Source organism: Peromyscus californicus, unplaced genomic scaffold (assembly GCF_007827085.1).
Source record: "Peromyscus californicus insignis strain IS unplaced genomic scaffold, ASM782708v3 Scaffold_6__1_contigs__length_162567912, whole genome shotgun sequence".
Lineage (NCBI taxonomy): Eukaryota > Metazoa > Chordata > Mammalia > Rodentia > Cricetidae > Peromyscus > Peromyscus californicus.
The window spans coordinates 32766679-32910857 of record NW_026294584.1 but is presented as its reverse complement, the minus strand read 5'-3'; positions in this window follow the sequence as shown (position 1 = coordinate 32910857).

The window sequence follows — 144179 nt, the reverse complement described above, 5'->3', positions numbered from 1 at the left end:
CCAAGAGTGGTATAGCTGGATCTTGGGGGAGATGGATTCCCAATTTTCTAAGAAAGCGCCATATTGATTTCCAAAGTGGTTGTACAAGCTTGCATTCCCACCAGGAGTGAAGGAGAGTTCCCCTAGCTCCACATCCTCTCCAGCATAAGGTGTCTTCAGTGTTTTTGATCTTAGCCATTATGACAGGCGTAAGGTGGTATCTCAGAGTCGTTTTGATTTGCATTTCCCTGATGATTAGGGATGTTGAGCAATTCCTTAAATGTCTTTCAGCCATTTGAGTTTCCTCTGTTGAGGATTCTCTGTTTAGTTCTATAGTCCATTTCTTTTTTTTTTTTTTTTTGGTTTTTTCGAGACAGGGTTTCTCTGTGTAGCTTTGCGCCTTTCCTGGATCTCGCGCTGTAGACCAGGCTGGCCTCGAACTCACAGAGATCCGCCTGCCTCTGCCTCCTGAGTGCTGGGATTAAAGGCGTGCGCCACCACCGCCCGGCTATAGTCCATTTCTTAATTGGACTGTTGGGCAATTTGATGTCTGGAAAACAGGACCCCAAGAAAGACACGGGGATCACCCAATGACAGAGAAATGGATGAGATCTACATGAACAGCCTGGACATGAGTGGGGGTAATGAAGGGCGAGGGTTGAGGGAAAGAGAGCTTGGGGGAGCGGGAGATCCCAGTTGGATCAACAACAGGAAGGGAGAACAAGGAATAGGAGACCATGGTAAATGAAGACCACATGAGAATAGGAAGAAGCAAAGTGCTAGAGAGGCCCACAGAAATCCACAAAGATACCCCCACAACAGACTGCTGGCAATGGTCAAGATACAGCCCAAACTGACCTACTCTGGTGATGGGATGGCCAAACACCCTAATTGTCGTGCTAGAAACCCCATCCAACTACTGAGGGATCTGGATGCAGAGATCCATGGCTAGGCCCCGGATGGATCTCTGGGAGTCCAATTAGCGAGAATGAGGAGGGTTTATATGAGCGAGAATTGTTGAGACCAAGGTTGGATAAAGCACAGGGACAAATAGCCAACCGAATGGAAACACATGAACTATGAACCAATGGCTGAGGGGTCACCAACTGGATCAGGCCCTCTGAATGGGTGAGACAGTTGATTGGCTTGATCTGTTTGGGAGGCATCCAGGCAGTGGGACCGGATCCTGTGCTCATTGCATGAGTCAGCTGTTTGAAACCTGAGGCCTATGCAGGATCTCTTGGCTTGGCCTGGGAGGAGGGGACTGGACCTACCTGGACTGAGTCTACCAGGTTGATCTCAGTCCTCGGGGGAGGCTTTGCCCTGGAGGAGGTGGGACTGGGGGTGGGCTGGGGGGAAAGTGAGGGGGGCGGAGCGGGGAGAACAAGGGAATCTGTGGCTGATATGTAGAACTGAATTGTATTGCAAAATAAAAAAAATTTTTAAAAGAGATATAAAACACTGATGGCAGCTTATGCTGGAGAGGATGTGGAGAAATGGGAACACACCTCCACTTTTGGTGGGAGTACAAAATTCTATAACCACTTTGGAAATCAGTATGGAGGTTTCTCAGAAAATTAAGAATCAATCTACCTCAACTCCCAGCAATATCACTCTTGGGCATATACCCAAATGATGCACAGTCATACTTCAAGGACATTTGTTCAACTATGTTCAGCATTATTCATTACAACCAGAACCTGTAAACAACCTAGATGCCCTTCACCTGAAGAACGGATAAAGAAAATGTGGTACATTTACACAATGGAGTATTACTCAGCAGAAAAACAACGACAACAAAAAACAATAACATCATGAAATTTGCAAGCAAATGGATGAAACTAGAAAAAACTGTCCTAAGTGGGGTAACCCAGACCCAGAAAGACAAACATGGTATGTACTCATTCATAAGTGATTATTAAATGTAAAGCAAAAGATAACCAGTCTACAATCCAGAACTTCAGAGAAGCTAGGTGCTGTGGGATGTTCTGTATGTCAAATGTGTTGCTATGATTGGTTAATAAATAAAACACTGATTGACCAGTAGCCAGGCAGGAAGTATAGGCAGGACAAGGAAATAGCATTCTGGGAAGTGGAAGGCTGAGTCAGAGAGACACTGCCAGGCGCTGCCATGACAAGCAAGCTGTAAGGTACCGGTAAACCACAAGCCACGTGGCAACTTATAGATAAATAAAAATGGGTTAATTTAAGATATAAGAACTAGATAACAAGAAGCCTGCTGTGGCCATACATTTTATAAACAATATAAGTCACTGTGTGTTTATTCATTTGGGTCTGAGCGGCTGTGGGACTGGTGGGTATGAGAGATTTGTCCTGACCATGGGCCAGGCAGGGCTAGAAAACTCTAGCTACAGCTAGGTAACAAGGAGAACTCTAAGAGGGACACAATGGATCCCCCTAGGAAGGAAAAAACAGATAAAATATCTTGAGTAAACTGTGAGCATGGTGGGTGGGGCTGATGGGAGGGGGGATGAGAATATGAGGCAATGGGGTGGTAGAGTTGCGGGAGGGATAGAGAGAACAGGACGCAGAGCAAGGGAAGAGATATCTTGATAGAGGGAACCATTATGGGGCTAGGGAGAAACATGGTACTAGGGAAATTCCCAGGAACCCATAAGGATGACCCCAGCTAATACTCCAATCAGTAGTGGAGAGGGTGCCTGAACTGGCGTTCCCCTGTAATCAGATTCATGACTACCCTAATTTCATCATAGAACATTCATCCAGTAACTGGTGGAAGCAGATGCAGAGATCTACCACTAAGCACTGAATGGAGCTCCTGGAGTCTAGTCGAAGAGAGGGAGGGGCGATTATAGGAGCAAGGGGGTCAAGATCATGATGAGGAAACCCATAGAGACAGCTGACCCAAGCTAGTGGGAGCTCACTGACTCTCGACTGACAGCTGGGGAACCTGCATGGGACCAAAGTAGACCCTCTGAATGTGGGTGACAGTTGTGTGGCTTAGGCAGTTGTGGGGCCTCTGGCTGTGGGACCAGGATTTATCCCTAGTGCATGGACTTTTTGGAGCCTATTCCCTATGGAGGGATACCTTGATCAGCCTTTACACAGGGGGTAGGCCAGACTTTGTTGACTCCCCATGAGAGGCCTTATACTCTCTGAGGAGTAGATTGGGGGTGGGAGAGAGTTGCAAGTGAGCTGGGGTTGGTATGTAAAATAAAAAAAAAAAACTTTAAAAGAAAAAAAAGTAATTTGTAAAGGTTTTCAACAACTATTTTTTTGTTGTTTTTGTGTTTTGTTTCTGTTTTTATTTTGTTTGCTTTTTATTGTTTCGTTTGTTTGGTTTTTGGTTTGGTTTGACTTGGTTTTTCAAGACAGGGTTTCTCTGTGCAACTCTGGCTGTCCTAGAACTCACTTTGTAGACCAGGCTTGCCTCAAACTCACAGATATCCGCCTGCCTCTGCCTCCAGAATGCTGGGATTAAAAGCATGTGCCACCATTACCCAGCTCAACAACTGCTCTTTATCTTGCAATTTCCTGGCATTTGACACTTAAGCAGGAAATAATTGTTCAAGTTCTCTTCCACATAATCTACCTCTAGTGAGGTCCGAGATGAGATTCATCCCCAGATCCTAGTCAGAGTACCCCTGTTTTACACTATTGTTCTACATGAAAGGCTGTAGTAGAACAATCTGTTCTTCCATTCTTCCTTCTGAGACAAGTAGAATCCCTGATAAGGGCAAGATTAGTTCACAGAAAAGTTGCACTTTCTCAGAGTCTGGTTTGGCTTCCTTTGTACCTCATGTTATGTGAACCTAGTGGGACCACTATTGCTTTAACACTAGGTACCTAAAAGTATGTTTTATTTGATTGAAATTATGTTAATTCCTCCACAATATTGTTTATGATAGTTTCATTGTTGTAAATTCAGACATGTTCTAATATTGCATTGACTAAATTGACGTGGTTAGACTTAAAATTATACAAGATACTACAATCTGAATGTGTTTGTGAAATAAGTATATTATCAATGAGAAAATTTCTTAGTTTTATTTTCACAATCACAAAATGTTCATGCTTGTTTATAATGATATCTACTTCTCTCCCAATGGGCTCTTTCCTTAAGGACAAAATAATGCAACATGTAATGGGAGGATTTTATAAGTAGACAAAGTCAAAATTAATATTTTACAAAAGATTCTTATCTGCTGGCTATTTTCATAATGTATTTCAAGAAGATAATAAAATGTATGCTACAGAATACATAAAGTAATTTATATTCTAATTCAAGAATAATATTCTAGAAAAGACTGTTATTTAAATATGTAATATAGAAACCAAAAACCATGACAATTATATGTATAATAAAGGCTCCTAAATTACTAACATCCTACTGATGGAATATTAGGATAAAGCCTCTCATGGGGAGTCACAATGTCCAGATACAGAAAAATGCAGTTTTGAAACAAAAAAACGTTTCAATCAGAAATGTTGGTTAAAGGATCTTCTAAATATGACACAAAAAATAGAAAAAAAATCCCATTTTTCACTGTAGTATTTTAAGAGTAAGTTTTATGAAAATAATAAGTGCTGCATATCATACAATATTAGGAGCAATAAATATTCCTAAATACAAATATTGACTTGTCTGTCTATGAACAAAGAGCCCAGGGCTGGAATGCTACTGCTTGGAGTTGAGTTTCAGAGGTAGCCTGCTTTATCTTTCCACCAGTACTAAGTTAAAAGGGCACAGCACAAATCTTGGCAGCTTCAAATGCTCTGTCTAGTGTTCCTGAGGTGCCATCTGGCACAGAAATCTTGACTGCAGACTGCGCTTAATGACCATTCTGCTGACAGCTATTACGGATGCATCCTCTCTACTGTTACACAAGCTTTGAGCAATTCTAGCCAGAAGGATGACAGTCACAAATCTCAGCAGAGCTTCAGGTTGTTTTCAATCCCAAAAGCCCTTTAAGAAGGTGATATTTAGCAAGAGCAAGCAGACTGGTTAACAAAGGTGGAACATGTCCTCATCCATAATGAAACAGTCAATAAAAAGAAAAGACAATGCAGGCAGCACAGGCTTGTTGTGTTGAACCCCGTTCCAGGAATTCTTTGCTAGAAGCAAAACCCAATTCATTTGTTCACAATCCAAACCCAGGAGCTAGAATTGCTTTGAACTTCAAACAAAATGAAGACAAATACCACTGACTAGAATATTTCTCATATATATATATATATATATATATATATATATATATATATGGGAGGATATATATATCCCTGTACACAAAGTAAGCTTCAATTGGCAAAAGACAGAAATAAAAACAAAAGAAAACTGAAATGAGTGAGAACTTTATATCATAATTGCAAAATCTGAGGTTGACAGCCACAATAACTGTGCTACTTGCTTTTATTAAAATAACCAAAGTGCCTACTATGATAACACATTCTCATTTCAGGTTCCTCAGAGAACTTGAATATTGCCCATTTCACTGTACACTTGGGAATTCCATCATGAGGAAATGGTCTGACTTCACACACACGGAATACTTCACGCTGTGAATACATCACTTCTTTCTTTTTCTCCCTTGTACTGAAAATAGATATTTTCACACAAAATACACCCTGATTATGGTTTCCCCTCCCTTTACTCTTCACAGTTCCTCCCACCGCCCATCCCATCCAGAACCTGCCCTCCCCCACTGTCTCTTGTTAGATAACTAACAGGCTTCTAAGGAAAAATAACAAAGTAACATAAAACAAAAACTGACACATCATAATTGGATAAAACAAACAGAAGGAAGAAAGCCCAAGAGAGACACGAGAAACAGAGAACCATTCATTTGCACACTCAGAAATCCCATAAAAACACTAAACTGGAAGCCATGATATGTACACAAAGGATCTGGTACAGACCCATGTAGGCCCCATGCATGCTGCCTCAGTCTCTTTGAGTTCATATGAGCTTTGATAAAGTTGATTTGAAAGCCATGTTTTCTCATTGTTCTTCATCCCCTGTGGCTCTTAAACTCTTTCTGCTTTGTCTTTGACAGTGTTCCCTGAGCCCTGAAGGAGTCATCCTGTTTAGGGCCAAGTGTTCCAAGGTCTCCTAGTCTCGGAGTAATGTCTGGCTATGGGTCCCATTTGCTGCAGGACTCTTCTCTGATGATTCCTAAGCAAGACAATGGTGGTATTTGTCTTTCTGGTTCTGGGATACCTCATTCAGGATATTTTTTTTTCTAGTTCCATCCATTTACCTGTAAATTTTAGTGTTTTAATGATTGAGTAATTCTCCACTATGTAAATGCACCATATTTCTTTATCCATTCTTCTATTGAGAAACATCTAAGTTGTTTCCAATTTCTGTCTGTTATGAATAGAGCAGCAATGAACATGGTTGAGCAAAGTGTCTCTCTGGTAGGATAAAGCAGTCTTTGGGTATATGCCCGAGTCGTAGAGCTGGCTGGATCTTGGGGTAGATTGATTTCCATCTTGTAGATGAATCACTACACTGATTTCCATAATGAGTGTACAAATTTGCACTACCACCAGCAATAGATAGATGAGTGTTCCCCTTATTCTACATCTGCCCCACTATGAGCTGTTACTTGTTTTATTAGTCTTAATCATTCTTAATGGTATAAGATGAAATCTCAAAGTAGTTTTGATTTGCATTTCCATGATGGCTAAGGATATTGAACATTTCTTTAAGTGTTTCTTCGCCATTTTAATTTCCTCCTTGGAGAACTATTTAGATTTGTTCTCTGTTTTTTAATTGGGCTGTTTGTTTGCTTTATATCTAGTTTCTTGAGTTCTTTATATATTTTTAATATTATCCCTATATTGCATGTGTAGTTAGTAAAAATATTTTCCCCTTCTTTAGGCTTCTGCTTTGTCCAAATGATGATGTTCTTTGCTATGCATAAGATTTTCAGTTTTATGAGGTCCCATATATTAGTTGTTGATCTTAGTGCCTCTGCTAACAGTGTTCTGTTCAGAAAGTTGTCTCCTGTGCCAAGGAGTTCAAGGCTATTCCCCACTTTCTCTTCTACTGGGTTCAGTTAATCTGGTTTTATGTTGAGGTCTTTGGTCCAGAGTACTTCACTTTCTTGGAAAAAAATCTACTTTTAAGAAACTCACTGACCTGCATGAGTAAATCATCTTTATTCATTAGTCCCATGATTTCTTCTTACACATTGTACCACAATGCTATATTTACATATTTATAGGTACAGTATAGTGAGAGTGCACCACCACTATGAATCAACTCATGTTATGAGTTCAGTGAAGTAGCATATTCCATAATACTAGAATTCATATTAGGGATGATAAGTCAGGACAATAAAGGTTTTTTTTCACCAGTCAAAAGTACACAATGAGACCAGCCACAAACAAAAACCCAAAGATATCTGATAAAGATAGTATAAAATAAATGTCATGTTTTTTCATGTAACCAATATAATGACTCATCATTCATTCTTTAATGGAGAGTTCTCTCAATTCCATGCATGTGCTAGACTAGGGACAAGACTAGAGAAAAATATGTGTGTGTGACAGAGGGGGGGATAGTCAAGTACACATTACTTTGAGATACATACTGCTCAAGACATATATATTCTAAATATTTTACAATAACATAGTTTTTATGTCTGTATTGAGTCACTCCTCTCCTCTGGTCTCATTAGGAAACCACATAGTGATATGTTTCATAAATAGGTAAATGGAAAATCTATGACAATGGTCAGAAAATGGTATGAGGTCACAAATATGAGGTATCTTTCAAAATACCTTCACTCATGATACTGTCTAAATGCACAAAACCACAAGGAAGGAAGGAGAGATTATGGGGCATGATTGTGGGGAGAACCTTGACTATATTCATTGATATGGAAAGACCCATCTTAACTGTGGAAAGAACCATTCCTGGGCAGGAGATTCTGGACTATTAAGTGTAGGATGGGTATTGGCAGAAACATGTGGTAGTAGCATGCACTCATCTCTCCCTACTTTTTAATTGTGAGTGCAACCTGACCAGCTGCTTTGAGCTTCTGCCCCATTCATTACTCTGCAATTGTCGACTACTGTAACCAGGAACTGTCAGGCAGAATAAACTCTTTTTCTCCCTTACGGTGCTTTTGTCAGTATTTTATTATAGCAATTAGAAAACAAACTAAGACATCACATAACTCCCACATCAAACCTTTTTACAGAACCCTTAAAATTATTGTTTTTCAAAACCAAACCTATTTTCTATTTAAGTTATTTAAAACAAAACTCTTATAATAAAGAATTATGTCTGGATTACATAACAAGATACACATGGTGTTTTAATAATCCTATCTGTCTTAACTCCAACCCCTTGATTTTTATTTTCCATGACTCTTGTATTACACTTCTTATTCTATCTACATTAAACATCTCAGGATAATGAATGCATTTCATTGTAAGAAATAGTGTGCATTTCCTTAAGAAGAAAAGAAAGTGAAACTTCATTGTGTATGCATGCATCTCATCTGTGTTAACTGCTCTTTTCCAGTAGTTACTGGCTGAAAACTCCCACTTGATTCTCATGCCATCATGGTATACCCACAAAAGCCGTGCTCTGCAACTTCCTCTGAAGTCCCACAGCCATTTCCTCTGCTTATTTGAACATAATTATTCGCTTAAATTCCTGTGTTCATGTGAGAGGAAATAAAACTTCTCCAGAAAGACATGATTAATCTTTTTGTATTTGATTTGGAAAAGCATATCCTTGTGCTTTGTGCTCTGTGTCCTACCTGAAAGTAGAAGAACTGTTTTACATGGAGCTTGGAATATGAACACAGACTAACAGAAAAAAAAAAAACCCTAAACTTCTGCAATGGATGGATGAATGGATGGATGGATGGATGGATGGATGGATGGATGGATGGATGATAAGTAGGTAGGTAGATAGATAGATAGATAGATAGATAGATAGATAGATAGATCCCTACCCATGATAATCACTTTGAAAAACAGATATACCCAGCAGATCATGTGGCACAAACTATCATGCAAAGAGTGGAAAGGAAGAAGAATGTTCCTGGAACATATGGTGATTAAAAGAACACTGCCTAAAATGTTCATTGAATTTATATGCATCATCAACTCTAACTGAAGAATGGATAAATAAAATGTGGTACATATACACAATGGATTACTACTCAGCAGAGAAAAACAATGACATCATGAGGTTTGCAGGCAAATGGATGGATCTAGAAAAAATCATCCTAAGTGAGGTAACCCAGACTCAGAAAGACAAACATGGTATGCACTCACTCATAGGAGGATACTAGATGTAAAACAAAGGATGACTAGACTGCTACTCAAAACTCCAGGGAGGCTACCTAGAAAACAGGACCCTAAGAAATACACAGGGATCGCCCAGTGACAGAGAAATGGATGAGATCTACTTGAACAACCTGGACATGAGGTGGGTAATGAAGGGCAAGGTTTGAGGGAAAGAGAGCTTAGGGGAGCGGGAGATCCTAGCTTGATCAACAACAGAGAGAGAGAACAAGAAATAAGAGACCATGATAAATGAAGACCACATGAGAATAGGAAGAAGCAAAGTGCTAGAGAGGTCCCCAGAAATCCACAAAGATACCTCCACATCTACTGGCAATGGGTGAGAGAAAGCCTGAACTGACCTACTCTGGTGACAGGATGGCCAAACACCCTAACTGTCGTGCTAGAAATCTCATCCAATGACTGATGGAAGCAGATGCAGAGATCCATGGCCAGGCCCCAGGTGGAGCTCCAGGAGTCCATTTGGCGAGAAAGAGGAGGGTTTGTATGAGTGAGAATTGTTGAGACCAAGGTTGGATAAAGCACAGGGACAAATAGCCAAAAGAATGGAAACACACGAACTATGAACCAATAGATGAGGAGCCTCCAACTGGATCAGGCCCTCTGGATAAGTGAGACAGTTGATTAGCTTGAACTGTTTGGGAGGCATCCAGGCAGTGGGACCTGGACCTGTCCTCACTGCATGAGCTGGCTGTTTGGAACCTGAGGCTTATGCAGGGACACTTTGCTCAGCCTGGGAGGAGGGGACTGGACCTGCCTGGACTGAATCTACCAGGTTGAACTCAATCCTCAGGGGAGTCTTTGTCCTGGAGGAGATGGGAATGGGGGGTGGGGGGGGGTTGGCGGGAGGTGGGAGAACAAGGGAATCCATGGCTGATATGTAAAATTAAATTAAATTATAAAATAAATAAATAAATGTGAAAAAAGGAAATTTTCTACTCACTCTACATAATAAATATGTTCTATTCATGTATAAAAAAGAAAGAAAGAAAGACAATACGAAAAAGAAATCAGGACGAGGTTTTTTAAAAAACATCCTTAAGGGGAATGAATTCCAGCCTATCAAATGTCAGCCATTGTCATTATATATTTTGATGGTGTTTATAAGATTTGTGTCATCATCAATATAACCAAATTTGAGAGCACTAAAATCACTTGAAAAATATTTTGTTTTGTGCTGTGTTCTTTTACAGTATTTGTTCTGATGCCCAGTACCAGACCATCACAAATACCTGTGAATGGGTTTATTTTCCCTTAATGCTTACCATAAGTAGAACCAAAGCATATAAAGCCTATTATGCTGGACTTAATCCATTTAGCATTAAGGTCTTAGAGTTTCGTTTACATTGTAGCACCCATTACAAGTTCATTATTTTTGTAAATTCTAGAGTATAACATTCTACTATACAATAACCATATTTTGTATATCAGTTTAGAAGTTTAGACAGTTTCCAAGCTTGTGAATACATGAACAATGCTGCTGTAAAAATGTACCGGCCTTTGTCCAGATATATGACTATGATTGAACATGTGTATGTGGGCTGGGGGGATAAAGGGGTGGTTGTAAGTGTATGTGTGTTGCATGTGGAAAACATAAGTCAACTTCAGATACTATCTTCAGTCACCAACCACCTTGGATTTTTTAAGGTCTCTTAGATGGCCTGCTACTTACTGATTAGGCCAGGCTAGCTGGCCAGCAAACCCCAGGACCCACATATCTTCATCTCCCAAGCACCAGGATTAGAAGTGAACATTATTACACAAAGCTCAGGTCTGCTCATGCAATAAGTATTTCATCAACCATGCCATCTACTTGATCCCCAAGATTACACTTGCATATGCCCTAAGGTGAAATATAACTATTATTTTGGGAATGCATAGCCAGTTCCTGAAACACAGTTTGTTGTAAAGATAATTTATTCTGGTTGAAGCATCTTTTCACTCTTGATGAAAGCAATTCATGACAGAAGCAGTAGGCAATTCATGGACATTCCATTTCAGTCAATTAATTCATATGTACATTCTTGACCATATCAGAATGTCTTGGTTAGTGTGGACTTATAGTAAGCTTTTAAATAAATAAGAGATCCTCCAAATTTATTCTTTTCAATAAACTACTCTGGATCTTTGCATTTACATTAACTTAAAATGAATATGTCAATTTCTGTTTAAAAATCTAACAGAAATCCTGATATGTGTTGTATGCATGCAGTCCTTACATTAATTTGGTGAGTACTTGCATGTTATTAATAATATACCAATTAATACAGAGTACTACTCTGAAGAAAATGAATTTGTGGAATAGCCTTGGGCCAAATCTTAATAGATTTCTATTACTATTTTATTACTGTTATTGTTTAGTTGGCTTTACCTCAGACTCAGTATCCCTTTACAAATAAATACTTTTTAATTTTTGTGGACCTATGATCAATTTCAAAAATCATTACATTGCAAATTTGAACAATTTTATTCAGTTAACCATTTTGGCTTAAAATATTTAGGAAGGATATGCTAAGCTTCTGGCTCCACCAATCTATTTTTCTTCAGAATACATTTCTAGGCAAGATAATTGTGTGTATTTATCACATAGGTAATCTTTCTGAAAACCCTAATCTAGAGCTAGTACTATGTCACAGAGGTAGACCACATGCCTGACATGATTCTAGCAGTTCATCTCAGTTACATACAAGGAAGTAAATGAAGGGGCCTTCTGCATCAACCTGTTCCAGGGATATGCGTGAGAACATTTTTTTCTATGTGTGTATGTCACAGGTTAGCATCAGTTTGTACGATAGTAAGAGAAACATGAAATCAAAAGAAGAAATATTCAAGAGACTGTATTGTAGTCAATGCCAATGAGTCATTTCTTACATTGAGAATATACTTCCTAAACAGCCAACTAAGTGTTTTGAGTTCTGTTTTGTACAGTGTCTTTGTCATGTTTCTTTACAGGAACAGAACTGAAATAAGGAGATTTACTAGACTGACTCGTAGGCTATGGTCCAAGTAGGCTAATAACGGCTAATTACGGTTAATTCCAGATGTCGTCATGTTGACAACCAAGATTAACCATCATATATGGGTAGTAAGGATTAATTATTTCTTACTCAACTGCTGGATTCCTTAGAAGATGTATAAGGCCTACTGAAGGGTAATCACAGTATTGCTTTGTTCCTTAGTACAGTGGTTGACATATAGCAGCTCAAAAGAAAATTCGTTTTAATTGTGTAAGTAACTATGTCAATAATAAACCTCTATTTTGAACATTTTAATATTTTCTTCACTATATCAAAAATCTAGATGCTTAGTGAGGTACTTAATAATACTGTCTTAGTAAGGGTTTTTATTGCTGTGAAAAGATACCATGACCATGCCAGCTGTTACAAAGGAAACATTTAACTGAGGTGGCAGCTTATAGTTGCAGAGGTTCAGTCCATTATCATCATGGCAAGGAGCATGGCAATAAGCAGACAGATGGGTGCTGGAGTAGTGGTTGAGAGTCCTACATCTTGCAGGCAACAAGAAGTTGATAGAGACACTGGGAGTTATCTTGAGAACAGGAAACATCCCCAGAGTAGCACACTTTATCCCTCAAGGCCATACCCACTCTAAGAAAGCCACACCTCCTATTAGTACCATTCCCTATGAGATTATTGGAGTCAATTACATTCAAACTACACAGATACCAATGGTGTAACCCAGGAACCTATTTATTCTATTTTAGACAAGGAATTACAATGTAGCTCTGACTTGCCTGGAACTCATTATGTAGGCCCGGATAGCCTCAAACTAAGAGAGATCCAAATGTGCCTGTCTCTCAAGTGCTGAGATTAAAGGTAGGTACAATATTACCTGGATCAAGACCCTATTATTTTTCAGTTAGTTTAGTTACTGATTTTTTTTATATCTATATTCTTAGTTGTCAGAGTCTATAAGTTGCTTGTTTTCAAAACCTGCTTTTAGAAAGCTTTCAGAACTACCTTTTAATTTGTCCTAAATTTGCAAATTTAACCACCCATACTGGTAAGAAGTGAATTTAAATGGTCTATGTGAAGTCAACTGAGTGATATAAGTTTGGCCATTTAGAATTTTTCTCTGATCTCAAATTTTATTTGGGACAGTTACAATTTCTGAATGAATATCATTTGGTCATTCAGAATTGTTTATTTTCTAAGATTTAGTTATTTCTGCTTCATATATATGTGGTTTTATGACTGTGTGTATGTCTACGCACCACATGTGTGCAGCGTCTGTGGAGGCCAAAAGACATCAGATCTCTTGGAACTGGAATGTCCAGACAGACAGTTTTTAGATACTGTGGCTTCTGTGAATAGAACCAAGGTTTTCTGGAAGAGCAGTCAGAGCTCTTAACCACTGAGTTCCATGTTCCTGGGAACTACTGAAACACAGTGATTGAGATGAGATTCAGCATCTGCTTCAGTGAGGAAGTTCTGAGGTATCAAAAACTCTAAATATCAGCAGCAATTGTTGGCATCATCTGGCATCTACAAACCTACACAAGTCCAGTGACAGATAAAGCTGCCCTAAGTGACTGATGCAATTAAATGGCCTCCTGACTCCAAATGACAGAGAAAAGGGTACTTAAAAATAAATCAACAGGAAAACATGATTCTTTTCCCTGAGTCAGTTATGAAGATGCATTACATGATGCTCACTTGCAAACCTTTTTTACTTCTTTCAAGTAATAATTGATACCTGTATATACCAGGCACTTGGCTCACAAGTTAGGCTGGGTTTTTGAATTTGTATGTGTCATTGCTGATCTCTCTGAAATACATATCACCTGCTGTCAGTTTACTTATCGACTTTGGAAAGGAATCCATCAAGAAAAATATCTAAAGCAGTTTCTGCTTTAATGCATCTCTTCAGTGGAATATTCACATTTCTATAGTTGTATTTATTTCTTTAATTTCTTCCCCTTGGTGACTTAAAATTCTGACATTTTGGCTGATTCAACTTGAAATGTCATTTTCTAGTATCTGTAACGTGATTGTTACAGGCTCTGAGCCAGATATGAATTTGCTGGGCATACCAGTTACATGCTGCCTGTCCCTTTATATACAGTTCATTTTATTTTCTTGCAGAAATTCTAACTGAACAGATGTGCCCAGTTCTAGTCTAAAAATAAACATTATTTTGTGCTCCATTTCTGTGTGCCTCTGCAATGTGGAGAGGGACATCTGAATTTCAGAATGACCCACTCAGGGAGGTTCAACTAAGTGTCAGTGTATTGAGGAAGAGGTCAAATAAATTTAAATAGCCAGCTCTTCGTAGCACCATTCAGTACAGATGCTCATCAGCTTCAGTGCTAGCAGAAGGACGTATTTCTGCTCTTAAGTTTCCTGTTTCTGCTTTTCAAAGGCTTTCACTAAAGGTTGTGTATTTCACACTATGGCTCATTTTCACACCTTTGACAAACAGAAAAGCATATTCAAAATATTCAAATCAGATGCTAGTCTATGTGAACCTACACTGATTCATGGGTGAGGATCCTGTGTTTTTGCCCAGTTGTCTTTTTCCACAAAAATGTAGTGTTTTTCCACTCTGTAATACTTGTATCCATAACTGTTAATAGACAGTGATACTCACACTGGACAGCACCTGACAGATGCTTTTGTGAGGACAATAAAATGGATGCTTATTCAAGCACATGACCATGGGAGTGGCATTCCTTAAGCAAATGATTCTCTAGTGCAGAAGCTCTGAAGCACATCCACTTGCTGCTTTTCAATGTAGACATCAAAAAGTTGTTAATATGCAGTCCTGGTTGCCTAGTGGATAGGATTGGTGCTCAGAATTGCTAAAATATTTTGGTAAATTGCCCTTATTAAAGGTTTTCTTTTTTTTTTTTTTTTTTGGTTTTTCGAGACAGGGTTTCTCTGTGTAGCTTTGCGCCTTTCCTGGAACTCACTTGGTAGTCCAGGCTGGCCTCAAACTCACAGAGATCCGCCTGGCTCTGCCTCCCGAGTGCTGGGATTAAAGGCGTGCGCCACCACCGCCCGGTTTATTAAAGGTTTTCTAATGGTCAGGCTTGAAAACATACACATACAAGTGACTTTGAACAGGCTGATCAGGTTGTACTTGTATATATCTGTACGTACGTACTACGTATGTCTGCATGTATGTATTCATGTATGTATGTATATAACAACAATGAGAAAAGAGGACATTGTTTTGAGAGAGAGCAAAGAGGGATTCATATGAGATTATAGAGCAAGGAAAGGAAATAGGGAAATGCTGCAATTATAGTTCAGTCCAAAAAAATAAAAGACAAAAATTAAAAGGATTTCTGAATCTTGCAACTGACTTTAAACTTGGAATTCTCCACTTTACTTAGTTTTTTTGTCTTTAAAGTGAATGATTCTACTTTATATCTTTGTGGAAGTATTGTACAAATGCAACAACAAGTTTGTTAGAGATTTATAGACATATATAACATCATTCTGTGAAGGTATCATTATAATGTACTGTTCTCCTTACAGTACATGCCAGGCAGAGGAGAAACTATGAAATCCAGCACTAATAATATTATACTAAACCTAAAGTACTTCAGACCAGTAAAATGATACCAATATATTTTCCAGAATTGAATTTGTGTTTAATGACACAGGAATGAGGGTTTCTTGGTTATCTGATTTGAAATGCGTCACCATGAGTAGTGTTAAAATTAAAGTTTTAAATAGCACTGTTATCAATGACAGCTTACAGCAACGTCACTGATATAGATATATAGTCAATTAAAATATTTATTTTGCCAGTGGGTAGGATCTTAATTCCTGGTGTTTTGATTTTAGTAAGAGAAGTAATCTTATAGTCATTCCTATGGGTCTTGTAAAATTCCTCCAAGTGAAAGGGAATCAATCACATGATCAGGGAACAATTTAACTTCCACAGATAGAAGCTGTATTTGAAGTGAAATTCCTTATCTCTCCTCCACACTTCAGCTATTTTGCCTTTTGTTTGAAACACTCTACTTATGTTGCTAATATACAATACAGCTCTTCTGCTGTTGTTTTAGGAACAGGTCTACCTTCCGTATATTTTGCATAAAATAGTAGGTTAAAAATATCTTTTCTCTAAATGTATAAGAAAGCAATTATACATGATGTCCACATCTGTTTGCTTTAAAGTGGAGCAGAGATTTTTTTCCAATGAAGAAGTGATTTAACCAAATCAGAGATTACCAGTAATTTTTGGAGTATCAAGGCATGCACAAAAATAGTCTTATGTATTCATGGACTGCTCTATTACCTGAACCTTTTATGTCATAGGACATTCATTCAGTTAATCACTTATAGTGGAGGCAGATGTTATTAACCAAAAATAGGTGACTTTTGATAAACAAGACTTTTAATTATTGATGCATATTAAGATGCCATATGTAAGCTAAATGTGTCTAGGATCCAAATATCTTGGAATTTAATCCATTATATAAGCATTAGTATGCAAGGTAATATGTAGGTATCATTTAGTTTAACAGGGCTCCTTTGTTATAGACAAAATAAGACAGAGTAAGAGGTCATAGTTAATAAAACTGTACAGAATTTGTGCTGCCTCAGCTGGAACTCAAGCATTTATTGCCTATGACTTGGGATATGACAATCCTTGGGATCTTCTACTATTTATCCACAGATGTATTAATGGCAAGTATTATGCTTTTTACCTTCCTGGGATTATATGGACATCAGAAGACAGCATTTGTTTAAATCTCTTAGTATAGTTCCCATCCAAACTAAACCCTTGATAAATGTTAGTTATTCATTATTATAATGACATACTTATGAAAATCAATTGACTTGCCAAGCTCAAGTTTTCTTTCATTTCATACAGAAATATTTAGCTTTTATATTCTAAAGAATCAGACATGACCATCATGATAGCAATGTCAAACAGATATGCCTAATGAAATGGTTGGGGCAATTAAATTAAAACAGAACACATAATTTTAGAAGACTCAGTGATTTAGTTAAAATTTCAACACATTCAACTAGCATTGAGCATTTACTTATTCAATTGTTCATATACAATAGTTACATTTTTATAATAAATTACTTCTAAAAGGGTAAAGATAAACCATCATAGCAGTTATTCTATCTTGAAATGTTGTTTTTTGTTTTTTTTTTATTTTTGTAATCATTTTTTATTTTATAATTTAATTTAATTTTACATATCAACCAAATATTCCCCTGTCCTCCCTCCTCCTCCCCCCCCCCCCCGCCCTCCCCCCAGCCCACTCCCCCATTCCCATCTCCTCCAGGGCAAGGACTCCCCTGGGGATTCAGCTCAGCCTGGTAGATTCAGTCCAGGCAGGTCCAGTGCCCTCCTCCCTTCACCCAGACTGAGAAAAGTGTCCCTGCATAGGCCCCAGGTTCCAAGCAGCCAGCTCATGCATTAAGGACAGGTCCCAGTCCCACTGCCTGGGGGCCACTCAAACAGTTCAAGCTAATCAACTGTCTCACTTATCCAGAGGGCCTGATCCAGTTGGAGGCTCCTCAGCTATTGGTTCATAGTTCGTGTGTTTCCACTAGTTTGGCTATTTGTCCCTGTGCTTTTTCCAATCATGGACTCAACAATTCTCGTTCATACAATCCCTCCACTTTTTCGCCAAATGGACTCCTGGAGCTCCACCTGGGGCCTGGCCATGGATCTCTGCATCGCTTCCATCAGTCACTGGATGAGATTTCTAGCATGACAGGGTGTTTGGCCATCCTTTCACCAGAGTAGGTCAGTTCGGGCTGTCTCTCACCCATTACCAGTAGTCTATTATGGAGGTGTCTTTGTGGATTTCTGTGGGCCTCTCTAGCACTTTGCTTCTTCCTATTCCCATGAGGTCTTCATTTATCATGGTCTCCTTTTCCTTGTTCTCCCTCTCTGTTCTTGATCCAGCTGGGATCTCCTGCTCCCTAAGCTCTCTTTCCCTCAAACCTTGCCCTTCATTACCCCCACTCATGTCCAATTTGCTCATGTAGATCTCATCCATTTTTCTGTCGTTGGGAGATCCCTGTGTCTTTCTCAGGGTTCTCTTTTCTAGGTAGCCTCCCTGGAGTTGTGAGTAGCAGTCTAGTCATCCTTTGTTTTACATCTAGTATCCACCTATGAGTGAGTACATACCATGTTTGTCTTTCCGAGTCTAGGTTACCTCACTCAGGATGATTTTTTTCTAGATCCATCCATTTGCCTGCAAACCTCATGATGTCATTGTTTTTCTCTGCTGAGTAGTAATCCATTGTGTATATGTACCACATTTTATTTATCTATTCTTCAGTTGAAGGGCATCTAGGTTGTTTCCAGGTTCTGGCTACTACAAATAATGCTGCTATGAACATAGCTGAGCATGTGCCCTTGTGGTATGACTGAACATTCCTTGGGAATATGTACCTACATAATGTCTAGGGACCACAAATAGGAGAGGACATATGATACTTGTTTTTGTGAGACTGAATTGATTTTAATGTGATTACCTCCAGCTTATTCCATTTCCTGCAAACAATATAATTTCATTTTCTTTACAGTTTGAAAATACCTATATCTTTTTATTATATAGTTACCTTCCTGGCCCTAGATACTAATTAAGTTTTAATGGACTCTATAATTTCAGCATTTAATTTTTTTATATGTAATGTAAGAAAGTACATGTCTCTGTCTATCTCTGTCTCTGTCTCTGTCTCTCTGTCTCTCTCTCTTTCTCTCTTTGTGTTGTTGTCAACTTGTTTCAGGAAGAATTCAGATCCCCTAAAACCCACGTAAATGATTGGTGAGTATTACTACCCTCCTAATGGTTGTCTTGGATGGTGGAGACAGGTTACACCGAGGGACAGTATATAAACAGAGAGGATGCTGGAATGAAATTTATCTTTGTTTTATCCAATGCATGGGAAAATGAATGCAAGGTCTGCCAATATTTGAAAATAATTTCTGTGCATATGCAATATTTACAAAGAAAGTCAATGTAGAAATTGCTGCCTCCTTTTTAAGGAACAAGTGTTGAAGTATAACTACTCAGTGAACTCAGAGATGGAGGTGGATGACCATTGTTTATTGTCATGGCTATTTGGGAAGCTGATGCAAGAGACCTCTTCAGTCCAGATGTTCTGAGCTGTAGTGTATGTTCTGAGAATCCAGTGTCAGTTTTTATGTTTGCCATCCATATTGTGATTGTGACCTCTCATGAGAGGGATACCATGAATCATCAAAAAGGGGCAAACTGACCCAGGTCAGAAACCCTGAGAGCAAGAGAAAGGTTAAGTGATGAGATTCTTGAGTATCTGTGTAAAGAGTGTAAATTCTGCTGTGCTGACACTGGCTGTGAATCCTGGAAACTGTTAGCTTCTAAGATATGGTTCTATGAAACAAACGCTATATAGTCTATATAGTTAAATAGGAGTCATTGACAAACTCAGATCACCATAACAAAAACGGGAACTCTTGAGGGACCTCTAAAGATCAGGTTTTATCCTCTCAAGAAAAGAGTGTAGCTATAACCATTTTACAGACACACCTAGAGATGCCATTTCAGTGTCTGTAAAACAAGGGAGAGAAATCACACCCATGTCATGTTTGCCTCATGTCCTAAAATGAGTCTGTATGAGTGAAAGCCATCATTGTCCGTGTTTTCTATTTTTCTTCCTTTGAGAAGTTAAGTGCCAACCATACATTGTTTGCAAATTACAAGCAAAGAAATAGAGACACTATTTTCTTTTAATAACGGACAACTTTTAAATAAATAGGTGATGAGAAATTTGATATTCACAAATTGGACTGTGGATATAATTAAGCATTTGCCATGCATGTATGTGGATCAGAGATTAGATTCCTAAACATGCAAATAGCATTTAACGTACAATTACAGTCTTGAAAGATAAACAGGTGATCCTCAGAACAAACCAGCTAAGATAAGACATATCAGCAAGTTCTGGGTTTGATTGAGAGATCCTGGCTCAATGAATAAAGTAAAAGAATTAACAAAGATGACTCCCAACATCAACCTTGGGCCTTCACATGCATATGTCCATGCATATGCAGACATATGCATGCTCACCACACATAAAAACTGGGGAAAAAGAGATGCAGAATTGTAATAACAATTATGATATGTCAGCTAACATCTTTTATTAAAAAACATAACTTAATGTGCAGGCAAATGGATGGAACTAGAAAATAACATCCTGAGTGACATAACCCAGACTCAGAAGGACAAACATGGTATTACTCACTATAAGTGGATACTAGATGTAAAGCAAAGGATAACCAGACTACAATCCACAACTCCAGAGAAGCTATCTAACAAAGAAGACCCAAAGAGGGATGCATGGATAGCCCTGGGAAGAGGAAATAGATGAGATCTCCATAAAAACTGGGGATAAAGGGTGGACAACAATGGTAGGTGGGGAATGGGGGATGAGAACATAAGGGAAATGGATGGTTGAGCTGGAACAGGGATGGAGGAGGAAAGCAATGAAAGAGATGCCATGATAGAGGGAGATATCATGGGGATAGACAGAAACCCAGTGCTACGAAAGTTGCCAGGAATCCCCAAGGATGACCCCAGCTTGGCCTACTAAAAATAGTGGAGAGGGAGCCTGAACTGAACTGGCTTACCCTGATGACTAGATCAGTGAATACCCTAGCTGTCATCACAGAGCTTTTCTCCAATGGCTGATGGAAGCAGATGCAGAGATCCACAGTCAAACACCAGGCAGAGCTCCAAGAGTCCAGTCAAAGAGAGAGAAGAGGGATTCTATGAGCAAGTGCACCAAGATCATGATGGGGAAACCTGCAGAGACGACCAAACCAAACCAGTGGGAACTCATGAAAGTTGGATCAATGGCTGTGGAGCCTGCATGTGACTGGGCTAGGCCCTCTGCTTGGTGAGACAATTATGTATCCTGATCTGCTTGGCGGAGCCTCCTGGCAGTAGGATCAGAATCCATCCCTGGTGCATGAGCAGGCTTTTTGGAGCCCATTACCTATGATGGGACACCTCATGCAGCCTTGAAGTAAGGGGAGGGTCTTGGACTTGCCTCTACTGGATGTGCCTCCGCATAGGATACCTTGCCTTCTTGTGGAGAGGAGTGGGGGTTGGGATGGGAGGGAGAGACTGGAGGGGGTGAGAGGAGACAAGATGGAGATCTTTGATTGGTGTGTACAATGAATGGGAAGTTTTTCTTTCTTTTTTTTCTTTTTTTTTTGATACAGGATTTCTCTGTGTAGCTTTGCGCCTTTCCTGGAACTCACTCTGTAGCCCAGGCTGGCCTCAAACTCATAGAGATCCACCTGGCTCTGCCTCCCAAGTGCTGGGATTAAAGATGTGCGCCACCACCGCCTGGAGGAAATTTTTTCTTGATTAAAAAAAAAGCATAACTTGAAGTCATTGGAGATCTATGCATTTCGATATTTTTGAAGAATATTCTTATGTCATACCTTAAAACACTATAAGCTAAGCTGTTTACTGTTCTTATTGAGCTTACTTGTTATACTATTATACCAAAAGAATAAATCGTTGCAACAGTGCTATTGAACTGTGGATCCAGATGTGGCTAGGTTCATGATAGAAAAATATATTCCAGCCACTTGGGAGAGCAATAGCAGAAGAATAATAAATGTATACATCAGGATTTCCAGAGATAAAATTTTCTCCATAGCAGGTCTAGTAGGCATGCAAATAAAGGTTTAACGGGACTTAGTGGAGAGTTAAAATTAATGCAGAGTGCCTGCTCTTACTGCTAATATAAGCCATGAAATCTGAACCATATGCCAAGCCACTGGTTGTTTCTGAATGTGTCTACCTTTAGCTTCAATAAAAATGAATGGGAAACATATGCGCCCGTCTGTCTCCCCACCTCTAGAGATTATAACTTAATTAATTTGGGTTAGATTATGATTCTACTGGCCTAGGAGGGAAAGGAATAGAGCTGAAGCTGTAAACTTTTTAAAGATCCCGAAGTGATACTAATGTATGAAAAAGTTTGTGAACTGCTGCACTAGCAATCATGCCTGTTTTAAAATGTCCACACTCACCTGCAGCAAGAACCATTTCCCAGGCATTAATGAGACTGCTAATTCTGTAAAGAAACCAAACCAAACCCTCCATTTCTTTCTGTAAACATATTACCACGGCAGCTCTAGGAAGCTTTACAGTAAGGTTAATGATGCGTGAACGCTTCAGTTAAAGGCTTCTCAAACAGAGCTGGGTACTTGCTGTGATAGACTTTATTTAATATTATACATGATTTTTCAATTATTAGCAAGTTTTGAAGAAATGCTCTTTACAAACTCTCGTTATTTTTTATCTTGGTGTTGTAGAACAGAAACAAATTGTTTAAGGAACAGTCCTGAGAGAAACAATATTTATAAATTCCATTTATTCTTTCATTTGCTTATTTGTGTTTTAGATTATCGAATTTTTAAGTTCTCAACAATGGCATGCAATATGTTGCAGCGGGAGGAGTTAAGGGAACTATTTGCTTTCTATTGGTTTTTTGAAATTCTATTACAACTTGCCTTAGCAATAATAAATTATCTAAGGTAAGTAATCATAAATGAACACAAAGTATGTATACACACACACACACATACACACTTTAGCTTCAATAAAAATGAATGGGAAACATATGTATATATACTAAGCAAGATACAGAGTTACAAATTACAGTAGAAATTCAAAAAAATGGAAATAGTTAAAATTACACTGAATTCAAATTTGGGGATGTTAGGGGTGCTTAATGCTTTCATTTTTAGTAATCCTTATTTAAGTATGTGGAACAGGCCGTGTTCAAGTATCTGGAAGAATTTTTATTATCTGATAATAATTCATTCTGGACCATAAATTACACACTATTCTGTGATAAATCTTTTACTTTTACCTCATGTTCATTTCAAAACTGAGAGAATTAAAGAGATGGATATTTAAATAAAGTGTCTGATGCTTGAAACCTGTTTGTGGCTCGGGCACTTTTAATCATTTCAAAGGCACTTTTATTCATTGCTCCCAGTCAGTCTTTCTGATAAAGAGCAGCTGAAGCTATGATTGCAGAGTACAGTCAAATTGCGTTTTATAGAACAAATATTTTCTTCAATGTGATAGTAATTTCTGCTGTCATTGGCAAAATTCTGGTCAGGAAAACAGCATATACCACTGGTTCTCAACCTGTGGATCACTACCCTTTTGTGGGTCGACTGGCCCTTTGGCAGGGGTCACCTAAGACCATCTGGAAAACACAATATTTACATTACTATTCATAACAGTTTCAAAATTATAGCTATGACGTTGCAATGATTGTGCATGCCATGTCAATACATGCAAAGCAGCTCAGCATGGCGAGTTCTCCATCAGTCTGAGATGCTGGAACTCTGCGCTCCTTTCAGGTTTTGTTCAAACGGGGAGCCTGCGCAGGGGAGAGAGAGCTTTCTATCCTTTCCCTTCAGTGCCATGGATATTTTCCACAGCAGATGTGTCCCTGACCAATCCAAAACCAGAGAAGATGGAGGCACAGAGCATCAGGACATGTCCTCTGTACCTGGATAGATTCATGTTTTGGGGGTCCTGCAGCTTAAGAGTATTCTTTGACATGAGCCTGGGAGGTGTAAAAGAACAGCTCTCCATTCCTAAGATCCTTCTGACTCCTCAGATTTCTCGGTGAGTCTTGTTTCCAACACTTTGTGATGTGAGCAGAAATCATTTCAAATTGGTGTATCTTCTAGAATACTTCTGCAGCCGCTGGGCACCAAGAGTTACTCTTTTACAGTTTCTCCGTGGTCTTTTCTCTCTCCTCTAGCCATCCCACATGCTGAGGCATTAGGAAAGGACCACACTTAGTTCACTTGCTTGGACACATTCAGTAAGAAGGGACTGTTCAGGTCTCTTATCCCCACAGTTCAGCAGAAGTCCCATTGTATGGGTGACTACAAATCTTACATGAAAATAAAAATTCTCCCTGGAGTCAAAATAAGACACTTCCTTTTTGTTGTAGAGTACTTTCTTTTAAAAACGTGTACTTAAAAATTTGTTTCCTTGTAACTTATGCAAACATTTTTTCCTTTTAGTGAAAATAGATTTTTTTTCCGTACAATATGTTCTGATTAGTTTCCCCTCCCCCAACTCTTCTGAGATCCTCCCCACCTCCCCTCCCATCTGAATTCACATCTTTTCTGTCTCTCATTAGAAAGAAAACAGGTATTTAAAGAATAATAATAAAATAAAATAAAATAAAAACAAATAAACCAGAATAAGGTAAAACAAACAAGGAAAGAAATAGAGGCCAGAGAAAAAGCAGGAGAAACACATCTAGATACACACAGGGATCCCAACAAACATAAAACCTATAGCTATAATATATACACAAAGGATCTATAAGGTAAAATACATACATACATACATACATACATATATGAAGAAAAATAAAATCCCTGATAAATTATTATGGGACAAAGAACTTCCATACCACCAAAGAAGCCATTAAGTTCTTTTTGTGTTGGGCATGTCTCCCAGCCTTAAGAGTGGTTTGTATCCCCAATGAGACTTCGTTAGAGAGAACTAATTTTTCATTTATGAGTGGTTACCAATTGGAAATATCATCTGGGTTTAGCAGCAGGTAATTCTCTTTGTCAGCCTGACAATCCTTTCTCAAAGGACCTCGGAACCATCTCCTTAAAAAATATTATCATTCAGGAGGAAAATGTTCTGTGTCATGGAGATAGGCGCATAATTTCAGTAATGCACCCAGCCCCAGCTTATAAAAACTCACCCTGTCAGAATGACATGAGAACTTTGTCCATTCTTCTCCAAATTAGGTCTATTTGCTAGCACTGATGATTAGAGCATTGACCAGATAAGCTAAGATGCTATCAAATCCTCTTACTTAAAGACAGGCTATTGTTTTTCTTTAGAATGTGGATATAATGGAGTGAATCTCTTGGCTGTGTCAATATAAGAGACTTTCGACTATCTTTAAGTCTCTAGAGATTGGCTTTCTATGTGTCTTTTGTGATTTAATGCCATTTCAGAAATAAAGCCCTTTCATAGTCATCGGATTTTTTCTATGTGAGAGATATTTGCACTATTTGTTTGCTTGTTTGTGACAAGGTCATATAAAGCAGACTGGCATGGAAGTCAATATTTAGCTGAGGCTGGCTTTGGAGCCCTGATCTTCCTGCCTATGAATCCAAACTGCTAGGATTACATGTGTACACATCATGCCCAGCTTGGAGGACAGTTTTTTGTTTGTTTATTTTTAAGATTATTTAATGTTTAATATCTCTCTTTCTCCCTCCCTCTCTTCCTCTCCTACTTCTCCTTCTCTCTCTCTCTCTCTCTCTCTCTCTCTCTCTCTCTCTCTGCAAATGTGTGCATCTTACACACACACACACACACACACACACACACACACACACACATACACACACAAAATCAAAGTGAATTCTGGGAACTGAACTTGGGAGCTTTGGAAGAGCACTGATACATCTCTCTAGCCTCAGTATATTTTATTTCTGATTATTTTTAGCCAGTTCAAGGGAAACACCTTAATCCTCCAATGCCAATACTGAGGCAATTAATTCTTCCGTTTTCTCTAGATGACTCCAGTCTACTGCCTACTTTCCACAGTTTTGAGTTAGATTCTATATATGACAGTTTCCATGGATCACCAACCACTTTTCCTTCATCACAATGACAAATTTCTCTAATAAAATGCCTTCAACATTTCATTCCGAATAAGGCCTATGACCTCTTTTTAAAACCTTCCTCTGACATGGATGGATCTACTAAATACAGGGAGGAATATTTCTATAAACATTCCAATTCTACACATGGAAGTGAGAGAATTAGTCAGTTTGTCATTTTTGCATATAGCATGGGAGGAAGCACTAAAAAGTAAAGAATCATCTGCTTTGAATTCCTGGATCCAATTTTACTATTTTAGGTGCAGTAGTGATTCATATATATAATGTTTAAGGAACCAAGAAAAAGAAGGGACACATTTAATGCCCTTGGACCTGAAAGACGTCATTCAATAGTTAGAAACTTTGTTCAGAGAAACATCTACATCTCTGTGCATGAATGTGTGTCCCTCTTTTGTTTGGTGAAAAACAAGTCTCTTGTTTTTTTCATACTCGTAATATATTATAAGATCTTTTACAGAAAATATGCTCATGAGAGACTGCTAAACTAGTATATGTAAAGTGAATTAACATTAAAAAAATCAAAGTTCTTTTCTAATAGCCAGTACATTTGAATTATTATTGCTATACTTGTATGTACTTTAAATTAATTCTAGCATGACAGTGCAATATCAGATAGAGCATAGTTTAAAATGTGGCTGCATTTATTGTCTTATTCTAAAATTCATGGTACAGAGTAGGCAGGTCCATTTTAAACTGAAATATAATCTCAGCTATCCCTGACTTTATCATCTCACAGGCTTTGCTATGTTGCAGACCAGTAGTTTATTTTATTCTATGATTATTTTAATTTATAATATATCAGATAATGATCATTAGAGAGGTGTGCTCCTTTGTGAAATCAATAATACTGGATATACTATGTAGAACAGCTGTATTCAGAGACTTCCTTCTAGTATATATTAGCAGATTTTAGTCATCTTAGGACACATTCTGGACCCATGGGCGACGCTCTCTAGGACTGATTCCAAACAAACAGTTCAGTAGCGCTTGTGTTTATGCAACTTGAGTATTACTGTGTTTGACTTGGGTAACAGTCCAAGAAACACTATCCCATAAATAGAAACACAGATTCTGGGAGTTCATGAGGATTGTAAGACTAGTTGATAAATTATAAGGAAATTTACTTGGATAAATCTCATCATAGTTTAACTAGATTGTAATTACTGGGAAATAACCATCTATTGCCTTTGTTAAAGAGTTTGGAATAAACAACAAAACCTTGTGTTTCTACAACACCAAAAATTCTGGACAGCTCATAATGGCTGTCTGAAGACAGCCATACGGACTGTGAGAATGTGCCTTAAAATGCCCAAACAATAGTACCAGTAGTCTATTTTATTCTATGATTATTTTAATTTATAATATATCAGATAATGATCATTAGATCATAACATATGGATTGTTAATGAAAATAAGAAGAAATTTCCAAAATGGACAGAAAAGGAATGATGAATATATACTTAATGCCCCCAAATAGAAGAAAGAGTATGAATTATTCATTCATTAATATGTGGCTGAAACAGGCTTTTAGGGAACAGCTACAATCAAAGCACAGAAGTGTGATGCAAATTTTTAAAAGACAATTTATAGTAAAATATTTTGCATTATATAAGCATAATTAGACAAAGTTAAGATTTTGTAAATTATTGTATCTAACTGGATAATGTATATTCAGATATACTGTATTGTTTCTGGTCTGTCTTTCCCCATTTCAATGTTATTCTCAAAACTTTCACACCTTATTATTCACTAGAAGCTTGGCCTCACATTTTCAAAACTATCTGGCAAATTCACCTTAAAAGTCTTCTTTCACTGTTTCTTTTCTGTCTTCCTTCCTATCAGTAAGATGCATTCTTCCTTACCCAAGATTGCTTCCTCAGTTTGATGGTTCTCACTGACCCTTTGTCCTTCTAATATCACTGTTTGTTTCCACTTGCTTCCTAGGATCACTATGTTTCAGTGATTTACCTGAATAGAATATTCTTTTGAAAAAAATTGAGTCATTATATTACCCACATTTTACTATTAGAGGGTACATTTCTATATTGACTTGCTTAATGTAGAAAACAAAATGATCTTTAATTCTTCTAAAATACATATAAAGTTACCCTGATATTTTGTAAAGCCAGAACAAACTTAAAGGTTTTCCTCTATAAATAAAAGATAAATATCTCCCCATGGGAGGCCTTACCTTATTGTGAGAGGGAATGGGAGTGGGTTGGGGGGAGCTAGAGGGATGGTAGGAGGGAAGAGGGGGAGCTGTGATTGGTATGTAAAATGAACAAATATTTCTTAATAACAACAAAGTAAATGAGAAGGTAGATATATTTACCTTGGTTTAAACATTACACAAGGTATATATGTATTGCCATATCACATGATAGATATTACAACAATAAGTATGATTTTCATATTTTATGCATCAATAAAAAAACCAACAAAATACCAAGGAGAAGTAGTACTAAACCTTATATGTATTATAAAGCTGAGTATTTTGCAGTGAGACAAAAAGGAACAGGAAAATAAGACAGAAAACAGAGACAGAAATTTCATACAAATTTCAATTTGTATTTATTAAAGTGGCTGATAAAATAATCTAGTAGAAAGAGGATATGTGTTATGAACACTTAAGTAATGACAGCATAATATTCATAGTAATAAATATTAGCTAACTTATTTAAAAAAACAAGACAAGCACTGTGAGTGATAAGCAGAGGGGAGTGAAGAGTGAGATTCAAAAGCAAAGTGGATTTTGTGTAGTTTTGCTGTCTCAGTTTGAGAAATGTTACTGCTTGAGATTAATTATAATATTACTCAATATAGAGCCTCTTGTTCAAGCACTCCACCATTATTTCTGTTCCCATAGGTGTAACTTCAGGCAGAATAATCTTTCAAAAAGAGTGTCAATATTCAGTAGGGACAATGGAAACAATCCAATTTATTTCTGTTCCCTGTTAGTACATAAACGGCTTGTTAAATCTTACTTTGTGTTGTGTAACCCTGAATCCTGATATTTTAAAAAGAGGCTTTCTTTATTCAAATGTATTGATAAGAGCAAAGTGTTTAAAGAACAGGTATTACTCGGGTTCTAGCTCAGTCATTTATGACCAATATCAATATGTTTGAGGGTTTTTTTGTAAAAATATAATAGCGGCCGGGTGGTGGTGGCGGCGGCGGCGGCGGCGCACGCCTTTAATCCCAGCACTCGGGAGGCAGAGCCAGGCGGATCTCTGTGAGTTCGAGGCCAGCCTGGGCTACCAAGTGAGTTCCAGGAAAAGGCACAAAGCTACACAGAGAAACCCTGTCTCGAAAAACCAAAAAAAAAAAAAAAAAAAAAAAAAATATAATAGCATCTTTTACTGAACTATTGCTGTATTTGTGAGAGATTCCTGAAAAATAACATAGAAAGAACCAGTCAACATTAAGTGTCCATTAAGTGCCAAAAATTATCATATAAAATATTTTTTCAGCCTGGTGGTGGTGGCGCATGCCTTTAATCCCAGCACTCAGGAGGCAGAGGCAGGCAGATCTCTGTGAGTTCGAGGCCAGCTTGGTCTCCAAAGTGAGTTCTAAGAAAGGTGCAAAGCTACACAGAGAAACCTTGTCTCAAAAAAAAAAAAAAATTCCGTGAAAAATTTACTGCCTGTTTCATTGCCACTTTAAAATGTGAAACAAAATGAAATTTTTATTTTTATTTCTTGAAAGGATCATTAATATTTTCTTAGGCAATATGACCAAAGGGAGACAAGTATGCAACCAGGGAAGGCATGCTCATCCCAGATAAATTCTGACACTTGCTTATATATCAGATTTCCTTTTAAGATATTCTTGGAATTTCAGCTCCCAATACTCAAAATTTCACAGAAGTCTAGTAAATATTAATGTTATTGCCTATAAACATATTTGGAAATACTCCATAAACACAGATACATTGAAAGAATAGCAATAATTAACACCATATGTTTTCATCTAGAATAAACCATCATTAACAGGTTTCCAAGAAAGTTTCATGTTTCTTCTAATCTGTCACAACAATCCTTAAATATTTCACACATAATGTCTAAACCTAAACAATATGATTTCCATACACAAAAATGCAATGGTAGCAAATTATAGTGGTTGCTTGGTTTTCTCTTTGTTTTGTTTTGTTTTGTTTTCTTCTGGAAGGAAGGGTTTATTTGGACTCTCAGTTTGACAAGACATAGTCTGTTCATATTAGAATACCTGAGGGCAGGAGGAGAAGGCAGTTGGTCACATGTTATCCACATCCAGGGAGCTGAGAATAAACAGGAAGTTTGGCTAGGCTATACAATCTCAAGGCTGTGTCCAGTGGCCGTCATCCTCCAATGAGGCTCCACCTCCTGAAGATTCCAGATCCTTCCCAAACACCACCACTAGCTGGGAGTCCAAGTATTCAAACACATGAGCCTGCCCATTGGGACGTTTCACAGCCAAAGTCCAACACTGGATGCCTGCATGTCAGAGGGAAATTTTAGTGTTGAAGATGGATCCCAGGGTCTCTGTAGGTTGGACAAGTGAACTTCCATTGAACTATATACTAGCTTCTGTCTTATAAGTCTTTCATTCCAATTCTCTCAATAATATTCATTGAAATTTTATTGAAAATTTCAGAATCTAATTGAGTACAGTGGCAAATACTTATAATCCCAGTTCCAGGGAGGAGAAGACAAGCAAATCCCTGGTACTCACTGGCTAGCCCACCTAGCCTAATCTAGGAGGTCCACATGCCCAAAATACAAGATGGACAACTCCCAAAAAACAGCACTTGAAGTTTTGCTGTGGCATCCCCATGCATGTGCACCCACATGCAAATGCACCTTTACATAATATGTACTCACATACACATGAACACAAAAATATACACCCATAAACACATAAGTACACACACACACACACACACACACACACACACACACACACACACACACACACCAAACCAAACAACTTATCCAGAAAAATCCCACAACTCGCAGAATCCTGTACTATATTGACATTTAATGTCTCATTTGTTTTAAACTTAAACAACATTCTGGCCTTCGCTTTATTTTATTACATTGATTTTTTTTAAAAGAATATATGCCAATTGTTTTATAAAATGAGTCTAAAAATTAGATGTTTAATTGCTACTTTTGTTTTAATAGATGTTGAGAAAAATGCTACATGATGTCACTTACCATATTATTAGTGATATTGAGGTTAATTCCTTAAAGTATAAGTAACCTGATTTCTCTTCGAATAGCCACCTTTCCCTTGGAAAGGAAAATATAATCATTCAGATGGCATTCTGACTTTGAGTGAGCATTCTGTATTCCTAAGGGACCTTAATATATTGTCTTAGGGATTTTATTGCTGCAAGGAAACATCATTACCAAAAAGCAAGTTGGGGAGGAAAGGAATTATCACCTTATGCTTGATAATACTATTCATCATCAAAGGAAGAAGCCAGGACAGGAACTCAATAAGGCAGGAACCTGGAGCAGGAGCTGCTGTGGGATGTTCTGTATGGCAAATGTGTTGCTGATTAGTCAATAAATAAAACACTGATTGGCCATTGGCTAAGCAGGAAGTATAGGCGGGACAAGGAGGAGAATAAAGCTGGGAAGTGGAAGGCTGAGTCAGAGAGACACTGCCAGCCGCCACGATGAGAAACAACATGTGAAGATGCCGGTAAGCCACGAGCCATGTGGCAAGGTATAGATTAATGGAAATGGATTAATTTAAGCTGTAAGAACAGTTAGCAAGAAGTCTGCCATGGCCATACAGTTTGTAACCAATATAAGTCTCTCTGTTTACTTGGTTAGGTCTGATGGCTGTGGGACTGGCAGGTGAGAGAGATTTATCCTGACTGTGGGCCAGGCAGGAAAACTCTAGCTACAAATGGCGTCCAACGTGGTGGCAAGAGTTTCCACCTAAAACCTGAGAAAAAAGATTCTAAAATGGAGCTAAAAACAGTTCCTAATTGTCTCTCTCAAATGAGCGGCAGCTGCCAGTTTGAGCTACTTGTGGGTTCCTAGCATATGCCCTGTGGCGGGAATGAGGCCTCTGCAAGTGGCACATTAAGCTGCATGGTGGATTTAGACTTTGCTAGTACAAAACAAAAAAAAAAAAGAGGTTTCTGGACTACACGCTGCTTGGCTAAAAGCATAGACCCAAGATAGCTCTCACAGCTGGTGGAAAAGGTAACACTGCGATGTTGGGAAGCTGAGGTGGGTGGAGCCAGCAGCCACAGCTGCTGCAGTTTAAAGCAATAGATTCACAATAAGACAGATTCAGATGTAATCGTTTACAATGTGTGTAAAATATACATAGGCTTGAAAGAGACAAAAAAAGTGATACATACAGTTATATAAACAATTTTAACTGGAGAAAACCATTTGATTGTAAAAGCTGTTGAGTTATGCCAATATGTATACTTTAAAGATACCTTGACTTCAAAATTTGGATATAAGGATATGTTGCTTTGGAAAAGAGTCTCTGCTTTTGTTCCCACAGAAAGCCAAAGGCTATGGATTTGTTCTAGATTAAGATACATCAGGTTTGACCAGCCAAGACCCCCTGAAAGGTCTCCGATGACACCATGGCCCAGATGATCCAACATCCAGAACGATTTGAAGGCAACTGGCTCAGACGATACACCCTCATAGACTATTCCATAATTCTAAAATTTTCTTTGTATCCCCATAAGATACAGCGCCCCCCTCCAGCAGGAAGTAGTAAGAGAAGCTACGCCCAAATTCCCAAATTATATGTAATTTTACTTTGTTAAGGTTAAAACCTTCCTTTTTGGAAAAAAAAAAAAAGAAAAGAAAAAAAGAAAGGGGGAAGTGCTGTGGGATGTTCTTTATGGCAAATGTGTTGCTGATTAGTCAATAAATAAAACACTGATTGGCCATTGGCTAGGCAGGAAGTATAGGCGGGACAAGGAGGAGAATAAAGCTGGGAAGTGGAAGGCTGAGTCAGAGAGACACTGCCAGCTGCCACAATGAGAAACAGCATGTGAAGATGCCGGTAAGCCACGAGCCATGTGGTAAGGTATAGATTAATGGAAATGGATTAATTTAAGCTGTAAGAACAGTTAGCAAGAAGCCTGCCATGGCCATACAGTTTGTAACCAATATAAGTCTCTGTGTTTACTTGGTTGGGTCTGATGGCTGTGGGACTGGCAGGTGAAAGAGATTTATCCTGACTGTGGGCCAGGCAGGAAAACTCTAGCTACAAGGAGCTGATACAGAGGCCATGGAGGGGTGATGCTTACTGGCTTGCTTCTTGTGGCTTGATCAGCCTGCTTTATCATAGAACCCAGGCCTGTGAGCCCAAGGATGACACAAGCCAAAATGTTGATGCCCACTCCCACCAATCACTAATTCAGAAAATGCCTTACAGGCTTACCTCAATCTGTTCTCATGGAGATATTTTCTCAATTGAGGTTCCTTCCTCTCACATGACTTTAGCTTATATCAAGTTGACATAAAACCATTCAGCACAAATATGATTCATCTCAGTGTATTCCTTCCTCCTTTATCTTTCTATCTGCCTTCATCATCTTATACTGTATAATTTTGCCCCAAAATTCATTTATTTAAACAAATCATCCATGTGAATTAATGAGATCAATTTAATTCCTCATGTTATAATATGATTATAGTTATTCATTTATGTTTTAAAATTTTTATTGTTTTCTCATACAATACATCTCAACTGGAGATTCCCCTACCTCTACCCATGCCAGTTCCTCCAACCACCCCTCTCCTCCAGATTCACTCACCCTACAGAAAAGAAAGGTTCCCGGGGACATCAACCAAAGATGGCACAAGATACAATAAGACCGGGCACAAACAAGGCTGGACAAGGCAACCAAGTAGTAGGAAAAGGGTCCCAAGAACAGGCAAAAGAGTCATAGACACTCCCACTCCCACTGTCAGGAGTTTCTCCAAAACACCAAGTCAGTACAATAACATATGTGAAGAGAACCTAGGGTAGATGTTTTCAGCTCCACAATTGCCTCTTCAGCTCTCTGGGGCTCAATGAGTCCTGCTTAGTTGATTCCTCTAGCCATACTCTCCCACTGTCTTTGTCCCCTCTTGCTCCCACAATTCCTCCTGTGATTCTTCTTCATGGTTCCCTGAGCTCTGAGGGGAGGGATCTGATGGAGACATCCAACCTGGGTTCCCTTTCCACCTAATATTTGATTGTGGGTCTATGCATCAATTTCAAATCTAATGTTTTCAACAGGGAACTGATGGAAGATTCTTCAAGTTGCCATTTCTGAATTTTTAAGCATTATCTCTTATGTGACATTGATTACATAGCTAACTCTGGGCATGAAAGTGAAATGCAGACTTACCCTTCTCTTTTCTGGCCTATCAGTAAAATGTTATGATTATTTTCACAAGAGCATGGAATTTAAAATCTAACACCTTTCTTTGTTGACACTCAGCATTATGGTCTCTAGGACTTCCTTCTCAGTAAATTTTAGCTTTTATGTGCTGACATAACATCTGACCATTTTAGTAACTTAACATTGGAATGAATATGGTTTACACTGTTTATTCTCATATCCAAACATAGGCCAACTGCTTCAAATTCTTAATATTTTAAGATTAGGGCATAGTGTTGAGACATGGTCTCTCTATATAACCCTGGCTGTCCTGGAACTTAGTATGCAGACCAAGCTGTGTTGTAGGATATTATTTTAAGGTGTCTTACTTTTATTTATGTCTCATTTGTTTAACTCTGTGAAGCTGTGTTCTTTGCCTGTCTAAAACACCTGATCGTCTAATAAAGAGCTGAATCCAATAGCAAGGCAGGAGAAAGAATGGGTGGGGCTAGCAGGGAGAGAGAATAGATAGAAGGAGAAATCTGGGAGAAAAAGGAAGAAGAAATGAGAGAGGAAGGAAAAGGACTCTAGGGGCTATACACCCAGCCAGCCTTGGAGTAAGAATGAAAGTAAGATATACAGAAGTAAGAAAAGGAAATGCCCAGAGGCAAAAATCTGGCAAGAAATGAGCCAAATTAAAGGAACTTAAGGCCAGACATTTATCATTAACAATAAGCCTCCATGTGTAATTTATCTGGGAGCTGGGTGGTGGGTCCCCCCAAAGAGCAAAAGCAACCCACAACATTTTGGTGTTCCAATGTGGGCCTAGAGTAAAAGAAAATCCAACAACATTTTGGCACCTAACGTGGGAGTATATTTCCATGTACGCCCTTGAAAAAGCTTTAAAAAAAAGGGATATAACTCCTTTAAGAGTTTCTGCCTGCTATTACTTGAATTAGGAACAAAAAAAACTAAGCAAAAAACAACCTGCCTGCCACAGTGCAAACACTGGCATTCTAGATCTCTAGGAAAGGTTTAATGCAGTTCTTAGTCAACTACCTCCAACCAGACAGTGGGTTTTAGGCTTGGCTTTCATGACCCAAGAAGTGGGTAGGGCCAGCCACCAAAGCTATGGCTGGAGGAGGTTCTAGCCTGTGCCACTTAGCAGTTTCTTTTGCTCATGCAGACAAAAACAGCTAAAAGATACACGACAAAAGAAGTCCAGATGGAAAAACTTCTAAACAGGTTCCAATGTGTTTTACAATGTATGTAGGTTTAAGAAAGAAAAAAAAAAGAGTATAGTCATAGAAAAGAAATGAATAGTTTAGAAAATAATAAAGTCTTTAAAGGGAGAATAAAAGTAATATAAAAGAAAAAATCCGCATTTGGGAAATACACAGGGAGTCTGGATTCCATGTGTTATTGTGTTGATTTTGAATTTTTAGGTTATTAATAAGCAAACAGGAGCTGCTAAGAGACATGGATTGAAAGATGGACTGATGCAATAGACCAGCCTATATACTTTAGGAATGCCTTAACTTTAAAAAAGTTAAAAAAAATATGTATTTGTCAAATGGAAGTAAAAAATGCTTTGGGGAAGTAGTTTTGCTTATGTTTCCACGGTAAACAAGAGGCTTTGGATTCATTCTGGGTTAATATGGATCAGGTTTGCTCAAGGGAGACTTTCTCAACCTTGACAGGTGATATCTATCAACAAAGGTTACTGCTGGTCTTCCCAGGACTTGGTCATTATCTCAAATTTTCTCAGGAACCCTAGAGATACTTTGTCCACAGACAGGAGGAAGCAGTTTGGAGAATACTATGCCCATATTCCCAAGAGATGGAATGGGTGGTTTTTGGCTATTTGGTAGGTTATGGATATCTGTTTCCATTTAGGGAAAAATAATATATTGATATAAATTCAAGGTCATTTTTGTTATACTGTAAATATGTTTTGCTCTTGTTTAAAGGATTTTTGTATATTGATACAAATTTAAGGTTATTTTTGCTACAACATATTGTATATATGTTGCTACTCTTATTTAAGGTATTATACCTGTACAGTTCATTTAAAAATGTAAAGTAAATTTCTAGTTTTGAAACCTATTATTATGAACTATTTAAGATAATGAAGAAATATAGGGTAGTAGTTAGTGATCTATATTAATCAAATTTGTAGATATGTTAGGTATGTTTTTGAGATCATATAGAGCATTATTGTAGATAGATAAATGGTTTTCAAACACTTCAAAGACATCCAGAATATGACATTTAAAATGTTTTGTTAACCTAAGGTTTTTCATGACAATGAGGCACATCTGCTCATAGTAGGATCAATTTACTTCAGAGATGATGGGCATTGAAGGAACTCCTTACAGAGTTTGCTTTCACTGTAGCAAGGTGAAGAAATTGCTCTTGCCTTTGACTGCTGACAATGTGCTGTACAGACTAGACATGCAGGACACACAGGAAAAAGACTGTTGAACTTTGCCAAAACAAGTCAAAACAGTTCTTCAAATTTCCTGCTTCACTGAAAGGTTTGCCAGATATTCTGAACCTATAGGCTGAAGATTGATGCCCCAACATTGTAGAGAAACTTTGGGTGACTATCCAGAGAGCCAAATGTTTCTGTTGTTAGATAATATTACATTCTTCTGGGTATTTGATGGGGTTGAATACTAGATAGTCATAGTTTTCTTGAGTTGTAATGTAAATTATGAGTAAAATTGAGATTCACTAAAATGGGATACATAATGGAGTGTTTTCTCTGAATATGCCAAATACAAATGAAATGAATATTGTAAATGTAATTCTGTTCTTGTGTATAGTTTTACTGTGTTAAAGTTAAAACCTTTCACTTTTATTTAGACAAAAAAGTAGAAATGTTGTACATTTTAAGTTGTATTACTTTTATTATTTTAAGGTGTATTACTTTTATTTATGTTGCATTTGTTTAACTCTTTGAATCTGTGTTACATTGTCTCTCTAAAACACCTGATGGTCTAATAAAGAGCTGAAAGGTCGATAGTAAGGCAGGAGAAAGGATAGGTGGGGCTGGTAGGCAGAGAGAATTGATAGAAAGAGAAATCTGGGAGGGAAAGGAAGAATAAATGAGAGAGGAAGGAAGAGGACTCTAGGGAATAAACACCCAGCCAGCCATTGTGTAAGAGTGAAAGTAAAATATACAGAAGTAAGAAAAGGAAAAGACCCAGAGGCAAAAGATAGATGGGATAATTTATGTTAAGAAAAGCTAGCAAGAAACAATCCAAGCTAAAGGCCAGACATTTATCATTAAGAATAAACCTCCATGTGTGATTTATTTGGGAGCTGGGTGGTGGGTTCCCGAAAAAAGCAAAACAACCAACAACATTTTGGCATTTCAATGTGGAGATAGACTATCCAACAATTAAGGTGGCCTTGAACTCATAGACATGCACCTGTATCTGCTACCCAAGTGCTGGTTTTGAAGCATGCACCACCACACCTGGCAATTTTTCAATATTTTAAATAAAGTTAAAATGATAATTTATATACTAGATTATATGATATACTAATTTACTTGAGAAAACTAACACTAGTTCAAATCTGTGTCATATGGTAAATTCATATTTATGTTTTTAAGAAATTATGGAGCCCTTAGCCCATGTGGCTACACACTTAAATTCTTTCCTGCAATTCAGAGTAGTGAAGTGCATCTTTAATGTTGTCTATAGATTTAGATTTACGCTACAATACATTACCAAATTATTTTTATTGTGTGTATGAGCTTTTCTTATGGTATCTTAAGTTGTTTACATTGTCAAATGCAAACACAGCAAATTTAAATCCTTTCATAATCATAGTAACTATTCTTGAATAACAAATATCCAAAAATATGTCTGTGACAGTAGGAACTGTGTATGGTTCCATCCTTAAACACAATGGGAATGCCCCTGTCATTTCTCCATACAAAGATTATGTATATGCACATATGCTTGTTAAAGTATGCAACAGTTCCTGTTTCACTAATCAATTTTATAAAAGTTCTCTGGGGATTTTGTTGATTTTTTTTCTGTTTAGGCAAGATATTTAATGGAAATGGTGAGTTCTATTTATTCTTTCTTTATGACTTTATGAATTTTCATCATGGATAGTAATGGTGAGGTTAATATAAAGTAAGAAGGGGTTCTGGTGTTTTATCTTGCTTAGCTATAAACTATATGTTATATTCATAGAATTTTCTTTATTTTGTATGATTTTGACCATGATTTGGGAGTATGTGATATCTGAAGTCTGGGTATATTTTCCTGCTGATACTATTTGGATATGTTTGGGTTTTGATATTTCTTTTTTATTTTTCTATTCATTTTATTAAACTTAATTTTATAAGTATTCCAACTTTGGACTTTATAATGCCTATGACTTTCTAAGAAACTTATAGAATCCACTGTGTTACCACTGAAAGACGTTTGGATGTCTATAACCTGTATTGCAGCTTGGGCCATGGTGATTTCCAGGCTCATGTTACCACTGAGGGCCATGTCTAGGCCCATGGTCCTACTGCATCAGGGTCTGTGTTGATGTTTATGGCCCCAGGTATCACCAAAAACCATGGGGATGTTGATGATCTGTGCTGCCACCTTAATCCTTGTTGGTGTGCTTGGACCATGCTGATACCCCAAACCTAATTGATGTGGGTGGTCTGCAATGCCACCTGAGGCCATGCTGATGTCCATGATACCTCTGAGAGCCTTGTTTGTGTCCATGGTCTTACTGCAGCAGGAAGAGGTGTTCGTGATGTGTTCTGTCACCAGAAACTATGTGGAATCCCACAATCTGTGCTCCCTTTGACTGTAAAGAGCAAGAAAGCTACTTTTGCAGTGGTGCCGATGACTGCAGACATACAGTTGAGAAAGAGGAACATGGAAGGTATCTGTGACAACCCCTACCCCTACCCCAATCCCCAACCCCCTAAAAAATTGTATCCTAAACAGAAAGCCATGAAAGATAACTCTTGAAAAGTGTGATAAGGATTCATAAGTTAGCTCTCCACAATTGATGGCTTCTGGTAGGGGTGTGGGAAGGGTAGTCCCTGTCTTATTAAAGGACCTGGCCACTGGGGTTTTAATCATGCTCCAGTGAATATATATATAAGACCGACTGGACTTGTATTTTTTTATTTATTTTTACATTTTTTGAGGGAGGAGGTCACAAGGTAGGCAGACACGGAAGGACTGGGAAGTGAATGTGATCAGAGTACATGATATAAAATTCCCAAATAATCAATAAAAATATGTTAATTTTAAAAAAGTCTTTAGTTTTTTGCCCCATAGATTCCAGATTTCCTCATCTATGTTGAGGGGGTCTCAAGTCTCCTGTGTGTTGTGTCAATATGCCATGGACTTCAAGAGCAAATAAATTATAATATTTACTCTTTATTATTTGTTTAAAAGTTTGTTTTAATGAACTCAAAGTTCTCACTGCTATACATACTTATTATTGTCAATACTAAGATGGGTAGTTTCCTGTGATAAGTGCTGATCTCTATTCACCAGAGGAAATGGCTGCACAGTTGCACCAGGTAGTCACGTTGCTAATCTTAGCTGTATTACTACTGTCTTTAGTAGAAAACTGTCAGCTAAAAGTGCTCATGCTTGATTGGTCAAGGCACACACTCAGTGTTCACAATTCTCCCATGCATAGGATGTTACAGTATGAATTTCAGCAAATGGCATGCTAGAATGCTTAGAGGGCAGATACATTCTTTTGAAAAAATAATTAAATGTGGATTTATTCACATTTAATTTCAGAAATATGTAATTTTCCAACTCAAGTATTTTCACTCTTTGGTATAACCAAGGGCTCTGTATGACAATGTCAGTCAGTGAAGCCTTTCAAACTAGAAACTTAGGCAATCACAGACCTTCCCCCTAGGGAATAATACTACTTTATGCACTTCTCCCGTGTTATAAATTTTACTCAAATGTCTAAAACTCTGACAGTGTTCTATGATTGTACTAGTATTTTTTAATGTATTATCAGAATGAAGAATTGATTTAATGGCAAGTTTTTATTTTCCTTGTTAGGTCATAGTGTCTTATTCCAAATCACACATAGGTACTAGAATTATATAAGCCACGATCTACTGAGATTGCCATCTTTACAGAAAGTGACTACAGTAATGAAACAAGTACTCTAACCCCTCTTCCCTTCCTTTCCCTTTCTGTCTCTCTTTCAGCAATATATTATTAGCCAGCATTAAGATCAATAATGTGTGTAAGTGGGGAAAGATGTTTTTCTTTGTCCTCTTCACATCGAGTTCCGGACAACAAATATAAATGGAGATAAAAATGAGCATACATAAGCTGCTTTTATGTAACCACTGATAAATGGGAAAAGTGGATGTATTCAAAAAACTAATGTCACTTAAATTATAGCTAAAACTCCACGGCTTCTTATAGTATTAATAGTATGTACTTATATCTATGGTGAAATGTGGCAAATAGTGAATGAAGAGCCAGAACATTAGGGTTTAAAGCAGTGATTCTCAATCTTCCTAATGCTATGACCCTTTAATTAAGTTCCTCAAGTTGTTGTGACCCCAACCATAAAAACATTTTCACTGCTACTTCATAGTTATAACTTTTCTACTGCTATGAATCATAACATAAATATTTTTGTACATACAGGTTTGCCAAAGGAATCATGACTGACGGGTTGAGAACTACTGATTTAAGGGTTTCTAGCATCTACTGTGTTGTCTTGAAGTCATTGTGCTTTTTGGAAATACTCTCTCCCTATATACAATCTGCTCATTCTACATGGAGAGTGGCAAATTTACCTTAGGCAAAAACAGCCTTCTGTCTGTTTTTATTAATAAAGTCTTATTAGAACACAGCAATGCAATTTTTAGGTGCTATGTGATTGTGAATGAGAAGAGCTTTCTGTGTTTTAACTCGAATGAAAATGAACACAAGATCTAGTTCCCTTCCATGTCCTCAGCTTGAAGATGCTATTAGTAGTAGCTTCAAGTATGAAAGAAAGGTTGATCAGCATATATTATGTCTATAAACCAAAAGATAAATATATAAAGAAAATAAATTTTTAGAGAGAAATAGATGATAGATAGATAGATAGATAGATAGATAGATAGATAGATAAATAGATAGACAGATAGGTAGGTAGATAGATAGATAGATAGATAGATAGATAGATAGATAGATAATTGATCTGTTTGTGAATGTATAGTAGATAGATGCATATATATTATTTGTTTGAATGAATGCCAGTCTAAGTTATGGTTTTTATTGCTGTGAAGAGATACCATGACCACAGCAACTCTTATAAATGAAAACATTTAATTGAGGCTGTCAGAGGTTTAGATCATTATTGTCATGGCAGGAAGCACAGTGGCATGAAGGCAGGCATGGTGCTGGAGATGTAGCTGAGAGTTCTACATGTAGATCAGCAGCAACAGGAAGAGAGAGTGACACTGGGCCAGGCTCAATCATTTGAAATTCAAAGCCCACCCCCACTAACATACCTCCTACTAGCACCACACCCTATGAGGCTATGGAGGTCATTTTCAATCAAAGCACCACATTCCACATCCAGGCCCCCTTAGGCTTGTAGCCATATAATACAGAAATGCATTCAGTCCATCTTCAAATGTACCCATAGTCTGTCATTCTCAACCCTGTTTAGAATGACAGAGTCTCTTCAGAGACTCATGGCAATCTATTAACTGTATTGCCCTGTAAAGTCAAAATTAAAAAGCAGATCGCATACTTTCAACATACAATGGAATAGAGTGCAACATTCTAATAGGGAGGAAAGGGTGCATAATGAGGAAATACTGGACCAAAGAAAGACAGAAAACCAGCTGAACAAATTCCAAATTGCATCTCTATGCCTAGTGTCAAAATGCTATTCAGATCCCTGATTCCTTTCAACTTGGTTGACTGCAATACATTTCATTCTACTCTCTGTTAGCAGCTTTCTTCAGCAAGTATCTCATAGCTCTGGAATCTCCAAGATTTTGGGTTTCTCCAAGGCAATCTAGCCTTTTCCTTCACAGCTCCACACTATTACCTCTCTAGGCCTTCGTGTAGAAACAACCCTGACACAAATCTGACTTCAGCAGCTTTCCTTAGCCAGCGAGGGAGATTCCATAACCCTGTTTTTTCAATCCTTGACTCTAAAGTCTGTGGAAGCCCTTATCTAGTTTACTTACCATAAGCAGTTATCAACTAGACACATAAGTACCAGAAGAGTCTGCTCTCTAGCAGTAAATCATTATACAACTTTAACATGACATGTACATATTCATTCTACATGACTTTAGCAGAGTTTAAAGAAGAAAACATCTTCTTAAAAGATCTTCAAATGGGCCGGGCGGTGGTGGCACACGCCTTTAATCCCAGCACTCGGGAGGCAGAGCCAGGCGGATCTCTGTGAGTTCGAGGCCAGCCTGGACTACCAAGTGAGTTCCAGGAAAGGCGCAAAGCTACACAGAGAAACCCTGTCTCGAAAAACCAAAAAAAAAAAAAAAAAAAAAGATCTTCAAATGAAAATGGAAAAGATTTTGATGGCTTGAAATAAAACAAAAATCAGAAAAGACTGCAAAATATATGAGTAATTTGTGAGAAAGAATTAACCGAGCACAAGGGACCCCCATCCTTACATAGACAAATGAAAGCTGCAATATTGCTGTGTGTTTTATAGAAGAAATTGTTGAAGAAATTCTGCAAACAATGGAAATCCTCCCTCACTTCACTGTGGATTGTTCAAAAATCATCTGTTAAAGATAACCTTAATAAACATTTCAGCTAACATTGTGTGAAACACAACAGAGAGTCTCTCTACATGGCTTGTCATCACCTGCTAATATACTGAGCATCCTCCATTTTTACTCATTTCTTTCGTCCCTAGAACAATATTTCCAATTTGAAAGTCATATATATGATATATGACAGTGGCTGAAAATTAACTTTGGAGCCCTAATTATCTTTTAGGGGAAATTCTTTCTAAAAGACAGAACAAGATAAATTTTGAAAACTAGAAAGTGGTCCAAGTTGGAGAGGTAAAATGGTAATTAAATAGACATTCAGATAGATTGCTGAGAGCATTCAATGGCTCATTTATTCATTCATCAGCTACACTGACTGTGTTGTTACTGTGATAATACCTTGTCTTCTTCTTGCCCTCCCAAGGACTTAGCTCTCTGGTTTGTTACTGAGCTCACTGTCCCTATCACAGTATACTTTTCCTTTAATTTCATCTCCCAATCCAAACTCTATGCATTTTTTTTTTGCTTTAGGATACGTATTATATAACTCAGTCTAGCCTGAAATTCCCTATCATAAACCATGTGATTCTCCTGCCTCAATCTTCTGAGCTCTAGATCTTATCATTATTTTTTATTGGTCATCACAACTAGAAATCATTAGCTTATTATCATATCATCCCACTAATTACCCAATCCACTATGTGTAATGCAGGGGATACAAAAATTGACAAATCAATGTGTAGACAGTGAAGATACTTAAATATGTGGAATTAGAACACTAGAACATTCAAGTCTAATTAAAATTGGGTCTAAATAAACTCAAATTAAAAGACAAGTGCCTAAATCCTCCCTATATAAGTTACATGAGGAGTCTTCCTTCTAATTTCTTCCCCTTCTCTTAAAACATTCACTTTAAAATATTTTTCACTTCTTCCTTTGTTTTTGAAATGAAAGTGAATCATTTAATGACTCAGTACAACTTTTTCTAGCATTAAGTTCAATCATTGCCTTTCCAAGCACCTAAGGGCCATCTTTTTAAAAAGTAATCATGAAGTAAGATAGTATCTCATCTCTCAGTTTCTGTGGAGGATTCTTAGTTCTTCACAAGCACCTTCATGCCAAACTATTCTTGTTCATTAAACCTAATGAGAGGCAGATTTTACTGTCAATATATCAAGTTACCTAATTCAGAGAGTCACTTGAATTGCCTAGTAAAGTTGGATGCATTACAAACAGCACTGTCAAACTACCTCATACGGCCACAGTTATCCTCAGCTTGAATGAAGGAGTATAGAGGCAGTATTTGCTTAATTGTATAGAAGGTAGAGGTCACCATCCATCTGCACATCACACTGTGCTACAAAATGTTGATTCGTTTATATTTTTTTCTTGCTTTGCTGTGTGTTAAGGTCTTTAGAGTTCAGAGGAGACTACACATATACATTTTTTATTTTTAATTATGTGTATCTGTGAGTCTACATGTGGGTTATGTGTTCATGAGTACAGGTGACCATGGAGGCCAGAGACATTTGGTCTCTTAGACCTAGTGTTACAGACAGCTCTCAGCCACCTGACATGGGTACTAGGAACCAAACTTTGGTCCTCATGGTTGTTGAGCCATTTGTCCAGCCCCAGGAAATTATAATGTTAATTCATTTCCCCAACAATAGTAAAAGAACCATTGGTTAGCTTCTTATATTAAAGAACTAAAAAGAAAATATATAATAACCTAGTTATTGGGCAATATTTCTATATCATACGAAAACATATAACCATCTCCCATGTTGTTTTAAATGTGAAATATCAAATGTTGAAATTCCTTCATTGTGTGTTGTTCCTTCATCACTTGTTATCTCAGTTTTCTCCATTCCTCTTTTTCTCATTCATTTTTGGTTTCATTTAAAGTCTTTTCTAAGTTATTTCTTTAATAGACTTTCAGATAGTAATATTCCCTCTGACTCACACATTTGAAAATAATTTTATTTTCCAATTATATGGAGTTATTTCGATGCAGTGTGGGAATCAAGTTTTAAACTGACTTTTTCTTAAATCTTTCTCAACACTGTTATATTATTTAAAGGCAGTGAGCCCCACATGTCAAAATACCCAGTTGTAGTCATGATTTAGTGAGAGTGTTTTTCTTTTGACTTGTTTTCTTTTGAAAGTTGTGTTAATTCTTTCATTCTGATGTCAAAAATTCCACTATGATCTGCCTAGATGTAAGTAGTTTTGTACCTCGCTTAGTGTTTGGGAGGGACTTCCCTTTAGAAATATCATTTTGTCCATGCTATTTTTATATTCATTTATTTACTTCCTATTTATTAATTTTAGGTTCAAAATTTATTACTTTATTTAAGTAATAAGCAAAATTTGATTATATATATAATATATAGAGATGTATACATACATCTCAAGTCTTAAGTTTTCTCTATTGAATTTTAAGTTTATATGCTTTTTCAGGGTGATTGAGCTGACCCATTTTCTAGGACATTAAAGATAGCACTTTAATTATTCAGTCCTTGGGGAGATTATTTATAGTGATGAGAAAAGTGTTAACTTCAAGACATCTCTAGCTATTTATTTTTCTCATACATAATATTTAATCCTTTGAGAGTACCCTCTCCATAGACTAATAATTTTATTTGAATATTGGTTTTATTAATTAGGTCAAGGACTTTGCCCTTAGCTGTTTTCTCAAATGTTTATTGATTCTTGTTTGTTGGAGCCCCATTAGTAATTAATTTCTTCTATAATTTTTCTATATCAGAAGCTGTGTCCATAAAGATGCATCTGAGATAAAATGTTCTGTGAAGATTTCCAAGTCCTTTTTCATATGTGGGCTTCCTATCACTTATTAGAATATGTTTCTACTGGAAATTGCCCGCCTTTTAGCCCCCCATAGTTCTCATATTATTTTAGCATATTAAGCAAATAAATAATCATGGAAAGTTTTATCTGAGGGCCTGGGAACATAGCTCTGTCAGTAAAGTGCTTATTGCACAAGCATGGGGACCTGAGTCCCATCATCAGAAGTCATGTAAAAACAGCTGGATGTGGTGAAATAATTTTGTAATCCTAGCAGCAGAAAAGCAGAGACAGTTAGATCCCTGAGGCTCCCTGGACAGCCAGAATAGTCCACTCAGTAAGCACACATGCTAATAACAGACTGTCTCTAAAACCGACATGGACAGCCCCTGTGGAATGCACACAGGTTGCCTGTGGCTTCCACATTCACGCACACACATAAACATGGAAGTTCATTTTTATGTACACTCACATTAACACACATCCGTAAACACAAACACATTCACTCACATACACACACACACTTCTTCATCTGCTTACTCCATCTCTTGATAATACTTTTTTTCATAAGAATTAATATTTTATATGTTTCCAGTGGTGTTATATAACATATTGTATTACTATATTTCATAGACAATTTAAAATAAATATTTTCAAAAAACTACATGGAAATTACCAAAATATTTAAGAAAATATTACTAAGTCATTATAATATCATAAATTTTAAAGACACTATTATAACCTAAATATATGTGTATATATATATATCCAAATTTATAAATTTACTAAAAAGAAAATGTTATATTTTGCATGTTACTTTATAATATAAAATTATATTATAATTTTATTATGACTACCCTTAAAATGTATTAACACTAATTTCTAACTTTTAATTATGCATTCATTTTCATGATAACAGAAGCAAAGAGAACATGTTTTCAACACAACTTTAATGTGAGTTGTATTCCAAATCTAAAGGGAAATCACGTACATGAAGCTCTATCAACTGAAGTAAAAAATACACCACAAACTGAATTATCATAACAATTATCTGGGTGGGTGCATTAACAGAAGACAATTGTAAGAGAAACCCTAGGAAAGAGTAGAAATAGAGGATGGAAAATGGCAAGGCTTTGATCTCTTTGCTGAGCCTTACAGTGATGGTAAGTACCTAGCAAAATACAAAAGAAACATTTCTACCCAGAATCCTGGGAGACATGACGCATAAGAGGTACTACGTTTTTCCCACTCATCGAGTGTTCACAAAAGCAATGTAGAGAAGCATATTGAAAGCTTTTGGAAAATCAAGGATGGCCTCACAGCTTCAGCACAGTGAGAACCCCAGAGACTATACTATGGATCTGTGTGTCTGTAAGTTTAAGAGCATCCATAGTACAGAAAGCAAAGACATTGTTCAGTTTAGTAGACAGTCACAGTAATGACACAATAGAGATGTCTTTTTGTTGTGCTATGTTATGTGTTGCCATAAGAGAATGCTCAAGGCTGGGTACTTTATGAAGAGGTTTATGTAACTCAGGATTTGGGAACTAAAAAGTAAAAACAGCATGGTATCAACATTCAGGTGGTGGCCCTCAGGCTGCAGCACAACAGTGCAGAAAAAGTGGAAAGGCAACTGCCTGCATGCAGAGGGACATATCTAAGAGCAAAGGAGCAAAGATCAAGGTAGGACACAGATCACTCATTTGTCACAACCTATGTGTGCAGAAGCAACTCTCATCCCTGGGAGACAAGGCCTAATTGCTGGAGACAGCATCAATCCCCTCAAGAAGGGGTAGCTAGATGACACAGTCACTCTCCACTTATTGTATTGTATCTTTCACATCAAATAGAAGTTTCCCACATGAAGATTGAGAGATTGCATCAGTCCTCCACTAAACCCCCAACACTAAGTAGAGAAAGAAACTCATACACACAAAGGTTTAATGTTATTTTGAACCAATGTACATGGAGAGATAGTCTGAGGTAATTTATATGATTATACTCAGAAACATCTTCTCTAGAGATTTCCCTCCTGGTTTTTGTAGTACAAAGTGAGCTTTTTTAATGTTAATAATATTTCTTAATCATATTTTCTTCCCTCTATTTCTCAGAATACATATTCTATTTATTCTGATAATAATAACAATTTTAAAATGAGCAGTTTTCCTTATGCATTTACAGCAGTTTAGGTGTCATTGCAGAAGTTTGACTCTTTCTGATTTTTGTCTGAGGTTTGTAATGATGGGAAATAATTGAAGGAGAGAAATGCACATGGTATTTGTGGTTTTTCACCCTTCTAATGATAGCATTAGGTTTACTTGCTAACACATTCATTATAAAGAAGGCATTAACTAAGATGCACAGGGACCTTGCTAAGAACCCTGAGCAGCCACTTACATGCAGAATTTAAAGGACTTTCAGGCTTACTGCAGAATGACACATGAACACATCAGAGAGCTGTTTCAGTCAGAATGAAAAACAAAGAAAATGAGGATAAAGAACTCTGTTAAAGAGCTATGTTGTAAGGATTGTATAGAAATGGTTTTAGAGATGAAGGATGACATAGAATTAGAGTCTTTCAAAATTCTGAGAGATAATTAAATATGTTTACGAGTAGGAATTATCCAAATAACAAGAGATTGTGCTGGTATTGGGACTCTAAGAAATTGGCCAGTAAAGTAAGCCTGTACAGATGCAATCTATATGCTGAAGGTTCCATGACAATGACCCGTGATGACTCCCTTTACATAACCATGTTTTTCTTTCTTCTTATAAATGACTCAGTGCTGTAGCTAAGGATGTAAAGAAAACCTATATGCTTGAATCTTATTTTTTAAAGTTGTTTCAAGTTGCTATGATAAATTTAAGGGTAAGGTTATATAGTCAAAAATCATGAGCATTAGGGCTCACATCATATGCAATTAAAAATACGTTTACATAACCATGGTCTCCTGAGATAAAAAGCTCTGCTAGGCCCATCACCATGGTACTCTTAGAAGACAAAGCTTCACCACATTCCTCACCACCTTGTTCTTCCTCCCAATCAATCCAAAGACACAGAGACACACAGCTATGAAATTGAACCTTCTAAACTGTTTGTTTGTTTGTTTGTTTGTTTGTTTGTTTGTTTGAAGTAGTTCATGCCAGGTATCTTATCACAACAACTAGCCAAGAAATGCATTCCAAGATCTAATAAGTGTAATGATAAAGCAGTCTGTTTCAAAAGGATTGTCTACCTGGACTTTTTCCTCATACAATATCATACACTGATTCTTCAAACAAGATGTGTAAATAACAGCTTTTTAAAGAAAATTGTACTGTATAAGGTTTCTGTTTCAGTCACACATTGTTTTTCAAACTTATTTCCAATTAGTGAGGTAAGGAAGAATTTCTCATTTAAAAATGTAAATATTGAAAAATAGGTATATAATAAATATACATATATATTAAAAATTATATATAAATATGTATATATTTGAAGAACAAGAAACTTTCTTAAACAGCTTTCCAAAAGACATTAAGGACTATTTTCATAGGATTTAATAATCTATACTTAAAACTTCATATATAATAAAATTGGTTTAAGGCAGTAGTGAGTAAAATTAGAAAAGACATTTTATACCATGAATAAATGTAAAACTATATTATTTATTCTCATTAATAAGAAAGAAAATGCTTCACTATACAAAATATAGTGAAGAGCAGTGAGTTCCCCAAAGTATTATACATATAGTAGAGAGACACAAACCAAATGTAACTACAGTAGAGAGAAATATTCCACATATCAGATAGAGATTTTCACATATTCAAATGAAATATATCATCAGAGTTTTATAACACTGGAAATCAGTGGAATCATAGAGATCTATCATTTTAGTATTTGGTGAGATAATAATTTCAGAAAAACTTGAGCTGTACTTAAAACAACATTCAGCAATTTCAGAAAATTCATTTTTAGACAAACCATGGGAATAAGGGAGATCCATCAGTAATAAAGTAAAGGCAAGGAATTTGTAAATAAATTGCTTTTATAGAGGTGAGGCTAAATAACAGGCTTTATACTAATACAATGAAACACTATGTACCAGTTAAAAAAAACTTTGGGTATACCAGTGTGCAATGTCAAGTAGTGTTATTACCAGAGAATACAATCACTGATACATAAAGTATAACATGTGTGTTTAGGTATGCATGTCTGGGTTTTTTGTAGAAATACATATTTGGTATATAAATATACACTCAACAGCACATACATATACCTATATTTCTACGACAGAACAATGCATACATTTTCTATAACCACACAAATAGATGTGAATGAATTGACATCGTATGGGAAAGAAAATATTGCAAAGCACTCAATGGGCTTACAGAAGTTTTATACAAAATAATTTTATCAGATAATCAGGTTGACAGCTTTATACAAATATTAATGTTTTCTGAAATGCTCTATAGAATTTTTAACTATCTCTCTTTTTTAAAATAAGTAGAAATTTGAAAGGAAAATATTCAGTATAACAATCAAATATTCTTATATAAAAAACTCACTACCAACATGTGCGATCACATTTACTGGCAAATTATCTCATGAAATATGTTCACTGAAAAAATATCTCATCTTTAATTAGTGACTTAGGGGATAAAATGTCAAATATTAACTATTATTGTCTCAGATGTAAGAGTCTGTTTCTTTACAGGCATCTTGTAGAAATTCCTTGGGGTGGTCAGCAGCAGAAGTTTCTGTTCAGCAATCTGAAACTTATCTCAGAATGTGTAGGTAGTGGCCACCCCTTTCTCCCCAGGTACCTCTAAGCCCAGTTGTTAGATGTCACATGTGCATTTGAACTTTCCCATTTTACAAGCAATTAAGAAACAGGCACCACCACACAAAGTTTTTTCTGAAGCAAGTTATAAAATTTTTTCATTTTAATTCTGAGCTGTGTTTTTGTGTGACTAGTGGAAATTGGTTCTGTAATTTGATAACTCATTTCAAATAACTTTCAAAAAAAACCCCTAAAAGCAGAGTGTAATGGCTCAGAATAGTTTCTGAGACTGCTTATGAAGGGAAGAAACTATTTATTTCTTCACCATGGATTACACAACCTTACTAATATTATTCTTATTATTCCTCATCCTTTTGTGTTTTAGTGTGCATGTGTTTTGTGGGGGTCAAGTAAAACCTCACAAGAATGTCAACGTGAGCACACAGTGGCATTCTCCTCCATTAATTCTAAGCATTCAGTTGGCCCCTCCATTTTCAGTCATCATTTAACTCTTGAACTTTAGGAAAGAGCATTAGCTCTCTGTCTCTCTCTTTTTGTGTCTCCCCATGTCTCTGTCTCTCTGTGTCTCTGTCTGTCTCACTCTGTATCTGTCTTTGTGTCTGCCTCTCTCTGTGTGTCTCCGTGACTCTCTTTGTGTGTCTCTGTCTCTGTCTGTCTGTGTGCTGTGTGCGTGCATGCGTGTATGTGTGAGTGCATGTGTGCATGCGTGTGTGTGTGTGTGTGTGTGTGTGTGTGTGTGTGTGCGTGCGTGCGTGCGTGCTTGCCAGCACTCGCTCTCTCACCGGTGCATGTTGAGTTGTTTGGAGGATTTAAGGACAGCTTAATAAAGACAAATCATACTTCCCAATGTCAGTTTCTCTGAATTCTGAGTACTTACAACAACTGTCTAACAAGAATTAGCCAGGAACTACAGGGACCCAATAATTGAACCAGAAAAATAGAACAGCAGTGGATGAGGCAAGAAGTAGCAGTGCATTCATAAGGAAACTCCTTTCTCCCAAATGTAACAGAGAAATTATAGGTAATAGACATGACTAACACAACTTCAGTATATTCTTAACACCTAAAACAAGTAACTTGATTTCCCATCAGGTTAGCAAAAGACATCATGTAATCCTAACTTTTAGCTTTCAACAAAACAGAACATTAACTGACATGAATAGAAAGAAATACATAACTTCATTGTGGAAAGAGGAAGAATATGACTCTTTTATTTGGACCCATTGAAAGCAAGAAGATTTGAATAATATAAACTATATAGATACAAATTAGAAAAGGGAAATTAAGTAGATATTGGCATATGCCACATTACACAATGCTGTGAACATTAGTATTTCTGAAAATGGAGTGAGCTTGTGGAAACCTCTAAGATGTTTTAGCAGTTCTCATAGGTCACAAGAGATCGAATCAGCTCAGTGTCTAAACTGTACATGTTTTCAATTTTTCTTAGAATTATAAAATTTTGCCAAACTCACAGTGAAATGTCCCTGAGTGACTGTGCTATTTCTGGTCTCTTTCTACCTGCTCAAAGTAATCTTAAAATTATTTTGGGTTGGCACCTGTGGACTATGAATCTGGCATAATTTTTCTTTAGATGGCAGCCATAGCACCCGGACAGATGGGCCTGACAGGAGCCGTGTTAATGCGCAAGAGCACCCATCAATTTTAATTAAAGTGTGCTGGCTTTCTGAATGGTACTCATGCTGAAGGTTTTGCTTCCTAATTGGAATTTTCTTATCACAAAATTAGTTCTATTTTTTCCCTTCCAATTCTTCAATTTACACAACTTTTCCATATGTAGATGGCGTTTTTCGCGGTGCTTCTTGTCCTTATAGCCATCCCATCTTTCTCTTTCGTCGTTCTCCCTCACTTCTTGCTATTTAACAGCTTACTGTGGACCGACAACTACAACACTTTCAGTCCTCTGTCAGCCACATAGATGTGCCTGAGCCATTGGTTCATCTTGTTAACCTTCCTGGTCCAGCAAGACACTGCCATTTCTTACCTGGATTGTTGTAATAGCATCCTAAATGTGCCCCTACAGTCTCTTCAGAACATGGCAGCTGGTACTGTTCATTTAAAAGAAATAGCTGAGATCATGTCGCCCATCTGCTGAAGTGCCTCCAAAGGTCCCAGCATCTTTCACGGTGAGAGCCAAATAGCCTTGAAAAGCCATTAGCACCCAATATTGCCTGAGCTTTCTTCCTTGTATCTCTTGGTATTTTAATATTCTATCATTACTTTTTTATACTACATTTCATTCACCTCAACTTTTTTTTTTTTACAAATTCTATCCATGATTTTGTTTTTCAGACAACAAAGAGGAAAATTAGACAAGAAATACAAACAAAAGACAGTTGTATGCACATTATGCAGTGATGTGAAATATTGTATTTCTTGGAATCATTTGGTTCAATGGAAATTGCTAAGCCCATAAAGGTCCTGAATGATGAAGGATTGAAAAAGACAGTAGGGTGGGGATGATACACCTGAAGACTCTTCCCCAGACATCAGAATGAGCTATTCTCTCAGCTAATGTATATAGACATTCTTAATATACGAGCTAAATGAATATGGTGTGTGTATATACATGCTTTGGCACACATACATTTATTTCCTAGGTGAGCTACCAAGTCTTAAAACCAGCTACAGTTCAGTAGTAAAAAAAAAAAATCAAGTACCATAATCTTTCTAAGTATAGTATCCTAATAACTAGGACAAGGCACTCCTGAACAGTTTAGATCCGCTACAGATTTGGTCAATTTCTCTAGTCTTAATGGAAGCTATGTTAAAGACATGGGGGAACTTTATGTACTAAGATTAAAACTTTTCCATTAAGTTAAAATTATTTCAAGACTTACAAATTCTAATATTTTTTGGGGGGGATTCTTCATTTTAAATACATTCTCTTAATTTACAATTTTATGTGTAATTATATTTTATGAAATGAAGAATATGTTTAGAAGCTATATTCTGAGTAGTAAGTTGGCTTTTTGCTTGTTCAAAAGATGAGATTATGTGCTCATGCCTTGAGAGTTTCCTCTTCATTCCTACTTTTTTATATTAATCTGTGTTGAACTTGTAAATTTCTGGGAATAGGTTTTCATTCATGGTCATCTGAGTGAGAATAAGAGCCAGGAGATTTCTCCTATTTAATGGTATAATTTTTAGCTTAATGTCTGCTTTGGTAAAGTAAAGGAGCTTAATTGATTTAAAGATTTCATATTATTTTTGTCTCTGAAATTTATTTTATTCAGAGTATGTCATTCTCTTTTCTCTGATCACCTTAGGATTTTATAAGGTTCAAAAGTATTGGAATAACTATTATTTTTGAAAACACACCATGCTACTCATTAAGGTTGTAGGTTCATGGTACCCACAGTCCTGACATCATATTGTTAAAAGCCGGTACTCTTTAATCATGCTTTATAGAACTTAATTCCCTCTCGCTCTGAAGCAATTAGCAGTTACTTTTCTCAGAACTGTGAATAATGACCCAGTCCAAAATATGTTTCCAGCCCAATTTCATCAACTGCCCTGGAACACTTTGTCTCGACCACATGTGCTTTGGCCAATTTTTTCCTGTCTTCGTGAAATGCTTTCTTTTTCTGCCTGTGAATCTTAGTTCTTTATGACTGTCCCTCTTTGCTCATGCCTAATTGAGTCCTGCAGCACAGACACCATCTGAAAGCTTTGAACAACATTTCTTTATGTACTTCACTATTCTGTCACTGTATATTTTTGGTATTTCCTTACAAAGTATATTTTATTATGAATTCATAATTCTCGGGAATATAGAATATAATTAAAAGTTGCTTTAATTCTCTGAAGTTAAAAACAAAATTTTGTGTCTCACTATCCTCCTGAACCTATCAGAGCCTAGCATATTGTCTTCTACTGCATAGAACAATGGTGCCCACATATTATTTAAAAGCAAATATTTAAAGAGAACTTTATTTTCAATCAATATATGGGTTATATTCTAAGATATTTGCATCAATTATTTTAACATTCAAAACTTTTACAAGACGTTTTGGGAGATGTTATTTTGAAAATATTAAAACTTATTTCTTTTAAAACACTAAGTGTTGTGGTCTTTTCATTAACCTACAGAGTTATAGAAATGAAGACACAAGCCAGGGGGTGGTGGCACAGGCCTTTAATCCCATCACTCGGGAGGCAGAGCCAGGTGGATCTCTGTGAGTTCAAGACCAGCCTGCTCTACAGAGTGAGATCCAGGACAGGCACTAAAACTACACAAAGAAACCCTGTCTCGAAACAAACAAATAAACAAACAAAAAAAGGAAGAAAAGAAATGAAAACACAGTAAAAATAACAGTTGACTGATACTTTTACTGAGTATAAATTGCTTAAAAAAACTCTCTTCTCTTCATATTACTGAGGAGAAACCTGGCATCTAGTAGAGAGGACAATCACTAGAAAAGCAGGAAACAAGAATAAGTTCTCTGCTGGAGACAAAGATTTTGACCATGGTGTTATACTTATCCTTGATCAATGTTCCTCAACACCATGGTTATACTTGCCCACCTCTTCCCAACACCATACTTCATTGGATGCAACTTGAAGACCTACAATAGAAAAAAATAGACTCCCATTTACCATTTGCATTTCATATGTTTATCAATGCTATACACAGGACATTGTCGTGTACATGTTGAGTCAAAATTACTTAAGATATTTTCACCCATTTAAATATTTATGCAATACATATTTAGTAAAATGAAGAGGTGTTAATGTCCATGAAAGAAGACTTCACTAAGGAAAACAATAACCTAATCATACCAAAGGTTCAACACATATTAAAATGATCCGTGAGGGAGGGAGAACCGTATTGCATTATTTGGAGCTACCAAAATAGGTGCTGAATTCAGTTAAAAAGTGTTTAAAACCAGGTAACAAGTTTCAAAAGAAATACTTTATCACAAAGATCAGATGGGAAAAAAATGCTTTCTCATGAAATATTACATGTGCAGAACATGCAGATATTTCCCACTTACTGCTTTCTTAAAAATACCATGTCTGAACGGTAAATTGCTATGGACACACATTTTCAACTAAAAGGGAATAAATAGCTCAATTCTTCCTAATTATTCCCTTTTGTGATATAAAAATGTACAACAATGCACAAAGAAGAACAGAAACATTCTGAATGGTGTAAATAAGCCAGTCCAGCTACACAGAGACCTCAGGACTTATAGAAAGACAAAACGGTAAATTGCTTCCCATATGACCAAGACAGAGTGCTGTCAAGCCTCAAAGTCAGAGCAGCAATGAATAAAGAAAAGGACAACTTAAAGCCCCCAAGAAAGCATAGGCCTTGTAACTGAGGAAGAATGGCATAGCAGAGGAAAACCATGGCATTGTGCCCATTCCTAGCCAACATGAACAGAGACATACTTCCATTAGCCACGTGTCTGCATTTCTACACTCCTGTCCCTTGCAATGTTGAGAGATGAGCAAGCAGAGGAGCATGAACTTGCCTCTTCATGCAGAAGCAAGAAGAGAGATTGATTGTCAGGCCTACTGTTAGAAAGAATGAGAAGAGAACGGTCTCATATTTCTTAGTTCTTTCTATATTACTGCTTTAAGACAGCATGACCAAGGCAACCTATAAAAAAATAGTTTACTGGAATTACAATTTCAGAGGGTGAATCCATGAGCATCATGATAAAAAGAATGACAGCAGGCAGGGATGGCATTTGAGAGGTAGCTGAAAGTTTACATTTTGAGACAACCGCCACAGGGCAGAGACAGAGATAACTGGGAATAGCATGGGTTTTTGGAATACACAAAGCTGGCCCCAGTAACACACCTCCTCCAACAAGGCCATGCTCCTAACCTTCCCAAACAGTTCCACCAACTGGGGACCAAGCATTGAAATACATGATCCTAGGGACCCTTCTCATTCAAACCAGCACACCTAGACAAACTATGCTGTAGTATTATTTCCTCACCAGGATGGTGTCTGCCAGACTAGGGCTTCTACTGCCACCTACCAGTAAGAACACTGAGAAAAACAATGACTATCAGTAAGGGCATTACACTGTTATCAGGGCCTTGAAAGGGGAGGAAGGTGAGTCTACACAAAAATTCAGATGCAAACTGGCAGAATGAGGGGGCTACAGAGCAAGACAGACTAGCTCTTCAGTTCAAACACTCCCATCCCCGATAGTGGGGACTTTGGGGGAAGAAAAGCAACCATGCTAAGCTGGGTTAAAATAGATACAATGAGTTGGAATGAAGAGCTGGCTAATACTCCACTAACCACTCCACAGGTATCACTGCCAAAGGTAAGTGAAACTCCTCTCAGCATAAAGGAAACAAAATAAAGCTGCTTAAGGCCCGACTTTCAAAAGCCAATAATAAATGCAACAAATAATTATGATCTGCATGCTGAAATGAGGATAGAAAATTGCAGAAACACATGGTGGCTCCTCGAGTGTAAATAATAGACTAGTTGGTCATATACAAAGTCTGGATTCTTAAGTTGAAGAGCTGAAGTTAAAGCTACATGAATCTATTTTTGGTTATCACAGTTGCATTTCCAGTCTCATAGGAGGCTGAAGAATTGTGACCCTGGAGACCGTCAGAACTACAGAATTTGATCTTGCCTCAAGAAAAGCAAAAATACAAAGATGTACCCTTAGCACTAGAAGTGTTTGAAGGATGTATGTGTGTGTGTGTGTGTGTGTGTGTGTGTGAGAGAGAGAGAGAGAGAGAGAGAGAGAGAGAGAGAGAGAGAGAGAGAGAAGAAAGGAAGAGGAAGGGAGAGAGGTGTGGAGGGAGGGAGAAAGAGAGAGAGGAAGGGAGACAGAGAGAAAGGAGAAAGAGAGTATCATGTCAGAATCAGAATGAGAAACAATCAAACTGGAAATGGTCTTAGGACTCTGATGCCATCAAGCTACAAATTATACATTAATAAATAAATTGAAAGCAAATAGAAACAGAGGCTTACCAAGAACAAAGGCTGCTTCTCTGAACTGAACACTTTCACCTTTCTAAGTCTAGGTGGGTGAGAACAACGCATTAGAAAAGGTGGGAATAATGCTTTAGAAAGGAGAGAACAATGCATTAGGTTAAGGGGTATTTTCTGAAGAGAGCCTTTCCTTTCTTTGGTCGGTTAAACCAAATCTACCAGATGAGAATGGTGGGAAGATAATGGTACTGAGATGCAAACTGATTATCTCAACATCCTGAAGAGAAGAGAAATATCTCAATCATTTAATAAAATATTTAAATTGATTTAGTAATGATTTGTGGTTTGGGAGAAATCTTGGAGGGGAAAAAACTAAGCTATAAAAATAGTATCTATGTGCTTGGCATTTTTCTTTCAAAGAAACTATTAATTTAAGAGGACCATGCAGCCAGGTCAACTTATGAACTGAGTTAGAAACATTGAAAAATGTGATCAGGAATATAAAGACAATGTCTTTCTGCTACAAAAAATGAAGCTTTATAGGGTTTTAAGTGTGACAAGAACTCTGTTTCTCAAAAAGGAAGAAAATAGAGAAAAATCTAGTATAGGTCAACATTTGATAGAATCTAGGTAGATTGTGAAAGGTTTGAGTACTTCACCATAAATTACTTACACTGACCTGAAATGAGCAAAAGAAAAAGACTTTTGGGACCAAAAACATTGGTAGAAGTGAATGCAGAGACTGTCAAATGGAAATTATTACTATCCAGAATTGTCATATATTCCCTGAACTTTCTAAAGAAAAAGTGTAAGCCAGAGGAAAGACATCATTTCCTCATGATTTGGGAAATGGAATAGAGACAATTCCTTAAGTTTATAAGGAAAAGTATTTCTGGCTGATTAATTATTATTTGAATTCTCTTTGAACAAGGTATTTTCATGTAATAGTATCTTAAGAAATCATTCAAAAAACTATTATATTATACAGTTAAATTTCCAGAATGATTGAAATTTTACATCTACAAATTTTATTAAAGTATCTCACAGATAAAAAAAAAAAGAAAAGTAAAATAAATCTTTGACAATTATTCATTTTGAAAAACAATAAAGAATAGTTTGTTCTAGAAATAAGGTTATATTACTGTGTGTGGAATATCTATAATGCATCCTCTACTCCTAAGGCTCAAGGAACATCAAGGAACAGGGGCCAATAAGATTGTAAAGGCCAGAGGACCTGGGTGACTGTTTGAGATAGAGTACTCTGCGCATGACTGGATGGGAAATTGCATCTATGAAATCTCAAAAAATTGATCACCAGAATAAGACCTCCATAACAGTGACACGAACACAGATTAGGGAAATAGCACAAGGGTCCCAACCACAGATGAAAAGCTACCGGCAACTGATGACTGCTGGGGGTGGAGAATCAGTCTTCTCCAGAGACATGAACTTCGATAACTTATCAGATCCCAAGTGGTCATGCAAGTAACACTAAACTGACTCAGTGTCCACATAGAATGACAATAATTGAAGAATAAGAGGTTATGTATTTGAGACAGAGTTATAGAGGCAATACAGAAATTTGGAGGGAAGTGGTAGGGGTAGAAATGTTGTAAATATAGCGCTAACAAATGAGATACTACAAAAAGTTAGATTTAAAAAGGATAAAAACTAGTAATTACAAGCATAAGATCCATGTTTCATTGACTTATATTACTCTCATCATGCTTAAACATAGGCATGGATCTCATTTGTCTAGATTGTGACACACAGAGATTAAGAGTTCAGCAGAGACAGTCTGAAAACTAAATATGACATGAAAATAAAGACCTACCATTGGTTTGCTCTCCTCTTTGATGCTAATGTTTTCAGTCATAATGCAACAGGTTTGAGGTCTGGTACCCTAGCATTCAGATGAGAAGACATTTAGACTACACTAGCTGCACACCCTTTATGGAGAAAGGTGTTCTCACAGAGATTAATATGGGTTTATTCATTAAATCAACCTGTGCTTTTATATCGAGCTACCAATAATAAATTCAGTTTAGTTAATTTTGCTTTACTTTCCCTCCCATATTCCTTTTTAATCACTGTCCTCTTCATATTTTTTAATCGCCTCCCTTCATTCCTTTGTGATCACTTCTTCTCTTCTCTAGACTGAGAAGAAATAGTCTTATGCATCCCTCATGACAATCCTTAGTTGTCATTTTAGGCTTTTCCTTTTCCTTTCCTTTTCTTTTTCTTTTTTCTTTTGGTTTTTGTTTGTTTGTTTTTCCTAAAAGAAAGGATATATAAGTCCAAGTACTTTAAACTGGAACATACCTACCTGGTCCTGACTAATTTCTCAAAAACACTTAACAACTTTTACATATAAGTTTTCTCAAATGTACTTGTCACTTCCAAAATCTGATCAGACTGTTTCCACTGACTACAGCAAACTCTGCTATTGAAGTAAGGGAGACAAGTTGAAGACTATAACGAATGCCATGCACAGATAACTGCAGTGTCAGCAATGCTTGCCCAATAGTTACAGTTGCAAGAGGAATATAAATAATAAATATCCAGGGTAACAATATAATAGGATGTGAGGACAATGGCAAGATTTTATATTATTCAATTGAAAACTTACTCAGGTAAAGCTTATCTTTATTTCTTGGTTTATGTGACTTATATTTTAATTGGTTGTCATTTATGTCATATTTTATATAAAAATGCAGTATTCTGTATTTTCCTTTTTCAATTTATATCTCTCATACTAAGTTTGTCAAAGAAAGGACAGAAAGATTCATTGTTTTTAAAATAAGTTAAAAGTATTTTTAAAATGAAAAAATGTACTTTGTAACACATTTTCAAACATATTTACATTAAATATTAAAGTATGATCATAAAATTTATACAGGAAGGTACTGATTATATTTGTTTTCTACATCATTCACATAAACATTTGTGACTGACAAATTGAAACATCTGAGTATACATGTCTGTAGGTTATATTCTTGTAAAAATAAATAGATAACATTTCAACACACACATAATGACTAGAAAAATGTTTACATGATAGACATTTTACTATAAAGCTAGACAGATTGTCCATCCACATATGTCATTTGTAGGTAGCATCTACATATGTATCATTTCTTTTTATCTAGTATAAGGTAGCAATAGTGTCTTTTTATTGATTGCCTGGTAGATTTTCTGGTTAATGTCACTTACCTCTTCTTCAGTTAAGACAGAGACACCATGGTGAATGCACTATGAATTAATTTTATTCTAATTAATTCATTTTTCTTACACAAGACCTTACTTTATCCTTTTGTTTGTGTAAAAGTAATGTGAAACCCAGAATTGTTAAAAAATAAGTACAATATAGTATAGGAATATGGAAGCTTTAATTTGAGGAAAACAATAAATTAAGTTGTATTCAACTTAGTTAAATGAGCCATAACATTCTCCCTTTAATGTTTCAGTATTTTAATTAATAACAAAGACCATTTTCAAGCACCTTAAGTTAACAGTAATTTGACAATAACCATTAAGGATGAGCAATTCATTTAAAGAAGACAAGTCATTTTCACCTCCTGCAACTGATCACATGTCCATGCTAATAGGAGACAAGAGATTGACCCTCCACATTCCTATATGCCTCCAATGATGGCACATCTGCTTCTGCCTCACCTTAGAAAGATAGATAATACCTCCTATCTCTGTTCTGTTTGGTTTTCACCCTCTTTGCAACTACTGAAGTGCTAGATTTTCATTTTGCTAAGTTATAACCAATTCTAGACCCAAATAAAATAGTGAATTGACTCTAATTACAGACTTCTTATTCATGTCCATATAGCTACAAAAATAACTATGAAAACATATTTTGTTTCATACAATTTACCTAATTTCACATCATTATTCATTCTTTGTTATTTGTGGACCCAAACTCATTCTCACTTCTATATTCATTTAATGTTAAGTACTTAAAATCCTTTAAAGTATATTCATGCTTAAAATAGCACAGTGTCACCTATGGCGCCTTGGGTCTCAAAAGGCTAAGTACCTGCTCTTGAATGACTCCTTGTCTTGAGTTTATGGCTATCTCCTGAACAAGAAACCTTCACACTTGAATTCCAAACACCAGATGGGAAGAACAGCAGTACAGCAACTATACTTTACTATGCAATAGGCTCAAGGCTATAGGGTGTCTTTGTAGCACACTGAGGAAAGCATTCAGCAAGCTTCTAAGATGTGACCAACCTTCAAGCCAAGGTTACCTACAACTGGGCACTGCAGTATATCACTACATTTTTACCAAATCAGACTCACAAAACAATTTGAAAGTCATTTTATCCAAGCTATGATCTTTCAATGAATATGTAAAATATACTACTCTTAATTAACTAACAGGGTAGACAATGCCACTTCTGAGGATGTGAGTAATTAAATGAAATTTTCAGTGAAAGAGAAGGAATGCCCTGTGAGATACTAGTGAGGGAGACCTCACAATATCGAAAAGAATACAGACTATTGCCATTGCTCTTGGTAACTCAACATAACTACACAGTAAGAAAGACAACACAGACTTGTGTCATGACCATCATGGGCTGATTGCTTCCTGACTGAATTTGCAGCCAGTTCCATAGGAATGAATTTTATACCTGGTACTGTAAATAAAAGTCAGTGGCTTTGGATTTGCTAGGGTAGAACTTGATACTGTTATTTTGCTAAATTGTCATGCTGTCAAATTGCCCTCTAAGCATTATATTTATACACACAGAACGGAGTTGCTCTCAACCTTGGTCAAAGAAGTTTCTTTTACTGGGCAGCAGTCAAGGAGAGTGTGAATGCTCAGCCTCAAATTGGACATCTTTATCAGTTTTTCTGCATCACAGATATTTGCAGATAATTGCACAGATAACTTTTTATCAACTTATATGCATTTCTCTAAGATTCAATATTTAATCAGTCATCAATAAAAAGAAAGTAATCTTGAAGATGATCTTAGATGATTTCAAATTCAGTGAGTTCCTGACCGGAGTTTATTTCATCCTATTGTCCCGTCTAATGCTTTATCATCTGCTCATCATTAGTTCATTAGTACTTCAGGATAGAAAAGCTAATCTGAACCAGATCTCAAACAACCATTTCTAAGCAATCAGTTCAATTTCTGGATAAGCAAGGTCCATATTTGGAAGTGAGTAGATAAATTCAAATAAGTGAATGAAATGAGGTTAAAAAAATAAGTGAAGCTATATTTTTGTGAACAAAGCAATAATGAAAAAGAAATAATCCCCCATATGTGGTATTTATTTCCATGCTAGGCTAGAGTGCAAGATATTTGCTGATTTCTTTCTTCTAGGATTCAAAAAAAATAAGAGTGGTTAGAAATACATATGTCAGGCTGATCATATATCAGTTTGCCCCAGTGCAAGCAAATGCCTTTGAATTACTTTAGCACTACCATTCATTGTCACAAGTATGTCACACTTTTGACAAGCAATTGTCTAATATTATAAACTTGCTGCTACTGCTTGGGAAACTAAGACTTTTTATAAGAATTAGACAAAAAAAAATATTATTAGGAGTTTAAAACAGCTACCCATCTGACATCTGGTAGAATTTATTATAGCGCCAGCAATTTCTTAATCAATAAGGAATATAAGGCAATAAATCTTATCTTCTACTCTCATAGTTAGGATATGTCCACTGAAATGGATATGCTCCAGAGGAAATGGACAAGGGAGTAAAGGAAAGGAGGAAAAGGTTCTTGATGGACACATTAGCGTAAGCCCTACAGATGGTTGGCCCAGGCTGGATCCAGCATTCCAGCTTGGCTGTCTCTGAGCAGCAGCATTACCAACTGACCAACAACAAGCACTGGCCAAAAATTTAAAGACAGAGCACAAGTTAAAAATCACAATAAAGTACCAAAACATAATAAACTTAAAAACAGAACCTTTAAGGGGGATTATGTTTTCATTTTTCTAAACTTGTTCTGTACTCCAGAAGGCAAAAATGAAAGAAATTTGACAGCCTAAATTCAATGCCCCAAAAAAATTCTTTGAAAAACGTCAATAAAAATAAGCAAGTTCAAAGGAAAATTTGCAACAAAAAAAAAAGCTATAATTTTACAAAATCATGTGGAATCAGCAACATGGGCAAGAGGCTGCTTCATTGAGAAGAGAGTTACAAAAAAAGTAATTTTCTGAGAACTCACAGCACAACTAAACCAAATGAGCAGCAGGGATGAATGTGATGCTTCCCTTCCTTAGTCATCAAAGCAGAAAGTGTATGTCTCTTTGTAGCGTTTACTCGTAATTTTGGTTGGAAGTTATGGCAAACAGGCATTTTCATGATTTGGCTTATAGTACACAGTCATAAGTATGGATAGAGGGGAATATGGAAATAGTACCCAACATATAAAACTATGTTCTTTGCTCAGTGATTCTCCTGATAGAAACTCAGTAGGGGATCCCTATGAACTTCGTCACTAGGTCTGTTATCAACACACTTAATATATCAATAATAACAGCAACAAATGAAAACAACAGAAAAAGACAGCAGCATCTAGACTACGTTTAAAAAAATTGTAGCCTTGTACTAAAATCAAATAAAAGCAATCAAAATAAATGAAGCAAATTGTTATAATGTGTGTGTGTGTGTGTGTGTGTGTGTGTGTGTGTGTGTGTGTGTGTGTGTAAAAACAAGTGAGAATAGTAAAGACGGGGTAAAACCCAGTTTCCTATATTGCTTTAGCTTTGTGTGGAATAAATAAAATGCAATTCACATTTGCTGGATGCAAGGTCAGTCTGGATGCAGCAATAGAAAAGAACTCCTATAATCATACATTCTTTTTTTTAATTTTTAACCTGATAAGATTATTTCAACACAGTACTTTTATTTTAAAGCAGCTAATATAAAACGCCATTTTAGGAACCAGAAAAGTAGTTTCTAAATAAAATTTCTGTTGGCCTTTCAATGAATAATATCACTTGTTATTTTATAGTATTGAATTATGCTGAAATTAATCCAATAGAAAAATACTGAATATAGAAAGAAATTTCAGAAATATCTAAAACTGCTTGATGTAATTTAAAGGTAATAATATATCTGTTTATTTCTTCTAGTATATCACTAGGTATTGTTAAAACTGTGAAAATATATTGTATATCAACTATAAATTAATACTTTCAATCCACAAAAGAGAGAATACAAAGCAAACAACTCCATTCTACTGTGCCCAGTGAATGAATCTGTTGATAATGTTATGACATTCTATGTAGTGACAGAGTTTTGTGGCTAAGATAGTATTGTTGCAGATGGCTAGCTCTGGAAATCATTATATTCAGTAAAATAAGCCAGACACAGAAAGACAAGTGTTGCACGACCCTACTCATATTTGGAAATAAAATTTGATGTTATAGAAATTGATAATAGAATGGCAGTTACCAGAGACTTTAGAGACTAACAGGTGGGGAGAAATAGGGAAGGTTGATAAGTGGGTATTAACATAAATTGGATAGGGGTAAAAACTGTAGGCAATAATACAAGAGAGTGACAATGAGTAGTAAATGTATACAGTGTACTTTAAAAACTTAGGGCAAAAGATTTTGAATTTTTATGAGCTTAGATGATTGAAGGGATTGTCATGTTCAGTGTGATTATAAAATGTATTATTTAAGGAAACATCACATTTTGTACTCCATCAACACGTACAATTTTTGTGTCTTTAATGTTTCAGTTAAAAGAAAATTTTAAAAATAAAAACAAATTGACAAGGCCTACTGAAGAAACTGATGTTCTCAGAATCTTTCTGAATATTCTTGCTACCACGAACATGAAATAAGTGATAATTAGAGAGATTGTATTTCATAATAATGTGACTATCATGTGAGGGGTGGTAAAATATTTAATGATCGTATGTTTCACAGGACAGGAAGAATGTGTATTTCAGAACAGAAAGGGTTGTATACACTTAATACTCAATGTCACATGCTCCCTTTACACAAGGTTCCTGAAGAGATGGAGATGTATGGACTGTGCTGCTTTATAAATAATATTTGATAAAAGCCTTTGATGCCAACTAGGTTCTAGGCTTTGACTGTACGAATACAAACAAACAAAAAATAACTGAACTTAAAACAATTTAATGTCTTTGAATCCAAACTAAAGTGCTAATAATAATCTTGATGGGTTTGCAATAAGCCCATATGACCTTTGTAGTGCTAAAATAAGCCTGCCTGACCGCTATCACAGGCAGAGTGGAGCCACAGAGACGAGGTCACACTAAGTGCCTACTGCCTCTGTGCCATGATGCTAAGGGCACAAGATATCTTGCCTCTCATTAGCAATGAGTGTCCTCTGGTACTCTATGGGAATTTCAGGTCATGATGTAGGCATAGATTTTCCCCATTGAGCTTCTGATTTTATTCATTTGCTTTTGCTTTTAATAACCTACCTAAGTGCTTTGTTATTTGTTTCCCAAGAGGAAAAGTAAAACTTGGTGACCCTCATGTGAACCTGAGTGATGCTGATGCTTCACTTAATCTTTCCCCCTGATTATTCCTGTGTTCCACTCCATACTACCTGTATTCCTCTATCCTTGCTCCCTTGACATATCCATTCTTTAGCTCTTTCTAGTTTTCTGACATCCAAAAGTACCCCAATTTAAATGGATTTAAGTAAAGATTAAAAGCTAGAACGAAAGAGAATATGTAGCATTTGTCTTTCTGAGTCTGAATTATCTCACTTAGAATGACTATTTTCAGCTCCATCCCATTTACTTGTAAATTTCACTATTTCTCTTTTACTTACAGCTGAATACAATTCCATTGTTCATATATGCCACCTTTTCATTATTCATCCATGAAATGATGGACATGCAGGCTATTTCCATCCCCTGGCTGTCATGAATGGATCAGCAATGAGCATGGAAGAGCAAATATCTATGTAGTAGTAGAATAGAGAACATTTGAGTACTTGACCAGGAGTAATATATATAGCCAAGTCACAGGTAGATCTATTTCTAACTTTGTGAGGAAATAGCACAGTGATTTGCATGCTGGCAGCATGGCCTCACACATTGGCACTCTCACCAGTGTGGACAGTTTGGACACATTAATAATAAACTCCAAGTTACCAATAACATGCAGGTGCCACATCAGGTAAGAAATAACAATACTTTCCCTTGGTGTCATTTAACTGACAGCAAGCCTGCTTTGAATTCTCTAAGTCATCTGTTGCATGAATCTGAAGCTGTGCCTTCCGGAAGGCAGTCTTGTGAATCTGTCCCTGTGTCTGTTTCTATGTGTGGCTGTGTGTCACAGAAGCATCCCATAGAGAAAAAAATAGGAATACTTTACAGAAATCTTCAACAACATTTTACAAGGAATTGAACACTGACACCAATAGACTCCACATGACCCAGATTATAAAAGGTACTATAAATATCATTATTTATCAATCAATATTCCAATGTTGTACTCAACATCCATAAATGTTGTATTCGATTGCTCTCAATCTCTGCATTTGCTGCTTTCAGCAAATGACACACATGCATTACTGTGGGTCAGTGGCATGAAAGCGTATATATTTTAGATTTTAGCTGTTCATTAACTTAGATGGTAAAAGTTGATTACACGAGAAATCCAAGGTAAGTAAGGTTGTTACATTAGTCTCCTAAAGCAACTCCAAAGTGATATTTTTGTATTTTTCCTACTATATTTCATTTTGTTAAGCTTTTTAATAAAATGAATGCATTAAAACCTAGCCAGTAGGGTAAAGGTTAACAACTGAACTGCTACTTATACCTTCTGGGAGAGGGAAAATTCAGATTTCTCCAATAGAGTGACATTGGGTTTATCAACACTCTAGAAAAGCCCCATATTCAGGAGTTGACCAACAAAGAATATACCACACAATTTTTTGGCTGTGTGTGTGTGTTTTAGTTGGTTACAATTTGAAGATTTTTGTTTTGTTTTGTTTTGTTCTTTTTGGATGTGGTTTTATTTTGTTTCCTGGTTGGAGTGGGGTTTGTTGTATTGAGTTTTTGTTTGTTTTTTGAGAAAAAACTTAAAGTTAGGTGAGTTGAAATGGGGAGAGGGTCTAGAAGGACTTGGGTGAGACTAAGAACATGATCAAAACATATTGAAATTAAAGTTGTTTTTAATAATGAAAAATATAATGCATAAATAGTTCTGAATCTGAATAGGTCTTAGTATTTCCCATTTCTCCCACAAAAGAAAAGAATTGTGTTTTTTATGAAAGTATGAATGCTATTAATTTGTCTTCTCTAGTTCGCCATGGAAACAATTGAAAATGATTTAAATACTTCATTTAAAAGCATGTAAGTCTATTTCAACTCTTCTGGCAAAAACACAAATATAAAATAAGAGATATGAACTAAATAAGTTTCTATTCCTTTCTAAAATACTTCTTCAATTCATTTAAATAGAAAAAATCTATTTGTATGCTGAAAAAATAAAACATTCTATTAAAAATGTGATAAAAGAAATCAATCAACCAAGCAACCAACGAAACAGAGCGAAAGAGCAGTTTAAACAACAGGCCGAGTGCATGGTGGGACAGCAATCTCAAGTGACCTTATCAGCTTTGGCACTGAAGTCCAGTTAGTTCTCCTTTCTTAGGATGCAACAGGTATGTTCATAGAGTTACATCCCAACACACCAGCAGTTAAGAAATGTCTTTTCCTTGCATCCACACATGAATTTGTTGTTACTTGTTTTCTTGATATTTGCTGTTCTCTCTCAGCATAAGACCCGATAACCTGAATCTCTTGGAGGAAGAAGCAAGAAATATGCTTCAACTTTGAGCATCAATTCAGGACTTTTTGAATAGGACTCTAGGAGCACAGGAACTAAGACAAATAACTGAAAATGAGATCTCACAGAATTAAAAATATCTATACAGCAAAAGATACCAGCACTTGACAGAAAAGAGCTGCTAGTGGCAAATCTGACAGAGGATTAATGTCTAGGATATACAAAGAACTCAAACGAAATCAAACAAACAAAAAAAAATCCAAAACCTAAACTTCAAGAAACAACAGTTTAACAATGGAGAGTGGAACTCCATAGAGGGCTTCTGAAAGAAGAAATGCAAATAGCTAAGAAATATTTTTTAAATTATTTAACATTTTTAACCGTAAGGAAAATGAAAAATAAAACTGCACTGAAATTAATTTCTTATTGTGTCATTTTTTTAATCAGCATTATTTATAACTAAGTGGGTAAGCCTTTAAACTTCCTAATAGGCAAAAACTATATTAATAAAAGGAAATTTATAGCTTCCATCTTTTCTTTCATTATAGATATTCCAAATTTGGTCTAGAGTAGACTGGCAATACTGTGATAATACATTACAGCACACTAAAAATTTGATATTAGGCAAATGTATACATGAATGAGCTTGCCATGTTATTCTAAATGAAAAAATTCTAACATATTAAAATTAATGATAAATTAAAACATGCAGCTGTATCAGTGTAAGTTTCTTTTTGTGTCTATGTACATTTATACAGAGAGGCCAAGAGGGAAAAACTGAGTACACCTAAACAGACCTGTTGCCACCCTAGAATCCATACATCCTCATGGGAGAATTCTATTTTTGTCAAATCAACTACTTGATGCTCATTTGTTGAATAATAGACAAAGAGTTACCAGAAAGAACCAGCAACTTCTACTTTGATGTTGAGAATGTAGAAAGTTGATTAAAAAAAAAAAAAAAAAAAAAAGAAGACCAGATGAGCATGAACAGAATAGAGAGACAGGAGGGAAAAAGTCACTCTTTCATGGTTTTGACTAGAAAAATTTACAAGATAACTTATAAAAGTTATAAATAGAGGGCTATAGAGATGGCTCACCATCTAACGACAAATAATGCTCTTGTAGAGAGACCCAAGTTTGGTGGCTAGCATCTCAGTCAGAAGATTACAAATTCTCTATAAATGCAGCTCCAAGAGATCCATCATCTTAGAGTGAACCATGTGAGTGGCAGAACTCACATGTTCACACCTTCCCTACACACACACACACACACACACACACACACACACACACTCACACACACTTTAAAATAAAAAATAAATATTAAAACTAATAAATATTCAATATGATACTTTCAGAATAAGTTATCTTTATAGAAAATGGAAGATAACTGATATTTATTCACTTGTGATTTACTCCTATAGGTAGACAAAGAGGAACATGACAGAAATGTTGCCTGCTAGTTTGTGGATTCACGTTAATCTATGTAAGTGTCATTGGGTTAAACTTATATTAAAAAGAAACTATCAGGAGGTACTTTTGGAAAAAATCCTAATACATTCTTTTTTGAGATGAAATTTTCTAATGTACAAACAAATAAATTATTAAGCTGCTATCTGAGATGAAATGTCGATTGAAATATTTTAGATTTGTTTTATGAGTCATGCTGACATTTTGCCTGAGGCCCACTGTGTAAACTCATCTATTATGAAAAATCTACAAGGAGAAAAACACGTTTTATTTGCATGTGGGGAACTATATACAGTGGGAACCTAAACATGCTTTGATTTCCATTCTTCTTCCAACTTACTATGTAATATTACTTTTCAATTAGCCTATTAAGTATACAAAGTAGTTATATGTTTGTCATAGAAGCTGTTTATTGGTTCTTCATCCCAATTCTGAGAAATTTGTGTCAAGGAAATGAAAAGTCTTTTTACACAGGGATACCACTAGCATTCCAAGCATTCCTACACATGGATAAACCCAACATGTAAGGTATGTTACCCCTCTGCAAGATCTTGAGTGATATAGTTTGATTCTTTATGTGAGATATGAATTGTTATATAATATCTAAGATATCCTCAGTCACACACCTCAGAGATGCTGAAATATTTGGGAAGTAACAGAAAGTTGAACTTTCTATAATATTATTGAAATTTAAGACTGAGAGGAACCTTTTGAGAAACATTTAATGCAGGAACATCCATATACTTTCCTAAAAAAGCTAGACTAAGGGGATCTTGTTATCAGCAACTGGAAGAAAATCCTGTCAATCTAACATAGAGAAAATGAAAGCACTAATAGATATATTTATTTGGTCAGTTAGTACTACCTCCTTAATTAGTAGCACCTCCTAATAGGTTTTTAGAATGTTTAAAAATAATGTATATTTTTAACAAATACAAATACATTATCTCTAAACATTTACTAATATCAAATAAGTTTATCTTAAAAAAATCTTGCATCTAATTTTTTGCAATTTCAGTTTTTAAATTATAATTTTATTTATTTATCTATAACCATTATCAACTTGTAATAGTTTATCTAAACTATTATCAAATGTAGGATGAATAAAATGTTAATCAGTTCACTTTTACAGATGGGTACAAATAGTTACACCTGTAAAATCAGTCTATTTGACTTGACAAAACTCAGGCCAGACTATTTGTTCACAGTTTCTCCACGTGGCTGTCCTCTGACTATATTTCTTATCCAATTTGTGTCTCATTATATCTCCATTTACATAATTGAAATGGGAAACTTTGTTTCGTAACACTGTATTAACAAATGTTAAGTGCATATTAATTCCATTATAAATAAAAATCTTAATTACATTTATATATATATACATATGTATATATATACATATATATATATATTTCATGGCATGAAATGATATGCCAATATTTCTTATCCATGATTTTTTTTATTATCCTAATGATTTTTCACATTTCCACTTTATTGGTAGAGCATTGAAAAATTTGCTCAGTTGTAGAACAAATTTATCCAGGATGATTTGGACCTATGAGAAGCTTAACTCATGTCCACAGTGTCTTCCTCCTTCTAATCACAGCCAAATGATTAGAACCTAGCTTACACACACGCACACACAGACACACACACACACACACACACACACACACACACACACATACAAAATAACAACAAAAGAAGATTAACATGGAGGAGTATCAAAGGAGAAAAGAAAATGAGGAAGTCTGTTCTCTCAGAAGCATTTGAAAACTTATCACCATCATGAAATATGTTGGTTAGTATCTACTGTCAAAGACACATTATCTAACTTCAACCTCAAATTTAATAAGCTTGCGGGAAATAGGGACTCTTTAATGTCCAATATGATTTTATTATAACATTTTGATTTAAGATGTAGATATTTAACTGCATGCAAATCATGAAAGAAAAGGTTAATTATATCAACTCTGCTTCAGTTATATCACTGAGCTTAGCATACCCCTTGACACCACTGTGTAACTTGATTATGGCTATCTTGAGTGATCTTAATCAGTGGCAAGGTCAATACTGTTAAAGATTAATCTGTGGAAAGTTCAGGCTCTGCCTGGGTTATAGAAGTCTGCAGGGAACAAGTGTCGGATGAACTTTAATGAGATAAAGCTGAGTAAAGCACAAAAGTCATGATTTTCCATGATCCTGTCAGAGGATGTGCTCACTATGCAATGAATTGGTTTGAAATTCAAGGAGAAACAAGCTTTTCCAAGAGATAGCTGAGGTAGAGCATGCTTAAAGAGGCATTAGATTCCATACAAGTGAGTAAGAACAAATTCAAGGTGAAAATTTAATGAATTAATAATTAAAAAACAATCAGTGTGACTTACGCATTAGTTGAGAACTCCTGGGAGACCAGACCAAAATAACTTCACATTCACTTGTAAATTCTTTTCTGTTGTCCTCTATTAACTACCCTCCATAAAAGATTACATGTAAAATGGGTGACCAGAGGAAAGTCTCTGTGATTCAGATATGTGAGAGAGAATGCTCTGCTGCTGTGGGAAAGACAAAAACTTCACCTTGTTATATGGATCTTTCACATCTACAAAGAAAACATTGAGGCTTTGAAGTGACAGGCATGAATACAGTAGTCCTTCGCTTATGTCTGAGTTCATTGTTTTTGATGTAACAGTACACCATATGGAATGTTGCTTAAAATCAACAGAAAGTTATTTCTTACAGTTCTGGAGACTGGAAAGCTTAATAGCAAAGTGCCATTAGATTTGGTGTCTGATGGGAGCTATATTTCTGATTGATAGAGGATGTTGTCAATTTTTCTCTGATAGGCAAAGAGCAAAATGTCCCTGGGGTCCAGTTTAGTATTCCCCTTTGTGAGGTAGAACCAGAAGATCCCACCCCAAATACTATTACTTTGTGGCTAGGATTTCAATATACAAATTTGGGAGGACACCTGAAGACTCTTCAGCACTTAAGAAAATATTCCTCAGAATAAGATTAAATAAAGAAAACCTCTGAGAAAAAGTCACAGCAGTATCATCGTAGATCCCCTGTCAATGAGATCGATAAAATGGACAGAATGTTATAAGGAAGAAAGATGCTCACTAGGAAGGAATGGCTGGAAACCTCACTGCACATCAGTCACAATGTCTGTCCAGTAGTGTGTGTAACCGAAGGGAACAGAACACCTGCCACAACCTGTAATTGCAGCCCAGCAATCATTGACCTTCATGTAACAATGATTTTTTTAATACTTTTGGAAAAGCAATGGAGTGTAAGAATACTCATTATCTTTGGTAAATATGTAAGAAGGGCTGATGACCTGGAATGGAGTATTAGCAGATGAACTGTCTTAATCCTTGGCACCTATATTAGTAAGCACTGGACTAGGCCCTCTGTATAGCAAGAGAGTTGTGTGGCTTGATCTGGTTGGGGGACCCCCTGGCAGTAGGATCAGAGTCCATCCCTGCTGCATGTGCAGGCCTTTTGGAGTCCAGTTCTGTGATGGGACACCTCGAACAGCCTTGGGTCAAAGGGAGGGTCTTGGCCCTGCCTCTACTAAATGTACCTCCCCATGGGAGGCCTTCCCTTCGTATAGGAGGGAATGAAGGGTGGGTTGGGAGGGAGAAGCTGGAAGGCAGGAGGAGGGAAGAAGGGGATCTTTGGTATGTAAAATGAATAAAAAAATTTTCTTACTAAATAAATAAATATCTGCCCCCCAAAATAATAAACCAGTATTAGTGTCATAATAAAATAATAAAACCAGCAACAAAACTAAAGCTCACCAATTAATAACCAGAAAGAGGAAAAGTCAGGCTAATCTTCAAAAACTAATTTTCTGCCTCCAGTGACCAGAAATCAATAAAAGTTATGAGATCGATAAAGAAATGTTAAAGAAAACTATGCCAAAGAACAACAACAAAAATAGAAAATATGGGTGTTTGAACTACCAGTCAGTGTTTTTAAACAAATTGTGACCTCTCAGTTCAATGAGCTAAAAGAAATGATAGAGAGATGCATGAGTAACATGGCATTTCAACAAAGAGATGAAAATCCATAGCATAGACTTATAGATTGGACACAGCCAAGGGAATAATTATGTTAAGAATACCAGTTAAAACAACATGCATTAAAGCAGAAAAAAATCAAAATGTAGTGTCCCAGTGAGTGAGAGCTCTTGTTGTGCAAGTATGAGGACTTAAATTCAGATCCCAAAAAAACTATTCATGAACATGGTTGCCTGTGACCCCAGTACTACAGGAGGCAGAAGCAAGAGGATGATGGGGCTAGATGTCCAGTTAGACTAGCTAGAAAGAATGAACTCAGGGTTCCAGTGGGAGACCTTGTCTCAATGGAATAAAATGGAAAGTAATACATCTCACATCCTACAGTGGCTTTCATGTGAGCACATAGGAGCAAATGCATGTGTATGCAGACCACACAGACATACATGACTCATATCACACATATAAACCACACACACACACACACACACATACATACACACGAGCACCAAAAAGCTGGGGGAAAACTGTCTAACATATATTGAAGTGGAGTCTTAGAAAATACATATAAATAACAGGAGTAAATATATATGGAAAAATATTACAATTCAATTTCAAAAATCCTAAAAAGTTCAAAACAAATATTCAAAAAGCTTAAAATGAAAGAGATCAGCAAACAAACTTGCAATTGCTGAAGTATGCACAAAGGGAGAAGGAGAAGAGGAATGATGGACTGACAGAGTGGAGGGTGGGGGGAGGTACTATTTGAATCTAGAAGAAAGATAGAGGTTTTAAATCCAACCAGAAGAAATAAAGAAGAATATCTATCATTGTGGTTTAAATTTTGTTTATCTCCCCTAATGCCCATGTACTAGAAATTTATTCTCAATGCAAACACAGAAAAGTAAAGCTTGATAGAAAGTGATGGGTCCTGGGGTGCTTTGATGCAGATGAATTAACAGTTAAAAGAAGAGCTGCCCAAGTGGATTACTTTACCTGTGCTCTACTCCTATATTGGGACACAGGGTCCATCACTTTTGTCCTGATGACTTCTGTCTTTCCTGGACACAGCAAAAAGGCCAGATATCAGATGCCTTCATCCCAAGATTCCTGGCTTCCTCAATTAGGAGAAAATGATTTTCCATTCTTTATAGAGTCCCTAGATCTGTAGTACTCAGTTATTGCAGGATCAGGCAGACAAAGAAACACTACAAACAGAAGAATAAAGACAAGCATTATAGTAGACTTCTCAGGAGCTAAGCAAGTCAGAAGTCAACAGAATGACTTATTGAAGGTACTGAATGGGGAGAAAGAGGGAGAAAAGCCATCAGCCCAGACTTCTATAACCATTGAAAATATCTTAACAAAATGAAAGTGACATAAAGGCTTTCCGACAAAAGCTGAGAAAACTCATTGCCAGTAGATACAATGTAAGAAATATTAAAGGGAGCCCTTGAGGCAGAAGGAATACGAGTCCAAATGGAAACTTGAATCCACACAAAAATATTGTGAACCCTGGAAGTGATAAAAGTGAACCAAATAATGAACTCTTTCTAAAGGTTTATTTGGTTCCAGGAGCGGAGTCTAGTGTTTCACTATATTTATTTATATAAAGTGTTATCTTTTGCAACCTGACACTTCCAGTTTATACCATACTTGCCTTATAACAATATTTTATTTTGTTTTGCATTTAAGAAAATGCCATTATTATCTTAATTAGAGTAGGAAGACATGGTCATATCAAATTCGTAGAAGTGAATCTAAATAATTAAATATTTCTATCTGAAGATTGACAGTTGTGATTTAAAATGACCACATTAGGAGGAAATCCCACAGAATTAACATGTTATGGCTTTACCTTTTAAAAATGCTTCATTTAAGATAACGGCTAAATGAAGAACAAGGTAAAATATTTAAATTGAGGTACAGGTACTGAAGCTAAAGATTTGTTTATTGTCATGCAGAAGCATAAATCATTGTAACAGGTGCATGAAAATCTCTGTCAACCATCTCCAAGCCTTGACATTATCTGAAATTCAGCCAAGAGAAGCACACTCCTATTGTGGGACTAAATGTCTCTCAGTTGATTTCTGTTCTTAAGGCAGACTCTGTGTGTGGCTTTTAGGCATTTGGATTTGGCATAAGATACAGAGAAATAGGCCTTTGATAAGCTCCTATATGTACCCCATTTAGAATTCAAAGAATATTTCCTTGGCTAAATAAGAAAGGGAAGCGGAAATTTCCAAAATTGAGGCAAAGATTAGTGCAATAAAGTAAAAATTTCTCCAATCATGATAATTAGGATGTAGATGTACATTAAATACACAGCAAGTTACTTCTCCACCCAAATGCTGAAACAAAGCAGGAAGGAACACCCTAAGTGAGGCCCCAAAGATGTCACTACATATCTAAACATATAGCAAAAACGTGAAGCATAAACATTCCTATTTAGTGCATGACTATCTAAAAATTAATAGCATTTTAAACAGAAGCAAATATATTGAATAAAATAGAAACATTTCAGTATTATTAAACAAGAAATGATAGCATCTCTAAATTAGCAATTATCCAATTCAATCTAGTTCCAAACCATAATGGGAAGAACTCATTGTAAGTGGGCTATGTGCTGAACCTTGTTCTTTTCTCTCCAGCTTTTATTACCTATCAAAGCTTGGCTTCGGCTCAGATGCTCTATTTCCCAAGCTTGGGCAACTTAGCACAATCTCTCAGTGGAGGGTTTTTATGTTTCAGAAGCTCCCTGTGAACACAGGCCACTAAACAAATCAGCTTCTGTACATACTCTCCTAGGAGCCTAGCTCTTCCCTCTTTGTCCAATCCATTTGCTCACCCAGATATCACTCACAGAAGTTTACATATAGAGAAAACCAAGAGAGGCAGAGTCCAGAGTTAGCAAACACTACAATTGTAGGAAAGGCTGGAATTGGGGCAAAGGTTATGGTTGAAAACCTATTATCCACGATTTGACATTCTGTCACGCGTATCAGATACTTGATATGGAAGCAGACAGTAAATGTATGCAGGAATTGAGAAGTAAAACATAAGGGAATAAGACCAAAAATATCACATGTATCCTGGTCCAAGAATAACAGGAGTAAATAAAACAAAAGCAAGGCAAATCAGAATAACAACCCTGTAGTTTTAATTCAGTTGTAGAGGAAGCAGTGCTGAGTGACTGGAGGCAGGTATTGAGGCTTTGAGTCACCCATTTTCTACAGGTAAATAAAGTAGGAGATATTTTACTTGATGTTTGTAAAACCAAAAGAAGACATGATTTGGGCTTCTAACAATATAAAGTTTTCCTTCCACACACTTTACTTTAGTCTGTATGAGACATTGTTCTTCACTTGTGCAAGTTTGTGCTGCCTTATGAAGAAAGGTAAAATTGGATGCCACTGCTACTGTCATTTATACAGAAGTTTTCTATGCATATTTACCTCCTTTATTGAATAATTTACGTAGTTTATAATAATAATTTTTCTTTGCTAATTCAAAAGAACAATCCGGCAAACTTTGTGAATTATACAACCACTTTAGCATGCCTTAAAGTAAGTGGATGACATACACATTTCTCCTTGTGCAATACACAAGGTATCTGTTGATCACATCTTACAGCAAATCAAAGTCCCTGTATCAGTTGCATTATTTTGTCTGAATCCAAACCATCAGCTGTCTGTCACTGTATGGCCGAAACTCGGTATATCATACTTTCATTTTGTGACATGCTTTCTTACTTGACTCTGACCATAAGTGTTGTTTAGAAAGCAATGATTACTGAAGTAGACAGATCACCCAATGCATTTTCTATTATTTTTAATGTTTTACTTCCAGCCCTCATTTCTCTTCCTTTAGAAAGGTTCTTTACTCTGGAAGGGAAGCTCTACCTCCCTGTTTGCAAGCTTTCACATATTCATAGTTGGGCTTATGAAACTCTCAGGGGCCCCAGCACCAGCTAGCAAGCATCTTTTTCTCCCATGTATGGACATTATCTCTGAAAAGTCCTTCATTTTTGCTTCTGACTTTGAATGGCTTTAAATTCTTCCTTTGCTATTAAACGAAATTTTTCTGAATGCTTATCACACTTAATGCACCATGACACTTTAATGTTCTCTATGCTTTCAAAATCTAGTTAACAATTTTTGTGTTAAATCATTTTTGTGAAAATAATTGATATAATAAGTACTTCCCAACTGAACTTCACTAGCTGGTTAAGGCATTTGTTCCAGGAGTTGGGACTTGAGGAAAGACTGGGAGAAAGCTGTCCCAGACTCCTTCCTTCAAGGTTCTAGCTTTAAAAGAAAGTCAATGAGATGATTCCTAATAATATTCTGCTATACTCATAGACTGTTGTCTTTGCACGATTGTCATCTAAAGGCTTCATCCAGCAACTGAAAGAAATGGATGCAGAGACCCACAGTCAAAGATTAGGCAGGGCTAGAGAATCTCACTGAAGCGGAGGTGGGTGTTGTAGGAGCCAGAGGGATCAAGGACACCACAAGAAAACCCACAGAATCAACTCCCCTGGGCTCATCAAGTTCACAGAGACTGAACCTACAAAGAGCCCACATATGTCTGGCCTAGGCCCTCTGCATATGTGTTACAGTTGTGTAACTTGGTCTCCTTGTGGGGCTCCTGACTGTGGGAACAGGAGTTGGCTTTTGGCACCCTTTTCCTCATACTGGTTGCCTCTTCCAGACTTAATGTGAGGGGAGGTGCCTAGTCTCCCTGAAATGTGATATATGGCGTTTGATTAATATCCATGGGAGGCCTGCCCTTTTCTGAATAGAAACAGAGGAGGAGTGGATGAGGAGGGAAGAGGGAAGGTGGAAGGGAGGGATTGGGAGGAGAAAGGGGGGAGAGAAACTAGGGCAGGGATGTAAAAAAATAATAAAATAAAAAATAAAATAAAATTGATAAAACAAAACAACAACAGCAAACACTGTGGAAAGGGACTCACAAAGACTTAAATGCCAGAAGTCAGGAAGAATTGGGACGAAAACTGAGTTCTGGGCATGACCACAGGCCCTTGAACTCATGAACTCACAGCAGCTCTGTTGTCTATATGTGAGTGTAATAAGCACATAATACCTCCCCCACAGTGAGTAATTATTGAGAGCTGGTGACTCATAAAGGAGAAAGGGTCAATTTAATTAAGGTGTATGGTACTAGGTATGTTGACTATACTCCAATGACAGACTATACTTCCAGGCATTTATAGACAGCAATAATAAGACCCGGAGGGTTATAAATTTATTGTGTAAAGAGGACATGGAGTTAGGAGGAGAACATGGGAGAGCTGAATGAGTTTTGTGATAGAGATGGAGAATGGATATGATCAAAATTTAGTGTATGCATGCATAAAATTGTCAAAGCATAAGCTTAAATTATTCCATTAACAAAAGAAATGAGAGCTTTCTCAGACAAATGTGAGCTAAAGAAAAAGAGAAAAAGACCGAGACTTTGAATTAGTCTGGTTATATCTTTAGTCAGAAACACAGCTCTGAGATACATACAAATGGTAAATGAGTTTCTAGGGCTCTTGGCCATGTTGTGGTGTCGTAATTAATTACATTATCACCTATGTTTCATGGTGGTGAAACCAGTTTATTAGGGGCCAAGTGACTGCTTCATTTAGCTGTTGATAGCAGCCAGGGTGGCCACGAGGATTACACTGGATCACTTATAAAGAGAAAGAATCAAGTTCAGTCCTTTAAACTCTCAGCTCAAATTTGAGTGAGATAGCTGCAGAAATCCTACAAAACTCTAAGACAACTCCCAACTCCTTCTAGACAGGCCTGGTCTTCAGTAAAATCAACCACAAATTTTAATTGAGTGGGCTCCAAAATTATAACTGAAGTTGAATTTGCAGCTTCACCAATTTTGTCATTTAAAGTTTAGGACAGTGCTGAGGAGAGACCAGGAGCTTCATAATAAAAGTGTTCAGTGGGTCAGATGCATCAGAGAAAATCACCTACCCTGTTCTTATCTTACTAGCAGTAAACTGGTCTTGTCTCTAAGGAGAGCAGATTCCATGGTGTGAGCACCCTGCAGTAATCTCAACTTGCAGGGAGAACTTGCCTTCAACTACTCTTATATCTCTAACTACATCACATCACAGCATGAAGCAGGAATGGTGATATAAAATATGTGTAAGGGAGTGCTTACACATCTGAACAATTTTAAGACTTGAATGTATTTCTGTTGACAGTATCCAATCCAAAGATGGGGTTTGGAATTTAGTCTACCTTTAATTGAAACATCCAAAGCCAAATCTCAATTCTATACTTTACAGAAACTTCTGTTATTCCCATTTATTTGTTACAGTGAGTCAAAATCATATCATATGACAGTAAACAATATTAAAGACAAACTTTTTGCGTATTATCCTCCCCCATCTATTCAGCATCAATCTCCAATGAGATTATTAACTATTGTCAACATTTTATAAATAAAAAAATGATTCACATGAGCTCATTTTTCATGGTGAAGTGGTCATTAGGCACTAAAGCTTATGTTCAAACCTACATCAATCTCACGTTTCCCTTTATCTTTCAACCATGTTCTGAAATAAAGCTTTATGATTAAGAAGTAGTTCTGTTATCAAAACATCCTTACTATAAGAAATCACAAAAGATGTTTAGCTAGATAAACTAAGAATTTTGCAAAAAGTACAATATATCAATATATTTTTGTGAGGTCATATTTATGTTTTTAAAGTATATTTATTTTCCATTTAGTTTAAGAAGTTGCTTTATTTTTGTCCATGAGAACTCAAGGTAAGCTAATATCTTTCCCTGAGACCAGAGTACCTTCCTCCTATGTTCAAGATGCACAGTTTTTAGATTATTTGACAAGGATAAAAAATAAAATGATAAAAATAAACAGTATGTCCCAGCATCTTGTTTTCTTTTAAGTACTCCTTGTGTCTTTTCTATTTTACATCCATATGCAATGTTTTTGCCCTGTTCCATATCCCCAAACTTCACATCCTGTCCCAAAGCCCATGCTGTACTGACTGGGTCTTCTTTCCACTCTCATCCTTGGCCATTTCTAATGTGCCATTGGGTACTAAGTGGGATCAGGCTAACTTCACAGTAGTCATTTGTATCTTTCTCCAGCATATCACCTTTCTTTCCTTTTGCCATGTAAAAGCACTCAGTATTTCACAGACAAGAAAGCTCAGAGTACTTGATTGAACACATGCTTTGGAGTCTTGCAGATTTGCTGCTGTGTGAATTGGGGCCCATTATTGAACCACTCTGGCTTTCATGTTCCTTAACTGTGAAAAAAGAAAAAAAAAAAGAAGAGCAGTGTTTCCTCTGGTGTTACCATGAGGACTTGATGAGACTCAGTCTCTAAGTGACAAAGTACTAGGAGATTTATGATTCTGGCATTACTCATTAGCTGTATCCTGTAGTGAAAAGAACTAGAATTGCATTCATTATATGGTAGCAGGACTGAAATAACCATTCATCTATGAGCTATGTGTGTACATGGGTCTATGTATGAGAAAAAGGCAAAGACAGAGAGAGAGAGAGAGAATCTAACAAAAGAAAATGATAAAGATAGCAAAAGGAAGAAAGTTGGCACACATCAAAATGGTGTTTTATGATTATTAGTTAAACGACTTGTCAATGAAAGCACAATATTAAACACGGATTACAGAATGTTCCAATGACATCATTTCTGTGATGACAGGGAAAATGAAGCATAATTCAAGGTGATGGCTGCATGATTGGATTCCAGAATCTTGCAAGGAGTATAGGAGGAATTGGAAATCAAAAATACAGTTAATTCATTAAACAGTCATTTTGAATTTCCTCCTAACTCTACAATCAAAACAAAGACATTTTCATCTTAGACATGCATTAATTATTCACATTCATTGAAAATATAGTCAATTCAGAATATAATGGTGTTTACATAAGTTATCACTACTCTGCTATGTTTAAAGAAAGGCACAGCAAACAGAGAAGCCTGCTGAACACACACCTTAGAATTAACTTTCATCAGAAATACTAGTGGGTTGTTTACATTTTAAACCACAAAATGCATTCGGTCGTCTCCCCAGAAACACATTTGGGAAGCTTTCTTATTAACTTAGGGAACTCAAAGTGAACATGAAGCTATTGACAGAGGTTCACAATTGTCCTGGCACACTTGCCTTGGCCTCTTTCCTGGTGGCCTTTTTGGAAGGAGTTGCTTTTTGCCTCCCACACTTTTGTTGTCCAATCAACAACTGGGCATATGGTACAGCAGATGGGCTCTGCCCTATACCTGGAACAGTCACCAGCAAGTGCGATCACAGGTTTCTCCATTTCGGCATGAATTTAGTTACTTGTTCTACTTGCAAAGCAACAGACATTTATCCATCTTCTGATCAGGGGAGCATGGTAGAAATTTTCAGGGTGAACATAGTCACAAAAAAGTCTTGTTAAAGATTGGCTCACATTTACATCCAGTTCTTATTTCTGACATTTCTCTGACTAAGATGTTTCTTTTCTGGCACCAAGTATGCACTTTATATACAGTACTTCCATTTTTTTCATGCCGTTCCTTCAGCATGTTGCCTGCATGAGTTTGTTCCATTTTCCCAACCAGGCCTTTCCCATGTTTTATCATGTATTCAAAACTTACTTCTCCTATGTCAGAATAATGGATTTAAAAAAAATTAAGCCAAGTTTCTTCTTATACATGTTCTGAATTCTGATCTGTTTGTCAGGGCAGACTCTTGGGCTTAATGATCTTTGTTCAGATCAACTCATAATAGTGCTACCTGTAATAACCAAATACCAAACAGTCAGTAAGTTAAAAGAACATAGGCTTTTATCAAATATGAAAGTCAAACTTCCTGATGTGATCTCAGTATTAATTTTACATGTTATATTTTGGGGTTGGAAGACAGGAGAAGGGATGGAGTGATTCTTTCACTATCTAGCCATGGAAGACAGGAGAAGGGATGGAGTGATTCTTTCACTATCTAGCCATGGAAGACAGGAGAAGGGATGGAGCGATTCTTTCACTATCTAGCCACTGTTTTCATTGACATCTGACATAACAACTTAATAAGAGGAAATACGCAGTTCAAGTCTATTAATTCATAAACTGCACTGCATATTCTATGGCTTCACTGATTTTGAGGTTTCATGAATCACACCATGGCAATGGGGTGGTGGGGCTATGGCACAAGTATGAGGCAGATAGAAAACAGCCAGAGATGGTTGCACTGCCTTGCTATTTCCTTTTCCTTCATTTTTTTTCACTTGGTTCCCAAGTCTGTGGAAAAGGGCTACTCACACTGAAGTTTGATATCACCTCTTAGTTAATAGAAACTGAGAACACAGTCACGTACACTTGGGTGCATGTGAGGGTGTAGGGGTGCTTTAGTATTCTATTAGGTGTTTCACAATCCAATGAAGTTAAGAAACAGTGCTGGTTAGTTTTTTCTGTTCTGTCTGTTAACTTGACAGGAGCTAGAGTAACTTGGAAATAAAGAACCTCAATTGAGGAAATGTTTCTATCAGATTGATATGTAAGCAGGCCTGTGGAGATTATTCTCTTGATTAGTAATTAATGTTGGAGAGCCCAGCCCACTGTGTCTGGCACTAACCCTGGGTAGGTGGCCCTGGATTGTATAAGAAAGCAGGATAAGTAAACCATAGACAGCAAGACAGTAAACTGTTTCCCTTATTGAATTTGTATCAGCTCATACCTCCAAGTTACTGATCTGCTTGAGTTTCTGCCTGGGTTCCCTCAATAATGGCCTGTGATATGCAAGCCAAATAAACCCTTTCCTCCCAAAGTTGTTTTTGGTCATGGTCTTTAGCAATAGAAAGCAAACTAATACAAGTTGAGCAAGAAAATGGAGTTGATAAAGTCTCACCGGGTATATTTAATATATAGAAAATTTTATAGGGCAACATTTTATGATCCACAGATACATTTTGTGTTTAAAGGACAAGGATTTTTACTTAGTTCCACTAGGTTCTGCCTTAGCTGTAACCTCAGAAAAAGTCATGTACTTTTCAAGATAGCCTAGAGTAATCAAATAAGACAAAATTTCAAAGCCATGAGCATTTTAGCCAGTGCAATATCCTATGGTATACTCTTTCTCTGTGTAGTCCCTCGTGAAGTTGTTTGATGGTGTTTAGTCTATCTTAATCTTGAAACTTTTTATTTGAGAATTCTCTTCACATATGTTGGTTCTAAGAATCTATGACAAATATAACAAATAAAAGTGTAATATACAGTGGGGGTGTGTGAAAATGTGGGATGTTTGGCATGCAATGTCAAACTTCAAGTGCTATTCAAACATTAATATCTGTAGAAGACAGTTGGTTAGAATACAAAGGAATTGAACTTACATTCACTGAGGCTTTGTGGGAAAAACTAATTATCCAAATTCATCTAGGCTATTTTAACTTTTTAAACTGGGTTTAAAAAATTGCATGAAAAGATAAACTTTTGATTTGCTTGCTGTGGGATGGTCTGTATGTCAAATGTGTTGCTGATTGGTCAATAAATAAATCACTGATTGGCCCATGGCCAGGCAGGAAGTATAGGCGGGACAAGGAGGAGAATAGAGCTGGGAAGTGGAAGGCTGAGTCAGGGAGACACTGCCAGCCGCCATCAGGACAAGGAAGATGTAAAGTACCGGTAAGCCACAAGCCACGTGGCAAGGTATAGATTAATAGAAATGGATTAATTTAAGCTGTAAGAACAGTTAGCAAGAAGCCTGCCACGGCCATACAGTTTGAAACCAATATAAGTGTCTGTGTTTACTTGATCGGGTTTGAGCGGCTTAGGACTGGCGGGTGAGAGAGATTTGTCCTGACTGTGGGCCAGGCAGAAAAACTCTAGCTACATTTGCTAGTTTCTTCTTTTGCATCTAAAATCATTGAAGCCAGGATTTATTTTCCTTTCAGGTGAGATGAGAAAATACTTCTAACACAAAATATTTACAGACTCCCAACATGTATCTGCCTACCTGTTTAAAATGAACAAGTGTTCCTTCTACCCAGAGATCACATATCTGCATTGTCCCTTCACATTCTCTGGGAATTCTCCATCAGTTTGCTGCTGTTTATCCTTTCACCTCAAACTTCACAATTTCACACCTATGCACTGAATTCCTTCCCTTGCTGATGGGCTGCTCACATGCACACACTACAGAAATCTGGTGATGGCTAAGCAACCTACTGACCTGTCAGTATAACAAAATGTCATTTTGAAGTCACTTTATTGCTCCTTTCTTTTAGTAGAACAGCTGTATTTGGTTTGATCCTTGGTCCCAGGGATGTCTAGTCTCAGGTGTTTGGCCACCTAAGCAGGGCCAGGTATGGGTTCCATCCCATGAGTGGGACTTAGTAAAATCAGATATTGTATGATTACTTCCACGTTTATGCCACCATGCACTAGCATATCTTGTAGGTAGTACACCATTGTAGATCAAAGTTTTTGTGGCTGGGTTGGTGTTACTTGCATGCTGTGGGTAGCATGCAAGGTACCTGTCTTAGAGTTTTAATTGTTGTGAAGAAACACCATGAGCACAGAAGCTTTTATAAAGAAAACCATTTAATTGGAGTGGCTTACAACTTCAGAGGTTTAGTCCATTATCATCATGGTGGGAAACATGGCAGCATGCAGGCAGGTATGGTGCTGGAGAAGGGGCTGAGAGTTCTACATCTTGATCCATGGGCAACAGGAAATGAGCTATCTACCATACTGACTGCATCTTGAGCAAAGGAAACCACAAAGCCAATCCCCACAGTGGCACACTTCTGCCTATAAGGCCACACCTACTCCAACAAAGCCACTCCTCCTAATAATGCCACTCCCTTTGGGGACCATTTTCTTTCAAACCACCACACTACCTTACTATATCAAGGATGCTAGAACATAGGCATGAAGGCTCTAAGTAGGCACCAGCTCTATTTGCTCAAGTTCAACAAGTGAGTTGTGTATATGTTGTTTGTAGCAATAGGGTCTTGCTGTCAGTTTGTGGAGAGCAACCTGTAGAGTTGGCAACAGCCTGGGTTATTTAGAATTTCCTTTGGGACTCATTTGGCCAAAAATGACATTGGACATAACCCATTCCTGGTACTGGAAGTTTCATTTGGTGACAAGAGATATACAGCTGGGTATCTGTGGGTATCTGTCTCCCCCACTATTTGGTGATTTCATTTAGACCATCTTCATATATATATGTGTGTGTGTGTGTGTGTGTGTGTGTGTGTGTGTGTGTGTGTGTGTGTGTGTGTGTCACATATAAGTGACAAATACAAGGTTGACATATAAATGCATACATACCATATTTATCATTCTGAGTCAGGAATTATTTTTGTTTAGCTTCATCCATTTATTTACAAATTTCATGATTAAATGCATTGATTTCCATACTGACCACTGTAATTCAAGTCCTGATATTTGGTCTTGTTTTATTGAGTGAGTGTTTTGATCCCTTGTTTCTGTTGCCTTCTCTGGTTCTTCAGTGGGTGTGGTAGCTGATGGATGTGTGCTGTTTTGTAGGGAATTTTTCTGAGGTCCTCTTTGGGTTAGCCTCTGAAGATTCTTTGTAAAATGTGCTTCTAGGTACTGGGGGCTGATGCTTGAGAATGGGGATGGGTTAGGAGGGAGGCTTGAGGTTATTAGTAGGAGGGAGAAAAGAAGGATGTCCCATCAGGATCTGCTTAATCTTGTGGTTATGGGCACAAGAGAGTGAAGAAAGGTCAAAACAGGTAGTCTGATACAGAACTGAGGATGAGATAGGGGCACTAGATTTGGAGGAGATGGAGAAGTGAAGATCTGAAGCTCACCAACCTGCTTGGCTGGCCCACATGCTTCTCTAGCAGACTTGGCTGGCAGGTTCTCAGGGAATGCCTGCTGAAGTTGGGGACTAGGGTAACAGAATAAATGGGGAGAAATACCAGAGGAGAAGATCTGCAGGATCCCCTGGAGATAAGGGCAGAGAGGACAGGGAGGCTGCAGCAAGAGGTCAGCTACAGAGCTATGAGTGAGTGTGGCTCATGGATTTGGAGGAGAGGAGGGGGAGGTGAAGTTCTGCAGTTAGCCTACCTGCTTCCCTGGCCAGAGTGAGTGATGTATTCCCACAGAATGCCTGCTGAAGTTAGGGGCTAGCATAAAGCAATGAGTGGGGAAAAGGAGACGTGCAGGGCAAGGTCTGTGTGATCCACTGGAGATGGATAAAGGAGCACAGGAGGCTACAGCAGGTGATCAGCCACAGAAGTGGGTATGAGCCTGGGAAATGGATTTTGAAGAAAGAAAGGAGAGGTGAAAACAGTCAGCTACCTGCTTCCCTAACCTGAGTCAAATGTTTTTGTTTTTCCCAATTTTTCACTTCACACTGATACTTTTTCAAAAATATTTAATTTTTATTTTATGGAAAAAATATAAATCATAATTATATTTTCTTTAAAGATAGTTTGTTGGTGTCTGTGTATATAAAAATATACTAGGAATTTAATGTACTGTGATTTTTTGCAATAAAAAGAATTGTAATCTTTGCTCTTTCATATGATAAATATGTTCAATATAGGTTTGAAAATAGTGACCCATATTTCAATGACTTGAAATGCGAAATTCACATTGCATTTCAAACTCTGCTTTGAGTGTAGGTCAACGTCAATTTGAACAAGTTTTTACTGAAAATGAATTGAGTAATGCTGGGCCACATATTACTCAGATTTCTGTCACTAACAAACACATGAGACAACTAACTTTTAAAGCAAATTTCACTTTACCTTATAGTTTTTGGGATTTTCATCCATCATCATTTGGACCCTGTGATTTCAGGACTATAGTGAGACAAAACATCAGGCACATGGCGGAGAGAACAAGGCATTCACTTCCTTACTAGAAAGGAGAAGATGAAGGAGGAGGATTTGGGGTAATACTATTCCCTTTAAAATGCATCCCTAAGAACCTGAAGATCTCCCACTAGACTTTTCTAAGGGTCCTGCCACTTTGCTGTGGACTGAGGACTGAATTACATGGAGCTCTAGAATGTACTCTGCATCCAAAATACGGCAGTCACCCACATCTACAATCCACATCATTTATATCTATATATACAAAACACTATAGTACAAGTTTTATCTATTTCTAAACTATGTTAAATATTTTCTAGCATAACAGTCAAGACCCTTTCTACAACTTGACATGTGTAAGTATTCTACCTTATTTGTTAAATTGCTAACTTAAGTAAAACTGTTCGTGATATTTTATCATAAGAATTATTTAAGGGAGCTTATGAAATATTTAAAAATGAAGTTCAGGCTTCCTACTAATTAGGTAAATGCAAATTACAAACAATGTACTTTTGGGTGTTCATTGATATTGAATGGCACAATTTAGTGTTAAACATCTGTTAGATTGTAGAAACTCAGAAATATGGGAAGTGTGTTCATTAGTGTAGCTATTTTGTAAAGTAATTTGGCAAGACCTGGAAGAGCCAGAGAAGTATATTCTGCAGTGCTTCATAATTTGTTGAAAACAATAATTATTCATAAAGATAATCAGCACCAAGTGCAAGAGCAAAAATAGGTGACAAATGGATGGAAACAGTGCACTGTGTTTATACAAGAAAGTGTAGTTGATTTACATAATGAAGTGCAACGCACTGTACAGTCATTAGAGGTTGAGTGTGTTGCCGTGAATGTATTGCAATAAAACGAACAAAAAACATCAAGTTGAAGAATGACATAACATGACAGCAATTTCAAGTTTTAAAATAATTGAAATGGTTCTTATTGTCATTTACATTAAAATACAACTCAGAAGAATAAAAAGCATGGGCAGGAAGGATAGACTGCAATGTGTGGAGAGTGGTTTTCTCTATGAAAAGATGCTTTCAGAGAGTGGGGAATGGGCTCATGGACAAAATAAAGGACTGTGCTTACAGGAAAGCTGTTCATCTTTAAATTTTCTGACCAGGAGAAAATATCTTAAAGCTTTTTAATTTTGAATTTGGAGATTAATTTTGTTTGTAAGCTGTTGCTACTAGACGTCCTTCACTCAAAGTCTGCTTTGTTTAATCTTACAAAAGGAAACACAATATTAACTATGGTGATGACACTTCTTTCTGTGTTGCAGGTTTTTTCTTTAACATAATACTATTTTAAGATATTTAGAAAAATGTTTTAAAGTAGCATCAGACAGTATAACAGTGCAAGTTTAAATCTGTAGCCAGATATTTCCTATCCTGACTGCCCAGTCACAAATACCTGGCAGCCACTTCTAAAATTACCTCACAGAGGTTTATATTAATTATAAATTGTTGGCTGATAGTTCAGGCTTGTTACTAGCTAACTCTTACACCTAAATTGACCCATATTCCTTATTTGCACTCTGCCACATGGCAGTGCCTTTATTCACATGGCATGTTCATCTCCTGCTCCCTCTGCATCAAGCTGGCAACTCCTGACCTTGCCATTCTCCTTCCCATCATCCTTAGTTTGGTCACCTAGCCTATACTTCCTGCCTGGCTAGTGGTCAACCAATGTTCTATTAAACCAATTTGAGTATTCAAGTGACAAATTGTTTACAGTGTACAAGAGGAATATTCCATAGCATAAATTATTTTCAGTCATATTCATCCTAATTACCCCCATGTCCTCTTCACACTCCTGATGACCTCATCTTCTTCCCAATTAGCTCTTCTCCTAATTTTACCCCCCATGTGTTTATGTATGTGCATATATGTATGCTTGTGTATATGTGTGTGTGTGTTTCTGTATGTGTGTGAATGTGCATGTGTGTATATATGTCTGTAAGTATGTAGTGTGTGTGTGTGTGTGTGTGTGTGTGTGTGTGTGTGTGTGTGTGTTTACAGGTCTTGAGCAGATAGTGATAGATGTGATGTGTTCATGATTGCAATGGCCATGTCATATTGAGAAGGTTCCTTTTCGTAGCTCTCCTACACATCCTCCAGTTCATACAATCATACAATCTTTTCATCCACTTTCGTTATAAGGGACTTAGGGATGTTAGAGATGTTCCTTTAGGACTATGAATTTAAAAGTTACTCACTATCAGAACTTGGGCCAGTTCAATGTGTGTCTCTGCTTTAACCTTCAACCTCTGCAAAAAGAAGTTTCTCTGGCCAAAACTGAGAGCAGTGTTAATCTATGAGTCTAAACATCCATATTTAGAAGCCACTATGATAATATGTCCATTTAGCAAAATACCACTACTAAATTCCTCTGTAGGACCTGCATCACCAACCATTAGCTTTTGATTAGGTTTACAGTACATGTTGTGTATTATGTTATGTGTAGCAGGCCTCAGATCTAATCAGAATGTTGGCATTAACTCCCCAAACAACGGTCCCTGTTAAATGGAAGGGTACATTTTGCCTGCAGGATTTTGCAATATATACAATCCACAGATGGGTAAAACTGTTGATGAGTGTTCATTATCAGAGGTCTGCATTGTGTCTTCTGTTGCTATGAAACCTGGAAAGCAGAGAGGAAGCTTCCAGGTCAATTCTAGTTTGAATTCTGTGTCCTGTAAGCAAAATGTATGACACCTTTAGCAATTGGTCTTATTATCGACTTTTAATGGACAACCAAGTGCAGTGACAATAGCCTATTTTGTTTTGAGGTCTCTAGAGGTTTCCTAGCCAATAACTCATAAGGAATCAATCCATATTTAGCACTAAGATTTATCCAGCCATGTAGGAGATTTCCATTCAAACTATATTATTGTTGTTGCTGTTGTATTTTAGTTATTGTATGAATTAATAGTCATGACTTTGATACATCTTGAGCTTTGGTCAATCTTCCCCCTAGTTCCATCTTTTCTACATACACCCATTCTATCCCAGTTTATCATTTCTCACCCCAAGTATTATTAATTTCAATAATGACTTTTTTAACTGTAGACATCAAAGAAAGCAACACTCACTTGATATTAAACCTCAATGGTTTCTGAATTAAAAATCTCTGATTTGAGTGATTTCACTTGGTGAGTGGCAATGAGGTAACTATTAAAGCAGAAACACACTTATCACTAATTTAGTTCGTTTATGTTTTAACAAAACAAATTAGGATGTAAAGTAGTCACATGACTCCTCTAAATCCTGCCATTCTACCCTGGGCTCTTTTCCTAGCACTCTCTTATTTCTAATGTCCTACAATATTTCCAAGTTTTAAAATTTACCTTTCTATATTTACATAATTAGTCCATTTACATAATTGGTTGAATAATCATTTCATCTTTGCTTTAACCAATATACTACTTTGTTAGAACATATTTAAGATTCAATGTTTATAATGCTCATAATTATAAAGTTTCTTGTCTTCAAATACTTGTGAAAAATACAAGTCTGATATTCTCTAACTTTCAAATTTTCTACATTTATAACCATTGTGTTTTCAACATAGCTTTTGAAAACAGCAATTTATGTCCAGATTGTTTGTATGTGCTATTACTTAGTGTTCTTTATGTAAATTGTAATTTTGTGTCATTGTAAATTTAATAACCATCATGTATCAATAGACAATTCTTAGTCTAACCCTTCCTTATTCTGGCTGTATCTACATCAACTGTAATTAAGCTCATGTTTTCTTTCAGTCTTTTCGAAGAGGTCCATCACTTTAAAATTAATGCTCTTCTGCCAATGCAAAAACCTAGTCATGCAGGATATGGCCTATGCACAAATGCAACATTTGAAGGCAAAGTAGATTTTGAGTATCTTCATGAATATTATTTAATATCATCCCAGAGCTCTGCATAATACTGATATTGATGCAGAATTAATGAAAAAGAATAATTGAACATGTTTAAAATATTGTCCATTGTTTTTTCATGCAAAAATGAATCAAAATTAAAAAGTGATTTATGTTTTGAAGAAACTCTATCATGGTTTCCAGGTGTCAGTTATAAAAGAAGACAAATTGATGAAAGCTTTCAGAACAGCATATATGGTCATTTTTAGGATAGAGTATATGTATACAAGAAATTAAAAGTCTATATGTTTATATATTTATATATGTGTGTGTGCACATATTTATACAAGAATTTAATATAATTTTAATTTCCTGCATTGTAACCTGTTGCTTAGCAACATGATTTTGAGCTTTTTAAATATATGTAACAGTACAAGTTGATGTCAGTTACATTATTTCTTAGACTATTAAATATCATCTTATACTAAACTATTAAAATATAGATCCAAGTGGCATTTATTCATGCCTTTAGCAGTTAAAAGAAAGAGCATTTTAGAACACTGTGCTCACTAGTAGTTGACAATATTGCAGTGTTACTATCTAACCACATTGAAAACCAGGAAACTTAGGAATGAGGTAGTTTTTTAGTAAACTGTTGATAAAATGCTGAGTTTTCTGTGTGGCTTATATGCATTTTAACTACAGTGAATGTGGAGCAGTGGAATCAGAGACAAAGAGAAAAAGAGAGAGACTTGTAGCACGAGAGTAGGGTGTGGTCCTGAGTCAGGGCATGCTTTCACTAGTCTTTAACAAATTTCAACTCACCTTACTTTATGTCCTATAAATGTATCATTTGTAGAATTATTGATATTTATGTGTATATTTCCTTCATGTAAATTAAAACATAAAGCATAAGAAAAGTAAATAATTGAGGTTGGCAGAGACAATCAAAATATATTAAATGTTTTTTGGTTGTTGTTGTTCTTGTTAGTTTATTTGTTTGCATGCTTGCTTGCTTCTTAGGACACAGCAAACCACTTACCAATGAGTCTTAACTTAAAAGGATACTGGGAGATCAAGGCCCTCTGAATCAACTAAGCAAGGCTCATATGAACTCACAGAGACTGAAGCAGCAAGTACAGGGCCTATGCAGGTCTGCACCAGGGCCTCTGTATATACAATATGGCTTCCAGCTTAGTAATTTTATGGACTCCTGAGTGTGAATGAATGGATCCGGAAGGTTTCTAATTCTTGTGTCTGTTCCTAGGGCTCTTTCCTTCTATTGGGTTGTCATGTCCAGCTTGGATGTGATGGTTTGGGGTTTATCTTACATTATTTTATTTTGCCATGTTTGGTTACTATATCTTGGAAGCCTGCTCATTTTGAACAAGAGACAGAAGGGAAGTGGATCCAGAGGGAAAAGAAAGAGGGGAGAAACTGGGAGGAATAGGGGAGGGAAAAATGTAATCAGGGTATAGAGAAAATAATCTATTTTCAATAAAAGGAAAAAAGTGGAAAGGAAGGAAGGAAAGAAAGAAAGAAAGAAAGAAAGAAAGAAAGAAAGAAAGAAAGAAAGAAAGAAAGAAAGGAAGGAAGAAAATGGCCAGTCAGCTGTTACTCACCTCTGTCATTATTGAGCAAAAGAGTTCCATTATGAAAACTGAGTGCCTATGGCTCTACACCAATAAAACAATTTACAAAAGCAAAAAAAAAAAGATAAATTGTATACATGTATGAAATTTTCAAGGAATGGATAAAAAAATTGAACTTCAGAAATTAGAAAGTTATTATAGTGATTCTGGGAAATTGAAATATTTGAAAAGATATGATCAGGCCTATGAAAGAAATAAAAAAAAATCTAGTAAAAAGATTGACAGTAGGTGAGCTCCAGGCTTCAAATCTGCCTTGCTTTGCAGGGCCTCCAGGAGCCTTGTGTTGTTTTGCCTCTCCACTCCAATGAATGAAATGATACTGATTGAGGGGAAATATGTGACTTTGATAGTTTGATTTTTCGTTGAATATTTTACTGTGTTAATGTTCATTATTTACACATTGGTATCAGGTATACAGGATATTCTGTCATTCATCAATAAAATCCACAGTCCAAAAACATCAATGAAAAATGAATAAACTGAAATTTCAAGGGCAAGACTGCCTATATTTCATATCTGAACTAACAATTGGAATCAGAAAACACAAAGCAAATGAATCTCCTGTGATACCCTGACTGACAAGTGGGCAAGTTCAATCCCAGAAGAAATTAGTACACAGAATATATTTGAAGAATTAGTTATCTAAAGTGAGAAACTAAATAGTTCTTCACACACTGAAATAAGGAACTTTCCCAAGTAAATTTTGTTAAGAGCAGGCAAAATGCAATCCTCTACATTCTGTTCTTAAGAATATAGTACTTTCCTTACTTCACTAGTATCATAAATTTAAAAAAAATAAAAAAGAAGATGACACCCATAGACATACTAACATGGAAGGGGAAAGTACCCAAGGCCTCACCTCCACACAAAGAACTACAGTCAACTAGGGGATGCTGAGGATGGGAGAAATAGTCTTCCCCAGGGAAGAGCATACCAACGTTAAAAAGAATTACAAACAAAATCTGTCAAACTGGAAATTTGTCACTGTTTAAAGGTCCTGAAATCTATTGGGTGAGTTGGACATTGCATGGTTACATAAATAAAGATATTACATTTCTTGATTAAACTTATTTTGTTCAGGTGACTCTTCCCAAGTTAAAAATATTAAGAAATTTTGGTCAGTTGCTGGTTTTTAATCTGATTGTACTAACCATTAAAAGGCTGGTAAGTTTAGTCAATTGCAATTTCAAAAACAACCCTCTATACATTGTATTATTCTTGAAATTTTCTTTTTATAATAATGTGTAATTAAGACTTCATCTTCATATCCATTATGATTTGGAGTACTTGAAAGCCACTGAAATATGTGGCTTGAATGTCATACTTCAAAAAATTGATACATATATGGATGTAATAGCCATTAATGCAAAAAAAGGCCATGAATTTGAAAGACAGCAAGAAAGGGTACGTAAGACAGTTTGGAGAGAGAAAAGAAAAGGACAGGATTATGTAATTATATTATAATCTTAAAATATAAATGAAATCATTTTTAAAATGAGGCTGAGGGCAAAGCTGACTCTCATAGCACACAGGACACTATTAGATGGGATCACATCTGTAAGTGTATGTGCCTCTTAATAGCTCCAGTTCCTCCTAAGAAGGATCTACTCACTCTGAGCCTTGTTACAACATTTCCCTCTAAAAGTCTTTGTCAGTGTGTTTAGGAGCATCTGCCTGCCATCTTATAAAACAGTTTATCTCTTAAACTGTTTTGGCTTGGCTATTTAGTTCTTCCAACAACCTACCTAGTTTCTACTCGTAGATCCTTTGCATTTCACTAACCAGCACGGGCTCTTGTTGACTAGCCTGAAGGACAAGAGACTTCAAGAGACACATTAAGACTTTACTGAATTTCCATAAGTAATTTGAAATACTTGATGTGTTACAAACACCTCAATATATCCATATTGTACACACATTTCTTGAATGGTAAAATCCAGATTAAAGTACTCTTTCCACTAAAATTCACCAGATCATTTTTGCCTATACCTAAACCAATAATTTCATTGTTTTTATTCATCTGTGTACCCATTAAATATCCCCATTGGAATATGGAACTGTTATTATGTTTATATTCTTTTTTACCTTATTTACAAGAAATAGTATTCCTATACCATATCTAGAAAACCATTGAAGAGGTTCTATAATACAAATATGACAAGAACTCTTGTTCATAACACAGTAAATGATAAAACATGCTTTTTTTTATCTAGAATTGTATGGGGCAATGAGTACGCAGATGTAATTTTTTCATTTCTGAATGAAATAGCATGTAAGAACACTGCAGTTCACATAACTAACCTAGATTTGTGTATATTAAAGTTGACCATTGAAGATTAAGAATGTTGTTAAAGTATCATGAATAATGGATAGAAAGAAGTATCTTAGGCAAAAGGAGGCATAGAAAGAACTACAGAGAAATGGATTGCAGTAGACTGGAACTGTATAGCAAGAGAGAGTCTAGCTGAATTAAAAGAAATCAAAAAAACCTGAAGTAAACTAAGAATAAGAATTCTAAGCCTTGTGTTGGGGTCTCTTCGTGCCTGTATACAGAGCATTTTAATATTTCATCTTTATCGTATATGTAAAGGATAAGTCACCAAAATTCGTAAAGAAAGAAATGTGTTCTCAAAAAAATCTCTTTAACTTTATGGAAAAATACAAATCATAGAGGCTGCCATCATGCTGAAGAGCAAACTGTGAGTCAGCTTGTCTTATTTTACAGGATGGAAGCTTATAACTTAGATTAAAGAGGTACTAATCCAGATGGAGAGAAGTTGTAACATTTGAGACAAGGAATATAGTGAGCAAATAGAAAATGGAGACAGATACTGATGAAAAGAACTAAATCAGAAAGTTTGGGCTTAGAATTCACTAGTCTTGGTGGGAAATATCACATGTTTAATCTTAAGCAGGTTAAAATGGAGGTTTCTATAATGCCCCTAATTATCAGGGCTAGGCAGTTGGACATAAACTCAGAGGAGAGGCCTGGGCAATCATTTAGCATTCATCCCATGATTTAGACCATACATACACACATCACAATAAAGTTAGTATAGAGATAATATCAGAATTTCAAAGAAAATTCCATTTTCATCTCATGCAATGCAGGAACAAATAGAAGGAGACAGAATAAAAAAAAGTCCAGAGAAAACTCACACGAGAGAGTACAATCACATAAGCAGTGAATAAAGAACAAAAAGGAGTATTCAAAGTATTCATGAGGTTTAATATCACTATTTGGAGGTCCGTAGACAAACAAGTGTTGTGTACCAAGTGAACAAATTTATCATGACATTTAAAAATGTTTCAGAATTTGGGATGTAGATAGAAGTCAAGGAAACCCATCAGTGGAAGGAGGGAAATCAGTTCTCTGATTGTGTAAATATGACTGTTTTTACAGCACAATGAAATGTTGGGATACTTCTGGATGTGAACATGTGCCTACATAAAGACGCAGTTTCTGATCTCACTGCCCTTTCTTCAAAGAATCTGCTGTGTCCATTGCCTGAGGAAGCCATCAAAATTAAAGGCTATACTTTTTTCTCTAGGGCATCAAAGTTTTTGATATTTTAGGAGTTCAAACTTTTGAATATAAAAATAATACTAGAAACCTTAGAACTAAGGTAATGCATAGTTCATTTGAAAGAATGCTTTTATTATTCAAGCAGGCTTGGGGATATCTTCAAAGAAAGATAACCTAAAAGACAGTGGCTCAAACATGGTGGATCCCACTCTTATAGGCACCTAAGACTGCAATCCAGTCTAAAATGGACAGTTGCATTATTCGAGTCTTGACTCTTTCATGGTTTCTTCATATAGGATTTTAATTTGGAGTTAACATTCATTTGTTGATTTCACCTTTGAGAACCCCAAATGATGGTGTTTTCCCTTCAAACTAGAAAGGTTGGCAAAGGACAGCAGGTGCCCTCATTTACAAAGTTGCATTCATTCCTTTTCTTCTTTGCCTTCAATCTCGGCTGCAACCTGATTTCCCCTCTAATTTACAGGTCTTTGGTAAAATTTGAAAATATTACTGCAAACTAGTATTTTTTTTCTTTGTGTGTTTATGTATGTATATGTCACACAAGTGAATGAGTATGTGTGTGTGTGCATGCATGTGCATGCGCACGTGCGTGTGTGTGTGTGTGTGTGTGTGTGTGTGTGTGTGTGTGTGTGTGTATGCATCAATGTATGATGCATCCCTACAGTGCATGTTTGGGGGTTCAGAGGTAACCTAGGTAACCTGTCCTTGCCTTCTATAACCTCACCACCACACCCAGTTGTATGCTGGTTCTTGGCTTTGAACTCACATCCTCTCTCTTGCACAAGCTCTGTTTTCACTCAGATAGGCATCAGCTCAAATGTCAGTATTATTAACTTTTAAAAAGTCAAATTTTCCAAATTCAAGTAAATTTGAGTTCTTTCAAATTTGTGATTACAAATTTATGTGTATATTTTGTTTATGTATTTGTTTACTTTTAATGGTAGATGTTTGGTCTCTGGGTAGGAAATTTTATAAGGACAAAGTTTAGCTAAGGATTTCAGAACTCAGAATCCTTGAAACAAGTCTTTATGTGAAATTTATTAAATTCCAAAGGTGTATTTTTATGTTCCTAGTGTGACATCCAAATTTCAAGAAAGAAGTAAAAAGAAAAGAAACAAGAATGTGACAAATTACCTGGTTAGAGACAGAACAAGTAGAAATCAGTCTTTTCAATGTCATAGGAGAAAATGCCCATATAAATATTGAGGACAGTTATTTAACCTCACTGTTGTTAATTAACGGACTTAGGAGAGCTGTCTGCTAATTTGCTAAAGCCACGCCCCTGTTAGCCATTGAGCTATTTCATATCGAACCCAGTGATTTTGTTCTAGCATTTTCATTGTTTAAATTGCCCACTAAATCCTTGATTTTCAGATCGTCTTTGGACTATTCCTAACATTTTGCTTCTTGCCTTGTTAATAAATATTTTCAATAAAATACTTGACACATAGTTGCTTGAGTGCTATGATATTTTATCTTCCCAAAAAGTATTCTTAACTAAAAATAAGGCATTTGTTTAATGTCACAATGGGAACGTTGTTCATGTCATACCTCTTCCTGTATCTTTGGTCACATACAATACTATGGTAACTTAGAAAAAAGTCTAAGAAACAGTCACTGTTTTATGAATGGTAAGGTCTCCAATTAAGATTTAGTGATTGCATAATAGAGAAAGGAAAACTGACGTCAAAGGTCATAATTTATGACCTACCAGCTTATAATTTATTAAACATAACCAGTTTCTCCTACTCTGGACGAATGTAGAATTCTCCAGGCTAGTTTACAACAGGGTTTAAAGCAAAGGAGATGATCCGAAGCATGTTCTTGATCTTTAAGTTCTTGATAAGAAGTCTGGCTCAGAAAACCAAAATCAAAAAAATGCACTAGTACAGCCCAAAGTCATGTTCCAGGAAAAGGAAATGTCCGTGTTAAATTTTTTGAACAAATCCAAGGATAGACCTTGAACCTGTGCCTTTTTTTCCACATGGAGTCTGATAGTGTTAACCTATATTTAAATTGTGTGGGCATTACACAGCAGAGAGAATTTCATGGGGTGTCTGAAGAAACACACGTGTGCGTGTGCACACACACACACACACATATATTTGTATGTATGTATGTATGTATATATACATATTAGAACTTTTGAGTTATCAAAATGTATAGCACATGTAGCATGCAAAGTATTTAAATCAATCTGTAAGAGAAATTTTTCCAGTAAATGATTAAGAATGATACATATATACATTATGTATATGAATACATAACATGACATACATATTTTATATATTTATATAAAGAGCAAGAAGTGAGGTGACACTGTATTTTATCTGGATCACAAATCATAACTACATGATCACTTATTACTTTTAAAAATAAAAGAAAATTTTACAACCTGCATTAGGAATGACTAATTTATCAGGTCCTTGCTTTTGTATTATATATTAGGTGCCTTTTACAAATTACCTTCTTATTCATTTACTGGAAAATTTCACTTACAGATTGATTTAAATACTTTGCATGTTACATATTATAACTCAATGTTCTAATAAATATCCACAGTTTCAAAATAATTAAATTGGAATATAATAAAGGAGCTGAAATTCATTTACTTTCAGTCTTTTCTCAGTTTAGCTACTCAGTTGTTTTAATGACAGTTTGAGTTTTATATCTTTTTCTTGTCAAATTTATTTTGAAATCAGCTATATTGATGAGAAATGTACTTCACATCACTGTCCTCACTTCTGAGTACTGATGTGTGTAGCACGAATCTTAAAAGGTCTTATTAATAAAATCAAACCTGGAGTAAGGTATTGGGGTGAACGCTGGAAGATAAGAGAAGCAGAACAAGCCATAGCCACCTCGCCTCATCAATTCCTCAGCTGATCTTGTTTCCTCAAACTGGAAGCCTCTGTGTCCTCATCCAAATAGATCTCAGCTGAACTGCTTCTCAAAAGCCTGCTTCTAGTTCCTCGTCCTCACACCTTAAATACCTTTCTGCTTCCTGTCATCACTCCCTGGGATTAAAGGCTCTTGTTACCATGCCTGGCTGTTTCCAGTGTGGCCTTGAACTCACAGAGATCCAGGCAGATCTCTGCCTCTGAAATGCTAGGATTAAATGTGTGTGTGTGCCACCATTTTCTGGCCTCTATATCTAGTGGCTGTTCTGTTCTCTGACTCCAAATAAGTTTATTTGGATATATTGGGGAACACATTATCACCACAGATGTGTCGCAATTAAGCTCTGTGTGTCTGTCCACCTGGAAATAAAATTTTGACATTTTAAATTACTGTATTTGACAATGCAGTCATTACAGTATATATTCTGAAGTAATTTTTGAATGAAATAAAAACAATGTTTTACTTGTTATTGAACTGAAATTGTACTGAAACTTGAGAATTCTTAGGTAATTGTCTTTCCATATTAATATAAATTAGGAATTCTTATATTGTTCATCTTCTACAGACTTCATACTGTAGAATATATTGACCTTAAAAATCATTACTGTGCTTCTATACACGTATTCTGGGTGAAGATCACTTACATGCAGTGCATACTAATTTATATACTGTTTTTGATATTTAATGAGTAGCCTCTGTATTATGTTCTTTATATTACAAATTTAAAATAATCTTCTAACTCTTCTGCTAAAATAGCTCCTCGTATCACATAATAACTTTAGTTCTTTTAAAAATTACTGTAAATGTAACTTGTGTAGTAAATATGCTGCATGCCTATGTGAGAGTCAAGAAGATCCATCACATAAAAGGGTTATGTGGAGAGTTCTTTATTCCAGTGTCTGTTGATCTCATATTCTAAAGAGATGGTGGACAGATACCTATAATTTGATAATAGAATCTAAAACTTGTCCTTTGAGGATCAAGTCTTTATCTGTCTTATTTATGCATAAAAGAAAATAATGTAACTTTTAGAAGAGAGTGAGAATCCAATATGAGACTCACTGTTTGGCACTGGAGGGGAAGATGATTCTGCATGCTCCTCAGACATGGGACAAACCCACACAATCTGTTACCATGGTGAAATGGTAATGTTCACAGAGGAGTTCAGCCCGTGCTTCTGCAATAGACGATTAGAACTGCTGATACATAACCTTACATAGGAACTCAGAGAAAAGGAAATGAACACATAACTCTGACCTCCAGAAAATAGTCTCATACAGCAAGGGTTCATTGTTATCCCAAAGAATCTGGCCTCACTTCTCACAGGCAGACTATATTCTCCTGTTGTAGATGAGCAATTTCATATTGAACAGTTTCATTCTTTGACCTTATAAAGTGAAGTGAAAACAGGATTGTTGGGAAGTATATCCAGCATAAACAGCTTCTTCTTACTGATGCCTGTAACTTCATTTTATATGTATGTATATATGTATACATATATATATATATGGTTTTGAAAAGGGATTTATCTTGTAGTCCTGGCTTTCCTGTAACTCACTATGTAAACCAGGCTTGCCTTGGGGTAGAGATCTGCCTGCATCTGCCTCCCAAGTACTGAGATTAAAGTCTATGCTACCACTCCCAGCTCGACTTCACTTGTTTAGGAGCGTAGCTTCACTCCATTTTAATCTTACAACCCTATCAGTAAGATTTCTTGATATTTAAGTCACCTAAATCTTGTAAAAGGTTCTACCAAACATTGTTTATTGGCAACACTAATCCAATTCTTAACTCTGTGGCATTGATGTACTCAAAAAACACCAATAGCTAACTAAAGCAGGTACTTCACTCATCTAAGTACGAGAGGACACTCAACATAGGGTCACTATGATACCAAAATAGGTTTGGTAGAACCTTTTTCAAGATTTAGGTGTTTGACTGATATATTTTTTTAAATCTTAAAGATTCAAGTACTCCCTTTGAATAGTTCAGTCAGAAAACAGTAGCAGGTATGACTTGAATGAGAGGGAGGTTCAATGACTGAGCTAAGGTGAGAGATTTTCAATAGGGATCCCAAGAAAGACTTTATGATATATCCAATAAGAGACATGCACGCAACATACTGGATATGGCAAAAGAGAGAAAAATGAATATTTACTAAATGAAACAGTAAATGCCCTTTTACCATTCTATACTTGTGATAGTGAGTGTTCATTACTAACCAGACAGAATCTAGAATCACCTGGAATATAAGAGTAAAGACATGGTGGTGAAGAATTATGTAGACTAAACAATGGGAACACCTGTGAAGGATTATTTTGATTAGTTTAATTGGAGTGAGAAGACCCACTCTGAAACTGGCAAATGTCAGTCTTTGGATTTGCATCCTAGAGTTCATCAAATGGAGAAGAATAGCTCAAGACAAGCAGTCGTTGTTGTCTTCTGTCTAAATAAGGATTCAACTTGACAAGTTTCCTCAAGCTCTTTCTGCTAAGACTTCTTTGACATGATAGACTGGACTGTACCCTAGAACTTGGAGCCAAATCAAACCATTATCCCTTATGTTGCTTTTGACAAAGTATTTTATCACAGAAATAGGAAAACTACCCAACACACCATGTTTTGCTAACTCTAGAGAAACTAAAAGAAGAGGAGAGGAGGAGAAAAAGGAGGAGGTAAAGGAAAGGGAAGAGGAAGAGGATAGAGAAAAGCAAATATCAGAGTTTGACTTATTATTCTCACAAATCTTTGATGATCTAAAATTTATTATGATGTGGGTAGAGAGTTAACTAGGTAAGAAGCTGAAACTTTGATACTAGATATCTTAATGTCTGAAACATGATACTAATTCAACCACATTCAAGAAACTGAAAAATCATAGCATCTACTTCTAGTAGGAAGAGAACATATATTCAGAATAGTTCTGAAGGAAATATAGAGTAGATATGATATAAGAATTATTATATAGTTAGTAATAATATTTATTTCTCTCTCAAACTTTTTGATGTATGATACCATTACAAATTTATTCTTCCTTTCATTTGGGAATCAATTTATATCACAAAAGTAATAATGGTTGTGAATTAGAAGTATAATTTTAATTCTTGCTAAACCATGTTTCTTCCTCATAAATCAGTTGTTTCTTGTTTGTTGCTGCACATCAACATTGTTAGTCTTTTCCTCAGTCAAGGTTTCAGTAAAAATTTTAAATGGACACTTTGACTTCAAAGTAGTTCTCCAAAAACGTAAGTGACAGATCAATTAGATGGTTATTTTTTGCTTGACTATTTTTGATACTTTACTATCTATTTAAGGCTGATAATCAGATTGTCATATAGTTTAATAGACTTCAATATTCTTGAAATTCAATGTTTAGCTAAAGAGTTGCTTATATTAATTCAGGGTACTATGTAATAACATTCCGTAAGTGATATGGTATTGGTGAAATTATTAAGGCCACTTCACATAGTTAAAAGGGAGGTTTATTTTGTAGGGTAACTTACAAGTGAATGGATAGTTTACAGAGTCTGGGAAAGGCGTGGTGCAGTCCGGCGGTGTTCTCTGGAGAACTCTGCTCGGTCTGCCTCCAGTATCCAGGGTCCAGGAACTAAGCGGGCCACCATATCCGGATCTCGGGTCTTCAGGGTCCTCCCTTGACCCTGCCTTGTAGGCGTGACAGTTACCGAAGCCTCAATGGGGGTTGGAATTTCCAGATCAAAGCTGGAATGGCTACCCACTACAATAAGGTGTTTTGTGATTCATTCTGTGATTCATTCATACATGATTATCTCCTCAGTAGTCCATATTTCATAGGTTTACTCTAATTTCTAAATTCATATATATTTAAAATACCTTTCCTATACTATCAATCCTCAAACAATAAATTTAGATCTTAATTAATGTAAATCTGCTAAAAAAAAAAACCTTGAGATCATGAGAGGTATTTCACATTTCAAGTCATTGACAAAGAAGAGATGGGAAATTTAATGCATAAAGAGAAAATGCATGGTTTCACAGTGGGTACCAAGGTCTTAAAATGAAGCAAAGTGAACATTTAAGCAAATTTTCTCTGTATAGACTTGACTTTTAGTAAAATACAACATGATATATTAATTATATTAAAATGCATACAATCATGTGACTCATTAAAATTTTGTGTAGCAATGATTTTGAGCAATGTATATGTTACTTTTAATAATTCTTTAACTTAAACCATCTTTTCCATTGTCATGAATTATATTTACTGTTACACTTAGATGAATGTATTTATATATATATATAATTATATAGAGAGATGTATAGTGTATATGTATACATACACATATTCTTACCACATAATCAGGGTACCAATTTACAGTAATTCGTCTAATTATAAATAGTATATTCACAAAATAGGTTTTATTATCTGCTCTTACAATCCAGGATAAATACAATCACACAACAGTCTCTCTGCTTGAACTCTTATTAACAAGATTGTAAACTCCTAATTGCATAAGATGTTTGAAGTCTTGAATCTATGCAGAATCTAAGCTTTAAAAATAAGGCTTATATTTATAACTACTAGAGTCTGTGATTTTAAAATTTAATTGTTTGTAATATTGTTTCATTTCTCTGTAAATTGTAAATTTCTACGTAATTGTAAATTACTATTCTGACCAAGCCCAAATAAATTCAGCAGGTTGTAGATCAGATATTTGTAGAATATTTTTATTAACTCATTCCTGCAACAAAAAGTACATTACAGAGTAATGCTTCTGTAACTGCAGCATATCATTTGAATGTTAAGCAGTCCACCATTGTGTTGCTTTGTCTTTTTATTTTAATAAACAAAGAACAACCACTGTAGCACCACCACCCCAAACAAGGAGGATGGAGGAATTCTGCCAGCTAACTTTGTATGTAAACTGGAAGATTTACCTGTGTCTTCAGCCTACTGGCCAACTCCATCATATTTTGAACTCATCAAGCTTCCAATAACCATGTAAGCAATTACATAAACTATATCAGTACAGCTCCCCTTCCCTTCCTTCCCTTGCTTTCCTTCCCCTTCTCTTCCTCCTTATTCTCCACCTCTGATTCCTTCCAGTCCCTTCCCTCTCTGTGTGTCTATCTCTCTGTCTCTGTCTCTGTCTCTGTCTCTGTCTCTCTCAAGTGACTTTCCCCCAATGAGCCGTTAATATGTCCTTTTTTGTTTTCATGAATAATCTCTTTAATCCAAACCACGTTTGCAAGTCCACTTTCCCTAATGAAGATATTCGCAGGTTTAGAGGATAAAAAAATGGGCGTTATTAAATGAGTAGTATATTATTCACAGCTACGAAACAATAACCATCCTCCTTTATACTAAAATTAAAGCAATGTTAGAAATTGAGTTTAGGAGGCTGGAGAGATGGCTCATTCAGTAAAGTGCTTGTGACAGAAATGTGAAGACTTGAGTTCAGATTCCAAAAACCCACACACAAAATCAGGCACTGTGGCCTATGTCTGCAATCTTGGCAATGACGGTGGGACACAGAGAAGTGACTCCCTGAAGGTTTTTGGTCTATCAGCCTAGTCAAACTGATGAGTTCCAGCCTTAGTGACAAACACTATCTCAACCAATAAGGTGGAGAACGATAGAGAAAGATAGCTGATATCTATCTCTGGTCTTCATACACAAACCCACATTCATATGTACACACACACACACACACACACACACACACACACACACACACACACACACATGGAAAGAGAGACAGAGACAGACGGACAGACACAGGGAGACAGAGAGAGACAGACACACAGAGAGAAAATTAGAGCAGCAATTAGCAGATTTTAACAATCTAGCAGTACAAATTAGTGTTCAGATTCACAGTATGAATCTTCATAAGCCAAAAATAATTTGTTAATAGTCTAAATGTGACAGGAACATTTTCTAATTTGTGCAAAAGCAAATTTTTGAAAAAAGAAATCTAAAATCCGTTATATTTCAAGCTATTAATGACTACCTAGAAGTTTGAACAGCACTAAATTCTCTACAAGATAACTTTGGACACTGTTTCTGCAGAGCTCAATACTGCAGTACTTCTGGATTCTTGGAGAAAATAACTAAGGCTAAACATCACCCACAAGGACATTTAAACACTGATGAATTAGTTTTATTTTAAAATAATGTTTAAACTAGGTTCATTAACATGTCTGTGTATCCATGTTTATATGGAATTTTATGATGTGTCAACACAGACACTTTTCTTTCTCAGACTGATATTTTTGGATGCTTGTAGCTGACAAGAAAAGAATTTACTTTAGCAAGGAAATTCTCATTTTTTGTATGAGAGAAGTGAGTTTCAAACATTTAGTCCCTGGCCCCTTTTATATTCTCTAAGAAGAGTGTACATAAATAAACATTTTTAGGAGTCTATGTGTGTATGGATGTACAGGTATGGATGTGTGCATGCATATGTGTTTGCAGCTACATGTACACATGTGTGCATGAGTGCAGTAGAGTGGACAACAGTGAGTGTCTTTCCATCCCAGGTGACATCTACCTTATTTTATCATATAGGGTCACTAATAAAGGTCTCAGGATCCATGAGCATTTTTAAATGTAAGTTTTGTGTATGAATGTTTACCATATTAGTAATTTAAACTATCTATTTAAAATATTTTACTGATTTCTAGCTCCATCTCTTTACCAGAAAATTGGATATAAAGCCCATAGCATGAGTTAAAACTCATACCTGGCATTGCTAAAGTGGTAAGAACCTTAGATTAGCTAAGTCACAGTCATAGGGGAAAATCTACTACTATTCTAGGAACACAGCAGTAAAATGAATCCTAATAACATATCTCCATACCCACAAATCAGTGCATCACTCAGCCCTCATCAGAGAAGCTTCTTTTTGTAGTAGATGGTAATTAACAAAGGAATCACCAAGTAGGTAATGTGCAGAGAGTGAATAACTTTGAAGTATTCAGCCTCAAATGGGATGTCTTTATAAAAATCCTCCTTTCGCAGGGCAGCAGTGGCACACGCCTTTAATCCCAGCACTCGGGAGGCAGAGCCAAGCAGATCTCCGTGAGTTCACAGCCAGCCTGGTCTACAGAGTGAGATCCAGGACAGGCACAAAAACTACACAGAGAAACCCTGTCTCAAAAAAACAAACAAAACAAAACAAAAAATCCTCCTTTCAGTGTTCAGGGATATATGCAAATGAGGAGACAGAAAGATTTTAAGAAGCAGCAGTGGTGAAGGACACCAAGAAAAAGAGATTCTCCCAGACACAACAAATTCACAGAGACTGTGACAGCATACACAAATCCTGCACAAGTTCAAAACAGACCAGATCCCAGGGAAGGGGAAGTGTATAGAATGTCCCTGCCCTAAGGAGGAAGCTGCTTGCCATGTATCCCTTCTGGGAAAGGGACTATGAATTTTCTCCAGTGGAGTGTCACTGCATATAACAGCCACAGTCCAGGGTAAGCTAGATGATCAGGAATAGTTGGCCAATACAAAACAAACTCCATGTTTCTGGCTGTGGTTTTATTTTAGTTATGTATTTTTGTTTGTTTTAGGTTTCTTTTCTTAGTTTTAGTTTGTCTGTTTTGATTTTTGGTTTTTCTGTTGTCTTTCTCTTTTATTTTTGAGAAAGAGGAAAAAAACATGAATTTGGGTGGAAATTGGGGAAGATCTGGAAGGAGTTAAGGGAACATGATAAAAATACATTGTATGAAAATTTTTTGAGTAAAAGTATTTTTTCTAATTTATTTAAAATAACAATAAAATCACCATGTTAGTACAATTAGAATATATTGTGAGAAATATATGTTTTCTAGTACAAGAAATTTGTAACACAAGTTTGGTAAATCAATTCAGTAAATGAGAAAGTGAAAATGAGTAAGTAACATACTTCCTTGGAATATCTTGAAAAAATTTGCATCAGAACCCAGCTGAAAGCATCGTAAGGACCACAGTTTGGGCACTAGTGGGCCAGCTGGCGTCCAGGGATGCTGCATAGAGTAGAGGCTGCATTTGTGTCTGTATTGCTAGAAGTATTGCAACAGTATGTAAGGTTCTAAAATGCCCAGATTGCATTGGCTACTGCTGCTTCTTTTGGGGGGCTTACATATTCATGTTCCTTCAAAAAAGCAAGTGTGTGTAGGTGGGCCCTCATAATAGTCAATTACTCATGAGGGTTCTCCTGACATGGTAGATTCATGTTAAGAGTGAGAGGAGTGGGTCTGTGGATTGTAACATGGTTATCCTTTACTCTACTGCTAATGTCCACTTATAAGTGAGTACATGATTGGCAATAGAAAAATGAAATGATTCCTAATAATATTCTGCTATACTCATAGATTGTTAACTAGCCCAAATGTCATTAGAGAGCCTTCATCCAGCAACTGCTGGAAACAGATGCAGAGACCCACAGACAAACATTAGGTGGAGCTCCGGGAATCCTGTGGAAGACCGGGAGGGAGGATTGCGAGAGCCAGAGGGGTCAAGGACTCCACAAAGAAAACCCACAGAATCAAAGAACCTGGGCTTATAGGGGCTCACAGGGACTGAACCACCAGAGACCTCATATGGGACTGAGCTGCATGTATGTTACAGTTGTATAGCTTGGTCCTCTTGTGGGACTCCTAACAGTGGGAACAGTCGCTGTCTATGACTCTGTTACCTGCTTTTGGGACCCTTCCCTCTTACTGGGTTGCCTTTTCCAGCCAAAATAAGAGAGGAGGTACCTAGTCCTACTGCAAATTGATAGACCATAGCTGCCTGATAAACATGAGAGGCCTGCCCTTTTCTGAAGAGAAAGGAGGAGAAGTGGATGAGTGGGGGAGGGAAATTAGGGAAAGGGACTGCAAGGAGAGGCAGGAGGGAGGGGAAACTCTGATCCGGCTGTGAAAAAAATAATAATTAATAAAAAAAAAAACTGAAAAAAAAGTAGAGTGAGTTTTCATGAAAAGACAAAACCAGAGGCCATTGTGATGTCCATGATCCATTCTGCTGCTGGCTATTACAGGAAAGAAAGCTTCTTTTGCAGTGGTATGGATGAGTGCAGATTCACAATTGAAACTGAGAAACATTGATGGCTTCCGTGACAACACTCCCCCCTAAGAAAACAAACAGCCTAGACAGGAAGCCATTGAAAGGAGACCATAGAAGTTGAGATAAAGATGCTGAAGTATAGTTAGTTCTTCATAGTTGATGGCTTCTTGCTGGGTGTTGGGGGAGGACTTGGTTATCTTTAAGGACCTGGCCACTAGGAGTTTGACCAGGTTCATTGAGTATCTGAGCAACACAAATCGGACTTACTGTATTTTTCTTCTTTTCTTTTTTCAGGGGGAGGGCACAAGGGTGGGAGGATGAACTTGGGAATGAATGAGAAGCAAGTATGATAAGTACACTGTATGAAATTCCCAACTAATCAATAAAAATATTGTGTGGGGAAGAAAAAAAGAAAAAGCAACAACAGATTTTTCTTTTATTAAGTAAGTTTTTAAATTTTTGAAGAATATCAAATATGAGCATTGCATCTATATTATCTCCCCCTCTTTCTTGCCTCTAAGTTTTCCTCTGCCTCCTACTCTTCTCAAATCATGACCTCCACTTACTATTGTTACATATATTACATGTATGTATATGTACATGCATATACATGTGTACATATTGATGCAGCCTGCTGAGTTCATTTGATGTTGCTAATATGTACGTGTGTGTAGGCCTGACCACTTGGGATTAAATAATCCATCAAGAGTTGGGTCTCTGGAAAATACTGATTCAACAGTCATTGATTGAGTAAAGCTCTTCACCTAAACGTAGGACCTTGTGAGATTTCTCCATCCGTGCTGACTTATCAAGTGGTGCTCTCATTGCCCAAGACATCTCTAGGCAACCTTAATTTGCATACACATGCTCAGCACCAGCTCCTGTCATTGCCTTCCTTTGCCTTTGTAACCTCTGCCTTCTGCCTGTAGCGTGGAGGCACCTGACAGGTGATAGGAATTTTGATCTCAGGCTTCCCACTCTTCCCTACTCTCCAGAACTCTCAGTCAATACATTTTGTTTATTACAAATGCATCCGTTTTTCATATTGTGCTATGTCAGCAAGAAATAGACTAAAAGCCGGGCGGTGGTGGCGCACGCCTTTAATCCCAGCACTCGGGAGGCAGAGCCAGGCGGATCTCTGTGAGTTCGAGGCCAGCCTGGGCTACCAAGTGAGTTCCAGGAGAGGCACAAAGCTACACAGAGAAACCCTGTCTCGAAAAACCAAAAAAAAAAAAAAAAAGAAAAAAAAAGAAATAGACTAGTACAAACAATGACTCAAAAACAGGAGTAAAAACATCTGGAACAAAGACTTCTGATGTTAAAAGTAAAATAAGGTATCACACTCCATATGTTAGTGTGTGTATATGCCTGTTTGTGTGTGTATGAGTGTTGTAAATGCATGGGAGCAGAAATGAACAAGTATACAATTTCAAAACACTTGGCATTTCCCCAAAACAAGGAAAAAATTTATAAAGTCAAAAATTCAGGGTCATCAGCAATACTGTAAAACTAAATGATATGCCTTATTTATCAATGGGAAAAGGAGAGTTTCTGAGAACTTCTTCTGGGCCTTGAAGTCAGACCTCAGATAGGACACATTGGATGTGGTATTTTACACAGCACACATTGACATCATGGTTCTAACACTCTGCCAATGATATAAGGCAAAGAAATAAATTCCATAATCCTCCTTTTATTACCTGAAGGAGGTATTAGCGAATAGCCTGCACAGGTATAGGAAGAACCAAATAAATGATATACATTTGTTAACCTAAATCATTGAAGAAAAATGATAAATTTAACATTCATATCATCAATTTCTTAGTATAATTCAAATTTTCCCACTTGTTATTATATGATCTTTAAGCTACTTGTTTAAATAATTCACTCATACTTTTGAAGATTAATTCATTTTCTGACTAAATTTAATTTAAATTTTTATACATTTTTAAACTAAAATAATATTTCATTTTAAGAGTATATCTCTGATAATGATGAAATTGCTGATATTATAATAATCCTACTGACAAAATAAGTAAAACAAAACCAATGGAATGATCTTGTATATATATACATATATATGTATGATATTTATATATTTGATATTCATTATATATAATGAATATATATATATTTAATTTAATGAATATATAATATATAATTTTTATATATATCTAAATTTCATACATATATATATATATATATATGTATGAAAAAGAGACTATCAACTTTAGGGGCCTTGGGAGGTGCTCAAAGGATGGTACCTGGTAAGAGGGAAGTTATATAATTCCATTTCAATTAAATTACTTGAAAAGAAATAGATGGAAATTCTAAAAAAAGAACAAAGATTTCAACAACTATAGAAATCAAGGAGACTATTCATCGTGCAATGAATATAAAGTCCAGGATATTTGGTCAAAATCTATGCCTTTCCTAGGAGAAAATACTGTCAGAGACCCATTGTCTGTACCCAAAAACTAAGGAGAAAAATGAAGTTCTAACAACAAACTTTAAATAAAAACCTATTTAACATATTTTAATTCACTTCATGTGAAACAAAACACAATTATCTGAGGGCTCAGATTAATAAAAACAAGCCTAAGGTATTTAGACTATAATTCCTCAGATATATGTGTGTTTGTTTAGTACATAAACAAAAATACTAAACAAGCCAATAAAAATATATGTGGCTCATAAGACAGTTAATAAGTGAGCAGCAACAAACTCCATGTTTAGTCATTTCTTTCAGTACGCTTCCCCTCCATCCACCCTGCAGCCCAATCCTTCAAATTCCCATCCACACCAGCCCCCAGTCCACCCAGGAGAACTCTTTTATTTCCCCTTCCCTGGGAGATCCATTTGTCCCCCCTTGGACCCTCTTTGTTACCTAGCCTCTCTGGGTCTGTGGATAGTAGCATAGTGATCCTTTACTTTACAGCTAATATTCACTTACCAGTGAGCACTCTTGGGAAATTCTTCCTCATACTGGATTGCCTTGCCCGGCTTTAATACAAGGCGAGGTGCTTAGTCTTACCACACTTGATATCTTGATATACCATGCTTTATTGATACCCATGATAGGTCTGCTCTTTTCTGAACAGAAACAGAGGAAGAGTGGATTGAGTGGGGATGGGAGGAGATGAGGGAGGGGAAACTGCAATCAGGATGTAAAATAAATTAATTAAAAAAAAAAGACGGGCACATACTATCACATCAGGGCTGGATCAGGCAACCTAGTAGGAGGCAAAGGGTCCCACAAGCAGGTGAAGGAGTCAGAGACAGTCCCCACTGCCATTGTTAAGATTCCCACAGCACAGGGGTGTTGACCATTCAATGAGTTATTTACTTTAAACTTTTTTTTAAAGTATATCATTCTCCTTTTTATTTCTTAAAAAAATATCCTAGGTTTAAAGTATATAACTCATTGAATGGTCAACATAATAGATTAATTCATACATAGCAAATGATTAGTGACCATGAAAGAAATTATTTTAAGAGCTTATCTGTTTGAAGCAAGCAATATTGAAAAGAAAAGGACACACTATTGGGAATGTGCCAAATGATACAGTATGCTTTTAATTAAATTCTAAGAGAAGAAAGCCAATGCTAAAAATGGTATCTGAAAACACTAAGTTCTAATCTAAAAAAAATGATCTGAGAAGCTTACTGAACAGCAAGGTTAGCTAAACACAAAGCAAAGCACATTGAAACAAATCAGTGTAAAATCTGCTAAAAAAAAAAAATGCGTGGTGAGCAATCTTGAAGAAGCTACAGAGAAGCTAAAGGGAAAGTAATAGTAGAGAGTGTAACAAAGATATGAACCATGCTGATTGCCCATCAGTAACAAAGCATATGAAAAACACTCAAGCCTGTTCATGCTGAAAATAGTAAGGGCAATAGAAGTGCAACAATATAGACTTTATATTGAAAGATGAAATTAAAATGAAGCCAAAATGGAAGTTGATATCTGAAAAACATTTTTGAGCTCTCACATGTCACAACCAATTCTACGTAAGTTTTTTTTTTTCAGAAAAAAAAAAGATACAGCAGGATGTTAGAACTTGATGAGAAAATTAGTTATTTATATAACTCTGGTTCTGTATTCCTGGTATAAAATATAACACATATCAGAAAAGAATAAACAAGAGGAGGTAGATAAAATCCATAAAGGAGACCATTTCATAATTAAAGGGTCACTATTTAAGATACCAAGTAAAAATGTCCCCAAGTAAGAATGTAACAAAACAAACATGAGTTATGAATTAAAAATGCATGACACTAAATGAAAACCTGATTAAATGTATGTATTCATAATCATAGTTGTATATTTGACATTTCACACAGTAATTCACAGAACAAATAGTAAAAAGACAAAGATAGAAAAATGTGAACATTACCAACCAAATTGTTAACTTTTACAAAACACTTCAATTAGTAAATACAAAATAACATTTTTACTACAAAATAAATGTAATTAGTAAGTAAAGCTTATGAAATGTTGTAGAAATGTGTCAAAAACTTTAAGTAAAAACTTTAAGTAAGTTAATTGCCTGCATACATGTGCTCTAATCAAGACAGTAGCAAATCAAGGCTCAAATCTGATTTTGATGTGTAAATTCTACAAATAGGTTAAATTTAAGGAAAATAGTACATGGCTAATTGAATAATTCAAAATAAATGATATACCTGTTTTGATTGCTGATAATAATATCTGAACATGCAGAAGTCAAATAGAGTAGTTGTGCTAGTTAGCAAATAGAAGCCAGAGAGATAGAGTATTCAAACCAACATTAGTAAGAATTGATTTTTAAAAAGAAATTATATAACTTTTTATTGAAAATAGATTTTTATTACAGTGTTTTCTGATTATAGTTTCCCTTCCCCCAACTCCTACCAGATCCCCCTTTTCTACTCACCCTAATTCTTTCTTTCTCTCTGTTATTAAAATAAAAATGTGCATTAAAAATAGTAAAATGAAATTACATAAAATAAAAAAAACAAGAATAGGACAAAACAAACATACAAAGGACAGAATAAAAAGAACCAAATGAAAAGTTCAAAGAGCACATATAGACACAGAGACACACATTGCTACAAACAGAAATCCCACCACAAAAGACAAAACTGTAGACCATAATATATATGAAAAGGACCTATAAGGTTAAAAGAAAATTTAAAAGACCTGACAAAGCATGTGAGAATGATAATATGAGACAAAGAACCTTCAAAAATGCCATTGATTGTGTTGACCATCTACTCCTGGACATGAGGCTGAAGAGTGATTTATAAACTCAGTAAGACTCCACTGGGGAAAACCAAGTTTTCATTTCTTTTGCAAGTGGTTATCAATTGGATATAGTTTCTCAGGTACGGATGTGGGTTTGTGTTCATGTCTCCACTCAGTGCTGGGACTCATCAGGCCCCAACCTATGTAAAGCCCTGTGCATGCTGCCACAACCTCTGAGATTTTATGTGTGCATCAGTGTAACATGAATTATTAACTTAATAAAAACCCCTAGTGTCAGTTATTGGGGTGAAAGCTGACAGATCAAAGGGATACAACAAGCCACAGCTACCAGCTATTATCTCACCAACTCCATGAATCCTCTGACTGAAATCCTCAGCCTCAAGAGAGACTTCCTGTTTACTCATGCCTTATATACCTTTCTGTGCCCTGACATCTTCCTTCCTTCCTAGTGCTGGGATTAAAGGCATGTGCCACCATACCTGACTCTGTTCCCAGTGTGGCCTTGAACTCACAGAGACCCAGACAGATCTCTGCCTCCCAAACACTAGGATTAAAGGCGTGTGCTACCACTGCCTTACCTCTGTGTCTAATCTAGTGGCTGGCTCTGTCCTCTGATTCCCAGATAAGTTTATTAGGGTATACAATATATTGGGGTACACAATATATCACCACATATCAATCTTTCTGTGTTTAGAAGGCATTGTTTTCTTGGTGCCCTGCATCCCCTTTGACTCTTACAATCTTTCCATCTCCTCTTCTGCAGTGTTCCCTGAGCCCTGAGGGGAGGGAATTGATGGAGACATCACATTCAGGACTGAGTGTTTTAAGGTCTCTTACTCTCTGCATATTGTCCAGCTGTGGGTTTCTGTATTTATTCCCATCTACTGCAGAGAAAAGCCATTATTTTCTCTTGTCTTTGTATATCAGATCACCATTGGGGTTCTCTGTCCTTTAGTTTCTCAGGCTTTTGACTTTATAATTAGAGTTTATCATTGTCTCCCCAGATTGAGGCCTTTGAAAGAGAAATCATTCATTCTATCATGGGACTACCCAGACTCACATTCATCTCCACTCCTTTTCTCATTTTTAAATCTTTCTCATTTTTAGTTTCAGATACATACTCTATCATCACTTTCTTTGCTGGAGAAACTAGACTACCACAAATGTTCAATTTACGACAAAATAAAGTGTCCCTACATTGTGGATCCTAGAGGTTCTCACTCTTATGCTCACGCTCTGCTCCTAATCATTTTGTCAAAATTGACTTACACATGTTATTAGTAGTATTGTTCCCAAAAGGTTCTGCTTCACATAAGAAAATGTCAGCTGTTACTCTGGACTTACCAATAAATTGTATTTTTAGAATGGTATTTTTCTTTGTGACTTCAGTTCTCTTAAAGGTTTAAAAAAAGAGTCACTGGATTTAGGATTGTTCGGTAGTTTTTCATTGTAAAACTGTAAGAGATGCAAATCTTCATGTGTCACAGATAAAGCCAGAAACCCCAAAACCTGTTTTTGAAACACAAAATGATCTTTTAAGTGTGTGGATCTGTGAATAACATTTTTGGTATTATGTTTAAAAAGTATGCTGTTTCATAATAAATTCATCTCATTCCTTCTTTAATGTACATTTTCATCAATGCAAGCTACAGATAAGCAAAGGTTTAATTATAAGTGGTTCTAAAGCAGATTAACATAATGCATTTTGCAGTGTGTTTTTCATAGTTTTAAACACATTTTAGTCTGTGGCATAATTTCCATTTGAAATAGAAATAAAAGGTTCAGTACCCATAACGAGGGAAGCTGATGTGTTTCACATCCTTAACACAGTGTTTATATGAACAAAACCAGCCAAGGAGGTTTTCATGGTAGAGCCAAGAAAGACCCCTCTGGTCACTGTCATAGGAAGGAAACTTAAAAACATAACCAGTGATTTCTCCAGGAAATTATGTTTTTAGGGGAAAGGAACTCAGTGAAATTTTCGGCCAGAGGAGAATGTTGTTCATCAGATTCTCGTTCTTTCTACATCCTGAGTGTAGGAACAGAGGCTGAAAACCCCTTATGTCATAGGCTGGCATCTGTGAGACCTTCCCCTGCTCCTTGAAGTCAACACTCTGCGAGATTCGGCTTCTGTTCATCTCTCCAAATTAATTTTATACCACTCCCCTCAAGCTCATGTTGCTGTATTCAAGAATTGATTCTGTCTTATGAACACCTTAAAGTGAAGCAAGGACCTAGTCATCACCTAGTTATGACTCAGGAAATCTTGGAAATGTCCCTTTGTGAAGACTTCTGGGCAAGATGTCAGATTAAATGCTGTACCTAAGTTCCTGGATCAAGAAATGTTAAGATAAAAACGCAATGGATATATTCACATAAGAGATGCACCAGAAGAAAGACATGTTGACCCTGGTGCTTAGCGTGGATGCTGACCCCACTGAGCAGCAGTAACAAGGACAGGTAGCAGGTTTCCATGGACAGTGCAGCAAGAGCAGGAAAGAAAAGGCCCATGCTATGGGAAAGCAGACTCAGGCTGGATAAGATATAAACAGAGAGTAGAACGGACCAACATAGATGCTGGAGTAAGGAGATATGTGGCTCAGGAAACTTCACCTGAGACCAGGAGTTATTGACCAGGGATATATATCTTCTTTCTTCCCTACCACTGCTAGGGAAAGCTACACGGCATTACTTCAGGAATGCTGTAGAAGCACATGCTACTCTCTTTGCATCTGATCAGACACACAGATGCATCCTACTGCTACAAGTCTCTTGATGCTGTTACATCTGTTACCATACTCACCTTCCCCTAAATACAATTAGGAAACACAATTTCAAGTGAAGACAACTCACCCAGAGGAATTATGTGAAATAAAACAAAAATTGAAAGTGAGAAAAGGAAAGCAGAGACAGGAGATCAAATCTACCCCAATGATGAGCAAACCAAAAGCAAAAACACCACAAAAGTCATGGGACAACAACCCATCTTGGATTGGATATTCCACAAGCACACAACCCCTCAGTTAGGTGAACTAAAGGTAATGAGATTCAAGGTCCTACCACTGTAATATTGTTCTTATTATCATGAAGTAACATTTATAAATGTATAATGGAAAGGGAAGAGATACACAGAAGGCTCTTTAAAACAGCATTACTTCTTAAATATGAGAATATAAATATAAAATATAAATTTTATATTTATAGTCTATAAATATATATTTATATAACATATAGTTATATATGTGAAAATATAAATATATATTTATATAGTATATAGTTGTATGTGTGAAAATATAAATACAAATAGCATTACTTCTCATATATATACGAATATAAATATAAATTTTATATTTTAAAAATATATATTTATATATAATATATGAGGATATAAATATGAAATAAATATAAACATAAGTAATATGGTTTCTCATATATATATGTATAAAATGGGATTTACACACTATTGTAACAAATTGCTGCAAATCTAATCACTAAAGTTGACACAAATCTAGTATCTTACTGCTCTGGAGGACAGAGGGTAAAATGAGTATCAGCAGACTAACCTCAGGGTGCTAGTAGAGTAATATCCCTTCTGAATCCTCTAGAGAATAATGTTTAATATACACATGAGAAACGTCTATATGCATAATTAGACTAAGAGTATTTCAGTGAAGATTAATGGAAAAAGGTTATCAAAAAATATCTTGCTCTCAGTGTAAAGAGTAGAACAGTTTAAAACATACATATGGGTTTTACCTTAGGAGGGAAAAAAAAGTTTAACTTTGTAACATAAACTTTGCATTAAATAAAGTAAGCATTTGGTATAGTATTTCCTTTAACAAGTTGTGAAATCATTATCTACCTTGAAAATTTCATAAAGAGGGTTTTAATTGAATCATATATATCATATTTCTGAGATGTAATAGTTTTAAAACGATAGTTAAATGGTACCTATAAATTTGTATAATTATATAATAACTCATATCTAGTTCCAAACTGTAGTAATTGATCCAAGAGTGAGATTTAGCCTGTGGTTGAAGAAGACAATAGCATTTACAACTAGAATAAATTAAAGCAAATGAAGAAGAAAATTTTATTCTGTGTCATATTTAGTTCATTATATTCATAATTGACCATACTAAGTCATGTTTCTAAAGGAGGATATGGTATAGGGAAAACTGTTAATAAAAATTTATCACCAAGAAATAGCCTATGTTTTACAAGCCAAAGAACTATCCTAACCTATCTGCATTTCTCAAGAAACAAAAGTAGGAAGAATATTAATAGCAGGACTGGGGAGATGATTCAGTGGGGAAGTGTACTTGCTATACAACCATGAGAGATTGGGTTTAAATCCCCAACAACCATGCGAATAAAAGCCAGGCATGTTCACTCATCACTTTAACTCTAGAAATGTGGGGCATGGAACTAAGAGAATCACCTGGAATTGCTGGCCACCAGCCTGGGTCCAGGTTCAGTGAGACCTTGTGTAGACAAATTTCTGAACAGTCTTATTAAATAAAAAACACAGAGCCAGATAAAGGGGTTAAAGCCTGAGAGAGATCAGAGGAATAAGAAGAGCCACAAGCTAACCTTACTTCACCAATACCTCAGCTTCCAAATGTGAGTTACTTCCTGTCTACCCACATCTATATGCCTTGCTGTTCTGCCATCTGATTTGCTCTCTCTGTCCAGCTACATCACTTCCTCTTCCTGCCCAGCTCTGTCACTTCCTGTCTATCTGGACAGACTTCCAGACTTCCATGGTTAATTAGTGTTGGAATTTAAGGTGTGTACCACCACACCTGGCTCTGTTCCCAGTGTGGCCTTAAACTCATTGAGATCCAGACAGATCCCTGCCTGCCAAGTGATAGGATTAAAGGCGTGTGCTAACATTGCCTGACTTCTTTGTTTACTTATGATGCCTGGGTTTTTTCCCTCTGATCTCCAGGCAAGCTTTATTTATTAAAGCACAAATAAAATATTACCACAGCCTTGTTTCAAATAAATAAAGCACACACCACACCAACATCCACATACACACACACATTTCCCATAACTTGCACATACAAATACAAAGAATATTAATTAAAACAGTATTATTGAACATTATTTCTCTTATTCTTTGATTTAGAGAAATGTTCAGAAAGTGTTTATGATTGAGCTGAACTTCCTTCAAAATTTTCATTACTAAAAGAAAATGTGTTGTTCTACCCCCTGTTTTCTATGTTTATAGAATTTGCAGTAATTAGTGAGGTAAGTTAAATAATTTTTAAAGAACCATGTTTATCAATATATTTGAATTTCTATTCTATGTGCAAGATTACCACTTCCTGATGAGAATGGAGTAGGTAGAATAATCAAAAATAAGAAATGTATGTTCTCTCAAAACCTTTAAGCATTATTTGCTATAGCAAAAGATATACTGTTTCACCTTTTATATGAAATTATGAATTTGTTCAATTCCCCAAGATGGAATATCTATGTGATACCAATGTAATTGCAAACACTCTTATAAAAGAAAAAAGAATGTAGGAAGGGTGTACGAGAGTCAAAGAAGGAGAGATGTTTGAAGAAGCAAAAGTTGGAATAATGTCATCATTGGTATTGAAAATAGGAAAGGGGCTAGGAGTTGAGAGATGTAGGCAATCATTAAAAGACAGGAAGGGGATGAAATGTTCTCTAGAGCAGTGGTTCTCAACCTTCCTAATGCTGTGACTGTTTTAATGGTTGCTCATGTTGAGGTGACCTCCAACCATAAAACAATTTTTGTTGCTACTTCATAACTCTAATGTTGCTACTGTTATGAGTCATAATGTAAATATGTGTTTTCTAAAGGTCTTTGGTGACCCCTGTAAAAGGGTCGTTTGACTCCCAAACGGGTCTCTACCCACAGGCTGAGAACAACTGCTCTAGGGACTTCAAAAGGAATACAACTCTACTATAGTGATATGTGTTTGTATTCTTAGCAAATTAAGCTTGTCTGGAGATCAGAGCCAACTACGAGTTAACCATAGAGGCCAGGCAGTAGTGGCACACACCTTTAATTCCAACACTAGGAAGGTTGAGACAGGAAGTGATATGTCTGGGAAGAGAAAGGCAGATAAGGCAAGAGAAGACAGGAGTTCACTCCCCTTTCGGCTGAGGACTTAGGGGCATTCAATCTGAGGATTCATAGAGACAGGATCTTCCCCTTTTGGCTGAGGAGTTGGCGAGGTGAGAAGTGTCTGTTGCTTGTTTCCTATGATCTTTCAGCATTTACCCTGATATCTGGCTCCGGGTTTTTATTCTAAGACTGATTAGGATTCATGCAACACTCTACCATCACTTGAGTTAGCCTTCTAGGATGTACTTCACTATCAGTCCTCCAGAGTAGCAAGCTGCTGGATTTATGTCAATTTTAACTACTGCATTTGCAGGAATTTGTTATAATGCTGTGTAAATTGACTTTTGTTACTGGGACAAAATATCTGCAATGAAGACAAAGGAGGAAACATTTATTTGGCCTCATAGTTTCTGAAGTGTTAGTGAACAGTTGGCCACTTTCATTGCTTTGTTCATGAAGTAAGGGAAAACTGATGTTCTCACTCATGTGCAGGTCCTATCTGTAATTAGTGTAGTGTGTGTGCATGCGTGCATGCGTGTGTGTGTGTGTGTGTGTGTGTGTGTGTGTGTGGTGTGTGTGTATGTGTGTGTGTTGTAGATTTCTGTAATGATCACCATCTACTGTGACAAGAAAAAAAACTTCTTCAATGAGTTATTCTTATCTGTGGGTACAAGCAGGTAGAAAATTATACAGGTTTAGGAAAACAGGGGTAATACGTTCTCCTGCTTCTCTCAGCTCTCCAGCCATGGGTAGCTGGAAGTTGCTTAGTCAGAAAAACATTTGCTACACCAGCATGAGGACTGATGGTTGATCCCCAGAATCCTTGTCAAAAAATCATACATGGTGAAGGTGCTTGCAATCCAGTTGTTGGGGACGAAGAAACAGGCTGATCATTGGGGGTCACTATCAACCCAGATTAGTGTACTGGATGAGCTCCATATTAGTTGGAGATATTGTCTCAGAAAAATGTGAACAGAACCTGAGGAATATTTTAAGAAGTCATCTGACCTTCACATACATTTGTACACATGTGCACTCAAGCACACATGGAAACACATACATGTGGGCACACACATACACATATACACACACACACACACACACACACACACACACACACACACACACACACACACACACTACCTGTTGCTGAACATTCTTACCACAATTTGGTATAGTCAGTGTTCTGGATTTTTGTCATTCTTTTAGATATGTAATAGTATCTCATTATTTTAATTTGCATTTTGCTAATGTTATAGAGGTTTTCTTCATACATTTGTTTTCATATGTAGATCATTTGTGAATATCTCTTAAAGGTCCATTTGTGATATAAGTTAATTATTTTATTTTTGTTGAGTTCAAAGTATTAGTTTTATATCTTTGGCAGTGACCCATTCTCAGAAGTACCTTTGTAATTCTTTTCTTCCAATCTATAATTTGTCTTCTCACTCTCTTGATAATAGCCTCAAAATGTTGCTACTTTACATGTGGCAAAAATAGGGTACAAGATCTCTTTCAGTTCCCCCAGATCCAATGCCCTAGTCTAGTCCCGAGTACTGCAACAGAACACCAGTTGCAACCATCCATCACCCCTCCTCACATCACTTATGGATCCCACAGACCATCCCCTCCTAACTTCTATCCTCCAATATGTTGCTGTACCTTGCTGTGGGATGGTCTGTATGGCAAATGTGTTGCTCTGATTAGTCAATAAATAAAACACTGATTGGTCATTGGCTAGACAGGAAGTGTAGGTGGGACAAGGAGGAGAATAAAGCTGGAAAATGGAAGGCTGAGTCAGAGAGACACTGCCAGCCGCCATGATGACAAACAGCATGTGAAGATGCCGGTAAGCCACGAGCCATGTGGCAAGGTATAGATTAATAAAAATGGATTAATTTAAGCTATAAGAACAGTTAGCAAGAAGCCTGCTATGGCCATACAGTTTGTAACCAATATAAATCTCTATGTTTACTTGGTTGGGTCTGAGTGGCTGTGGGACTGGCGGGTGAGAGAGATTTGTCCTGACTGTGGGCCAGGCAAGAAAACTCTAACAACAGTACCTCAGGCCCCAAATCCAGCAGATAGTCCCTACTAAACCAAAGACCATGGCTGCCAGAAAAACAGGTGCTGCACATCGAACTTCTCTCTCTCTATTCCTCCAGACCCAATTTTCAAGTCTCTTCCCTAGAATTGCAACAAAACATCAGATGTAACCTTCCCTCACCCCTGCTCACAGCTCTTGTGTATCCCCAAACCAGACCCTCTTAAGCCCCGCAATGATTTCTTTGTCCCAGACCCCAACTCCAGCAGTCACCCCCAGCATGGGCAGCTCCTCCCATGCAGCTCCTCCCAAGGCAACAAAGTAGGCTGAAGGCAGACCCACACCTCTCCTACTGTTCTTGAGATCAAATCACTCCAGCTACATTCACAACTCTATAGGTTTTGGAACATTAGCTTAAGATGTGTTACATTCATTTATGTTTTGAGATATTTAATGATGCAAAGATTTGTTGTGTTTTTTTTTATGTTGCATTTGTTCAACTCTGTAAAGCTGTGTTACTTTGCCAGTCTAAAACACCTTATTGTTCTAATAAAGAGCTGAACAGCCAATAGCTAGACAGGCGAGGGGTAGGCAGGGCTGCCAGGAAGATAGAATAAATAGGAGGAGAAATACAGGAAAACAGAAAGTGAGGAGCAAGAAAAGGAGGAGAGGAGGGTGCCAGGGGCCAGTCACCCAGCCACATAGGCAGCCACAGAGTAAGAAGGAAAGAAACATATAAAGAAAGATAAAAATCCCAGAGGCAATTCATAGTTAAAAAGAAACAGGTAATTTAAGTTAGAAAAGCTGGCTAGAAACAAGGCAAGCTAAGGCCAGGAATTCATAAGTAAGGATGAGTCTCCTCCATTTGTTTATTTGGGAGCTGGGTGGTGAGCACCCAAAGAGTGAAAAAAAAAAAACTACATCTGTAGCTAGAAACCTGCTGTGGTCTCCCTTTCCTCGCTGACCCCATCCTCAATGGACCACAAAGATCTTCTCCTCCAACCTTCCTTCCCCCAACTCATCTCAGTTATCTAGCCTCCAACACCAGCAGGCATTCCCTATGAACACACCAGCTGAACAGGCCAGGGAAACAAGCAATACAAAGCCATTACACTCTGAAAATCCTGAGAGGAAAAAGAAACTAAGGAACAAAATATCTACCCAACAACAACAACAAAAAATGAGAAATCAACACCTAGACCTTTAATCATCCCAAACCCAGATGCCTAGAGACAATCAACAACCAAGAAAATATGTCTCCCCTAGAGCCTACCACAGCAGGCCCTGGATATTCCAACATAGCTAAAGTAAAAGACCAAAGACAAAGACCTTAAAAGAAACTGCATGAAGGTGATAGAGGTCCTTAAAGAGGACATGAATAAATCATTTAAGAAATCCAAGAAAACACAAACAAAAGATTGTAGGAAAGGATAAATCCCTTAAGGAAACCCATGAAAACATAAACAATGGTGGAAGTGACCCAAAGCATCCAGGAAGTCTGGGGCACTCTAAAAAGCTAAATGTTTTTTTAGCGTTAGTTTTTTAGAACAATAGGTATGGAAGAAGGAGAAGAAAAACAGCACAAAAGCCTAGAAAATATGTTCAACAAAATCATAGAAGAAAATATTCCTAACCTAGAGAAGGAGATGCCTATAAAGGTACAGAAGTATACAGAACATCAAATAGATTGGACCAGAGAAGAAAGTCCCTTCACCACATATAAATCAGTACACTAAATACACAGAAAGAATATTCAAAGCTGCAAGGGGGAAAGACAACATAACATATAAATGCAGACCTATCAGAATTACACCTGACTTCTCAATGGAGACTCTAAAAGACAGTAGGGCCTGGACAAATGTGCTGCTACTTATCTCATTTTCCAGTGCTATCCCATTAAAGTTTAACATTCCAGACAATAAATTTGAGGGGACATACAAATATATAGCCTATCTTTGATTTTAAAAAGGGTGATCCCTCATCCCCTTTTATGAGGGGTTTCTATTGCTCCACCCCACCAAAAATAGGCTGCATATAGAACAAAGTCAGGATCTAGTAGTTTTAATAAAACAGTATTAGTATTTTTCTATGTATTGATTCTTCACTTTATAACTATTAAGTAACTCAATTGTGGTTAATTGAACCATGATCTAACAAATTTACTAAAGAAAATTTCTACTGCTAGAAAGATGTAAAACATATAATCAATTCAGCTATTCCCTCTGGGGACAATAGTAAAATGAACATAATACATAAACCAAACCTAATAATTCTCTTATAGGTGAAGATGGGAAGTCAACTGAGGGCATGGAGAGTCATCAAGCAAGGAGGCAATGATGTCCCTAGGCTTTTTTTTTTCATTATATAATCCAAAAATAGATACCAGAGAAGGTGCCACTATAGAAATAGTAACAGGTGAAAGAAGAAGACATCTCTTTCACACCTCCTAAAATCATGTCTTTTAAGCAGCAAAAAAGAGATACTAGCAAGGAAACCACTCAGTAAGAGATAAAACTTACAGGAAATGGGGTCATCCCAGTCAGACACTAAGGGAAACCTGATTATTCCAGGTGTCCAATGGGAGGCTTAGATTTTGACTCTCATAGCCTTTAATGGAGCATACCTGCAATACAGTCTTAGGAGGCCTAGTGATGAAATAGCTATGAGAAGACTTCTTCAGTGACCATGGAGGCTATGTGGCAACAGTAACTAAGTGTCCCTCCTCCCATCTGCCAGAGAGGGAAAAGAAAGCATCTATTGGGCATTGTAATGGCCACCACCAAGAAACCACAGGAGTCCATGAACCAGCCCTGAGCCGATAAAGGTTGAGTGAAGAATCTGGCTGCTGCCCATTGCTAGCAGAAATGAGGTTTTTTTCCACTTTTTCTTGCAACATTATCACAAAAGACTGCTGAAAGTCAAGATTTTAAAAGCCTGAAGACATCATTAAACACTCAAATGTCAGGGTTCAATCAAAAGCCTTTTATCATATCAAGAACCAGTAGTTCAATAAAACAACTTAAAGCAATCAGAAGATATGAACAACAAATTGACACAGATGTTAAAATAATCTTACAGGATTCTGAAGTGGAGATCATAAATATTTTTCAATAAAAATGTCTGAACTCCCAAAGGAGTAAGCCTAGAGAATTGCATATGAAGACATCATAGTCAGACTTCTGAAAATAAAATCAAAGAAATAAATTTAAAAGAAGCACTGAGATGAGAGAAATGACACTTTATCTCCAGGGGAAAACATCCCAAATGGCATGAGATTTTAAATCAGACATCACAGCACACAGAAGAAATGGGTATAAAGTTTTTCAAATGATGAAGGAAAAAAAACAAAAGTCAGCCCAGAATTCCACATCCAGTAAAAATATCCTTCTTGAACAGTGATTATAAATTCGAGAGGAGAAACATGCAGTGAGAGAATGCTGGTAATATTTTTTTATTGAATCTGTTCTAAAGATTTCATAGGAAAGTTCTTAAAACAAAAAAAATTAATAAAAGAAAGCACAGAATGGAAAATAACACACTAAGCAAAAATGCTAATAAGTACAATGAACTTTTCTTCTTTCTGGAGTTTTTAAAATATTCTAAATTCCTAATTGTCTATAATTGAAGCAAAATAAAGTATCATGACTCTAATTATAAATGTATGTCAAAAGAAATATTGAAGATGCTCATACTGTAAAGAAAGGATATAAAGGTAGAAAATTATCTAAAATTTACTGTGACTGAAGGAAACAGTGGCACCATAGTTTCTGTGCCCACACTCATGTGTTTCTATATACAAATATACAGCATGTGTGTGTACAAATCTGGAAAGCATAAAGAACCATACTGTCTGAATGCTTTTAAAATTCTTACTCAGAATAAATAATCAACCAGCCTTAAAAGTGAGGAACTGTCTGAATCCCTAATCAGTTCTTCATGCTGTTTCCTCTGATTTTAAAAGACCCTACTTCGCTTCACTCAGGAACTCTGTAGAGAGTGGTTGGTGTGTATCTGCACAGGAAAATAAGTCAAAGGGCAGTTAAATATACAAATGATAAGTGAGAGGGGGATATTAAGACGATTATTATTGATCTTGAATTCTTTATCTTTTAAGTTGTGATTATTTAAGTCAATAGTCATCCTCACATACTAGCCACAAAAATACAAACTCTGTATCTCTATTCTTACTCAGGGTGTATACCATCTTCTTCTTTCTAGGAACTAGCCCAAGATACTGTTGTTTCTAATGTCCATATGCATTTTACAATGTAGTTTGCTATTCTATCTCATTAAATATTAAACAGTTCAAACTAAGGTAACTTCAATTCAGAATTGTTTTCTTTGTATGTTACATACTGCCTAGGTTTCTCTTGATGTTTTCTTGTTTTTTACCTTTCACTTTAGCCAGTTGGGGTACATCAAGTTTCTAACTTCTTCCAAAGATAATTGGTAAGTATTTGTTTCTATCCCTCTAAATATTAAAATTATACATTAATAAAATAAGTGGATACAGAATTCTAATTCCAATAAGTCAATAGGTCTAAATACTATAAATGAGCCTTTCTTTAACAAGATGAATTTTGAAACCTCACCATATACACTCCATAGATACAACCCTTTAATTGTGAATGGTAGCAACACAGCATTCTTTATACACTTTATTTCCACATGCTAACTACAAAACAGGACAGGTCATTAGTCTAGCAACAGAAGGACCTTGTACAGAAAAACCTGTCAGCTCTCTGGCACTTTTCTTCTTCCACTAAAATAGAATTAATGTAATTAGAACACAGTCCTAGATGTGCTCACATAACTAAGGCTACAAATGACCACAAATCAAAAACAAATGGCCAAAAAGCACTCAAGGAAGAAAAACAGCAAATAAGTACGTCATTATAGGATAGAAGGATATGCAGTGTTTTCTGGTAGAATCCAAGAAAGAAAGAAAATAATTTCAAAAAGAAACAGGTAAAGATAATAAGGATATCAAAAGGTACATGTGAAATAATGCAAACTACAAATAAAAAATATGCTAAAAATTAAATATGCATAATTATTAAGTGCCAGTTTAAACATTTGCTTAAATATATTTTTTGGATTTCTTTTGTTTGGAAACAAGGTCTCAGGCATGACAGACTGGATTCCAGTTCATATGGACCTGAAGAAGATGGTGAGCTTCTCCTCCAGCATATACCTCCTCAGTGCTAAAATTACAGGTCTGTGGCACTGTGTTCAGTTTTATGCAGTGCTGAGGATTAAACCTACAGCCTCATACATGTATATTTAAAATTAAAAGGAAATAATGAGAAAGATGGGACTTCTACAATGAATTTAAAAGTAGCTAAGTTACTAATTTCTCCCACATATATCATGTAGATTCTTCTCTTTTAATGTATTTCTAGTATATTTTTAGTTACACATAGTCTCCTATCTAAACATTATTTTTAAATATTTTTCTTGCTTGTTGCCATAATTTCTCTTTATTTTTAACTTTTTTATTATTTTGATAATAACATAATTGCATCACTTTCCCCTTCCCCCTTCTCCCTCCAAACTCACCCATACACACATCCTTGTTGCTTTTCAAATTCATGGTGTCTGTTTTAAATGTGTGTGTGTGTGTGTGTGTGTGTGTGTGTGTGTGTGTGTGTGTGTGTGTGTGTAGAACATTTGGCACAAATTATGGTTGTCCTTTAAAGGTAATTGTACACTTCCTATGTTTCTATGTTTTGATTTGATGTCTATGAATAAAAGTATCCAGTTCTTACCACAATGGTGTATTGATAAGCAGCCTTTTAGTTAAATTTTAGTAGATCATAAATCTCTTCTCTATCTTTTGTTGAACTTTCCTTACATCACATTCAGTTTCTTCTCAGTAAGGACAGAGCGAAGATGCCAAGTTGAGTTTTTAAAATATTTCTAATTACAAACAAAAATCCAATAAGACAAAAATACCAAAACAAAACATAATACGAACAACCTCACAAGAAAAGAAAAAGCCAAAAATTATGGAGTCCTTTTCTGTTGGCCAACTGCTTCTAGGGGTGGTCTGCCATGGAGTGTCATTGACCAAGCAACACTCCATTTGGAGAAAACTGATTTTCCCTTTCCCATCAGATTTCAATTGCAAATAGCTTCTTGGTTAGGGGTGGGACTCTGTGTCCATTCTCAGTTCTCAGTGTTGAGATTTTGTTGGGTTTCTACCTCTTCAGATCTGTGCATGCTGCCTTGAGTTTTTTGCATGTTTTGTTTCACACTTTTGTTTGTTTCTTTGGGGATTTGTGTCTTTTGTGGGGAGAGAGAGAGAGAGAGAGAGAGAGAGAGAGAGAGAGAGAGAGAGAGAGAGAGGCACAAAGTTGGGTGGATAGAGATCTTGGAAGATTTGGTAGGAGTGAAATAGGGGAGAGAATATTATCAAAGTATATTGTGTGTTGAAAATTTAAATAAATACAAAAAGAGAAATGCTTGATTTTACCACGAAAAATAAAAATCATACTAAAACAACAATAACAAAAATAAAATATAAAGATGGGGGAATATTGGGGAAACTTTGAGCATAGGAGAAAGTGGAGAATTGATATGATCATATTTCATTACATATACACATGAAATTCTCAAGAATAAAGAAAATTATAATATAAAAATCATTAGACAAAAAATATATCTCATTTTATCCTTAGAATACATTTTCCACACTAAGTTCAGACTTTCATTTTTAAATAAAAATTTATGATATTATTATCCTACATGTTCAAGGTATCTAATGACTGTCCGGTGCATACTGGAAAAATTCAAGAATAATTAAGATATAGTAGGTTTTTACTCTGTGATGCTGATTATGTTGAAATTAAATTCCAAGAAATATATCTCCCTAGGTCTCACCAGGTTAGAGTCTTCTGAGCTAAAATGTGCTTAAGATTTGGAATATGAAAGTGAAGTAGCTTCTGATAAGTGAAACAAAAACTGTCCTTCTGAAGTGTGCAATAGAGAGATGTGGCACAGAAGCAGGAACTGCTTCCAGTCTGACCTTCTTTCTCCATCTACCCTTGTTTATTCCTGATTTTCATTAGCAACAATAAACCATGAGGGGCATTTTTCTATAAATTTCCTCTCATCTTCCCTTTGTAACCTTTCTCTAAGATCTGGATGTGTGTGTGTGTGTGTGTGTGTGTGTGTGTGTGTGTGTGTGTGTGTGTGCATGTGTGTGTGTGTGTTTGTGTGTGTTTATGTTGTTCATTGTTCGGTGTGTCTGTTCATGTGCTGGTATGTGTGCTACACAAATGTAGAGGTCAGAGCACAACCCAGATAACTGTCCTCACCACTTCATTTGAGACAGGGTCTCCCATGTTGTTCCCTGCTGCATATAGCAGGCTAGTTAGCCACCAACTCCAAAATTCTCCAATCTCTGCCTAGCTTCTTGCTATAGAGGACACTGGAAATGCAGACACCCATGCTATGGTGTCCAGCTTTTCCATGGATTCTGGAAATTCAATCTCATTTTGCCAGGCTAGTATGACAAATGTTTCACCAACTAAGCAATCTCCTAGTGTAGGAGATGAATATCTTCACCTTCTCAAATCATCTTTGAAATTCTGACTTGTCCATAAATTATCTAGCTTCAAGACAACTGGACAAGACCTCATTGCTAAAGAAACCACATGCTTGACTAAGAACTTGGAGATATCAAGCTGGTATTGACTTAGAAGCTTAGTCAACTATAAACACTTGGAGCTTCTGTAATGACTGTCCTTGCAAAACATTCCCATGGGTGCAAAGTAGAACAAATATAATAGGAATAAGCAACCTTCTCCCTGGATTTAAGGCCTGTTCCACAAGATGAAACCAGGCATCATTATTGAAGCCAAGAACCTGAAACTAGACAGGTTATAGGCTCTAGGGGAAAACCTACTACTGTTATTCTACTAACTGATTTTAGTACTAAACCATCTCCTAACATTCATAGATTAATGCATCTCTCCATCTTCATCAGAGAAGCTTTTATTTGCAGTAGATGATGATTAACACAAAGACCCACAACTGGTCAAAGCACAGAAAATAAGAGACTATAGAATTCTCATCCTTAAATGTGACCTTTATATCCCATCCCCTCCTCCCAAGGATCAGGAATCATTCAGAAGACAAGGAAGGAATTTAAGAGATAGAGTGATGGCCACTAGGAACAATGCCTTTTAGACAAAACAAAGTAGCATCACATATGCACATATGGACTTGTAGCACTTGTGACAGTAAGCACAAGACCTGTGCAAGCACAAGCCAGACCAAATCCCAATATGGAAATGGGAAGTAGGAATGATGCCCCACCCACAGCTGAAGAGCTGTTTGCAATTGATATCTATTCAAACGGGAAGAAGGAGTTTTCTATTATACTCTGTTACGTTGACCATTATTGGAAGACCACAGATCTGAAGATATATGGGAAGCACAAATTAAAGAAAGAATTAGAGGAGGAGTGTATAGCATCAAAACACTTTTCAAAATGTTCTCAAAGAATTAATATTTTAAATTTTTAAACAGAAATGATAAACAGGAAAAAAGAAGTTAGTTTACGGTTCTTCTCTGATGCCTCATTTTTTCATGGTAATCCTATACCAAAGACTCTCTTGTAACCAAGTATAACTTATTACTTAGAAGAAATGCTTTAGCACACCATTCTCTAAATGGCTCAGCTTCCCTAACAAATTCCAAACATATTCAGACGGATTTTTGTCCCTTTGTGCCTACCAAACTTTTCAACTACATAAGCTGTTGTTATTATGTTTATTTATTTACTTATTTAGAAGGAAGCAAATGTCCCATGCTGTGCTAGCAGAGGTCAGTGGACAACTAGATGGAGTGCATTCTCTACTTCCACTGTGTGACCTCAAATACTTGGGCTTAACAGCGAGTACCTTTGCTTATTGAGCTATCTCACTGGCCCATGAGTTATTCTTATGTATATTTGTACTGAAAAATATAATTTCCCTACCAAATAAATTTGTTGAGTAAATTGCATCCTTTATTTCAATATTCTCTGTTGATATCAACACTTTGTACCTGTTGTCTGATCTCTATGGTAACTCTAGATCTGTCATGTCTTCTCTTCACCTCCACCTGGAACTGCCCTGGCAAAAAGGAAGATATACCAAAGACACAGCTGTGTCCTTCTCTTTGGATGCCAGATTATTGTAACAATGAAACCCAAAAAATTTCAATTTTCCCATAAGTCTAAGGCTGGGAAACAGAAGAACCTGAAACCTGTATGAGCTAAAGGAGGAACTTGTCTCCCAGAAAGGAAGTTCACATTCTGAAAACTTTCCAGATTATCTTATAAGAGAGACTGGAGCAAAGACAATAATGATGGAGTAGAACCACATCTTGACCAGGACTGCCTAGTTATATATACTTCTCACCTTCTATTTAAATCTCAACTGTATTTTAGGACTCTGAACATATACATGGGGTGGAACTGAGTGTACTGTTTTGTTCATATTTCCAGTGTAGCCACACTAAACACATCTCCTCCTTCTGCTTTTCAGTATTAGTTTTCTTTAATTGTTCTGTTGAGGGTGAGGATGAGTCTACCCTGTTGCGCTGTCAGGGTCTAAGTTCAGACACCAACAACTTTAACAACATGTCTAATTGGTAGACTCCACTCACTGTTCAAAGACAAATGTTTATCCTTCCATAAATACTATAAATATCTGCCATCAATGGCATTAATCTCCCACCTCTCTCTCTCCCTTCCTCTCCCCCTTGTGTGTAAAACGAAGTTGGAGCATACTAAGATGTTTTAATGCAGTTTTAGACACAGACCTTAAGAAAAAAGGAGAGGGATGTACAAGAGAAGAGCAGTAATACTCACCCTAGAGTGGGCATGATCTTCTTAAGAAACAAAGTCTATAAAACATTCCCTGGAAGATTTCAGACGACACGTATCCTGTATCTTTCTGGTTCTATGCAGTAAATAAGGAAACCAATAAAGTCAGATATTACCTCCATAAGCCAAAAAAGAAAAAAAGAAAGACAGGAAAGAAAGAAAAACAAAGAAACAAAGTCAACTATTGGTTTTGCTTTGGTTTGTCTGTTTCTGAAACAAAGCATTAGCCTGGATGTTCTCAAGCTTGGACTCCTCCTAAGGCAGCACACGCACACACACCTCAGGGTGCTGAAGTCAGAGGGTTCATTCTACTGTCACTTTTAAACAGAGAATCTTTTATTAATAAAATCATACTTACCTCAGTATGGAGTAGTTCATGCTTTAAAAGGTGCTAAATTGTCTTCTGTGATGTATTTGTTCAACCTGAAGGCCAGAGCGTATTTTTCAAGACACCAACCATTTCACTCAAAGCTCCAAGAAATAGAGCAGTAACTGATACAGAAGCCTTCTTAGAGGGCTAGTTCTCATAGTATCCAAATGCTTCAAAGCAGCCAAGTGGAAAATTAATCAGTAGTCATACCCAAACGTAATTCTATGAATCACAAGTTATCTCCAAAGGTGCAATTGTTGAATTTTTTTTAATTGGGGTTTTATTAGACTTAAGGCCCACTCAATGGGAATGCCTAATGTTATAAACAGAGTGAACTACCAATGGCTAGAGAGGTCATACAACTCTAAAGGAGCACCTTCATCTGCATTTTCATGAATAAATATAAATTGAAACTGTATTTTAAATATGTATCCTTATGTATGCAAATAAATGTAGCTCTTACTTTCATCAAGGAAGTTTCTGGTTGCAGTACATGGGGAGTATTACAGAGACCACCAACTGGTCAAAATGTAGAAAATAAGTGACCATGGGGTGCTTAGTCCCAACTGATACACCTACATTACAAGCCCTTCATCTAAGGCTCAGGAGAAACTCATAGAAGAGGGAATAGGAAGATGTTTAGAGTCAAAACACCTGCTGTAAGACCGTGTCTTCTATACACAAGAGGGAAAAAGCATCCACGAAACCACAACAATCTGGTCATCTAAACAAGACCTGCACCATGACAGCTCCAAATGACATTCCAACATGGACAGGGAAGATTTCACAAGGTTTCATTCTACTTTCTAATCTTCTGATGTTTTTCTTCTGCCTCTACACTAACTATTGACAAAAAGTCTTATATGTATTTTTAACACAAGCACTGTCTTTGAACAAAAAATAACTTCATTCTGATTTAGCTAATATCCAATGCAGTGTCTGACACAATATTTTCTCAACAATTGATTGAGAGTGAATTACATTTTATGGAAGTTGCCATCATATCTTATTTTCCACTATTCAGATTTGTCTGTGGCTCACAGTGATGGAATTTGCTTTTCTGTTTATAGAGGTGGGGATTTTTCCTGTTGTGTACTTGTTTTTAATTCTTTCAGAACTTGGTGATGATTTTTCCTATATTAGACTGGTTTTACTCACTAGGTTACAGTTTTTTTTTTAATATAGGTCATCAAAGTTTTGTTTAATGGAAGAAATTCATGTGTTCTGTGCTTACACATAAATTTTGTATCACTTGGTTCAATTAATACATTTCTAGCAGAAAAAAATGTCCTTTATGGGAAAATTATGAGAAACTGGCAGATTACAACTTTTTAAATTGGTTTAGTTCACTATTTCAACTAGCAAAGTAAATTTAAATGTTAGATAAAAGCATATTTGCAACTGCTGTCCATTTGTCTTATTATATAAAACTTTGTCCTAGATGATTTTGTTTTCACACATTTATAGTAAATATTAATATTACTTTATTTGCATTCCACCCGTAGACAAGTAATGGTTACAAATGACCATGGAAAAGAACTTCACCAAGTGTAAGTAGGCAACTTATGTTTAGTGTTTTAGGTAAGTGGCACAATGTTTACTGATGTTTTATCTTTGACAGTTTCATACATGTGTACATGCAGTGTACTGAAATCATGTTGACCCCATTTTCCGCTCTTGATCCTCTCCCAGTCCCAATGCCTCTCCTCTTCCCAGTCAACTGTCCTACTCTCAGGTCTTCTTTTCTATGGATGTGTAGGTCTTCTGCAGCAGTCACCTTTTCACTTGACACTTAATAAAATTCACAGTTTACATAAGATAAGCCTAAAACTACTATATATAAAATTAAAAGGCAATATTATTAAAAGGAGGCTATTGATAGAAAGAGACAGAAAAATGGACAAAAATAAACAAACAACACCAAAAAAAAACCCAGATGTCTGTTGACAATGACTCCTCATTCCCAATGCCTAAGGAACTCTAAGATTTTTCAGTCCGTTAAAACAAGTAATTTAGTACTCACTGTTAAGATGTTTCATAATTATACATGGTTTTCCTAAAGAGTAAAATATATTGATTAATAATATGCAAATTAATTTTGCAATATTTTCAAAGACTCCATCTGAGATTTTTCTTTTTCTTTTTTCTTTTCTTTTTTTCTTGTTTCGTTTTGTTTTTTGTTTTTTGTGGTTTTTTTTTTTTCTTTTGAGACAGGATTTCTCAGTGTAACCCTGGTTGTCCTGGAATTTACTTTGTAGACCAGGCTGGCCTCAAGCTCACAGAGATCTGCCTGCCTATGCCTCCCAAGTGCTAGGATTAAAGACATACATCACTGATTTTTCTTAATGTTTTCCAATGAATAATTGATAAAACGAATAATGTCCTAGTATGCTCATTGCACACATGTATGCTGCAATTTGCTGCTTTGTATTGCTGGTATCAATGTGGCACCTTTGCCAGAGTATACATTTTCAGGCAAAATATGCTTATCACTTTCCACACCAGCTGGAGGATCACAGAAACATTGTATAAGTTTTTAAACACTTCTTATCTTTTATACTATAATATCTAAAATTGTTTCAAAATGTTATAAAGGTTAAGATGTCTTCTATTTGTTCAAATTGTATAACTTCATAAATTATTTTTGGTTGCCCAGATATTAGGCTGTGTTTTCATGTATGGGACAGTAATTGGCATTTATACCTGAGGCATTAAACAGATTCTAAAGATTGTGAATCAAGTTTGAAATGAACACAAGAGGGGAGGTATGGTTTTGCTGGAACCTAGTCCTTCTTTAACCATTACAGCTTATGCTTTGTTCTGTGCCCAAACATCCAGTACAATTGATGTGGTGTGAATATGTTTCTAAAATCTTTGTATCCCAAGAAAGTCTGACATTTTGGTGCTGTACCCTCCCAGACACTCAAGTGCCTGTCTGATATTATTTGGACTTGCATATGGTAAGACTATCAAATGCTTCTAAAGGTGTTTAAAATGCACATTGTGAAATAATATTTTAATCAGAGCAGCATAACTTTTTAACAAGATGGTCTTTAAAATGTTATTGACATCAATTGCATTATTTTAAAAAGGAAACAGTCACATTTCTCAGAGGTAGAGAATATGCTTGCCTTGAATAAAAAAGAATGTGCTGAGAAACTTTTTCCCTGAAAATCTGGACATCCTCTGACCACACCTGCATTTCCAAAGGTCATTCACACCCTAAGGAACAATTCATCTCCTGCTTCCATCTGGTTCCAGTTCTCCATAGGTCTCGCATCTTGCAAAATTCAACTAAGTAATTAGTGCTAGCAAAATCTGAAAAATGAGATATATTTTGCCATTTACTTTTCTAAAGGTAATTTTAGATAATTCCAAGCAATGGTACATGACTTTTTGAAGTTTTCCCTCCCAAGTCCTTCCATTAATATAGCTTTACATTTATATGTTTAATAGTTGAGTTTCCAAGTAAAGATCCATACATAAATTTTAGAACAAAATTCCAATAAATTTCCTTGGTAACTTAAAATACAATTAAATCTTTGAAATATGAATTATAAAACTTGTTTGGAGCAAATGAGAAAATACAGTCAGGACATGGCACTGGGTAAGAGCAAATGAGAATGTAGTCACATAATCATGTACTGTATTGACAAATATGCCATTTCAAAACTGTGAAAACAAATCTGCCCAACAAGTTGTATAGGAACTATTTGATCTACATGGAAAAATAAAATTGGAGGTACATTCAGTGTATATTAGTACATGAAAAGAAAAAATAGTCATTATCATCAGAAGAGTATATCGGACTTTTCTATGAGCTTAAAGCTAGAAAGGCCTTTAAAAGTAAATTTTTAAAGTAAGAACAAATTGTATAAAGTGCTTTTCTAGCATACACAGAGCCCTGGGATCAATCCCTGGCATCACATAGAACCAGGTATTGTGGTCCATTCATGTAATCTTAGACCTCTGGAGGTTGATGCAGGAAAATCAGATGTTCAAAAAGACACATTAAGTCTAGTCTGAACTACAAGAATCTGTGCTAAAAATAAACTCTCTCTGTAAAAAGTTAGGTATTCATAGGAGTGGGTTAATGTCAGGGTCTTCAATTCGATTTCATTGGTCCACATGTTGGTTTTTACGCCAGTAACAAGCTGCTTTTATTACTATAGCTCTATAGTAGATCTTGAAGTCAGGGATGGTGATGCCTCCAGAGGTGGCTTTATTGTACAGAACTGTTTTAGCTATCCTGGGTTTTTGTTTTTACATATGAAGTTGAATATTGTTCTTTCCAGGTCTATAAAGAATGGTGCTGGGATTTTTATGAGGATTGTATTGAATCTATAGATTGCTTTTGGTAAGATTGCCATTTTTACTACATTAATCCTTCCTATCCATGAGCATGGGAGATCTTTCCATTTTCTGATATCTTCTTCAATTTCTTTCTTCAGAGACTTAAAGTTCTTGTCATACAGGTTTTTCACTTGCTTAGTTAGAAAACTGTACAATGGAAAAAAAGAAAGCATCTTCAACAAATGGTATTGGCATAACTGGATGTCAACATGTAGAAGATTACAAATAGATCCATATCTATCAACATGCACAAAACTCAAGTCCAAGTGGATCAAAGACCTTAATATAAAACTGGTCAATATAAAACTAGTTACACTGAACCTGCTAGAAGAAAAAGTAGGAAGTAGTCTTGAATGCATTGGCACAGGAGATCACTTCCTAAATATAACATCAGTAGCACAGACACTGAGAGCAACAACTAATAAATTGAACCTCCTGAAACTGAGAAGCTTCTGTAAGGCAAAGGACACGGTCAACAAGACAAATCGACAGCCTACAGAATGGGAAAAAGTCTTCACCAACCCCACCTCTGACAGAGGGCTGAGCTCTAAACTATATAAAGAATTCAAGAAACTAGACATCAAAATACTGTACAATCCAATTAAAAATAGGCTACAGATCTAAACAGAGAACTCTCAACAGAAGAATCTCAAATGGCTGAAAGACATTTAAGGAAATGCTCAACATCCTTAGTCACCAGAGAAATGCAAATCAAAATGACTCTGAGATACCTTCTCCCACCTGTCAGAATGGCTAAGATCAAAAACACTGAAGACAGCTTCAGTTGGAGAGGATGTGGAGCAAGGGGAACACTCCTCCACTGTTAGTAGGAGTGCAGGCTTGTACAGCCACTTTGGAAATCAGTCTGGTGGTTTCTCAGAAAATTGGGAATCATTTTTCCTCAAGACCCAGCTATACCACTCTTGGGCATATACCCAAGAGATGCTCAATCATACCACAAGGACACATGCTCAACTATGTTCAGAGCAGCATTATTCGTAATAGCCAGAACCTGGAAACAACCTAGATGCCCCTCAACTGAAGAATGGATTAAGAAAATGTGATACATATACACAATTGAGTACTATTCAGCAGTGAAAAACAGTGACATCATGAAATTTGCAGGCAAATGGATGGAACTAGAAAATATCATCCTGAGTGAGGTAACCCGGACTCTGAAGGACAAACATGATATGTACCCACTCATAAGTGGATACTAGATATAAAGCAAAGGATAACCAGACTACAACCCACAACTCCAGAGAAGCTATCTAACAAAGAGGACTCAAAGAGGATTTCCCTGAGAAGGGGAAATAGATGAGCTCTCCTTGAGTACACTGTGGATGAGGGGTGGGCAATGGTTGGCAGGGGATGAGGTATGAGAATATAAGGGAATGAGAGGGTTGAGCTGGAACAGGGATGGAGTGAGTGAGCAATGATAGAGATACTATGATAGAGGGAGGAATCATGGGGATAGGGAGAAACTGAGTGCTAGGGAAGTGCTCAGGAATCACCAAGGAGGACCCCAGCTTAGACTACTAGCAATAGTGGAGAGGGTGCCCAAACTTGCCTACACCAGTAATCAGATGCCCTTGCTCATAGAATCCCTCTTCTCTCTCTTTGACTAGACTCCTGGAATCCGGCCTGGTGTTTGGCTGTGGATCTCTGCATCTGCTTCCATCAGTTACTGGAGAAAGGCTCTATGATGACAGTTAGGGTAGTCACTGATCTGATTATGATAAAAATCATGAAGTTAAAATTTCTTTAATCCCTCTCAATTACCACATTTCATAATTTCACTTATTTGTTGTCTTTGCATATATGTGCATGTGTGTACTGGTGTACATATATGTGCATGTATGTGGAGGCCAGAGAACAAATTGAGGTGTTGTTACTCAGGTTAAGTCTACTTTTCTTAGGAGAAAGGCTTTTTCACTGATTTTGAATTTATTAAGTGGATTAGATTGGCTGAAATCCCCTGCCTCACCTTCTTAGTGGTGGAATAGCAGGAGCATGGAATGACATCTAGCTTTGTAATATGGGTACTAAAGACTAAACTCAAGTTCTGTTGCTTTCAAAGCAAGTATTTTACTGCCTGAGCTATAAGGGTCAGCAATTGTTTAAATGAGACCTCATGAAACTAAAGCTTCTTCACAGCAAATGACACCAGCTTTCAAATAAAGGGTCAGCCTACAGAAAGGAAAAGAAATCTTCAGCATCTATGTATCTTCCAGCATGTTAGTATCTAGAATTTTTAAAAAATTGAACATCAAGAAAACAAAAAATCCATTTTAAAAGTGGTACAATGAACTAAACAGTTCTCAGAAGATGGAGCACAACTAATTAAGAAAACGTTTTTTAAGTGTTCAACATATTCAGCTATTAAGGAAATGCAAATTAAAATTATTTGCATTGAAATTTCATCTTAACTCACTCTGAATGGTTAAGATAAAGAAAGAGGAGAAGAAGGAGAAGGAGGGAGGGAAGAGAAAGGAAGACCACTAATGATGACAAATGTGTTAAAATCAGAGCATTTGTTCACCACTGGTAGGGGTACAAACTGGTACAACCATCATGGAAATTAATCTGGAGGTTGTGTAAAATTCTAAAAATGGAACTTCCTTATGTTCCAGCAATACCACTCTTGATAAACCCAAGGACTCTATGTACACTAGTATTTATGGATATCTGCTCATCCATGTTCATTGCTGCCCTATTAAAATAGCCAGAAAATGCTAGCAGCCTAGATATCCATCAACCAATGAATAGAAAACACAAATATGGTATACTAACACAGTGGAATATTATTCAGCTATTAACGAAAATAACAGTATGAAATTTGTAAGTGGCTGGAGGTAGAAACAATGATTAAGATTGAAGTAAGACAAATTTATAAAGTTTAATATTAATATTTAATATTTTCACTCATTTGTTAAATTAGCCTTGACTCTTCAGACATCTGTACTTCATTTGGAACAGACATAGAGGTTAGGGAATTAGTAGGGGGTCATGAGGAATGAGAATTTGAATGGGAAAGACAGAACAATGTGTGTATATCTTATTTCATGGCTGGCTCAAATGGTTTTTTGAATGTTTGCTAGACCAATTTGATCCAGTAGTCAGGAAAAAAATAAACCTACAGAAGTACCTAGGCTTTTATTCCCATGAATATGCTTCTTATATGGTATCCTAATACCCCTTCCTTAGAGTATGATTAAATATGTCCATTCTATCAACTTCTAAATGTCTGGAATTCTCTGAGAACAAATATAGGACATTACTAGGTAAATCACCGGTAATTATTAATTAGTACCAAGTTTTTCCTAAAATGCTCAAAGTTTTTCTTCAGGAATTAAATAAAGAAGGGGCTGTAAATTAATAAAAACAACTTAACATTATCATGGACTAAAACATTTTATCATTGGATCTAATTTAGTTGAACAAACTGGCATGTATTAAACATTTACCTCTTGATTTTAGTTATGTAGAAACAAATGTTTTAATGGAAAATTACAGCAAATACCTGAAATGACACTTTGGAAATTATTATATACTTGCTCTCATATGGTAAGTTAGTATCACTATTTCTCTTTCTATGATTTAGAACAAAGCAAACTGCCCCCCCCCCCCCAATATGGGCATAGTGTCTGTCAGTCTACATGCCTTCAGGGTTTGCTAATCATCAATTTCCTTTTCAAAAATGACATGAATATAATTAATGACAAGAGCACTCTTGATATATTCCATCATTAAACAATATTGCTACAATTATAATTCTGTTCTGGATGTCTACATGGTGTCAAGTTATATAAATTGTCCCCACTTACCACCTTCACTGTTAAACTAGTCATTGACTCAGAAAGGACATTGAGTGATTTGACAGTAAGAGAATGAAGCCCCAATTTGTTATCTTAAAATGGTTCTAGTGCCCTGGACATAATTGGAGGTTTATGACTTCATGACAAAATTGTCAAATCCATTACTATACCTGCCAAAGAAATGCACAGCTCATACTATTTTCCTTATTTGTTTTTCTTTTCAGGTAAGAATTCAATTTTACAACACTATTAGTTCCCTTCCAGCAAAGCTGCTGAAATCAGTCATTGGGCTTCTCTGGATTCTTTTTAGCATGTCACCTTTGCTCTCCCAATTTATATTATCTCCTCGGGTATATTGGGAAGCCAAAATAGGAAGCAACCTAAAATATTTGAGTAATAGAATGTGGAAATTTCTAAAATAGGAAAGGGAACAAAATATTGCCTATTTAGATATATTTGTTAGGCTGTCATATGTCACAATTATAAATGCAGAACAATTTGAAAATCTTTTCAAACATGTCAGCATAGAAACCCACAGTTTTCAATTTTTTCAAATCTGAAGGAAGTTATTAGAAATTATATTTACTTATCTGTGGTAAAGATTGTAAGCTGATTAGGCTTGCAAACAGATACTATTTTGTTTCCTTGAGGCTAGAAAGATCTAGAGGCAAAAACGAAGTTTCTAGGCAAAGTACTTTATTTGCTAGTTAAAACTAAAAGGAAATAAAATTTGTTTAATTCAAAGCAATCAAACATGGGCAGAAGAGATAGCTCAGCTGGTAAAAAAGCACTCAGCCCTAAGACTGTTGTCTTGAGTTTGATCCCTGAGATGCACACTGTTTAGGAGAGGACCCATTCTAGCAAGTTGCTCTCTGATCTCCACAAGCACAACATGGTCTTTTGAGGGATTTGGTATATAACATGATTAGACATCAGTCAAGAAAGTAAGAGCAATGAGTAAGAGTTAAAACAAGGGTGGGCATGGGGGGAAAAGACAGGCATACTTAGAAGTGATTTTGAGTATTGTGGTTTTCCGTGAAGTTAATATGAGGTAAACTAAGATGGTAAATATTAAATAGGTATATTTTCCTAATTATAACCTGTTCAATTTGTATAGGGTATGTATGTTTTTAATATTAATAATTTGTTACTGGGGAACCCTTGGTGTGCTTTTCCTGGGGAGGACCACCTCTGTGGTGGTTTAAATAGGAATGACTCCCCTGGGCTCATCGATTTAATTCTTGGTCACCTGGGAGTGGCACTATTTAAAAGAATTAGAGGAGGTTTGACCTTGTTGGAGAAAGTGTACCATTGGGAGTGAACTCTGAGGTTTCAAAAGTCCACAGTAGACCCAATGTCCCTTTGTCTCTGCTTATAGATCAGAATGTAGCTCTCAACTACTTCTCCAGCACCACACCTGACCGCTGCCATGCTCCCTGTCACCATGATGATAATAGTCTAACCCCTGAAACTGTAAGCAAACCCCAGTTAAATGCTTTCTTTTATAAGAGTTGCTGAGGTCCTGATGTCTCTTCACAGCAAAAGAACACTGGCCAAGACAACCTCTCACTCCCCTAGTTTTTCTCAGTTGCCTATAGTTCTTTGTGTAGGGTTGAAGCCCCGTGGGCTTTTCCTCATCCACTTTGGCATGTCCAATGGAGTCTTTTTCTTTGTTTATTTGTTTTCTTTATTTATTTATTTACCTCTCATATACTACAACTGGACTTTCCTTCCTCTCCTCCCAGTCCATTTGCTCCCCTCACCTCCCTCTCCCAAAGTTCCACTCCTCCTCCATTTCCCTTCAGAAAAGGGCACCCTCCCAGGGATATCAACCAAACATGGTATACCATATTGCAAAAAGTCTAGGTATATCCCCTCATATTAAGGCTGGGCAAGGCAACTCAGTAGGAGGAAAAGAGTCCTAAAAGCAGACAAAAAGTCAGAGATAGCCCCTTGTCCAACTGTTAGGTCCCACAAGAACACCAAGCTACTCAACCATAGCATATAAACAGAGGACCTAGGTCAGACCCATGCAGGCTCCCTGGTTGTTGGTTCAGTCACTGTGAGCCCCTATGAGCCCAGGTTAGTTGATTCTATGAGGTTTCTCATGATGTCCTTGATGCCTATGGCTCCTACAATCCTTTCTCCTCTCTTCAGCAAGATTCCCTGAGCTCCACCTAATGCTTGGCTGTGGGCATTTGTACCAGTTACTATATGAAGCCTCTCTGATGATGGTTATCCTAGGCTCCCAGTTATGTTTTTCTTTCTGAGTCTGGGTTACCTCATTTGGGATGTTTTTTTTTCTAGTTCTACCCATTTACCTGAAAATTACATAATGTTATTTTTAATATCTGAGTAATACTCCACTGTTTAAACATACTGCATTTTCTTTATCCATTCTTTGGTTGAGGAACATCTAGGTTGTTTATAGGTTCTGGCTATTACAAATAAAGCTGCTATGAACATAGTTGAGCAAGTGTCCTTGTAGTATGATTGAGCATCTATTAGGTATATGCCCTTGAGGGGTATAGATCTATCTTGAGGTAGATCAATTCCTGATTTTCTGATAAACCATCATATTCATTTCCAAAGTGGCTGTACAAATGTGGACTCCCACCAGCAATGTAGCAGTGTTCCCCTTTTATTCCCAGTCTCTCCAACATGAGCTGTCACTTATGGTTTTGATCTTAGCCATTCTAAGAGGTATAAGATGGAATCTCAGAATAGTTTTGATTTGTATTTCCCTGATGGCAAAGGATGTTGAACATTTCTTTAAGTATTTCCCACCCATTTAAGTTTCCTTTCTTAAGAATTCTCTGTATAGATTATTTGGTTTGTTGATGTCTAATTTCTTGAGTTCTTTATATATCTTGTGAAAATCTTTTCCCATTTTTTAGGTTACTGTTTTTGTCCTCTTGATGGTGTCCTTTGCCTTAAGGAAGCTTTTCAGTTTCATGAAGTCCCATTTATTAATTGTCGATCTTAGTACCTGCACAATCGATGTTCTGTTCAGGAAGTTGTCTTCTGTGCCACTACTTTCAAGGATATTTCCCACTTTCTCTTCTATGAGGTTCAGTGTATCTGGATTTATGTTATGGTCTTTGATCCACTTGGACTTGACTTTTGTGCAGGTAGATAAATATGGATCTATTTGCATTCTTCTATATGCAGACATCCAGTTAGGCCAGCACCCATTTGCTGAAGATGCTTTCTTTTTTCCATTATATATTTGAAGCTTCTTCATCAAAAATTGGGTGTCCATAGGTATGTAAATCTATGTCTGGGTCTTTGAATTGATGCCATTGATTAAACTGTCTGTTTTTATGTTAATACCATGCAATTTTTATTACTATATCTCTATAGTAAAGCTTGAAATCAGAGATGGTGATACCTCTGGAAGTTCTTTTATTATACAGGATTGTTTTAGCTATCTTGGGTTTTTGTTTTTCTATATGAAGTTGAGTATTGTTCTTTCAAGGTCTGTAAAGAATTGTGTTGGAAATTTGATAGGGATTATATTGAATCTCTAGATTGCTTTCAGTAAAATGACCATTTTTACTATGTTAATCTTACTGATCCATGAGCATGAGAGGTCTTCCCATGTTCTGATCTCTTCTTCAATTTCTTTCTCCAAAGACTT